Source organism: Plectropomus leopardus, chromosome 20 (genome assembly GCF_008729295.1).
Source record: "Plectropomus leopardus isolate mb chromosome 20, YSFRI_Pleo_2.0, whole genome shotgun sequence".
Classification (NCBI taxonomy): Eukaryota; Metazoa; Chordata; class Actinopteri; order Perciformes; family Serranidae; genus Plectropomus; species Plectropomus leopardus.
In genome coordinates this window covers 19,092,172-19,203,900 of record NC_056482.1, presented here as the reverse complement: position 1 = coordinate 19,203,900, position 111,729 = coordinate 19,092,172, and the positions used below count along the sequence as shown (strand labels likewise).

General features: G+C 38.6%; 3 protein-coding genes across 4 annotated transcripts; 2 read left to right on the top strand and 1 right to left on the bottom strand.

Moving 5' to 3' along the window:
- Positions 1-6,892: 6,892 nt before the first annotated feature.
- si:dkey-247m21.3 (5-hydroxytryptamine receptor 4) lies at positions 6,893-53,281 on the bottom strand. The gene is made up of 7 exons (XM_042509386.1): positions 53,224-53,281; positions 34,668-34,749; positions 33,816-33,980; positions 32,941-33,141; positions 32,117-32,270; positions 29,324-29,988; positions 6,893-7,333 (listed from the first exon to the last, which is right to left on the bottom strand). Exons 2-7 carry the CDS (start codon positions 34,688-34,690, stop codon positions 7,240-7,242), a joined length of 1,302 nt encoding a protein of 433 aa, XP_042365320.1. The 5' UTR covers positions 34,691-34,749; positions 53,224-53,281; the 3' UTR covers positions 6,893-7,239.
- A 1,349-nt stretch (positions 53,282-54,630) lies between these two features.
- Positions 54,631-78,033, top strand: LOC121960311 (putative cytochrome P450 120). Of its 2 annotated transcripts, XM_042509984.1 has the most exons (12): positions 54,631-54,667; positions 54,919-55,092; positions 56,019-56,096; positions 56,343-56,427; positions 57,486-57,521; positions 57,951-58,090; positions 58,483-58,606; positions 59,978-60,122; positions 60,410-60,514; positions 64,634-64,761; positions 71,684-71,771; positions 77,284-78,033. In XM_042509984.1, the coding sequence occupies exons 2-12, from the start codon at positions 55,032-55,034 to the stop codon at positions 77,443-77,445; spliced, it is 1,152 nt and encodes a 383-aa protein (XP_042365918.1). In that variant the 5' UTR covers positions 54,631-54,667; positions 54,919-55,031; the 3' UTR covers positions 77,446-78,033. The 2 variants fall into 2 exon arrangements, with proteins under 2 accessions (XP_042365918.1, XP_042365917.1); XM_042509983.1 differs by lacking the exon at positions 54,631-54,667 and having other exon boundaries at positions 54,825-55,092.
- A 19,656-nt stretch (positions 78,034-97,689) lies between these two features.
- dusp4 (dual specificity phosphatase 4) lies at positions 97,690-111,699 on the top strand. The gene is made up of 4 exons (XM_042508959.1): positions 97,690-101,942; positions 103,631-103,758; positions 106,763-106,982; positions 109,793-111,699. The coding sequence occupies exons 1-4, from the start codon at positions 101,573-101,575 to the stop codon at positions 110,179-110,181; spliced, it is 1,107 nt and encodes a 368-aa protein (XP_042364893.1). The 5' UTR covers positions 97,690-101,572; the 3' UTR covers positions 110,182-111,699.
- Positions 111,700-111,729: the final 30 nt, after the last annotated feature.

Here is a 111,729-nt window from a genome sequence, read left to right as displayed (position 1 = left end):
TCAGAACATGACCCATTTAGTGCCTTGAACCAAGTTTGAATTTAGTTATGAGTGTGCAAAAGTTTCATTAATGTCCATGAAGCCTACTCATGTGCAGTGTTCCTGAAAAGTGTTGTGCAGTTATTACACAACATCTTCGAGGACATAGAGTAGTAATTATGTCTTGGTTAAAAAGTGACCAGCAGCAGGAAAAAATGGTCATGTTTGCTGTTTTCTGATCAGCCAGGTTAGCCTGGTCTCACTCCCAAGGCGTCAAAAAAAGCCACTTGAGTAGTGCCCCTTGTGTACCTATAAAGACGGCATCCTTTAGCGTCTGTATTAGACAGACTGGACTTTTAGCCAACTTCAATGTAAATCCATCTGTATCATTTTTAATTGTTATGGGCCATTTATGTGTGTGTGTCCAACACGCACAGGACAGGACAGGACTATAGTTCAGTTCAGTTTGTTACACACTGAAAATGTTGCTTCCATTAACCCTCAAACTGTGCAAATTTGAATTGCGAATATAAAATATGTGTTTTTCAGGCGATTCATTTTTCGTGAAACTGCAATGGAAACACTTTTTTTATATGTCACATGATGCTTTGGCTATGTGCTTTTCAGTAGGCATGATGCAGCAGGTGCGACAAGAGATGTTAATGCTTCGTAAAACTCTTCAAAAATTTAGCGGATCATCCATTGATTGGTCAAGAGAGGGCCATCAAAGATGGGCCATCAAAAAGGTGCAGTGTGTAACAACAACCACAACTTCAACAGTACTGTCTACGGTAGAAATGCTAAACAGATACTAGGGATTAGGTACATATCTATACATCTATACCCATCTATATGGGTAACGTACCAGTTCCACAGGTACCATGCCTTTTATCTTATAAATGTTTGGTGTAAATGTGGCTTTTGAACCAGGGGACCCGTGTTCTTGTGCCGTGTGAAACTAAAAGTCAACGCTAAGTTCTTATGTCACATCAGTTGTTAGTCAGAGGTTAGTTGTTACTTGACTCACATGGCTGACGTCAATCACAATCTTTTCCAAACCCTAACCAAGTATTTTTGTTGTCCAAATTTAAATGCTGACTGCTTCTGCGTCAGAATACTATGCAAAAGGCAGTGCAAGTGTCAAATTATGAAGGGAAGGGATGAGATCATGTTGACGTCTGAATATCAGCTTGTAACCAAATACACATTAATTGCAAAAAAAGTCTAAATCAGGTTGGTTTATCTGATTCAACCCTGTTTCTGTGTAACTCTGGATGTTTTACTGTAAAGCAGGCAGCATGCTTCTAACAAATCTGTAATGAACTGTCACTAGCAGACGCAATGAAGGGTGTAAAAAAAGAAAAATCTAAATTCTTAATTTATCACCAAACAAAATAGCTTTTTCTTTCTTTCTTTCTTTCTTTCTTTCTTTCTTTCTTTCTTTCTTTCTTTCTTGTCATTTCTGTCATATATTTCTTTGCATTAACCAATGTGGAGCTGTGGAAGTTCCTCTTTGTGCTCAGTTGACGGCTCATTGATTGCACCTGATTGATGTTCATTGATTGCTCCTGTGCTTGGTGTATTTGAGGGACCTTGAACCAGTACTCTGCAAGCGCTGATGAACATAAGAGGACTGTTGATATGTGCTTAGTTGCACTAAAAATGCTAAACTTTCGCACTATGCAATGAAGCTGCAAGAAAAATATTTCAAGGCTGTGTTATTGTGTGTGTGTGTGTGTGTGTATATGTGGGTTTTTTTTTACAATAAAGAAATTAAGTGTGGAAAAGGGCAGAAAAGAGCAGACAGAGAAGTATAAAATCTAAAATTCTGCTAGCATGACAAAACAGTGCTCAAATTAAAGCAAAACATTATTAGTTTAGGTAAAATACCAGCAGAGTGTGTCATACAGCAACATTTCCATAGTTGTTTAATGGGAATTTCTAACAGCAGCAGTCTTGTCATTGTAGGAAAAGCACAGGTGTCCGTAATAAAATGAAGGATGACTCAGTACTATTAAAGTTTCCCAGTAAGCTGAAACTTTGACTCCACGATATGAAATCATATCCAACCTGACGTGGTGGAATACAACAGAAAACACAATTTTGGTTGCTGGTATTGTAGCTACATCTAGTGGTAAAAGAGGACATAAACAGCATGTAGGATGTTACAGCACACTTGACAGCAACTGGTATTGTTTTATCTCCCTGCAGTCTGTAACTGAACAGATATACAGTACTTCATACAGGATGTTTACAGTGTTTGCAAGAAGGGTGTGGGCCTTACTGCTTACTTGAAATGGAGTATAGTGTTGGCTTGATTGTGTCATTTTTTAAATCAATGTGAATACGTTTTAGTATTCTCATGCATACATAACAGCATTTTTTTGACATTTCAAAACATAAACAGAGTCCCACCAAGTAGGCAGCCTGTAGCCAATATAAGTCTTTTATATCTTTATTTTATGCTCTTTCAAGGAGGACTTTATGTTGGTGTAAATGCTTCTCATCAGGTCACTGAAAACATAATTTCTCAGTTTCACAGGCTTTTATTTATCGTTGTTGGGCAGTTGGGTCTGAACTGTCCTCCATAAAGGAAGTAAGGCTCGGGGACAGCCTAGTGTCAGTTACAGATGGTTCCTGCAGAGAAGCTCAGGGTAGCTGCTGTGCGCTGCTCGTAAGCAAGTGGAAATTTGAACAGACGTACATTTGCCAAACTAAGAAATTAAGATTCATTCTTGTAGTCTTTTCCCTTTTAAAACCAAAAATATTGTTCGAAAACACTCTTAAAGCTATAGAATAAAATTCACCTGCATGGGGGTGAATTACAAACTTACCTGTTTACATATTTTTTTAGGCTTAAAGTTACACATAATTAAAGGCAGGTCGCTCTGAGTGACAGGCTGATAGTGTCCTCGGCTTCTCCTTCAGATCCACATCACTCCTCCACAGCGGCAGCTTCTCGCCCACATATGGTCCACAAACCAGTGGGTGACATCACAGTAGCTATGTCCATTATTTTCATATTCTATGGTTGCTTGTCAAAGTTTTTATTTATTTTTTGTTAGAGTGTGGAAGCTGTTCACGGTTAACTCCTTCCCCATTGCCATGGCTTCCTCCAGCGATTAGTAATGCTCCTGGCGTGTTGCTCTGATATGTTGCATGATATGTGGCCGTAATTGCTTTTCAGTCATTCCCAATCTGTCCTCCACCAACTTGACTGCTTTATACTCGTGCTAGTTATTACAGTTATACTTCATCGTTGGTCCAAGTGAAGAAATCTCGGTCATACTTATCACCATCTCCGCAGTATTCTCTGTTACTCGGGAGTCAACCTGAGAGACCGTCTGCTTCTTTTTTACAGTACAAGCACACCCACTATTTTGTCAAAGGTAATGTGATATGGGTTTTCAGAAGTACTATTAAGGACACAGATCAGTTCTTAAACTGTGCTAAAATGCTTGGGGGAATGAAAACTTTTTTAAATGAAAATGTAGTAGTGTGGATGTGGCCTTAGATGCAGACTGGGACTCAGCCTCTGACCATGGGTGCTGTGGGGTATGACAAAAGCACTGGACCATAATGAAGCTGTGTTGTTGAAGGGTTGAAGCAGATAACACTAGAAAAAAGGGATGGTGTTTTCTGAGGGGCTCTTTGCATGACAGAATTTTTCAGGGATGCACAAATTGATGGTAGCTGATATACAGTAGAACGTTTTTAAATTGAAATCATTTGTTTATAGTCTTTTTTAAAAGGATATACTCATTTATTACAGAACAACTTGCAGATTAATTTAAAAGACGTGGTTTGCATTTCTTATATCTTTAATTTTTGTATAAAATACATTTCCACCCAGACTGACTGTAGCTGCCTCAGCGAAACACATCAGTACCCCCAATTTCTATGATCGTGCACCAACTATTTAGCCTTTTAGCAAGTGCACATACTGTTCATGTTTTGTAACCCAGTGATATGACGTCATAACTTCTCTTCTTTTTAGCCTCTTTGAACCTGGGAAGGCTCAGGGTGACTACTTTGATGTTGAGGCCCACCTCTTACCTTCACATGGAAGGAGATAACTAATAATCCGCTGGAAGACTTTATTAAAAAATCACATTTTAAATCCTTGAACAGAATGTTTTTTCAGTGGACATATCTGCAAGAAAAGCAGATTAGACTAGGATTCACACAGGAACAAAAACTAAGAGGACTAATTTCTTGTGGCCCATAGAAGGATAAAATATGGTATCTGTGCCTCATATAGGGTTAAAAATAATTTGCTGTTCCTATTTTAAATTCCAAATAATCTGCCAGCCAAGACGCTTTTAGAAAATCTGGGTCCAGACCTGGTACTGCTGTGCTACCAGACAAAGCATTGAGATCTTCATGCTTTAGACAGAAGGTAAAGCCAGGGAGATTGTGTTGGAGTCAGTGAGTTTTGAGAGGGCTCGCAGAATAATGAAAACCTCCTCTGGACTTTCTCTGATTGGTTAATGGCCAGCAGACTTGGAGGTCAGCACCAATCAACCCAGCAAATCAGCTCCGAGACGGTTTTCAGCGGCAGAGGGAATGATTGGAGATAATCGTGTTTGCCGTTACCAAATCGGTTTCCTGACGAGGGGCTTTGTGTGTAATTGCCGTCTGCCACCGCCAACAGCAATAAAGGCTTGTTAAAAATGTGTTTCAGGCCCACATGAAATAATATTAGCCTGTGCTTGATGCTCATGTTGTCTTACTGTAGATGGAGCTCAAGTCATGATGTGTAAATTATCAACATAAGATGATCAAAGACTAAAATAGTCACTGACTTGCCTAAAATGGGGGGAAATGTATTTGCTTGATAGAAAAAAGCACATTTGACGAGATGCTCACCATATTTGACATGTTAGACAGGTTTTCTCAAAAAAGATTGTGGGACCCTCAAGCTGGTCACAAAGTGAAATTTGGAGATCATGATATGGCATAATATAGTTGTATTGATGTTGATACAGTAAATACAACAGTTGAGTCATTTTAAGTAATGTTTTTGTGAGTTGTCGGACAGAACACTGACTGTTTACTGACCCATTGATCTAGACCTGTGCAGTCAAAGAACTACTTTTGGTTGTTCTCACAATTATCGTGATTATTTTTTTTAAGTATAGAGCGAATCAATTCCGGGTAGAAAAAAACTGGCAATTTTTTTGGATTTCAGAGATATGATTGCTAAAACGCTAAAACGTTCACCAACTCATTTGTGAGGTAGTGATATGTAAATGAAGTCTTCAAAGTTAAATTCATGCAGGTTTAATGAGCCATAACTATACAGCTCTACCAACTCTGATCTAACATGACATTAATTTCGGGATCTGGAGAAATTTTGTCATGGTTTAAAAGACTCGCCACGTTTGATAGAACTGATATGAATCAATGTACATCAAATCACTGTCAAATTCTCTGTTTATTCACCATCTCCATTATGATCAATTAAGATGAAATAAAGGGCACAGTGGACTATTGAAAGTCACCACATCGTAACGAGACATTTATGCAGCTTGTCATGTTTGAAGCTCGACTATGAGGTTGTGCATTACCATTTTGTTTAAAAAGATGATGAGTTAACTTGTTTTCTGAAGCAGAGATGCAGAGAGACACTGAAATTAAAATGTGAAGACAGAGTGTAGGCGGCTGGTATCACACCTCTGAGTGTCGATCTCCTGAATGCGTTGTGATAGACAGACACAGTGAGACAGACTGAGTTTAAATATGTAAACTAACATCAAGCATGGAGAACTAAATCTGTTAAAGAAGCATTTTTGAATATACCTTTAACCTTTTTAAACCTGAGCAAATCGGGCTTCATTTTTTCAAAAACGTAGAAGACAATGAGCAAATTAACAAGAAATGACCCCCAAATTATCAAGAATCTAGTAAAAAGTTGCCAGAATATTACCTGAAATTAGCCAAAAAAAAAAAAAAGAAAAAGAGGAAGGCGAAAGTGACAGAACAAAAACAGGAAATTACCTGAAAAAGTGCTAACATAAAACCAAATTAAAGTAAAAAAAAAAAAAAATGAAATAATAAAAACAAATATATTTTTTTTAGATTTTTCAATTTTTATATATTTCATAATTTTCTAATGATTTTCTGTTTCAATTTATTTTTAGCAAACTTTTTAGGTAATTTTATTGTCACCTTTTGCTATTTATTTGCAATTTGCAGGACATTTCATGATTTCATTCAAACCTGCCCACGTTTTAACAGTTTAAATACCTGTGAAACCTGTGCAAGACAACTGATGTTGATCCACATTTCAAATGGTTAAATCACTCCACATAATATGAAGGGGTCACTTGTACTGCCAAACAAACTCAGAAAAACAGCCAGCTCTACAGCTCTATATTGATCTGAGCTGCATTTCTGCTGTATAATGACTTTAAGGCTACTCGTATCGGAATATTTTAGCGATTCCCAGCTCCGTTGGGTGTGGACGGACATGCAACACAACATACTTCAACACACAAATTTAAGTGCAACAATATTTTATGTGCCACAAAAGGTTTAGGCAAGTGTTTCATCACAATGATTGATGATAGAACAGTATCTATGTTGCTGTGTTTCATCTGACTGAAGTCGTCCATTTCTGATTTCACGTCCTCAACCACTGCTGTTCTGTTAACTGCTGTTTCAAAACAGAATATGAAATAAATGATACAAATAAAAAACATCCACTTTTGACATTACATTCAGCAGCTTCAGAGTGCAGTTGATGCTGGTAAAAGACAAGAATACAGACAATAAACTGAACTTTAAAGAGACCTGCAGTCACCAGTGTGACCAGCCGGCAGTCAGCTCTGTTGTGACTATGATCCGATGGCATCACAGAGGTGAAAAAGCACAGGAGGAATCTTGCCTCATCCATCATGGTTACCAGTAGTGTGTTGTAGTTTTCTGGGATGTGTAGCGCTGGACGCTGACTCATTCCTTGTGATTCAGATGTTTGACTGAGAAGAACAGTTCTTTGGGTTTTAAAGAACCTGGAGACATATTGGCAGTGTGTTTTGGTTCACAGACTCTCTACAACCAGTAATTTGGGTCAAGATGGTTCATTTTTTTCTCATTCAGAGTCACCATAAGTCAGATCTGACTCTAACCCTTGACTGCATCAACATACGCATTCAAAAAAAGTCATATGATGCTGAATCATAGAGTGGATATCCAGGTCAGACAAGAGGTCAGGTCACACACATCAGCAGATAAAGTCACAGCTCTGTCAAGACGTCCTCATAGTGGCCCAAGAGAGTCCTGGGACTCTTGCTCGTTGGCCAGTATCGTCCGACCGTTGTCGCTGTAGCTCCGATTTGGCAGGAAGGACAATCTGAAGAAAAGACAGACTTCTTTAGTAAATGCTCTTGTTGTTACACAATTTATAAAATTGTCAATGCGTTTTTAATTCTAACCAAGATTTAACGCATGTCTAACTTAAGAATTCGTCCTTTGTCTGCTGAGCTATTCCTTTTGACATTTTGATGAAATGAACCCCATTTTTTAATTTTGTTCAGTTTTTTTCAGTGGTAGCCATTCAATGTATTGACACTTGTGATTACCTATCTATATGATTGACGTTAGGACATAATAGAAGACTTTAAAGGCCTTATTGATTTTTTTCATACATGTCGATGTATGCATAATTGACAGTTCACAGTTACACAGTAGGTAGGTGATCTTGTAGGTTTTTCCTGCTGACTTTAGCCTGTAATGTCTCATTGTCAGGACATCTGTCATCACAAGGACTTCCGCAATAAGAATAAAACAAGTAAAATCAAAACAAAAGATAGTTTTACAGAAAATCTGCCTCCAGTAATCAAAGAAAAAGACTCGATTGGTATTGTAAGTAAAGTGCAGGAGAAAAATGTTAAAAAGTATCATAGTTGTGCTGGCAGAAACAAGCAGAGAGGTTTCTGTGAAAGAGTCAGTGGGAACAGAAGAAGGAGGCATGGGAATCGAATAAAGAGCGACTGGGAACTATTGTAGACATTCTTCTCAAAGTAGGCAGCAAAATCCTCTGAGAGACAGGGTTAAAAAAAAGACACTTTCTGAGGCCAACACATATTGAAAGTTTAAAAAAGCAAAAAGATATTTTAGCATTTGTTTAGTTTTTGCAGTAACAATTTATTTAAAGTGCAAATACAAAAATACTTAACATAGCAAAAAGGAAAATATTTAGAGATTCATTGCGCTGTATGTTTTTATTGGTCTGTGAGGTTAACTCAGCAGCAAAATGTATTTGTTTTATCCGAATGGATGTTAGTCCACAACGTTAATGTTGTTTTACAGCCTTGAAAGTTTTAGTGTTTCCAAGTATGGCAACTACTGTAACATGTTTTTGTCCTATGGAAACCTAAAGGTATACTATGCATGATATTCCTGAAAAACAATACAAAAGTAAGTCAGCACTTTTGACCTACTAGAAGTATTTGGCAGTGTATCTATCTGCAGACACTCTGTCCTCTGACTGTTGTCGTACTCTTAGCAGTGGATCACTCGACAAGTGTGTTCATGAAGAATGTAGCTAGCTGAGAGAAATACTGTGGATTCAGGACACTGATCATTGAAACTTTTGGTTCTACATTTTTTACTCTGTTCGGGAAATTCCAGGGCACAGTCAAAGATGTTGTTTAAACATGGACATCTCTACATCCTCCCACTAAACAATAACAAAGCTAAAATATCCCAGATACGTCCGCTTCCATCTTGCAGTGGTGACGTTATTTGGAGCCAGAGTCTATTCAGTTGATGAGATCACAGATGTGAACTGGTCTCACATCAGTTTCTAACAACAGTTTGTGTGTGTGTGTGTGTCACACAGAGCGAGCGCCTGTACTTTGCCACATTAGCCAGTAAACCGAAGAGTACGGCCAACACGCACTACTTCGGCACTCACAATGAGTTCATCTACAAAAAGTAGATTGATTAAATTCAGCTCATTTCAACTGTGATTTTTTTTCATGGTAAAAACATACGAATATACAAAATTAATGAATAGAGATACGTTTTTCAGGGGTTTAATACATTTTTAAAAAAGCAAAATACTGTAGTTTAAATTATTATACTTATACTTCCAGGAACAACCATTATTGACATGCAGACTAATCATCCACTTCAACATGTTTTTCAGAGTTAACTAGTTAAATGTTCCACTGAGAAAATGAACAGTAATATGTCTTTCCACCAGCGTGTCTTTCGATAAACCATAAATTAACTTTTGCTCAGTCCCAGAGCAAATGGAAACAATAAACTTGGCTGAAGTGGCAAAAAGTCCTTAACAGTGGAGGAATTTAATAATGCGTCCTTCTGTGTGAAGACTACAGGACCTCATAAGCACCTAGAAAATACACACACGAATTAACACACACCTGAACGGAAGTCCAGTTAGATACCCTCAGGTAAACCTCCATGATTTGCTAGTTGTTAGTATTCACTACAGTAGCCACTCACACACACACACAGTCCCATGTGGAGGCAGGCGAGGGGGAACTATAAACAGAAATGTTCTGTAACTTCTACTTCTCTGTTTTGTGTGTTTTCTGTCCAGCAAGTGTGTTTACAGTGTAAACACACTCTGTGTGTCCATGTCTCTGTCAGTCTGTCACACAGTCAGGGAAAAGACTTGCAGCAGCCACCAGGGGAGGGATCAGAATAAGATAATAATGCTGAGGAGAAAATTCAGGGAAACATGCATCCGGATTACAAACAAACACGGAAAGAGAGTCTGAGGTCAAAAATCTCACCACAGAAATGTAGCTCTGTCCCAAACAAATTACACTCATACACAACTAATCTGCATTGGCAAATATGTTCCGGGGGAAATGTAATTTGCAGCATGGATCAGGATACTGAAAACATGGTTAAGGTCAGAAAAAAATCTATAGTGGAAAAAATCAACATGATTCAAGATTCAAATGGGAGTTAACTTTAGCTGACTTAAATACTGAACCAAGACCACAATCTTTCCTTGACCTTTACTGAGTGGTGGAGCGGAGTTACCAGGAGGGAATCTTGTATTGAAAACAAATTTAAGATGCTAAATATGAACATTTTACAGATGCTTTTAGTACATTAAAAAAAACATAAAACATCTTAAAAAACAAACTAACTCTGGGCAATATAGGGTAATTATAATGATTTTGTGACATAATTATTAGCTTTTTAAAACTGATTTTCTAAATCTACAAAGTTGCGTTTTTTTTTTCATATTTTTGAATGAAATCGCGTGTGTGTGTTTGCACTCTGTCATGCTGCTTTGGCTACTCGCACTTCCTGTTTGCACTGTACAGACCTGGATTAGCATGACACTGAAGAAAAAGATCTGACAATTATGAGCCAAAATCTGAAGTTGTAAGCAGTCAATCTCGACATCTGGACACAACATGAAGTGAATTCAAGTGAACAACAGCAGCAGTTGGCCCCACTGCCTCGAGGAAGATTAGAAGTTTATTAAGTTTATTTTAATCAAATTGTCATGCAGAGATCCTCAAATAGTATCCACTGCAAAATGATTTTTTTTTTCATCTGTTTAGCTCTTTATGAGGCAAAACAAAGCCTGGTTTACCCCAGAGACCCGACCCTACGCATCATTAACTACATGCAAAGTTTTTGTAGGGATGAAGATCAAAACCACATTAAGTCAATCCTAAACAAATTCATGCTTACATTTTGCGTCATTAAATTAATGCTTTCCTAAACATCTTGGGTGCAGTTTGGATTTGTCCTGCAGCTTAAGATTTACTCATGTTTAAATTCACATGAACAGTTTGACCAAAACTCTAATGTCCCGCTTTTAGAGCAAAGAAGTTGTTTATACATCTTATCACCACAAATTAATTCTCATTTGCTTGAGACCCGGGGTCACTTTGCTGGACTTACATATATGGTATTCTTCTTTGCAAAACACAGACATATTATCCTTAAATCTTATCTGTAAGGCCCCAAGTAGATGTTTTGACTTCATATATCACATGATACATGACCCTTAAAACATACACATTGAATATATGAGTCCCACACACTGCACATATCTTCCCTCTGACGTGCAGCAGCTTTTAACCAAAAGTGTAGCTTCAATTCGGCAAGTTTCATCTCAAGCATTAAAAAAATTGAAACTGCTATTTTGCCCCCATAAGAGAACATTAAAAAAAGAGAAGGGAAGGGAGTTTTGGAACTTTCCCACACGTTAAATCAAATCTTATAACATCAGTTTCATGCAGAAACCACAGGGCTAACATTTTGTCCACAGATATTTTAGTGGTTATATCCCACCAGAGCTTTCCCTCATGTGTCTCCTCTAATCTGACTCACTTTCTGCTTTTTCACTGTCCAATTTCGGGGCAAAAAGGAAAAGGTGAGAGGGATGTCTCTTGCATTACATGTGCACTTTGGTCATTTTCCATCATTTTCTTTAGTTTGAGGGCAGTGAAACGTTTTGTGAGGCTGTGTCAGCTGTCAATTATGGTAAAAATAAAATCTTGTAGGGAGCAGCGAAGCCTTGCATGCGGTCAGAAGAAGAGAAAGGAGAAACGACTTGTGGTGTTTTGCTAACTTCTCTCATGGGAATCTTCGAATATGTTTCTGTTTCTATTCTGATGCTGTACGCAGCAGGGGCAAGGACAGCAGAACCTCTTGTTTGCGTAAGATTTTCATGACATGAAACCTCATCTATAGACTGCTTTTTCAGCAATAGCCATTTAGTGTAAATACGTTCAGTTACATTCAGTTATAACCCCTTTTTAAGGCAGTTTTCAGTGTGGCTGAGTGGCGGAGTCCGCCATTCCCGCCCTGGATTCAGAGTGTCTCCACTCATACATAAGATTCTCAGGAAAGGATGCAGTGTGTAATCCAGCCTTAATGTTTGAACTTGATCTCGTGAAAGAGGTAGTTTGGCTCTTTTGAAGTGAGGTTGTATGAGGTATCCGTTATCAGTGGAGGGTTTGGAGGATCAGACTGGCGTAGCCTACCACCGCAAAAGCTCAGCAATGTACTGTTGTAGAGGGGGCGGCAACAAAATGCATTTTGACCACCAAAAAAATCCCATCTAAAAAAAATGTTTTTTTCTCAGTCTGGCTTGCTCAAGAGAGCAATATAATCTCCTCTGTTTCCCTTTGGAAATCACTTTCTGACAGCAAGGTTAAGTGGTGAAAATATTCTGATAAACTTAAACTAATTAATTTGTTTATATGTCACTTCTTTTAGTTGGCTAAAATCCATTTTGCTGTTGCTCCCATCAACAGCAGTACATTGCTTGGCTTCCGTGTTGGTACTTCTATGGTTAAGTACCTCTTACAACCCTACTTTAAAAGGTCCCTTTAATATAAGCCTCACAGTTTACTGTTCACTCTCATGAAACCGAAATAGCTGTATGAAGTTACTGATAATGCAAACCCAACATTTCCTATTGCTTCTGCTTCACTATAAAATTGCGTCTTACTTACTGTTGTGTCTTATTGTGAAGACGCAACAGTATATGCAGTGCATTCCTCACTGTGTTTAGCCCTGATCACAACTGTTCATTAAAAATGTATTTGCAAAACAATACATGGTTATTTGGGTCTTTTTTAGGCAGTGGAATGCGACAAAAAGGAGGCATTTGCAAACCTCCAACTCCTCATCAAGATAACTGACTTCACTGTCTGCTGTTGTGTGGAAAATTAATCCCGCCAAGTGCAGCATGAAATCAGATCTCAGTTGCAATCATTATCGACTGACTTTCTTATTAAAACAACGTGAGTTTGCTCGGCTGTGCTTTAAACCAATATGCCAACTGCCCTTCAGTTGCCCTTTTGACAAAAAACGAAGAAAAAAATGGATCACCTCAAAATCTCTTGTACTTTCAATGCTATACAATAACTTCTAATTACTTTTAAGGCATTAATTTATTATAATTTCTTTAATCCAAAAACTTGCGATCTTTCAGTGGAAACATGCCTGAGTTTCTTTCAAAGAAGCAGCAGGAGAAAAAGCCAAGTTAAAAACAGCCCAGTACAGGTCATGTCTTCAATGTACTGTCCATGACTGCATCTGGTGCCTATATGCTGCCAGATTTGCATTTTCCGTCAGTTGATCCGTGGCTGAATTCCAGTCTGACAAATTGAAACAGTAGATCAAAACACACATCAAAAAGCTACATGCTGAAAGAAAAGATCGTGAGAAAGACTCCTTGATCTGATTTTTAAAGGGATTTTTAGGTCTTTCGGGGGGGAAAGAGGGGATTTAAACCAACAGCAGGCATTTCGGACGAAGCTTTGAAAATGTATTTATTGCTTTATTTTTTGTTTATGCAGTTGTTTGTGTCTGTTGGCTGTTTCCCCCTCTCCTGTCTGTCAACAGTTTGCACTACTTTAGGCTGTTGATTGTTTTGTGATGACAAATAGACCTATTTTTCCCTGTAAGTTTACTGCTCTTGCAATGATATGTAGATGTTTGACAAACAAATAATGTTTCTCATTCCTTAAAAAAAAACACTGAAAAAAAGTCCTTCAAGCTTTTAATTAACCCTTTGAATCTTGAGCAAATAGGCCTGATTCCATTCAAGAAGTGACCTCAAATATATTGACAAGAAATTATTATTATTCATTATAATTACAAGAAAATTACTTGGAACATTTACAAAACAAAGAAGTGCCTGTGTTTGGCCATTAAAATGTAGACACTGCAGTAATGACTGATCTGTACATTTGTTATTAATGTTTATGTGACTGTGTCAAATTTGCATTCAGTATCTATCCTAAAATATAGAAGCTGGAATACTCATGTCAAAGTAATAACACATATATACACATTGTACAAGCAAATTTATCTAATAAATATTTGCAAATTTATTAAAATATGTAATTTACACTCCTATTATTGCTGACAAAATGCATGAAAAGTCACACTAGGCACCCTGTCCTATTTTCACTTCCATAGCTAAAATTCCTTGTCTCCTTCTCAGTCACAAAACAACATTGCTGTCATGTCATCTGATCTGTAATGTGACCTAAAGGGAGATCGACACAAGATATAAGAGGTTTGTGTTCCTTTAATTTAGCACTAATATCTTTCAGGGACATTAAATAATCAAATTTCATTCTTATCTCCTTGCTTTGGGAGCTGAAGTAGCGAGGAAGGAGCGCTGATGGGAAAGGAGATAAGGTGTGTTTTCCCACAGCAACACTGAGTCTATCCCTGGAACAGCTAGTTTTATTCTCTCCAAGCGAACTACTCATTTCCACCTAAGAGACCTTTGGCGTTTGAACTCTGCTCAATGGAATGTAGGAGCACAGTAATGCACCCACTCACCCGGAAGTGCCACTTATATGTGGAAGTGTTGTTAAATATAAAAGTTTTATTGAATATGTATATGTTTGGAAAATACTAAGCATAAAAAAAAGATAAATTAGACTTGGATTATACTACACAAGTTGTGTAAACATTTGTAAACAGATGTTATGAATTAGTTTTGCTGTTGCTAAATGGGGCCCCCATTAAGAGCTTTGATTCTCTGCCCAAACCCAATGGGGCTCGATGTGATGTACTGTGTTTATTATTGTTAATTTATTGCTGAGTAAGGCCAGGGCTAAAACATATCTTTCTTTTCAATTTGCAATGCATCAGTAAAAGTATCTTACACTCATTTGCTTTTTGTTGTTACTTGTTGTTTTTTTTTTTTTGTTTTTTTTTTCATCATTAGACATTTGCGTTCAGCATGCTAAGAAATGTCTCTGGTTTTTGGTTCTTCGCTTACTATGAAGGCATGCAAGAAAAACGTTTACCTCCCAAACTCAACTAAACAGGGAATGAATAATTGAGATGGTGATTTTGTGGGTGAAGTATTCCTTTAAATAGAATAGCCAAGACATTTACTTCTTTCTTTACACACTTTTCCAGAGTTGTGTCCATTCACACACACACATAAATAGAACAACAAGTACAGACTGAAGCGTTGCTTGGACAGCTCCCGGCTCTCAAGGGAAATTCATCAGCTAATTGGCAGTCTGAATTCATAAAGATACTCAGGAATCTGGGCCAGTAAGGGCCTCAGTGTTTCCAGTACAACAAATATTTTGGGCAGGTCAGTTGGGAGTCCAAGGATGCAATTTGGGACCTGAAATCCAGGTATTCTGGTTTTAGTTTTCATTACAGGAACACCAGAAATGTGTCAAAAACTTCGTAAACAAAACAAAGCAGAAAAAGAGAAGCAGAACTATTCTGTTCTCTGTCCTGATATATAAGCTCTTCCCGTGGTGAAAAAAAAAGCATTTTACTGGGTTTCACCCTGTTGTACATTAAAGTTGCATGATTTGTTTTTGTTTTGACATAGATTGTGGACACTGGGCCATATTAATTGTACATTGCAGGCTTTCAGAGACCCAGATTTTTTTTTTACTTCGATTTGTCTCTGCAAACTTCTAAACAATGTCACTCTCCGCCTTCCTCCTTGAATTTAGTTTTGCTGACAGGGGTAAATGTATAAGATATTTGATGCTCTTGTCCAGACACACCTCATTTTCTTTCCAAAACCTCAAGTAATTCCAAACTGAAGAGTCTTTTTTTTTTTAAGATCCAACCAAATAAGAACATTAGAGGCACAACATGAACATCAGCTCATAAATAGACCGTGCACTAAAACAAATCAAAGACTATGGATAATCTGAGCTTTCACAGAGCACACAAACATGCACACATCAAAAAATCCAAAATATTAACATTGGTAAAAGAGTCCTGAGCCAAATTCATTCTCCTCTAACATCAAAACATGCTCCAAGAAACCTAAGACGCTCCACTAGAGGATCTTTCCTTCTAAGAAAATTTAAAATGCTGACTAATACTGATTACTGAAAATACTGACTGTACGTGCATATGTAGAAGTCTGTGCTCCAAGATGTCTACAACTGCATTCACATGGCCAAAAAATGTCAAAGCCAAAGCAGTAACACAAACTTTGACACTGACTGACCGACAAAAACTGATAGCATCAGTCTACAGTGGTTTCCTGCAGCCTCTTCTTGAGCATGATTTGGGTTTCTAGGACAGAAAGTCCCCTGCATTTCCTGTTTTTGCTAGTTTGCTGTGGGTGATACATACAGTGGCAGCTTTTTGAGACAAAAAAATATTTTAATGCCTTGACCGAACATCATCTTCAAACAGGTCTGAGAGAAATAAATTCATCAGTCATTTTTAGTATCAACAATAAGCTCATTCAGCGGAAGGAAATGCTGGCATGGTACGTTTCTGCAAACCACCGATAACTTACATTTTTTACATTTTATACGTATCATTTCAAGTGATGATTTTAAAGTAATGTAGGTCTAATTACAAGCATATGGGGGATTGTGTGATATAACAAACCAATTTGCTCAGGATTCAAAGGTTTTTAAATACTATATATAGGCATCTAAACACAACACAAGAAAACTGATGTCAATCCAGGTTTTAAAGGGTTAATTGATGTTTTTGGGGTGAGTTTCAATGGTGTATAGCAAGATGAGCCTCCTGAATTTGCACCCAATCTGCTGTTTAATACTACAAAATGCTGCTCTTGATGCAGAAAGAGGCAAAAATGAGGTGCAGAGAAAACAAAAAAAAAAAAAAAGCAAAAAAATATACAACCCCAAAATGACAGAGATGCTGATTCTCATGGGACTAATATTATCACACAACCCCTGTGTTTGGCCAAATATGGTAGGTTATTTGCAAAATTAAGGATGTAATAGATCCACACAGTATTAAGTTCACAGCCGACCTATAATTATCCAAAAATACCAGAGGTTCTCAATACTGGTCAAATAGCGCACACTGGCCAGTGTTTTATATTGAATTGCCAATTTAGTCACACAGGTTAAAAATAGCGTCCTCTTCTCTAAATATGGGTATCAGTATCTACAGCTAACCTTTCAGCTATATTATACGATGCTGCTGAGAGACTGATATTTGTTGTGGAAATTCCACAAAATGAGAACCAAAATGAGGTAATATTTTTAAAAGAAATGTTTAAATGATACTTTATTGGGCTATACAGCTCACTGGAATGAGATCAGTTTATTTATGTGATGTGGTTCTTCAATATACCATTGCAATATTAATTTTGTCCATATCACTCAGATTCTGTGCCGTCTCTGTCTGTGTGCAGAACCATCATAAAGCAAGCACCGGCTTTAAGAAAACAAAGAAAATCCCTTCCTTTCTCCAAACAGAGCTTGTTTTGTTAGACTGAGAATGATTTCAGTATTGGAGCCGATCTCCCATCCCACTGGAGTTAAACCACCTCACTTGCTTCTCAGAGATGGACTAGCTGAGAGTGAGATGCTGCTTCTATTTCAGACGCTGTATGTCTGCACGTTTGCGTATGTAGGTCAAAGTAAAAGAAAATTTTATTTGTTCCTTATTGGCATTTTTTCACATTGTCGTTTTTAATGGGTGAAATCATGACCAATCATTATACCAAACTTCATCTTGTGACTCGTAGCAAATCATTAATTGTATTGGGTGAACTCTTCAAACCCCTTCCTGTTTTGTGCTTTTCACCCCATCAACTACAAACTGTGTTTATGTCACCATCTAAACTATTTTCCAAAGTTCACCCCACACGGTTAGACTGTTTTTCTACAAGAAAATAAACCTTGATTGCAAAAAGTCCATATTTGTTTCATTGAACATCACTGAACATTTTGAGGCCTTTGTTTGACGAAACTATGCATTTAAGGATACTGAGATTTATCCAAAGTTTCAGAGCTGGCTGCTGTATTTTCTGTTCTCCTCCATTCATCTGTTGGTAAGACAATGATCAATGAATTTGAGTGCGGTGACAGTGGCAGTCTTAAACTGTGACACAAAGAATTAAATCTGTTTAGGTTTCTAAAATTACATGTATTTTGTATATGTATTTTTCAGGAGATGAAGAGTATGATGGCTGATGTGTCATCTCAGAAAGATGCCTATCAAACTACGGCCCTCTGCTGACCCCTATTTGAGACCAACAAACAACAGAACCACTTGTTTTTTGGTGAGTAGCTGCTGTGTTTCCATCTGCCTTTTAGGCTCCAGTCATGGGTGTTTTGTAGCAATCCGTCAAAAGCCGTTGTTTTTACTGAGAAATTCCGCTTTCCCTGCCAAGATCATGCCCCCAAACTTGGTATTTTAAGTCTATTCCAACATTTTTTGTATAATAGTTCTATGAACTCACTAATAAGCGAAACTATTTGTTTTAACTCAAAAAAGTTTATATCCGGGCTGCCTTAAAATTTCAAGTTAACTGAACGCAAGAGAACAATATGAGGTAATTTTGCAATGATTCAAAACAAATAAACTTTTACAGTCAAAATAATTGTATTAATTAGCTGTATTTTAATTCAGTTGTGCTCCTTTAAAGATTATTTTTAAATGATACAAGTTTCTTTGTTTTGAATCATTATAAAATTACCTAAATTTGTCTTCTCAAATTCAGTCAACTTAAAATTTGAAAGCAGCCCTGACACTAAAGTTTTTAAATTAAAACACTTTCATTTTTTACAGTGCAGAAAAAGTCAGTCAGACTTTCACATTGATTCAGAAATCCAATTGTTATATCTATCTATGCCCAAGAGTGAACATTGTTTTTATTTAATAAAATCCAATCAAAATTAAATTAAGTGACTGATATAGCCAGACTTTTATCTGGCCGTATCAGAAATGTTGGACGGGGCTCTAAGGACTGCTGAACTCCTGGCCTGTCACTACTGAGCAAAAACATGCAACTATTTTTTTTATCAACCAAATGCAGAACATTTCACTCATATTAACACACAGTCTTGACACGCACTTTCACTTAACTATGAAAAATATGACAACCCGATTCTATCTTTTGGTAAAAGGTGAAGCAGTTGGAAGCTGTCTGCAGTCAAAATCAGTCTGGAGAACAGCAGAAGAACACCAATGCTAGTGGATTATGGCGGATCTGACAGCGGCTGAGACGTTACCTTTCACCGGTTTGTTTGTTATTTTAGCTTTTAAGTCATTTATGCACAGACAGTATGAGAAAAATAACATGAGGAAATGTGTTTTCTGAGCAGCAAAGCATGTAAACATGTTCTAGTTGAAAACTTAAAAACAAGCATGAACCTGAAAAAGAGCATAACAGTGCACCTTTAACCATCATCTGAAACCCCCACTGCCACTGTTCTTAAAATGACTCATGAAATGATGACTATCATTAAAGCAACTTCTTTTCTTTTGACACATGGACACATTTTCCCCCAAAGAAACATATGTAATTAAAAGGCTGTCACACCGATGTAGGCTACAGTCATTCTGTCTTATCTGTTAAGTACATTCGAGTGAAATCAGACCGTGACCCATTTTGATGACTAACCCATGAGTTACAAAAAAACATAATTTTCTCCTACCTGCTTGCTGTTGCTAAGGAAACAAATAGTAGAAAAACACTCTAGGCAAAACAATTTCAACAAAAACCCTTTAAATGTCTGGTTCATCGAGGGGCTCACAGCACACAGAACATTGCAGAGAGGCAGGAGGGATTCTGGAGGAAGAAAATAAATAAAAAGTGCTTTTATTCTCTTCAGCGGCTACTCCTGGTGTGCAGTTTAGCAAAGTGCATGACCACAAAGTGCAACAGCGGCTAAATTCAGTGTGAATATATGAGTTTTGTGTTGTGTGTCACACAATCTTTATTTTGTACCTGCTTTGATATGCATTGACATGACTAGCACATTCTTACTCTCAACGCTTCAAATACAACAGTTCTGTCAGTGAATGCTTCAAACTACAACGCTCTAAGCACACATTTACATCACTTTTGGATGTGTGAGTTTCTTTGTTATTTTCTGCTCATGCCGTGCTACAGTGTCTTTCACCACCAGAAATACTCTAGGTTTGGGCAACAAAACTACTTAGTTAGGCTTAGTAACAAACAGTCAAACTTAATAAGTATGTCAGTTGATGAGTATGTCACCTGCTGTATGCTAGTTAATATGTTATTTGACTAAAAAAAAAGTTGACTAAGTTTCACAAGGGACACAAACACTGGTCTTCTGGGTGAAAGTCCTGTGCATGTTTGACTCATCCACCACCCATCCCTCTCACCCTACTCAGACTTTCTCGATCTTCCTACTAAGTTTTCACAGACGGTAAGACAGTAGAGTTAGTTTGAAGCCTGATGGGTCTTAAGGTGCCTTATGTGTTGATAACAGAGGCCGAGGGCCACTTACTGCCATGTCTGAGGCCCTGGAAATTAAAACAGGTTCAGATAAACAGTCTAAACTCCAGACTTGGACTCAGCATCTCTCCTTTTGTCACATTATCACCTGAGCACAAAAATAGTGTCCTGGTCCAACACCCTGAAGCGTTTGCTGCCACACCTATTGATCCACAATTTACACACTCTTTCACACTTACGGGAAAACATTCGACCCTTTTCTCACATGAAGATGGCAACTTGAGGCAGCTGTCAGATGCAATCTTTGTTTGACAGAGTTCATTTCTGCCTCTGTCCCAGTCATCCTCTTCCCCTGTCTTTCTTAAATCTTTTGTGTGTGACTTTCTCAGAGTCACATTCTGAGAAAGGCCCTTAGATTGAGCCTTTCTCAGAACAATTTCTTCCCATTTTACAACCTATTAAGCACTTACAGCAGCAAGCTACTAGATATCCCCAACACACACACACACACATACACACAGTGACTTCCTCAAGAAATGAGGGGCAGTAAAGTCATATTTAATGTCTGTCATGAGGCTTTCTTCTTTCTTCCTAAAAAGCAATTCAGCTGACCTGGACTGAACTGAATTATATCTTTACTGCTCCTATGAGGGAAAATTGGTCCGCAGACAGAGTTTAAAGTAAAAACACATGATAAGAACATTGAAAACAAATGAACAAACCAATCCGCAGAGTGCTTGAACCTTATCCCCAAATGCAATATCAGCACTGCACAATACACATGCAGACCGCCAGCGTTTATGACAGATTTAAACTGAGCCATTGTATCATCTGTATCAGACACAAGTCCACTGCTTTTCTCTCTTCTGAGCAGATGGAGAAATGTTGAGTATGTGATTCACCTGAAGCCAAAACAAGGTCAGCAGATAAAGACTGACTGAGTCTTCAGTTCTCAGCAGCTCTCTGAACTCATGTTTTGCAAAAAAATAAAAGTGAAATAAATGAACATGAGATCCACTCCAACTACAGAAAAATAACCCCAAAACATAAAGGATTGTGGGCAGCAGAAAAAAGATGTAAGATGTGATTAATAGCAGGTTCTCATATTTGGAAAGTCAACCATTTGAAAAATGAGCAAATTGCCTTGAGGCAACAACCCAACAGCTAGCAAGAAATTCGTGAAAAGTACAAAAAAATCCTTTGAAATGTATTTTTAAAAAAGAAAAAGAGTAAAAAAACAAACACGCAAACAAGAAAATGTGCAAAAATAGCTTCCCCCAATAGGTTTTTCCATAGCGTGTAAAAAAAAAAAAAAAAACACATTCTCAGGTTTGTTTTTGCCCATTTGTTGCTAAAATGTCTAACCTGGCAGGATGTAAAGTAAATTAGCTTCTCATGACTCATATTTTTTTTTTGCTTACAAGTTCAGTTCTGGTAAAAACGAGGTTGCAAGCACCCCAAAAAAAAAAAAGTAACAAGTCTGACATTTCCAGAAATGTTTGGACTGATTGTAGGTGTGATCACACCGTTACTCATCATCACCTACAGCATTTATCCATTTATTGTTGTTGGTGACATCAGTTGGAAACCATGTACAGTAGATCAGCACTTGTAAAGGTAACATTAATGAAACTGTGATGGTGTCCTCATGAGCCCCTTCTGAAGCCTGGCAGGAGATCTGGTGCAACATTAAATCTCAGTGTTTCAATGTGCTGAAAGGAAGTTAAGATTTATCTTCCTGCTCTGTGTTGTTTTTAGCAGAATTTCTTTTCAGGCCAACAGTCAGCTGAGGTGAAGTCCTGTTGTTCTGGCTGACAATCAGGTTGTTGTTTTTTTGTCAATTCTGTGAAATTAATTAGAAGTGCTCTGCCTGTGGGTGTCACACATCTTCCTGTTTGAGTAGATTGTGTTTTATTGGGGTTTTTTGGGGTTTCAGTTTGCTGTATTTTTCCCTTCCTGTACTGCCTTGGCTACACAGCTGTTCTGCGTCAGTCTTGTTAGTCCTCCCTGCTCCTCAGTTTCTCCAAGCCTGTTGTTCTGCCTCATCACCTTATTTCCCTCACCTGAGCTTCTCTGCCTTCTTCCTCCACCTGCACTGCATCCCCTCGTCAGTCTAGTTTGTATTTAAGTCCTGGTTTTTGGCCCACGCTTTGTTAGATCCTTTATTTTGTTGTGTGATGATCAGTTGCTGTTTCTGTGGTATAAAGAATGATCTTTTTAAGATGTCTACTTTCTCCTACACTTGGGTCCACCTGCTCTGCATCTCATGATACAGAAAGTTATCACCTGACACCACAGTTTCCCTCAGCTCTGTGGATCACTTTTGCATCTTTCATTACCTTGTTTTGGTTTGATGGCCCCAACTTCACTGTTTTGATTCACACTCACAGCTCAGATAGTGTTTCTGTCTTATTTTAGCCAAAAAGCTCTGATAAATCCCTACACTTCCTGTCCAGGACCAGATGACACACACCAATAGATGGTGAACATAGTCGAGCATTTAGCAGATAAAGTGAGAGGTATTCTCCCTCAGGAGTTATAGAGACCAAAAACAGAGCAAAGAGGAGAGTGAATATTGGACTTAAATTCAACTGTCTGCAGAATGTGTCATTAAGCCACTGAATAAATGAGTAAATCAGCTATTTGTACAACTCTTTAAGGCATGCTTTGTGATTGAGCTACAATGGGCTGTGACTTGACTAATCTGGAAAGCACTTTGGGTTGCCTTTTAGGTATGAAATGTGCTTTATAAATAAATTTGCCTTGCCATGCTAAAGAAAAATAACCCCAACCAAAACAAAGTAAGCCCTTTGTCCTCAAAAAGAAAAAAAAACTGACTGAATTTATAACAGCCAATTTCCCCAGGTGGGCCCACTCTACTGTCCAATTTGTAACCAAGGAAACGTTTTTATCACGGAGGAGAGTGGAGACAGAGGGAGAGATGAGTTTCATTTAGAAACAAAGATGAGCTCAGAATGTCCAAACCGAGTCTAAAACTGAAGAGGAAGAGACACGGCAGCAGCCGATGTCCTCAACTAAAGTGGAACAGGAAGTTATTAGGACAGCAGTTATTTGGGTTTCTGTATTGGGTTGCTTATTTTTTATTACTTAGATGTGAGTTTCATATTGTACTCTCACATGTTCTTTCCTCTCCTTGTTATTTTGTTCTAGTAAAAAATGTGATGATCCAAATTAGAGATGAGAGACAGGGACAACCTTACAAGACAGAAACACAAGGTCTCTTCTTTTCTCTTCCCATGTTGTCTCTCACTCTTCATTTTAAATTTGAGATGAAAAATCTTTTAAAAAAAAAACCCCTTTCAATCAGTTTTTTTGAGTGAATCACAAAAATCAAATTTGTAAAGAGAGAGGAAACAAAGGCAAGAGTGGGCTAGAAACAGAGAGCGAAGAAGGTGATTATAGAAACAAGACCAAAGTTTCACACCAACGTTACACAAAAAAACCCACAAAGAAAGAACATAAAAATCATCCACGTGATAAAAACCACAGAGAGAGAGAGCAGTGCGATGCAGAGAGGAGCAGCTGCAGGATTTTAGGTTTCAATCAAACAATAATAAATCATATAAGCCTCATAATAAATCACAGATTGGAGTGTTTACACTCATCCGGCCTGTCTGTCTAAACTTAGTGTCTGTGGTCCACAAAATGTGCTTTTTCATGATTTTGACATTGCTCTGCTCTTAGTATCGTGGGACAAACAGGATAAGACTCTCCTGCTGATGTGAAGGATAAACCAAGTGAGAGCGACAGGTGATCACACTAAATCTTCACGCAGTCCTGAAGGATGACTGCCATCGTCAACCAAGATGGACAAATATATTTTGACACAGTTTTTTCCTGAGATAAGTGGCAGTTTAGTCTTTAATTTGGATTCTTTTTTTCAAATATCATGTCATATAAAAAGCAGCATTGATTGAGTTGGCAGCAGGGCCTTGAGTCATCGTACTCGTCTCCCACATGAACTTTCAGTCCTGAGAGATTTCAGATTCTCTGTTTTCAAATCACTAAAGAGCTTTGGCACTGACTGCCAGATAGTTGAATCACATAACAATCACACTGATTGTACACGGCTGATAACAGCGGCCACTGTATTTATGGGACTCAGCAGGACTTGTGATCTCGGCATAGAGCTGAAGGTGAAACTCAGGGTGGATCACACTGAAGCTGATTAACGGTTACAGGAAGAGTTGGACACTAGCTTGTTGTTTTTCTCACCAGATATTTGACACTTAGGGGGAGCAGGATTTTATAATTGCCGTTCCTGGCTTTCCTACAAACTGTATGCATGCTGCTTTATTATGTAGCACCATCATGTGCCAGTTAACCTGCACAGATCCAGGTTTGCCTGTAAAAGTAAGGCACCTTATTTGTAATCTGGAGTCTGATTTGTGCACATTAAGAGCGTATCAACCTCTTGTATCACACCTGTCACTCTTGTTTGAATCACTCGCAATTGATTGATTTTGCAGGAAAAAAAACTTGACGTAAACTATTAAATTAACTGCCAGCTAATTTGATAGTCAATTTGAGTGATTTTTTAAAGAAAAAAACTGCACTTTTCAAACTTGTTAAATGTAAGTATTGTCTGGTTTCTTTACCCCTCTCTGAAAGTAAATCTAATATTTTTTGTGTTGTGGACAAAACAAGACATTTGAGGACATCACCTTGGGCTTTTGGAAACACTGGTCAACATTTCCCACCAATTTCGGACATTTTATAGACAAAATATCTTATAAATGAATAGAGAAAATGTGCAACACATCGGCCTTTAATTTGATAATTAAAGGTGCACGTAGACAGGCTGTTTCCATGCACCAATTTTTATATGACACACGTAATTATGAGCCAAAAATTCACATATAACCCATGTAATTGGGAAGGCTTCAATCACATGACCAGTTCACTGATGGAAGTAAAGAGAGAGTATAAGGTCTGAAAGTCTACATAACTTGGCTATGAAAATCAACTTTAGTACATAACATGAAATAACCATTTGTGGGATGCTAATGTGATAATATGAGTGAACAAACAACCCTGTCTGCTTGTCAGCTTCGTGTGAATGTTGCAAGACTAAAACAGAGTAAAACAAAGATGTACAGTATCATCATTTTGGAGCAACACAAGGACCCAAGGGACACTGCCACTGTATTTACTCAACAGCTTTAACCTGTTTCAGATGGTCTTGATATCTTTTCTACTTTCTTCAGTGGGCACAACACAACGTCTTTGTTATGACTCTAATCACAAACAAGTGGCTACTATCCACTGTTTGAGCTGTGAGTGACTACAGTGTGTATGTGTGTGTTTGTGTGGGCATTTGTTGTTAGGACTAGTCAAAAAAACAGCCTCAGGACATTCATAGTGGGAAAAGATCACAACAATGGTGTTTGTCCATGAGGAATATTTTGTTAGCAGAGCAGGGATGCAGAGTGAATCATAAACCACAACCAATTTTTTTTTAAAAAACTATGGTAAAAAAAAAAAAAAAAAAAAGTCCAAAGATTGATTTAAAGATTCAAGACTTCATTCAAGCTACAAATTCAAACCAATCTAAAACTGGAGGAACAAGAGTGGAACAAGTTTCATTATCATCTTATGGGAACATTTTGGTCATTTGGCTTTTTTCTCTCCATTGATTCAAGTTGTGTACATAAAATAACTGCTGATTATTTTCCAAAGTATTCTGCGGTTTCGTGTTGATTTTCTGCCCTGTAGGCACTAACAGTACTTTTTTTGTAATTAAGATTATTTTTTTGGGCTTTTGTACCTTTTAATGACAGGAAAGCTTTAGTGTGAAAGAAGGAGAGAGAGAGGGGGCAACATGCAGCAAAGGGCAGAGGCCAGAATCAAACCCACGGCTGCTATGGCAAGGACACAATCTCTGTACGTGGGGTGCCTGCTTTTTCCACTGCCCCACCAGGCTCCTCTGTAGTTGTTCACATTTAGAAAAAAAACAAACAAACATGAAAATTGCAAAGGGGCGCTTGTTATCATCTGTTTTAACCCCTTGAAACCTGGTATGACATCACTTTTCTTGGAAATTGCAAGACAGTTATTTAGGAAATTATTTTTTAAAAATCTGGGGAAAAATTTCCTCAGAACTTTGTCTATACACACGTGCTAATTTTCAGGGAATTTTCTCCCTAATTTCGAAGTTATTCTTTCTTAAGTTGCTCATTCATCTTCCCATGATTTTGAAAGAAATTAGGCTAATTTGCCCAGGTTTCAAAGGGTTAAAGAAACAGACAAACACATTTTTTTTTTGTTGATCTTCCTTTGGCACAAAACTGGCTGAAAATGACTGAGAAAAAATGTTATTTATCTTTAGCCAGGCTTCAGAAGACTGTCGCTGACCACAGCATAAAGTGGCACAGAGTTTTTTAAGGTGCAGCAAGCTGAAGGCTGTTTGCAGTCTTTGGAAAACGAAAAAATAGCTGTCCTTACAGAACAAATCTGCCTTTTGTTGGGTCCAATTCTGACAAACTGACCGACTTTTTTGTTTGTACGCCCACAAGGACACGGGTGTGCGCACACACACGCGCAGAGGGGATAAATAAAAGATGGAGGACAATTCTTTGTGCTTCTAAAAACTACACAGCAGAGAAACACCCACACGAACACAAACACCATCCGCCCACAGACTGTGCCTCAACACCCCACAGCTCACTGACAGAATAATTTGACAGGATTCCTCCAGTAATTTTAGTTTCCAGTATCCTGCCGGCTCTAATCTGATTGTCTGAGTCTGTTTTCTGTCTGAGACAGATTTTAAGAGAGGACATCAGATTGGAGTTAACACTGTTTGCCTTTCTGTTTCCTACACACAGAGACAGAAAGCCCCAAAAAATGCACACAGATACCATGGAAACACACACGCAGACTAATACACACATTATTACAAAAACCACTATGACTGGAGCAGAAGCAGAAGATCAGCATGCTTCCTTTCCACAAATTACAGACTTGGTACACATAGCACTGTTTGTGTGTGTTTTTGCATTGTACAGTATGTCAAGTTTCATGATTTCTAGACAATATTAGAGGATCTCCTATGCCTGAGTGTGCATATTTTGTATAAATTAATTTATCAGCAGTGTGTGTGTGTGTGTGTGTGTGTGTGTGTGTGTCTGTATGTGTGTTTCTCTTTGGCAGTGAAGTACTTGTGTTAAAGTTAAACAGTGCAGACACAAGCAAGTCACCTCCTCCATCATCCCCACTCGTAGGAGAGCACAAACACAGATGTCAACTAAATCACCACTGTTAACGTCAACAGAAACCCTGCTGTAAAAAAAACAGACCGCTGGACTATTACTGTGATATACATTCACATTAAAATAAGAATCTGATGTGTAAAAATTTGGAAAAAACCAATTCATCCATTCAGTTCAGCTCAAAGAAACCCCTATGGCTCTTTGAAAAATTTACAGCGACATGAAATTAACTTTCAAACAAAAACATTTTATAATAGGAGTTGTCAGTTCCTAGTTTCTCCCTAGTTTCTATTGTTCTACTGTTCCCTATTATTGTACATGCTAACAAACTAAAAAGGAAGTTCAACACCGCTGTGCATTTATGTACACAAAACATAGTGTAAGTGTGCCAAAATCTGGACTTTAGTCTGAAACTTGAAAGTGCAGAATTAAGCATATTCCTTAATGGGGTCATAATAGAAAAAAAGCATATGACACAGCTCATGGTAGGACATCATATCTATAATATGAGTACACACTATGTTCCATTTGACTGATTTGACAAGTCTGAGTGCAGGACAGTTTTCTTTTTTTCTGGTAAAATGTTCCATCTGCAGAACACCACAGCTGCTATGATCATGAAAATGTATTTCTAGAGAAGGTACAGCATGTTCACATCTCTTATTTACACATTAGGGTATGACACATGGCCTAAATAAAAAATGATGACTAATTTCAAATATGGTGATGATTGCATCAAAACGTGATTTTCTATCTCGCTGCTGGTTTTGATGTACTGCCAATATAGTATGATCTGTAGGATGTATATTCTAAATTTACTTAAAAAGGCAGTAATCTAATCTAACCGAATCCATGCAGCCAATCAGTAATGTATACCATATTTCACTTTGTCATAATTAATGTGATGTCCTTGTTAGATCCACTGGACTTTTTCAGCAAAGGTCCAATGCTGCAGCAGCTTTAGGCCAACTGCCCTAACTTTTTAAATTGATGCGATTACACAAAATGTTATGATCAAGTTACAGTGTCAAATAGACAGAAAAGGACCAACTAAAAGCCCAATCTATTATCCTCTCTTCAAGTGCATCAAAGACATATAAATACAAATGAAACAGACCAATGCACACCCATCTCTCTTTGCAAGAGGAGATAAATGAACCTAGTTTCCTGTCTGAGGCTTTGATTTTCTCCTTTGATGGACCTCTAACTCAAAGGACAGCAGGACAATAAACACATGCAAACTTAGGAATGGGAATCGAGAACTTATTCTAAATTATCCGATCCATCAGAATCGTATACCTCCAAACTTATCAACTGTGTTGAAACATGCAGATAAGAGTAAGCATGCTTTTCTGACAGTTGGAAAACAATGATGTCAAACTCACACATCTTTCATAATGAAAATTTGCAACAGAGAACAAAAACTGTCCAAAGCGTGACTTCATTGCATGAAGAAAGATGACAGCCTGTAATGTTTGTAAAATGATTATTTCACGTCAGACTGGAAACTCAAGCGATATGCTAAAACATCTTTATATGCAACATGGGCTTAAATTCCATGAATGATTTATTTAGCACTGTATGCAAGAGTGCCACTGCTCTCCAACTGAAGCATGTCCATTACCAGGGGTAAATGTAGGCAGGCTTAGTATATTATTTCTAGTACTTATTCGAATGCCTCGAAGCTTTAATTGTTGTCAAGTTAATCTGGAATTTAGTATTCTATTGTCTAGTATTCTAGTGTCAGTATTAAAATGTTTAATTCTTTGTTTTGTTTTGTCACCAGTAATCTGGTGGAAGAAAACTGAATGGAGGTGGCAAGTGATTAGAACTTACAGAAACATTGCATGCAATAGCCCACCTTCCACCTTCTCTTCCCCCTCTCTATCACACTCTTTCTGTCACACACACACACATTCACACAAAAAAAAAGCCTTTACTGTGTGTTTACCTCAGTGCCATAGACGTCCCGTTGACCGATGCAGCTGAGCAGGCTCTGTGGGTGTGTCCATATGAGAAGCTCCCATGCCTTGCGTACCGCTCATCCCCACAGCAGAGAATCACCAGAAACGCCCTCCGAAATGCCCGGTTCAGAAAGGCATACAGGAATGGGTTTAACCCTGAGTTAATGTACCCTAGCCACAGCCAGGCTGTCCACAGCTGCCAGGGCACTGAGTAATGGATGAAGGGGTCCACCACATTGGTGATGAAAAATGGTGCCCAGCACAGGCAAAAACAACCCATTATTACCGCCAGCGTCTTTGCCGCCTTTGTCTCAACACGCATGCGGCTGTTTGCTATAGGAGCATGCTCTGAGGATGAGGAGCTCTTTGTTGTCCTAAGGCGGTAGTGCTCCAATGGATCTGAGGAAGTTGAGGACCTCACAGTGATCACTGGAGCTGTCCCGGTGACCGGAGCGGAGCCGGCCCGCTGCAGTGTCTCGATTTGTCGCACATGGGTCATGGCAGTGACATAGATCCGCTGGTAGGCAAGGACCATGAGGGCTAAAGGAACATAAAAGGCAACGGCAGAGCAGATCAGGGCATATGGCCGGTTGACCAGAAACACACAGCTTGTGTCGTTGGAGCCTCCAACCAAGGCTCGCCTCTCCTCAATCTGAAAAGGGGAGGACACAAAAAGAAAAAAAATCATCACAAATAGTCCAAGAGCAGAACAACACCTTTTGACCTTTTCAGTGCAGTTTGAATGCAACGGAATGTCATTACCATGAATTAGGACCGGACCTCAAGGAGATGTATTACAGTACATTTAGAGAAATAACTTTTCTTCCCCACAATCTGTCATTTGTATGAAAGTTGCTCATTAGGGCACGAAGCCAAAAATGTTCAACTGCTGCATATAAAATTATCCCGCTGATTGTCACTGTGACCGCATCATTGGGCCCATATAGCTGGCACACTAGAGACTTCTGCCGGCCGATGCAGCTACTTCTGGTTTAGAGCTCCAGTCACTTGAATCAAGATAAAATTATTTAATTGTGTGGCTTTTCTATACTTTCCAAATGTTATTGTACTGAACAGATCAAATGCTGATAGTAAAACAAGTCACTTCATGAGGATTGTAATGATTACCTTATAGCTTATCTACGATAATTTCTTCTATTTGCTTATCAACGATATTGAAAAAGAATGCAACTGGATGGAGAATCTTTTATTATTTATTTTAGTTCTTTTCAAAAGAGAGACTTTTTACACATTCTTCCATTAAAAATTGTTTCAATTCTTACCCTGAAAATCTAATACTGTTGCAACCCTATGATCCACTGATATACAGACATCTCTTTCATAATGTTAAAGTCTTTTTGGGCCCAATGGCATCATGTAAAATTTATCTGAGCATAAAGACTGGAGGCAAGGGAAAAACTATCCTAGCTCAAAAACTTCACTCAAATATTTGTACTTTTCTATTTGTGTATGAAACAAACATGATAAATGTTAATTAGTAAGGTTTAAGGGTCATTAGTAGGCATGTTTTTGAACTCTGGGGAGGCTAGCTGTCAAGCATGGCTACTAAAAATGTAATATGCTAAAAGTTGTCTAAAGTGCTTTGTAATAAACTTGTTTACAAAAAAAGAGAAGCCACCTACCCAAATCTTTGTCCTCAATTTAAAAGATGAGCTGGTAATAATGCATTGAGGGCAAGTGCCTCAAGCTGAAAAGTGAATTTCATCTAATCCGTTTCCTTATCTGCGTAGTCATATCCTTATCCTTATCTTGTCTGCATGGTCCGGAATTGGTCATTTTGTGTAACAGGGTAGTAAAATCCCAAGTTAGAAACATTTCAAAGAAATCTTTCACAATATACAAATACTAAGTATTTCTGGTTTAACGGATAAGAGCAAGCCAAGACTTCTCTGTTTCACAGAAAGATCTCATTCTGTCTTTGGTGAAATTGGACCAGACATAGTTCATAACAAGCAGACAAACTGTAACGTATCGTTTTAACTAGTGTCACAATAATTAAATCAGTTCTTGTGGCTTTATGACAGCTGGAGTGAGAAGAAGTTTAAGTTTCAAACAATTCCTTTTTTGGGCAGAATAAGAGTGCAATGGAAATTTACAGAATTTCTGAGAGAAAGACAAGCGATAAAAAATGTACACACGTACAAGGTATGAAATAATAAACTAAAACTTGGTCTAAATATACTAAAATCAACTCCTATGCAATGCTATCTTTGACATTTGACTTCAAAACATTCAGGCAGCTTTTTAAAACAACGGATTGCTGTTTGGATGCTCCCTGACCGCAAGACAGAGAGAAGGGCCGTGTATTTCATTAACTCTGGCTGAATAAATTCATCTGTCCCCGTGTGCCTCTGGGAGTCCAGCAGCTCATTTCAAGGCAACTCTGAAATAACCCCATGCCAAAACATATCCAAACCAGCAGGAAATGCTTGTTGTAGTGCTGTCTTTGCTCGCAGCAAGAGATTCTCTGCAGGGACTGGAATTGTTTTGTGATCACTGCATTAGCGTATCATTGTTCGAGGGATTGAAAACTTTATTAGAATGAGAGAATATTAGGTTGGAGAGGTTTATGCTGCATTTGCCCTCACAGAAAGAACATCTCTCTCTCTTTGGGCAAAGGTATATGAGCTCTTAAGTGTTACTCTGTTAAAAAGGCAGTGTATTTTGTTGATGTTGGATTGTAATACTATTTTAAAAATAATAACTGTGTCATCACTCACCCCCTCTGTGATATCTCATCTTAGCTACTGAGCACTTACAATGTCCTCGATGCCGATGGCATTCCAGCTTTGCATGATGGGTAGGAAGGAGATGAATGTGGGGATGAGCCAACAGCCGCTGAGCATCACTGCCACCCTGACTGGGGTCATCTTGTGTCTGTAGACCAGTGGCTGGCAGCATATAGCGTAATACCTGGAATAACACCCACACGAGTTGTGTACTAAAGTGCAGTTGTTGAAGAGATGTAATTGTAAACAGAAAACAAACGTCAGTACTGTTTCAATCCCAAATGGATCATACGAAATTTACAAAATAAAATTTATTACACTTTTGTATAATGTCTTACACAACCTAATCACTAGAAAAACATGATGACATTGTGCATTTCTGCGAATCACACAAAGGTTACTTTTGCATCTTATTATGTAGCAGATATGTTAAAACTATACAATGCTGTGGTTAATATGAGGTCAGGTTAAGGAACAAAACCACTTGGTAAAGGTTGGAAAAGGACATGTTTTGCATTGGGCACAATTTGCATAACCACTTTTCATGGCACCTAGCTGGAAACACTGTGAGGCATAGCTAAAGAAACACCCACAGTTTGTACCTAAAAAGCTGCAGTAAAAAATTGTCATGTGTCCCTAAAATTTGGGGCTTTAAAACGGCAGGAAAAAGCAATGAGTACCTAAAATTCACCCGTGTTTGGGGTCTAAAAAAATGGCGGGAAAAAATTGACAGGATGACTTTTTATCAGACTTATTTGGGCAAAACTCTCTTTAAAGTGCTTCTTCCTTTGTCAGTGGTTTTCAGTGTGAAAGAAGTTAAAATCCTCCCCATCATCTCTCTTACACACACAAACCTGTCCAAAGCAATGCAGCAGAGGTGCAGGATGGATGCTGTAGTCAAAAGGACATCCAGAGACGTTCGGACCAGGCAGAAGATCTCCCCGTACCGCCACTGGCCGGTGGTGAGCTCGATCGCAGCGAAGGGCATCACCAACAACGCAACCAGCAAGTCAGCAAACGCCAGCGACACAATAAAGTAGTTTGTCTTCTTCTTTCTGAGAGGAGAGGAGAAAACAAGAAACAAGTCAGCATCAAAAAATCATCGACAAATATCGTGGGTAAAAGTTCAGTGTACTGTATGTTGTACTGTACCATCAAAACTACAATACACTTGGGTCTCTAACCTGTAAAGGTGCTGCCCATCAGTAAATGAAGACTGACTGTTTATAAGATTAAAAAGAAAAGAAAAAAATAAATGCTTTTATCTAACCTTTTCATGTACATGATTTATATTTTCCCTTAAAACACACACTTTGGTGCAGTTTGACTCAGATTTTAGACAAGTCATCAAATGTCACAGGAACCAAACACCAATCTACCTGAGTCAGAGGGCGTCTTAGGACAGGATTGTTGTAATGTGAGTGCTTTGACATTTGGTGAGTTCCTTCCAAATCCTGGGGAATCTTTGAGCACTGTTTCCCAGAATGCATCTCAGAAATGTGTGTGTTTTCAGTACAAATAGCAGGAAACAAATGCCCTCACTCTGACTTTTCATTTTTGTTGCACTAATCTCACTTCTTACTTTTTGCAACAAACAAACCAAACAAAATGATATGCTAAATGATGATGCTAGGCGTGTTATGTACAGATTTTACTAGTTGCAGATAGCCCCCTTTCACTTCTCTCAGACTTTAAAGCCAGATCAGACAACAAATGACACCAAGCTCACCGTAGGTGTCTGTCCCTGCAGAGTGCCACCATGACCAGTAGATTGCCAAACACTGTCATGATGATAATAATGGAGAGAAAGATGGTGAGAACGATCGTCTCCAGCGAGCTCAGGAATTCCTGCTGCTGCTCCTGTTGTTGTTCTGTGTTTATGTCATCCAACAAACTGCAAAAAAAGAAACCCAACAACAAACAAACCATCACTTTGAAACACTCATATATCACATCATGTAGGGAAGATTATATTGATGGCAGAAAGTATAGATATAAAGGAAAAAAGAGAGAGTGATTACATGTGACCACATGGGCCAATTAAGGGCTGGCTACATTATTACAACTTTATATATCTATAGTTTTTATAGAATTTTGTAGCTCTCCAGTAGTGTTCCATGTGCATTCAAATCCAAAGTTTTAAACTCTTGCCGAAGTATGAGTAAAGTGTTTTTTTTCTCCCAAGCCCCCCTTCCCATTTGACCTGATAGAGATTTCTGCATGATTATGTTGCCACATTAATATATCCATGCACTAATATGGACTGTGTAAAAACTGTAAACTCCCTTTAAAGAGGGCAACATAACAGCTCGTTCCCTGTCAGAAAGGGATGTCTAATGGCAAGGTTAAGTGGTAAAAAATTGCTTACACAAAAACTAATACTGATTTTTTAAAAATAAAAGTAACTTTTATTCCTCTTTATATGTTTATTGTATGTTCAATGTATGCACAAAAAAATCTATTATTTTTAAGTGAAAACCTACTTGGCAATATTTTCTATTCTGACTCTGATTTCTGATTCTGGAAACATGGAAAAGAGCACAGATGGACCCATTCTTAAAAAAAAATCTGAAAAACTTACTGTTGAGGTGATGTTGTGGCCATCACTGGTCATCTGCATAGAGGTCAGCAGAGGATAGTCCTCATCACCCCATGCTCTGGCCCTGTACACACACACATACACACGCAGATATACACACACACACACACACACACACACAAACACACAAACTCGTGATATATTTTTGCTGGCACTTGCACTAAGTCTACATTTTTCTGAAAATAGAATCCAGCTCTCATGTACAGACGGGCTGGTTTTCTTTTTGTTTGCCCGTCTTGTCAAAAATGTGATATTTGTACCTCAAATAAGTAACTGGATCATGGCTTGAAAGCGTGTGATATGTGGAAGACAAATAGGCTGCAGCGGGCAGCAGCTGTCTCCGCCAGATTCCATCAGCATGTTAGTTTGTCTTTGTAATGCAACAATAATACCAAGCTTTAGTGAGTACCACAAGGGAAATACTCCTTTCTTACTCCCATCAAGGAAGATCAAAGATCATATATAGGCACCTGAACAGCACCTCTGGGGCTAGTAGGAATTTGGCAGATCCTGCCTCTCTCTGATGGACAGTCTGTCTGACCCTGATCTTATCTGGTAAATAAAGTAAACATATTGATTTTAACAACGAGAGGACAATTAGTTTACAAAAAGACACAGTTGAAGCATTGACTCTGGGTATTTGTCCACCAGGATAATGTTTGACCTTTTTTTTACATGGTCAAATCAATAACCTCAGATTTAGATCGGCGTCCTACTCTCTAATTAAGTCCAAGAACATCAGTGGTTGCACCTGACATAAGCCCCAAAAGACAAAGCCATATCTTTATGGCATCTTTGCTTTCTCTCTGATGTTACATGTGGGTTGAAAGATCAATATGTCAATTATTATTACCTTCATCTTTCGTCTGCAATTTGGATGTTATCATGCCCTTGTCATGCTTTATTTCTACCACCTTTTTCATTCTGTCAGCTGACTGCTGTTTGTGGATTTTACAGTGCACAGCTACATATATGCAGCTTTGCTATTGGCTAAAAAAAATAAAAATAAGAATTACTGCCTTGGGGGTGTATGTCTCTGCAAAACAGTCAACATGCAGTTACAGTTCACATCCATGACTGTCTAAAGTCATTCTTTGAAGGTATTCATGACATACTTTGTTGACTAGAATGGGATGGACGAACAACCCATAAACATTTTTTTAAAAGAGAAAAAAACCCATAAAAACTGAATATATTAAACTGAGGAGGGAAACTTCTGATATCTTTTTAGGAATGCGGAAATATGGAAAAAAAAACATTTTATTTCAACAAGTTCAGTTATCTTATCTTCCATTGTGTGGTGATGGCAGTTTTGAAAAATATTTTAAGAGGATATTGATATCAACCCAAACTTCAGGCTGCCAACAATTTTTTTTGTTACAGTGTGCTTTAAATAAAAAAAAATAAAAATCTGTCATTGTTCCTCATTTCTCTTCACATTTTGTATAATGTTGTATAATTTTTAAGACCAAGAGTGTACGTCAGAGCCAGCCGAGGCCATACTGAGTCATTTCATAGTAAGTATCTGCTGTTGAGGAAGAGCAGGGAACCTTTCATCGGTACAGTCGTAGATGCCTTATCATCTTTAAGCACCTATTACAACATCTGCTGCATCTCTGGCTTTTTATGACGGCTGTCTGGCCTTATCGCACTCGAGGGTCAATATCATCTGACAGACTGTGACAGCCGGTTATCCTGCCAGCAACTAATACTTCCCGCAGGCAGATCACCGATTACAGTTTGTCACGTCTGCTTCTCATCTAGTCCAGTAATTCTCAGTTCTCTTACCTGGTGTAAGTGCACTGTTGGCTTTGATGCAATTTGAACTAAACACATCTTTTTTATCTCGACACTTTTATTGATTATTTTTAAAGCATACATTAATCTTGGCATACAAAAATGAATTGTCTCAATTCAGAATAAAGACAGTTACAGTACAGGTCAGCCTTGATTATTTTGCTGGTCCCAGAAACAAAAACCCAGAGAGGCCCTGACCTTGTCAACAGTTCTTCCAGTTCTGACGTGTTGTGTCTTTGTGTTTTAGACATATACGTAACATTATCTGGGTTGTGAAATTGAGCTGAAATTGAAACAAGACAGAGGTGACAAATTTTCTATCAACAGCTCCACTTCCGTTAAAAAAAAAACACACCATGTAGACGACACCAAAGCCTCATTGTACTTGGCTGAAGAGCAGACATACCATTTGTACTTACATCAGCCATAAAGACACAATGTCCATTTCCTGAACAAATAAGGACCATGGACAGATTTCAAACTGCTACCCCCATCTTTGAAAGATCAAGTACCCAAACTGATGTTTTATGATTTTCAGTTTCAGGGGGTACGTGGAAAGTTTGTGGAATTGTTCAACTAATTTGAACAAAACTCTGAAAGATGTTTTGGTAGATAAAACAAAAAAAAGTCCCCACACTTATGCTTGGGAGACAAAAATAAAGACACTGGATTACAAACTGGTGTGACGCTGATCATTTAGTATATTTATTTTTATAATGACCAGTAAATTTCCACCTACAACAGGCCAACTGCACAGCACACGCCACCCACCAACCTGAGTCAGTTCAACCTGAACACCACATGCTCCTGCTGAAAGTTTGTGAGAGCTAGTTAAAAAGCAAGCAGAAGTTGAAGTTAAGATACAAAGTTAAAGGTCATGAGAAATGGTTGAAATATGCAGCTTCAGCACATTGAGCAGTAGTGGCACAAATGCAAACCTAAAATCCATCGAAAAATGAAACAAAAGAGAACAACCCTGAACATCTACAAGTCTAGGATATGGAAACATTTTCTAACATTATGCACTAAATCACTTTATGGAAATCTATTAAAATGAATACTTTTGGACTGACATAAGAGTCCAGTATGATTTAAATGAATTAGAGCTAGACTCAAATATGTGACTATTTGGACATTTGTTCACTGGATGAGTATTTTATTTTCAGTTTTAGGATTCAGATTTGATGACATTAGGCTATTAGAAATTATAAATACATATATATCTCAGTTTGTGATTCCCATACACTGATGTATTTGCTAGAACCTCAGCATTAAAACAAGCTGTTTTGGTGTTTGGGACTGTTAAACAGCTCAGTGTCGGATGTTTGCCGCTGTGGCAGTGTTAGCTCATGCTAACCGAGCAGATGTTGGATTGACTGTTTGCTGGGATGAGATGTTCCTTCATTGTAACAGAAACACTGAGTCTCAAGTATGAATCCCAAATTTTAAATTTAATGGACCTAGTTTCCAATTTTGCACTCTTGTCAAATTTCAGAACCTCGGACTTGGAGCCTATTATTGTGAGCGTTTATGTTCAGCAACCCCAAATCCCCTGGCGGAGGCTTTGACTATTTGCTCTTGATTAATATTGAAGCTCTGAAGCCCAAAAAATAGTACTGGATTGCATAGTATTACAAGAGGACGCTACTTCTTTAGTCATATAGGGTTGTGATTGTGTTCAACCCAAACTTCAGGCTTCATTTTTTTTGTTATTCTTTTTGCTATAATGTGCTTAAGAAAGAATCTTTCCATATTTTCTGTTTCTGGTAATGTGTAGGGATATTTTACTCAAAATATGAGTGAGGCCAAGAGCCTACATCAAAAATATGTATTCAGGACATCCCTAAAAGGAACTTGGCTTTATTACATGTAATTTTAACAACCCCAAATTAGTGTAATTGTTTAGTATATCTGCTCTGCCAGACAGCACAATACAAAAAAACCTGCATCATAGAGAAGGCAAAGATACAATTAATTGTGAATAATGTACAAAGAGAGCTTGATAAGGCAGATCAAATCCTACTTACTTTCACACCTCCACTTAACTGGTCAATATACCAATGTTATAAGACCTACCCAGTACGTGATTTGACGCACACTGAAGGCTTTAGGTGCCCCTGACCCCTTGGGCCACTGTACACAGAAACACTGATTATACACCCAATAAACATAATTAAATGTCAAGTTGCTGCAGGAAAAATTTGGTTGAACACTGGTGCACTGCTCAGCTTACATTCTCATTACAACAAACAGTTTTTAATATAACTCTGAAAAATGATTGCATCTTTAACGGTCTGCAGAAGAAAATGCAATAAGCATTATTCTCTCGCATACACTGACACACAGAAATCATCACTGGATAACAAAACTAACACTACCCACCCTCGTTCCCGTTGCTCACTCAGTTACTCACACATCGGATTCTAAGGAATGAGAAAATATTTGCTCGATCTGAATTTCAGCGACAGGAAAAAAGAGAAGAGAGAAAGAGAGAGTGAGTAAGAAGGGAGAGGAGCTGCTCTCCTGACAGGTTTCTGCCGTCCTCCTGTTTGATGTGTGTCCAGGAAGGCGTGTTTTCACAGCTCACCGTGTCCATTTCACATCTGACTGACACGGAGTTGAACAGAACAGAATGAACTCTGGAGAGCACAGAGAGCGACTGGGCTGCTTTTTGTCTATTTTTAAAGTCCTGTATTACCCACATTGTAATTATTACTAATCAAAACACATTTCTTTTGAATTTTAGTTTATTTTTATCATCATCCTTAATGCCATCATAATTGACTAAAACTGTTCCAATATTAGCAAAAACTGCTGATTGAATAGCATTGAAGTCTAGAATGTAGAATGGAAAACTGGTAAACTGCTATACTTTTAGGCCATTTTACATTTATTCATTTATTTAAAAGGAACATGTAAAGTTTGAAACATAAATGTAACCATTTGATGCACTGTACCAGATTATAGTTTAGAGCTAAATCACATCTGCAGTCCCTCGAGCTTAACATTAACTGAACATCAACTGTTTTTGGTGAAAGTGTTGTTAAAGTTTTTGCTCTTTAGTTACTAAATACAAAATAGAGCAGGAACTGAGGAAGCAAGGAGGGGACAGGTGGACAATTGAAGGAATCAGAGCAAATGAAAACACAATTTTGTTCTTTAAAAATCCGTTAATTTGAAAAAATACAGTTTTTTTTTTTATCTTGGTTAATCTTCACTTTTAAGGTGCCGCATGGTATGAGGGAATAAACTTAAAAATGATCAAAATTCTGACTGCTTGCTTTTTTGTTAACAGGAATTACTTGTACTTTTACGTGCAATACTTAAGTACATTTAATATTTTAAAATACTTTTGATATATACCGTAAATATCAGATACTTTAAGGCTTTCAATCAAGAAATATTCTAATAGGTGACTTTGACTTCAACCACAGTCATTTTCTAATGAGAAATCTGAACTTTTGCTCAAGTATGGCTTTCAGGTACTTCATCGACTACTGATTAAATACAGAGTGTACTACATGGAAGTGTAATAATAGGAATATCTGAATTGAGACTCAGCAGTGATTTCTCATAGATAGATAGATAGATGTAAAATGAGATTGACTGATAAACAAAAACAAGCCAGCAGACAGACGATGTAGGAGGAGTGACTGACTCATCTGATGTGAGCTGTAATTAGAAGATGTTCACTCGCCATCTGGGAGACTTCCTGATCGTCTCGGCTGCACAAACTGCCGACCTGATGCATGTTGGACAACAGGCCTCGACTTGAATGAAGATATGTTTGTGTCAAAGACGTCCCTGGAAAGATGAAGTTGTCTCCTGGTGCTATGACATCATAATCAGCTTAGCCTTGCCTTCAACATCTACCACATCACTCTATTTCTGTTGACAGGTCAGAAGTATTTTATATACAGTACATAAGCCTCTAACTCTCAAGAGGTGCACCATGAGATCAGTTAGAAGACACTAGGTGTCCTGAAGATACTAAAGTGCATTTCTGTCTGTGCTGCACCTGGATAACACTCTTAAATTGTATTTTATTATCCAGTTTTTACTGATTTTACCCATTTTATGCTTCTCCTGTGATTCAGTTTCCAATCATTTTCTGGGACTGCATTTACCTCTCACTGTGAAATGTGTCTTTTATTGCACTTTACGCCACAGCACACACACACACATACACGCAAAATTCCAACCTACATGAGAATGGTTTACCAGCAGGTGTACAGAAATCTAAAGAATAATTTGCAATGTGCCGACTCTTCACAGTGTGCCCAAAAGTGTGTGCTGAGATCGTTTGTGATGTAACAAAGTCTAAAGTTGCAAATCATTTTAATTTGATTAAACAGTGGTATGTTGTGACCATTGTATCTCTGTTAACACAATAAATTCAGCTAATTAAATGTAATTAACTCTCAAGTCACTTGTTTTCTCACCAGGCGGGAAGTAAATACTTCTCACATTATCTCACACCTCAGATTGTGACCGTGTGTGTTCATATGCACATTAAGTTTGTTTGTATGTGGAGGAGGAGTTTCTGGTCCCGTTTCCAAGGAGACTGAGAGGTATCGAGCTTCACAGACACTCCTCCTGTAATTTTATATGTTTGAGTATGGAAGGCTGGCTCTGAAACAAACTCCTGCCAGGGCAGATGCTCTCACCTGAGGCTGCGCTGTAAAGTGTGTGTAATGTCTATGGAGTAGCTGCTGATCACTGTTGATATACATTAGAAAGGCAGGATTGAGAGATAAGTACAATATAAAATGTCACTGCCTATAAAAAGACCATCAGCACTATATGAATTGATCCTGCCCGTGTAGCCAAAGCCTGATATGGCTTATTCCTCTGTGCCATAGACCGCCACTGTGTTCATTTGCAACACATCAATGAGCCAGACTGTTGCACTGGGTGACAAGCACGTGGGTAAAATAGTCTATTTTGACTCAATCCCAAATTCACCATCCTGGTGCTGTTGTACTCACCAGAACACCAAAGGTGTATTAATCATTCACTAAAAGTACTTTTGTAACATTTTGTAGCTGTTTTAGGAGATTTTGCCCCTTTTTAATGCAGTTGTTTAGGGGTAACTTTGGTATTATTCAACCTGGACCCTTTTTTCCCATGTTTTTGTGTCCAAGTAACTAATTGGAAGAACATTTTTTTTTAATTGGTCCACCATTGAGCAATAATGATTGCATACCCCACCAGACTCTGTTTAAATAAACAGTTATTTTATCATCCTAAAAGTTTAGTCATTCCTTCATGTCAGACTGTTAAAAACATGCATGCGGTTTGTGCAGATAAGAACCTCCCGTTCTGTAGAGCTGCATTGCATTATGGTCTACTTTGCTGCTATTGCATGTGCATTAAGTGCTCTCTCTGTCTCTTCTACAGTGAATCTTGTGCCGCATTATGGCACTTTTTCTTTTAGGTCTGTCAATATTTTTGGAGAGCATCTTTAAACATTTGCGAGAAGATGGTATGATTAGAACTCAACTGATGGAGGTGTTGTTTACTCATATGCTAAGACCTGTAAACAACACCAAACGCCAAGCTTCTTTCTCCATCTGAAGCCCTGTGTGTTTGTGCACAAGGATTATGCTCGTTTTTAAAGAACCATTCACACACCCCACGCAAGTTCAGATATAGCGCAACAGGTTGCCGCTGACTGGTCCCCGACTGTGCAAAATCGCAGGTGTCACCAAACTGCCTGGGACTGCAACTTCAATATCAAAGATAATCACTTCTACTCTTCTACACTACGACGAAAACAGAATCTGATCTCTGAAGTCATACTGCATTAAAATTGAGAACAGATACATCACAAGTTCAGACTCTCTTCACCTCGATTAACTTTAAGTTTGTGAAAAGATGACAAATATATTTTGCCACCATTTTTTACAACTTAAAGTACAAACAGAAAGCTGAACTCCTGTCAGTTGAACTCAGCAATGATAAGACAAAAGCAAAAACACCATCCGGTCTCTCACACATGCACACTGAGCCAAGAAGTTTTGTTCCGACAATATTATGTTCACTGACAACAGCATCAGGAAACAGAGGAACAGGAGAACTGACAAACATGTGAAGTCTGCTCAAGAGCCAGTTGGTTGGTTGGTTTGGCCAATTTAAAACCATGAAATAACTTCCTACCACCAGAAACAGCAGCCAGTGCACCAACACAAAATCGCCTCTGATTGGGTTGAAAACAGCCTCTTTAGTAGAATCATGTAATACAAAACTCCAATAAATATTAAAATTTTAAATCTGTGGTGGAAAGAGCATCTAGAGTGTACTGAATGTCACTAAAAGCCTCTGTGGAAAAATAGTTTGAAGTGGTCTCTCAGATACTTGTTTTGTTTTTTTTGTTGCTCATTGCTTTTTGATGTTGCTGTGTTTTCTTCTCTATAATGCTCAGGGATCACCTGTCAATCAAATAAATATTTTTTGCATGTGTGCTTTTGAAATTTCTTTTCTTTTTTAAAGATGATGCTCTTTTTTTCTGTATAACCACAATGGATGACACTGCACATGCAACCAGCCAACTTTAAGTTACTAAGTGATGGTTTACGATACTACAACGCATTTCTTCTTCAGCATAAAAGAATATTTCCCTCGACATGGTAATTTGTATGTCAGTTACTCACCAAACATTTAATTCATAAGGAAAACTTTGTTTTTCTTGTATACCTCCATTAAACCGAAGAATCCAAAAACTGAGAAAATGTCTTTAATTCAAGTCATAGGGTTTAACAACAGTAAAACTAAATCAAAACTACTGTTTACAATTTCTCAAACGTTTTTGAGTTGATTTAGTTTGATTTATTCAGTCGTATGCTCAGTATTTCCCAAACAGATATTGTGCCTCGCTAAAGATGAGAGCTGCTGGTCAACTGGATTTTTCTGCTGTGTTTGTACGCTTTCAGAGGCTGGCTGTTTGCTGCTTCCTGGTGCTAGGGCTCTGCGTGCACACCTGCTGCTCATTCTACGCATCAACTGCAGCTTAAAAACCCTGGATTCACACTTCCATGCCACCAGATTGTTTCTCACTCCTCACAGTGGTACTATAGGCTCTGACAGTATCATTCTCTGATGTTTTGGGGTTTTGACAGTTAGCTTTTTTTTCCATTTCCAGTGCCTCATTCTTCCAAACTCCAGCAACTTAGCCACTCGCTGCCCAGCCTCTCACCACCAGTGCCTCCAGCCTCTTCTCAACTACTTTAACTGCAGCCACTCGCCACCAGCCTCAGACTCACTGCAATCTGCCTGCTTCATCCACCTGCACAACTCTATAAACTCCTTTTTACCCCTTTTTACCCTTGATAAGCGGGTCTCGCTCTTGGGTCCACTTTAAAATCACAGTAAACTGTTATAACAAACAAAAAATGACTGATGGAAGCAGCTGCATCACATTTGAAGCCTATGCTTCTACAAACCACGCCCACCACCAGTACATGACAAATCCACCAGTGTCACAGTTATATGAACGCTGCTGCAATGGGATATTATGGTGAATTAATATAAGACAAAAGCTAGCAATAATCCACTTTATTCTTTTATTCTATTCATTATATATTTAGATGTACCCAAACACTTAACTGCCTCTTTTCACCTTACACTTACACATCATACTTGGATTATACTGCAAATTGTGTGAGAGTTTGTGATTAAATGTTATACAGTTTTGCTGTCGTAATCACAGACCTCTATGACTTCAATTCAACAAGGATTTTTCGTTCACCAGAGGGATGCCAGAAAAAAATGTTTCTATCACAAATTCAACATAACACATGTTGAGTAATCGACATACAAATGGCCATTTGGGGGTGAAGTATATATTCAAAGCATATCTACACAGCAGATAATTTTTCTTCTCAGAAAAAAAGAGATACCAGAGCAATTTTATCTATAGGTGGAGGAAAAGAGGACATTTCTGCAGTGACAGCACAAACCTTGAATTCACTACCTGCTGAGCCATTAGCCTGGAATAGTTGCTGTAATGACACATCGTGTTGGACAAAGTCTGCTGAGAATTAACTCATTATCTCAACCCAGGGTCTTATGTAGAGGGGAAAAAAGACCGGAGATGCAATACGTGACAAGTTAGGCTCCACTTGCTGACTTTGTGTCTTTTTGAGTCCACATAAGCTCTGTAGATGTGGCATGTGATGTGCAAACAGGACGGTTAATCTGGTGGGTTTTTATAAATTACCAGTAGGTGAAACAAGCAGCTGAATAACCAAGCAGCATCTGGAGATATTTTTTCCAGTTAAAAGACCATATTTGGCAACTAAAGCGAAGAATGATGAATTTGGAGAACATCCACAGTGGCTGAAGAACAGATTGTTTCCCAAAGTGATCTGACACTGACACATTTAAAAAGTGTTTACCATAACAAACTTAAAGCTCAGTCATGTCACATGCGAAAAAAAACAAAAAACAATTCTTGCTTCTGATATCACTAATGACTAAGAAAAATGGCACATTCCTTGTATATGAAATTATTTAGTTTCAAGCACTGGAGCAAAACTACACTGTAAAATCTGACAAGTTGATTTTACTTGAAACAATCTAGGAAACTGATTTTCTTACAAAAAAGGAAACAAATACAGTTATTTATCTTACTTTATGTTTACTTTATATCTGATTGTTAAGTTTACTTAAAATGTAGTCATATTTAATTAATTTTGTAAAGTTGTTGCAACTTAAAAAATAAATTAATTGGCTTGTTCTGTATTTATGCGTACTCTGTTTTTTTCTGACTTTTTTTTAAAATACAGAATTTATTTTTCATCATGTACAATCTTTTTTTCTGTCTGTGTGAACATTACATCTAATTATGGTGTATTTTCTTCATATGGACCCAGAGAGAGTAGCTGTTGCCTTTGTAACAACAAAAGGGAATCTGAATAACTAATTAATAGCATTGTCAAAGCACAACAAGTGAACATATTACACCCAGAAACTGTATGTCCACCTGCTGCACAGCAAAATGGACCTGCTGGTCCAACAAGGTTGAACAAACACAAATGAATAATGTCACCTACAATTACTGAATATTCAAAAACCCTTCACTTATCCTCACTTTGAAGAGGCGCTGACTTCTCCATGCATTCACTAAATCACACGCTACCCTGCTGAACGCATGGCTGGAGCAAGATGCAACTCAGAGCGGCTGGAGCGTGTCCTCTGAATGAAGCTGTGTGGGTGAGGGTAATGGGTTGTGAGCGGGTTGTGAGCGGGTAATTGAGCGCGCTGGGCTCGTCACAATAAGGGTGCAAGCTCACAGGATGAAGGGAGTAAACGCACTGCAGAATAAAGTGAATAACACACAAAGTTACATGCACACAAATGCGAAAGACAGGCAGGCTGTGGAAATAAAGCTTCTACCCGAGGCCATCCCCCACTGTGTGCCTCCCCATGGATTTCGTTAGGACTGATCAGTTTTCCACTTTCTCATAGCACCACTGTCCACATCAATATCTTCTTCCCTTCCGCATAGATGCTGCCAGGAAATCATGCTTAAAATATGTTCAAGGAAGCAATTATGTGCCAACCAATAAAAGAGAGAGAAAAAAAGCTTCTTCCTACATAGATTTAACGCCAAATCAAACAATGGAAATGATGAAACAGTTTAAAATCTGAGACTGAATCCTTGTTGTTGATTCAGTCTCAGATGTATAATGGTTAATTTCAAGGTTTGCATAGCCACCTTTTCAACATACAGTATATAGATCCAATTATTCAAAGAGAACTCCCAACAACACATAAAAATCTTGCTCCAGAATTGTGAACTCGGTAAACTGTTGTGCTTCGAATGGTTATAACAAATCAGTGGCCCTTTGTTTTCATATAAATTCATTATTTACTTTTATTTTTATTTAATTTTGTCCAGCACCAGTGAAGAGATGGACGTGTTTGAGAAACACCCCCTCATCTCACGGAATAAATGGTCTCATTCAGAAACATCTTCCTTGTTCCCGACAAAAGAAACTCTACCGGTCTCTCTGCTATTTTCTTCCTTCATTAAGTTACTTGTATTCAGGAACCTCCAATACAAGCCTGACATTTAATTCTAGCTGCATGAAAAGGAATATATGGAAACTGCCACATCAGTGTGGAGGGCCAGCAGCTAAGTTTAACTTTCACTTCTGCAAACGACAGCTGATATTATCTACTGTGGATAACTGGAAATGAGCATTGTGTAAGTTCATTGTTTTGTGTAATATTTTCATGCACACTGATTTATTTTGGCATTTATAAAACACTGGTAAACCTAGACTGTGATCAAACAGTACTAAGAACTGACAAAAGAAACGAGAATGGTCGCTGACGGCCCATCAGCCAGACTGGGAAATACCTTGGGAGATTTTAAATTGTAGATTTTAAATGATAGCACAATTTTAGCTTTAGAAGGTCTGCAAAACATTCTGGCGCATGTTGAACATTAAGCAGTTGTTCACCTTGAGAGTTCAAAGGCTCCACTCACTGGGTGTCCATCATATCAATTTCAGAAATGTCTACACTTGAACACCAGGAAAAATGTTGGCATTTCTGCAAATGTACCTTATTATGTAGCACATACAATGAAACTTCACGTTTTAACAACACTGTAGTCCATGTTTGGTTAGGTACAGGAATAAAAAGCACTTGTTCATGATCAGAAAAAGAAGACCAGTGTGATGTTTTGACAGCGTGTTATGTGTGCGACCCCCCATGGGAGATTTAAAGCAGCTAACAGCAGTTCACGGCTAACTCAAAGAAGAGGAGCAGCAGCCATATATGTCCGCAAACAAAAAACAATGAGGTCCAGGAGGTCCTTACCCTCTGAGCAGAGGACGAGATAAGCTGCAAAATATCAGAGACAGTAAATGATTGCTATTGTCATGTTAATGTCATTATTATTGTTTAGAAAGGGCAGAAGGGGCTGCATTGTGCACAACTGCACTTTTTTACTACTCTTGTTCACTAAGCTATTACAATAATATGATAATATCAATAAATCAGCTAATACTGTCAGCACTACCAATCAGTTTTTTGAGAGTAAGTGATGTAAAAGTAGCTGTCTGTCATATGCCAGTCAAAAAAATGAATAAAGCTATTAAACAACATTATGGCTTGCAAGAGTATTGCTATAACAATTCCACATTTCTCCTTTCTACACCTAGACCTGCAGAGCACGAGCACTCTTGGTCAGGTGAAGGTGTCGTTGTGTGTATCTCGTTGGGTGGAGTTAGAGTCAGACACTGCTTGTTTTTTTCCACACTGGACAAAAATAAACAGCTGCAAATGGCTTAAAAGAGCCCTAATATTTTCAATGGTGCCGATTGTGTTTCAACAAACCATGGCAAACAGAAAGCAGAGAAAGGTCTGGATAACTGGCACAAACGTTAAGAAAAACTGTGTAATAACCCTTAAGAAAAAGTGTTTCCATACTGGATCTGCAATAGAACCAAAACACAGAGCTTATATCAGTATTGACATCAGTGTGTTTAATTAGCTAATGCCCGTACGATAACTTATCTCTGTTGATAACTAAGAGGCAAAAAAGTGGAGACGGATATGTTGCTCTGGCTGAGGTGACACTGATAATGAATAAGGCCCAGTTAGCCCTGGGAATCAGGCTAATGAGTCGGCGTGGGTACAGAGGGCCTAAAATTAGTCTAAAGGCGGTGGCTCTCTCCTCAGTGTCCACAGGGAGTGGTCTAATAAGGACAGGACAGAAGGCAATAGCAGGGACAAGAAGTTAACTGTTTCTAGTAAATGCAAAGATCAGGGCTGACCCCCTAAATCAGTTTTTCTATGACTAATGCACTGTTTTACCTTCATTTGCCAGAGGCAGGTTACTTGAGTACATTCACTATCTCTCAACGTCAGTTTGCTTCACCTGCCTGATTCATTTACAGATGCTCATACCTGGAGAGCGGCCACGGCTGCTTATGGCTGTCAGCCACTTTTGGAATTATGTGTTGCATTTTTGGATGGGACAGGAGTGCTTATTTGCTCCTAAGATAATAAAAAACAGATTTTAATTTAATCCACATTCAACTTTTTTTTGCAATAAATGGTCTAATAATGGTGGATCACCATGACTGCTTGTTTTCACAAATTGCCTTTTATCTGTTTTGTCTCTTTCCCAGATGTTGCCAGGGGTTACACAAATGGGACCATTTATTCCTGGGAAACAACTTAAGGGAAGATGAGTGATGAGGATCTGTTGGTTCTTACTCTCAGTGCTGAATAGGACCAATGCTGTGTGTTTTAAGGATTACACGGTGTGGACTCCATGTAATATGTTTTGTACGTGTGGACAAGCCAAAAGATGTTGGCAAGCTAATGCTGGCTTGGACAAGATTTAGTGAGAAGAGGAGCCATGACAAGGGAAAGCAATGAGAGCGATTTATAACCAAAGAGGGGATTTAAACAATGGCCCAGGGAACTGCTTTTGGATGACACCACAAAATCAGCCTTGCTTAAAAAGAGTACATCCCATATGATAACTCAGATATATGCCAGTCTAATTAAATATAAGGGATGTCTTCTTAATATATGTTATACTTCATACTTAAAAATACTGTAGGCAAGCAACCAGAACAGAGGGAGCAGGTTATGATGTGATGCCTGGGCCAGATGTGTCACAGTCTGCTCTGCCTCTCTTTTGCTGCTGTGGGATTTTTTCCAATTACTACACCCCCACCTCTCTCTCCATCAGGCCACTCCTCCTCATCAGCCCCATCACCTCCACCTGGTGTTCCTAGCTGCTCTTCATCTTCAACCAAGCCAAGCTTCAATCAATTAAGCAGCAGCCTCACTTCACTTTCACTATTTTCTAGATTGTCTTCACTTCCATGCCGGACCTTCCAGCACTTACTCTCGGACTGTTTTCCTGGTTTCGACTTCACTCGCCTCTGACCATCTCCCCTCTCTTCCCAAGTAAATCTAACAGCCTTCTGTCTCCAACCATGAATCTTGCCTGTGCACTTCCTGGTTCTTGTCTGCCTGTGGCTGTGTGGTGTTCTATTGATTCGGCTACATCGAGAGAGATGTCTGTCTTCGGAGCCTCCTGCCGAGTGCAACATCTCCTCCGTGTGAATTACGCTGTAGTTTACTGTTCTGATGGTACATCGATTCCCTGCCTGTCCTTGTTGATCCCGCTGCCTGCTCCTACTGGATTTGTCTGCTCCGCTGCCTGTCTGCCAGACCCCAACTCTGCTTCCTCCTTGACTACAAGCCCTGCCTAGCCCTCTCTGGAGTCCCCCCTCTTCCCACAAGCTTGCTGCTGTAAGTGTTTCTGCAACTTACCTGATACATTCACCTGCCAGTCCGCTCCATGTTCACAATTTCCCCACTCAAACTCTGAACTATCACATGTGAATGTGAGCTCAACCCGGTCTCTCTTCGAACTCTGTTCCACCCCAGAACAAACCAACAATAAATGTTTTTAGGCAACACATCGGTGGCATTGGCAGCTGCATCTGTGCCTTCCAAAAGTAGTGTTTTTTAGAGAGATGTGTTTTATTAGATGACTGCCAAACTACAGACCACTGCACTAGTCCACACTGACAAACAACACTAAATGTTATTTAGCGAGACATTGGCAGCATTTCCAGCTGCAATTGTGGAACCAAAAGCAGGGTTTTATTTTTCTGTGGAAAACCAAAAAAATCTGTGGCATTTCCAGCTGCGATGGTGCCATCAAAAGCCAGTATTTATTCTACACATTGGCAGAAGTGCCAGTGGTGATTATGCATCCAGAACCGGGTGTTTTTAGCAGGACATTAGTGGTATCTCTAACCATGACTGTGCCACCAAAAGCGGCTGCTTTTTAGCAAAAATATTGGCGACATTTGCAGTGGCAACAGTGCTACCAAAAGTGTGTATTTTATGCCAAAGCACAATCTCTTACTAATCTTCCCAACTAAAACCAAATGCTGTTGTGTCTAAACACAACCACAAAATAACCAGCACTGTTGAAAAGTGAAGAAACGTCAAGCTCAAGATATATTCACGACAATATATTACATATCAGTGGTTTGCAGAAACGCACAATGCAAACATCTAATCTGGTAGTTGGGGTTATCATGTTGAGCTGCTATTTTACTTTGAAAATACTGAATTACATCACTGAAACTGGAATTAATTTAAGAGAAATCCATAAATGAGACCCTTATTCCACTGGCCACTTTTGCAATTTCACTGGCCAAGTACATACAGTATTTTATCCAAACTTGCGTCATCCTTCATAAAAACAACATGTTGAATGAAATCTCATCAAATGATCTCTGTTCAGGATTGTCTGACATATACTTCTCCATGAAATTGAGCCAAATATTTGTACTTGTACTTTTTTTTAAGCTAATGGAGAACTTAGTGCAGCTGCACTTTCACAAAACACAGTAGAGAGGATGTATCTCACTGACATTGCCAAACCCTTTTGTTTTCAGTAAATTAGCATGAAGCAGGCTCAGGGTAGGTCAGCTATGATAAAGGTTAGGAGTTTAAAAACATTTGAAAACACCTGCCACTTGATTTCTACACCTCTGCCTACTAGAATACAACAACAACTGACTTTCAATCTACTGCTACTGGGAGCAATACGCTCCCTTCACAACTTTTCACCATCTCTTTTTTGGTCCCTTCTCTTTATCTCTTTCTCTTATGCACATACACACACACAAATGCTCACACAGTGTAAACAGTACAATCTACAGTTTATCAGTGCAGTTATCTCACTGTTGTATAGAGTGGTGTTTACAGTCAATTAAAAGCTTAATCTATTGAAAAGCAGCCAAATATACACCAACAACCGTCTCTCCCTTCTGGAGTGCATCTGCATCAGTAGATGGCGTGTGTATGTTTGTGTGCATGAGCATCTGTGTGGATACAGTAATAAGTGTGTGTGTGGTTTATGTCCCTAATAGAGAAAGTATACTGTAATAAAGTAACAAGGACAAAGAAATTGCAGCACGTCAGCACTGAAATGTCAGCAATCACTTTATTGTGTTCGGGATAATTGAACAACAGCGGACCTTTTCATGTTGCCCGACAGCCAGCAGACATTTTTTTTTCTCGATGTTGACGTGAAACAAACTCTAACTAATCTTTTCATAGAAGTCTCAACAGGTCAGCAGACCCTGCAATGACTGGACAGATGCCCTTCATCTTTTATGTCCATGGCTGATGCAGAGACACAAATTCACACCTTTGTATCCAAGACTTCAAGACTGAATTATTGTTACTTTTTGTTGTTAGGACTGCCACGTGTTTGACTCCCTAAAAACCCAGTATTTACAGTTGTGTGCCTGATTTCATGTCTGCTCGCATTAAGTCACCTCGTTGGTTTTTGGATAAGCTAGCAAAATCATAAAAACATGTTTATTAACCTAATTTTTGCCTTAGCCCCAAGATTAAACCAACTAAAAATCTCATGTCTAACTGTAATTCCAAACAGATGATAATTTTTTGTTATCACTGATTTACAAAGATACACTTTGCCTTTTGATCCTTGTGTGGGCATTGGCTCCCTACCCATGTCAGATCAGATATTAAGGCACTTTTGATGACCTACAAAAGTGTCTGATCTCCTTAAAACTTAAGGATTCAGTCAATCTCTGCTCTCAGAAGACAAGGCTCCTGTCTGTCCTTAGAGTTCAAAAGAGGTCAGCAGGCCATTCAAGCTTCTCTGTTGCTGGACAATCAGCCATCTTAGGACCTTCTCTCTCTCTCTCTCTGTCTTTGTTTCATTCCCTTATCTATGTAAATGATGGGCTTCATATCGGAGAGGAGGTTGTATGGCTACACCTGAAAACATCTTCCTAGATCCATTTCCTTCAAATATCTTTTCATTCTGTGTATAATTTTCATCCTTTGGGTCATCTATACCGTAATTTTATATGCTGCCATTCTTTGTAACCTGTTATATCACACCTATTGTACGTATGTTTACCCATCCATACTCTCAGATGGAAACACCTCTCATAAAACAAGTGATAAGACCTCAAGTTCAACCTAAGTTTAACCCCTTTTGTAAGTTCTTTTGAATGTGTACTTAGTGTAAAACAAAAACACTATCTGTCTTTATGCAGTGTTCGCTTTCTGCATCAAATGTGCACATATTAACTTTTTCATCCTAAAGGCTATTACTATTGCTATTACTATTGCTCTACTTGCATAGAATCTTTAGAACACACTGCACCTGAACCTTTTTATTTGCATAAAATTCTGCACATTTATATTTTAATGGCTTACAAAAAAATAAAAAGCACTACAAGTAGTAAAATCTGAGACATCTGATATTCTTTTAAAGGTTAATTCACAGTGCTAATAGTATAAAACTGATGTGTATTGCATTTGATGATTTAAGATGATTTAAGATTAATAACAGACTGATTTACCACTTGAATAGCCATATCTGTGTAATTAAATAAATGTGACAATGACCATTACAAATATATAGGCTCTTGGTTGGCGACAAAGACATAGTGAAGTATATATTTACTTCACTTACCATATATTATTTTGAAGTAGGCTATATAGTGAAGTAATCAGAGAAAACATTATAATTCTCATTTCCACATCTATATATTTTTTTTACCTAATAGGCCTAATTAAACTGTCATTAACACCTCGACACAGCAAAACATCCTACAAAAATGTGTCCAATAAACACTGCTTCACTTCTTTCTGACTGTCAAAAACTTATTTTAAAAACATCTAATGTAGGCTGCTCACTCACCTGTGCCGGGCTCCTCGCCTCCGCTCCTCCGCTCCAGGCGCCCCAGCGCGCGCTGCTGCCTCTCATATTCCGACTGACAAAAAGAAAAGACTCTAAGAGTCCGTTCTGCACGAGCTGCAGATGAGTGACACTGGCCGTCAGTCCGCCTCGTGCCATTGAGAGAAAGAGAGAGAGAGAGAGAGAGAGAGAGAGAGAGAGAGAGAGAGCGAGAGGTGATCGGGGCAAGAAGCGTGTGGCATTAAGACAGAAAAGGTTTACTGGTCGGTTGGTCAGTCTCAACAATGGAATCGCAGACTCTTATCAGCAAATTATTTGTATAGTAGGTATAGTTTTCATACAAACAGACTGTAACACAGAGTGCCAGAAAATAAGGAAACGCTATCATAAGTGAGGAAACACCAAAGGCAGAATCAAACCTATAAATAGAAAGATTAAAAAATAAATAAATAAATAAACCAACAAATACTACTACTACTACTACTACTACTACTACTACTACCACTACTACTAATAATAATAGTAGCAATGATAATAATAATAAGATAAATAAGTAAAATACTCAAACTAAATGGCAAAAAACAGCACAAAGTAAAATAATAAATAAACATGTTAAAAATGATAAAATGATGTATGAAGCAGTAAAACTGTGATATTGATTTAGAGTGTATTTAGAGGAGCAGGAAAATATTTTAATTGGTGTTCTCCTATCAAAAAGCTTAAGTGTGGAATAACACTTCTTGTGACGTTAACGCTACATTTTGGGAATTCATTCCAGACACACAGTCTGGAAATTCGAAAAACTACCAGTATCCATCTTCCAGCACCTCAAAAGCTCATAAATAATATGTAATATCTGTTTAATTCACTGGTTCCCAGCATGGGTTTCCCGACTCCCGGTAGGGGTCACCAAATCGTCACAATAGACTTTTTTCCCTCAGAATTTTATTGATTTCTGCGAAGAAAACAAAAGTATTATTGCAGACTATCAATCAAGACAATTTATTTAAAAAAAATCCCACAATCAAAGCCCGAACATAAGGTAAGCGATATGCCGATAGCTTTAGATGAGCCTCATCCTGCAATTAAAACGTTTGTCTCCGTGTCCTTTTCAGTCTCTCGCGCTGAGTTCTCATTAGGCTATCCCATTTAAAAAGCACAAACAATTCAAATTCAGTTTGTCTTTAAAGGCACTATAATGAATAAGTTATTATTATTATTATTATTATTATTATTATTATTATTATTATTATTATTATTGTTAATATTCTTATTCTCATTATTATTATTATTATTATTATTATTATTATTATTATTATTATTATTATTTTTCTTATTACCACCACAGTAAGATATAGTCCTATATTCCGGGTAGCACCTGAACGCGTCATTCCTGTGCCTCTTCAGAGAGCAGTGACGACAGTGAGATTGCAGTAGTATGACACAGGTAGACTCTCGCGGATTAAAATGATTAACAGACGGTGAAAACGGCATTTTAACTGAACCCGTGCCAATTTTAAGTCAACTTTTACAGTCATAGACGTTTCAGAGTCGTTAACATCTTGACTGAAATGGCCTATTATTATTATTATTATTACTCGACCTTTCAATTTATTTTTATTTATTTATTATTAGTTTGTTTTGTTTTTTTGGCGAAAGTGCGTCTCCAGTGTCTGACCTGAATGTCTAAACTACCAGGAAATGCCGGTGTGTCGGTGCTCGGGGACAAGTCGCTGGAGTTTTACCGGGACCCGGTGAGCTTCTGCCAGCAGCGGATAGAGAAACACCGGAGCAGAGTGTTTCAGTGCCGCATGCTGAACAGACCCACCGCTTTCGTGTGCTCCGTGCAGGGGATGAGAGAGCTTCTCTGTGGTATGTTGTCTGTGTGTACTCGTGTGTGTAGTGTGCACGCCACAGGTGAGCAGCGTTCACGAGAGCATGTTTTGTTCCCAACGAGAAATGTAGCACCTATTTTAATGCTAATGTCTAGATTTTCAAGGCTTACTGGCTTAATAGTAGAGATAATTATTGGTAATTTTATTTAATAATGTGTCATTTCAGAGATGCATCCTCATATTAGTGTACTATCTGCAGTTTTTTTTGTGGGCTCATGGTGACCTTTTCTCTTTTAACTCAGGACAATGAGTCAGATTTTGCTCTCAAGCAACATAACAAAAGGGAAGTTTCCTCTATGGAATAAAATTCACCCTGAGATTAGTCTGATCTGTCATGGGACAGACTCGTGATGTTGCTGGAGGGGGGAGAGGGAGGATGTTTCTGACATTAAGTTGTATTGTAGTCTGCTTACCCTTAAAAACAATGCATTAGTTGTTCTAATTTAATATGTATATGATATATTAAATATTTCCTAATTTTAATGTCAGTATAAATTCTGCATAAAAAGAATAAGGGGGAAATTTATTTTATTTTTCGAGCAGACGTCATTGGTGAATACTGCAATTGTGTTATATATTAGAAATATTTCCAGCCTCGATTTGAGTGTTTGTTTCTCTGTGTAATTTTGAAGTAATAGTATGTTGTTTAACCCTACTGTGTATTTGATTAGATGACTTATTTGCATTATTGAATCCTGGTATTTTGTTACGTTGGAACTTGATAACTGTTACACTTCAAGGGAAGCATCTTCAGTATCTCTTTCCCTCCTGGCTGCCTGTCTGCTTTTTTTTTTAGCACACACATACCTGCAGGGAGAATCAAACCCAGACATGGACATTGTGTGTTTGAGTGTGTGAACAGTTTGTACGCATATGTGTAATAGTTTACTCTGTGTATTTCAGAGAAGTCCAATGTGTTTCTGAAGGATCCAACTGATTTGATGACAAAAGTGTATGGAGACACTGTAGTCACCACGAACGGTAACACATGCACACATAAAAACCCCCCACAAATATCATGAGAAGTAAGCTCCACAGGTAGCTCTTAGATGCTTGATTTGCTTTTAAGCAAAAATAGTAAAACAAATTAAATGATGATGATTTCTACACTAAAAAAATCCCTACAATATAAACACTACACTTGCGTAACAAAAGATTGTGAAAAAAATGTGCTTGAATTTAGCTCTGCAAATATTAATATAACCAACTTGTATTTGTGTGATTTAGGGGAGGAGGCATGTCTTCTCCGCCTGTCCCTCACCAGCCTGTTCACAGGGAGCTGTTTGCAATCATCAAATGATTACATCACCAGGTAAGAAACGTAATGTTATTTAATTAGTTTTCTCAGCAGTTAACATTTGTTTTTTTAACCTTCACCCTTCTTCCTATATTTTTGTTCTCAAAGAGACTGATGGAAATTGGTATTTGGTGAAACAAGCAGGCACTTTTACTTTTTTCCACTGTCAGGCTCAGATTGTTATGATAAGTGTCTGGCAATTTATGGAAAGAATCCCTACAGAGATAGACTTTTTTGTTAAAATGAAACTGATTTTTTAACCAGAAACAGCCCAAAAACCATCCTGACCAAACCCACAAGACTCATTTTAAATACACAGTAGTTTTATTAACATAAAACACACTTTATTCAAAGTCAACAGAAACAAAATAAAACTTAAAAATGTCTTTGGTTCATCTTTCCACTGTAACAACAATCACCATTTCTAGTTTGGCTAAAATAAACTTTACCTTTACCCTGTTAGATGTGAAAATATGCTCGCTCTATGCACGTTAAAATTGAAGTTCATTTGAATGGAGTTTAATTTTGGCTCAGTGCTGAGTGGTTACATTGCAGCTTATTTTACTGCTGTCAGCTGCAGCTGTCTCACTCAATATTGAGCCAGTTTTAAAAAAAACTTGTTCCCATTAGTCACTTAGACAAAAAAAAAACATGGAAAATTGCATCCAGGTTTAAAAATAACAAAGTAATCCTTTAATTTGTAGAGTATTTTGCTGATGTGTCTTTGTGTTGATGCGTATTTTATGAGCTGAAGAGCCTGGTTTGCTCACAGACAGACTCAGTCTTATTTTGACTCAAGTTGTGTATGCAGAGCCAAAAATGCACCAAAAATGGTGGCAAATGGATGTGTTACAATTGGTGCAGGACCTTATTGTCTGTTTGTTCTATGGTGGACAAATCACTGCAGTAATTGTACTCTGTGTGCATGCTTATGGTATTGTTAAGATGTGCAGATTGTAGGAGAATGTACTGACAGGATGCATATTTGATAAAAACTCCCTTGGAATGACTTCATTTCATTTAAGATTAAAATTTGCGTATCTGTTTTTCTTCTACCTGTTTTTTTTCCGCAGTGTGTGTGAGCGCTGTCTGAAGGACCTCTCTCTCAGGTAACATAAATCTCCAGCACCCAAAGCATTTACATGTTTTTGTTTTGGCAGATGCTTTTGTACAAAGTGACAAACAAAGCAGGATTACATATAGCTTCACAAGCTGTAAATTGAAAACTAAAATGGGAAAAACATTTGGATAAACACTAAAAGCAGGGACATAAAAACAAAGTTTGAGCGGAGTAGATGATGTGTCATATTGTCTAGATTATTTTATTGTGCATACACAATTAAAAAACAACACACACAGCAGCCATAACAGTTTTGTATAGTTGCAAACAAGCAGGAGAAATAGTGACCATCTTCTCTTTTATTTTCTCATATTGCTTTGGGTTCTTATTTTTGTTTTTCTTTGAGAGAAGTTTCAAGCTCCTCTGTCCTCTTACATACAGTTTGATGATGTGTGGTTGATTTTTGTTTGCATCGCAGTGGCCAGCCGCAGTGTGTGTACTCTACCTTTAAACGTCTGGGGACGGAGTTGGTGTTGGGCCTTTTTCTAAATGTTCGAGCTGAGGAGCAGCCAGAACTTTTTGAGGAAATCATGCAGCTCTGCACCGAGCACTGGCATGGTAGGGATGCACTGATATGCTTTATGCATGAAAAAAACCCCAAACACACACAAAATAAAATCCAAACAGCCCATATTTTCTAGAAAATACACAACGAAGTATAGAAGCATGAGTGCAGGGTTGCCTCGTACCCTCTTGAGCAGCCCCTTTCTTATTAACTGCTCTAAAAATGATTCATATAAATTAGTCTCTTTGTTAAACTGCAGCACTGATATTGAAAAACACATCTTTTTTTTTGCTTTTGCTGACGTATTTAGTAAGTCAGCTTTGTTCTGCAATACTTTATTGCAACATCTCCTGCTTCCCCTTTTATTTCTGGTAAATAAGTATGACTGTTTGTGGGTTTGATATTCTTTGTATGTTTGCTGAACGCCTCCTGTTTGCCCCCGCAGGTCTGATCTCTGCTCCGGTCAACGTGAAGGTTCCTCTGTGGTCGTCTGGTTTCTCCACTGCTCTGGACGCCAGAGACAAACTGATGGACATCATCAAAGACAAACTGGAGAATGACACACAGGGGTGAGACTGCATGTGTCATCATCCCTCTGTCTCAATTACACAAATATAGACACACACAGACACACACACACACACACACACACACACGCCCACACACACACGCCCAAAGCAGAGACAGTAAGATCTGCCCAGCTGCTTCTCTTTTTCCCCTCTTAGTGTCTTCATGTCCTTCTTCCTTTCTGTTTTTTATTGATACTAATGCCATTATCAATTTTGCTTATTGGTCCAATTGTTTATCAGTTCCTTATTATAATTATAACATACCAGATTATAGCGTAGAGCTAATTCACATCTGTAGTCCCTCGACAGGTTTGAACAAAGACACAGCACAACGACATAAACATATAAAGTTGTAGAAAAAACAAATCACATAGCACATTATATAAAGTGGTGCAAAGACGGAGATACGAGACAAACAATACAATATAAAACTACACAAGCTACACTCAATAGCATGTCACAAGAGGGTGCTTGTCAAATGACAAACAAGTTATAAATTCCAGATTTTAATGTCAGTGAGTACAGCGCTGAGCAGCTTTAAGCATCTTTTCCTGCAATACAATACAAAACATTACATTAGTGGCATTTAAGCCTGTGTTGTGCAGAAAGATGTTTCAGCCTATTGCTGGTGTTTCCATCCTCACTTGAAATGGTCATTTCACAGACATTGCAGCACCACTGCTGACGTCTTTCTTTATGAAATTAAGGCACACTGTCGTGACTGCTTCTTCTTTCAAGTTGCCAATAGACACAGGAGTTTGACATCATTATTTTTCAATGCACAGCTGTGAGAAAAACATGCCGGTATTGATGAAAGGAATGGATACATTTAGAGCCATATTGGAACCATTTCTTGATTCTCACTCATAATGCAGTCTACACTCACCACATACTCAATTTTATTTCAAACTTAGTATGAATAGTTTATTTTGCGTAAACACAGGCCAACATTTAGCTTCTCCCTCTTGTTTTTGCTTACTCAACAGTACCTGTGTTTCCATTAAATTGTTGGACTTGTTTTGGGTCAATTTCTGGAAGTTCTCCAAAATAAAATGCTAGTTTGCCCCCAAGCTATCTGCCCACGACTCTCTGCCTGAACCTTGGACTCCTATACTTTTGCCTAATACCCGCCTTCTTTTGCTACTCTCCCTATTAGTCAAAAGGGAGGTTTCTATAATACATTTGAAACAAAACTTTGAAATACAGAAAAATTACCTTCTTAAAATTGTGATGGTTTGTGCTCATTTTGTAACATTCTTATGCATAAAACTCTCTCCCTCTGTGCCATAATTCAGAGGCTAGTTGATGCTGCATTGGAGATGATTTGTTGCATCTTCATCTTAATGTTGCTCTCTGCCTCTGCGACTGTAGTTTCGTCGGTTCCCTCGGTTCTTTGCCGCTGCCGGACTCCAGTTCTGCCTCCCAGCATCTCCTGCTCTTCATCTCCGCTCTGATCCCCAAAGCTCTGGCATCGCTGCTCACCTCCTTCACTCTGGCACTCAGTGATAAAGAAAAGGTACACAAACAAATAAAATTGAGCATGTTTTTTAAGACAAAACTACAAGTTGTGACGGAAAAGAAATATCGTCAGTACCTGTTTTACATGTCATAAATCAAATCAAGTGTCTAAATTGATATTGATACAGCACTAGTTGTAAAGTTAAAGTTATTACCAATTTCTCTATTTCTGCCGAGCAAAAGTAAGCCCTCATACATAACCAGATGCCATCATTTTTCTTGCCCATTTTTTTCTATTTTAAATTAAATTAATAAGCAAAAATCTTTCTCTATGTCCATGAGAAGACCCGTCGGCGAGCGATGGAAGACAGTGATTATCTGCGCACAGTGCTGCTGGAGGTTCAGAGACTTTGGCCTCCTTTCATTGGTGGACGCAGAATAGCTGATCAGGTAGGACTGTTCATCCTGTTGATTTCCATCTACTGAATGAGCATTCAGTGTTTCTTATTCTGTATTTTGAGTCTGAGAGATTCAGTGTCACTTTTAGGACCTTCTCTCCTCTAAAGCTGCTATAAGACAGATTTAGTCATGATGATTGATATTCAATGGGGAGTCTGCACTGTTCTGTGAGAAACAGGGGCACCATGAATGTCACTATAACTTTTCCTGAAGTGTGGCGGAGTCAAGAATTCAAGTCTTTCATCTTGATTAGACAGATCCAAATGTTTGGGACTCCAATCTAAAAAAAATAAGATTAATTTCAGAGACCAATCTAATCTGAAAAGGGTGTTTCAAAATTCTTCAGACAGTTAGCTACAAATCCCTGGACTGTTTACATTATAAGCAATATAGAGAGCAAAGATGAGAGTAAGATAGAGCAAACTAAAGGGAGTACAAGCCATCTCATATATTATGTTTTTGTTTTTTATTTCATACAAATCTTTTTATTTGGATGTGAAAAAAAAGCCCTTAACTGGTCAAAATTAAGAACTTTTAAGTCCCCCTCCACTCAAAAATGTGTTTTTGTCATGTTTATGTATCCAAAAATGTCTGACCTTGACTTAACTGCGATGTCTTTGCACTTCCTTAAAATGTGAGCTTCAACTGTGGGCAAACTAGACAAGATACATTGCTAAAATGAAAGCCAATAGCTGTCTGGTAAGGGAAGCAGATATTGACGTCTACACAACACCAGCAAAGAAGGTTAACTATTGTAGGTAACTTAAAGAAGCATTTAACCTCTAGAAAGAGAGTCTTCACATAAAACTAGGCTGTCTCTGCAGTGAAAGGACACACATACTTTTGAAATTCCTGCTACATGATCAGAGGAAACAGAGAAAAAGGACGATTTTACTCAAGAAGTAGAAAACCTACAACCAAGCTGGTTGATAATTGGTGAAGTACCCTTATAATTACCTCCTGAGCCATACCTGCATTACACTGTTGTATAAAATGTCTCCCTGTCCTGTACACTTTGACGAACACTTTGTCCTCTTTAAGCGTTTGATTTGACCTGTAGTCTACAAAAAGCAGAGGGCAGAATTCTGTTTGCTGTTTTCTGTGTTGCACTTCGTTCCTCTAGGTGGTGACATTTTACTGTAGATTAAAGTCCTCTTCACTGTCTGCTTCTCCCTTGTGCTTGTACTGTGTAGTATGAAGAGTTTCATGCGCTCACAGTAAATTATATTAGTCCTATACTAAAAAGTCATCATTTTCAGTATGCGGGCGTCCTGTGACAAGCTGTTTATTTATTTTTTTTTATTTTTTCCTCTTGGAGCATTAAATCATTTTGCACTGTTGCAGACTGAGATAGAGACTACAGTAAAACAAAGACTGCACGTCAGCTTTAACTAAGGTCTGACTAGCAGTATTTTAGCAGCATATGTGTTTTAATGGCAAAAAGGTACATGAAACATCTCTGGACCAAATGCAGACGCACACAACTTAAATTCTTTAATCTGGTATTTAGGTCTGCTTTAAGTGTTTCTGTTATTATGTACACCCCTTGTTTATTGTACCATGCAGCCATCATTTCCACATGCCTGACTGGTGACTTATTATCTATGAGGGTTTATAATATTCTAGCCTATATCCTGCTTTGATGTTTATAATCTGTGTGCTATATGCATAAGCATCTTATATCCTGCAGGCCTGCTGTATATGTTACAACATCGATTTTCATTCAGCAAAATAATTGCTTTCTGGTTTGACATCAGCACTGTCAGCCAATAGAATCCCACTTTCACTCCAAGTCCCGTCTCTGGATTGGCCGGCTGCTTACTCCAGGGCTGCCTCCACCTACTCCCACACCAGCTGTGTTTGATCATTATGACCTCATCAAACGGCCTTATGCAACAGCCCAATCAGGGGCATTGATTTGTCTCTACGATTGATTGGCTCCGCTCCCCCGGAAGGAAGGAAGGGAGCGGAGGGGAGGGGTCGGTGGGTTTGACAGTGGGATTGATGCGTGCTGGTGACACTGTGAAACCAAGTGGAAAGCCATTCGTCACTTCTGGGAAACGCACCAGTACGCTTCGATTCCTGACAGGCCCCGGTGGGATACGGGGTCATGACGTGTGTGGTTGTAGAGAAGTTCGGAGAAAAAAGAACCGGAAGACTATGGATGCAATTTTTTTTTAATTTGAAGCCATAAAGGTCACGAAGGTCAGAATATAAAACAAGAAGCTTTTTTGAAGACTACTACATCTAAATAGTAACAAATTGCTATTGTGCAAGTGCAGATATGGCATCCTGACTGTATCCACATCAAAATGAGTACAAAGGTTGACTCTGAAATCTTGTATAATACACTTTACGCTTTATTAAAAATATATCAAATTATGACACCATATTGATGTTTTAATATTACGTAATTAAAAAGAAACACAACGAGAAAGGGCGACAGTTGTATCTTCCTTTGGCAATAACTTGGTTAAACCTAAAAACACTCCTAATACAAAAAAAAGCAAAGGGGAAGTGCTTCATCTGGAGTGAAAAGAGTTCAGGAGATGTTTGTGTGTGCAGGATGGGATGTAAGAAGGAGAGAGATTATTAGTATTCACAATCAGGTGGAAAAAGTAGAAGCTCCATCCAGGTGAAACTAAGATATGCAAGAGATTTAGCAACTTGTGTGTGTTTCTGAGAGCAAGAGGGAGAGAGAAGTATACTCTGCGATTGCACAGACATCTCTCAGTGAGAGCCGGCCTAAAGAAAGAGAATTGTAAAAGATTTTCCACTCCAACAGAGAGAAAAAATGACAAAGGTGGTAGAGAAAAGAGAAACAGTGATCATGTTCTGTGGCAGTCCATTAGTGCAGCCACTAATGGATGCTGTGAAAAGGTGATTTAAAAGGGCAACAATTGGGTAAGTGGTCTTTTTGCCCCAAGCTGGTTCCTTTCACCAGAAGCTTAGTGAAAAATCAACGAAGGAAATTTTGTTTGAAAAGGAGTCGCAGTTTTCACTCCAGCCAAACGTCAGTGTTAAAAAAGGCTCCCATTCATGTTGGTTGAAAAGGGTATTAATAGCGTGTTCTTGTTGCGTCATTGTAGTGTTCCCAGCTGACTTTTTGTTCCAATTGTGCACCACGTCATTATTTACAAATGTGCTTTAAAATCCTCAAACTCCTGATTTACAGTTTTTAAAGGGCACCTATTATTCTCATTTTCGTGTACTTGCATTTTTGGGTTTCTACTAGAACATGTTTACATGCTTTAAAGGTCCAAAAACACTTTATTTTCCCCATACTGTCTGTGCTGTAGCACCCGTATTCATCCTCTTCCTGAAATGCTCTGTTTAAGTGCCTGTCTCTTTAAGTCCCCCTCCAAAAAAAGCCTAGTCAGCTCTGATTGGTCAGTGTTGTTGCGCCTTTGGCATAACAGCATCTCTGCCAGTGTTGCCAACTTGGCATCCTCTTCACTAGATTTAACAACTTTAAAGACCCTCTTAGCGACTTTAAATCTAAAAAACCAATAGTGACAAATTTTCCTTTTTAAAATTTTATAAGCTCTCAATAAGGTGTAAGAGTTGGCAACACTGGTATCAGAGAGTAGCTGCACTTTCTACTGTTAAAAATCACCAATAATTTCTTCAAAACGTAACCGCATATGTTCCTGCAGGAATATGATCGGTATTCAGGGAGAAATTTACAACATTGGCAAACAGGGTTACACGTTTCTTTGATGTCAGCATGTAGATCCTTGTTGCAATGTAGGTGACATCATGTTAACACCTGCAGTAGCGAGCCTGGAGCAGATGACCATATAAAGAAATCAGTCATGAGCTAATGTGATCTTGTCTCAATAAAAAAAAAACCCAAACAAACAAAAACAAAAACAACTTTAGCCACGTTCAGTATGAACATCCGACATTATAACATGCAAGAAAATAAGACAATTAATCGTATGGCCCCCCTTAAAATACAAAGGCATTGTAGACATGTAACATTTGTTTAATTCTCCCCGAAAATTTCAGCTAAAAACCCAGCGTCTTTATGACTCTTATATGGAACCGCTTATTTTCCAACACTTGGATGTTCTTTACATTCTCTGCAATGCCTCTCTCTCTGTGTAGGACTCCACACTCGCAGGGTTTCATGTCCCAAAGGATTATGGTGCGATCTATATCAGCCACTCCGTCCACCGCGACCCAGAGGTGTTCCAGGAGCCGGACAACTTCCTGCCGGAGAGATGGAGCGGAAGGTGAGGATCTGAGAGACTTAAGGACTTTAGGTGCCTTCTCCTTACAGTAAAGAGATTTAGAGTTAGTTCATTTAAGAAGATAAATATGAAGCAGAACATACACAAGTGAGAAGCTGCAAAGCCCAAAAAATGAGAAGTGTGAAACATATTAAAAAACAAAGGTATATTTATGTACATGTGGACTGCATATTTTAGGTCCGTTTGTGTGTTTTTGTTCATGCAGAGCCTGTATCACACACATGGGAATGCTTTGCAATACATTTAATACAGTTAATGCAGCTCTGCCAAAATCTGCAGTCTATAAAATTACCATGCAGTTAAAATAAAAAAATTCTGACACTATGGACAGTAATTAATAACGTTTCACACAGGTTGTGTTCACGGTACTAGAATTGGTTAATGTCTGAAGGGGTTTCCGTTTTTCTGGTCGTTTATGGAGTCATGAGACAAAAACTGTGTAGTGATCTCAACTATCGCTATCAACCATATGTCCTTTAGTAAAAGTAATAACTTCTGTCTAGAGTTGCCATTCTGCTTAGATAATCCACAATTACTAAAAGAGTAAAAACAAAACAACAACAACAAAAAAAACAGAATCTGCAGAAAGGCCAATTTCTGCACCTACAGGAGCCAAAAATAGACTGACAACTGAAGAATGAAATTTTAAAAATGTCGATTTTTAAGCAAGGGGTTCAACTTTTTCTCAAGACTGAAAAAAGCTTTATTTTCTTATTATTGATACAACTTCCTTCACATACACATCTAACTCATGGTATAATTAAAAAAGACATTCATGAAATAGGATGTAACAAACTGAGGAGCTTAATAGAATCTGTCCTGGGGAGCTTTCCACACAGAGAAAATAGCTTTTCAAGGAAATAGTGCAGTGATGTTAAATTGATCCTTATTTTATCGTGATGCTGCTTCCTTTTCAAGAATTTTCTTATTACTGTCTCTGAGAACTGACTGATTTTACATTATAAGTGGTTTATCCTTAAAGGTTGATGATGTCTGCGGTGTGTGCAGCTCTGTTCATGCACCCTTCCTGCCATGCACTGTAGCTAACTGTGCTATTACACACTGACACACGCACACACACACACACACACACACACACACACACACGCACACTAACACACACTAACACACTGACCATTAGAAGGAGTAAGAGGAGGAAGCTGTCAGTGCTCTGACACATTAAGGGTCGAGGAAATGCGTCACAAAAAGCCATTTTCATGAAAATCAGGAAGTAAGAAGATATTGCATTTTTTTTTTATCAATTTAGGTTTTTTTTATAGAGCTGGGTAACATTAAACAGGAAAAGGAATCAATTTGGAAAAAGAGAAGTGGAGACAGATGAACGAATGAATGAATCTATATTGATGGGCAGATGGATGGAAAATGGGTAAAGGACACATTTCTGTGTAACAGTTAATGTTGAGGAAATGAGGAAGTAAGGAGTTTACAAAAGCTGAAAAAAATAGCTAAGAAAGGTCACACTGACAAGAGACAGTTGAATGACTATCTGAAATTATACCACAGACACAGAAAGAGGGCTACCAGTTTCTAAAGACATCATACTGGCAATATGTCATCCAGTGTAGGCTTTCATTACCACACCCCCTTTAAGAGAAAACAGTGCAGTATAGACAGTAAGCCCCCATCAACACTGCTCAGCCTTGTTTCCATTTTTTGCAGTGGCCACTTGCAGTATTGCAGTAAAAATATCTCCTGCAGCCCAAAAAACATTTTCCTCATAAACCACCATTGTAAAAGAGACATCTATAAAACTGCTGACAGGACACCTCGAACTGCAAACAAGGTTGAATATAAGTCTTTCTGTAATGAACTTTTAGTCCATGGAGGTTTTATATTTGTAGAACTTTCCTCAAGCCAAGAAAAAGCAATTTAAAATCAGTGATGTCATACAGGGTTCTCGCAGATCCTTAAAAAGTCTCCAAAGGCATTGAATTTATTAATCTATAAAGACTAATAATCTGCAAACTAATCTGTAAAGACTTTGGAAGTAGGATTTTATGACTTGTCTTTTTCTGACAAACATTATAAAGTCTCAAAATAATTGCATAGGTCTTTTATTTGAAAAATTTTAAATATATTCATAATATGATTTTTTTTCATGTCATGCAGCCCTAGACTGCAGCTTGCTTTGTGATTCTGTACTGGAAAATCACACTGGTTAGGGCCACATATGCATACGTCTTTGCCATAGAAACCATTGTGGATAATTACTAATGCCTGAGCACACAAATCTGCCCTGATCACTTTCACTCATCCTGAATAACGCAGACCGACATAATGATGAGATTTGAGTGGAAAGAAACAAAGATGCACAAAGACAGAGTTAAAGATGTATCGGCATCCCTCACTCTGTGTGCTATCTGATGTGCTCCTTTATTGGCTCTCTCAGTCAACCGTTTTTCTATTTATTCACTTCTCTCCATTCACCTGTTTATTCTCATTCATGCTTCTTCATTCAGACGACAGAGCAGCGGGGGGAAAAAAAATCTGTCAATGTATGTATGTAGGTAGCTGCTGCCATGGAAACTGGTCACCTGACACCATCTTTACCAATAGGGATTCCCTCTGTGTGTGCTTGTGTGTGTCTGTGTGTGTCTGTGTGTGTCTGTGTGTGTGTGTGTGTGTGTGTGTGTGTGTGTGTGTGCAGGGTGGGGGAAAATGAAGCCCTGTGGAGTGGGATGGTATACAGAAAAATGAGTCATAGAAGATCCTATCCTGCCTTTTTTTTCCCTGAATGTGTATGTGCAGCTCTCAGACCAAATACAAGGGTGATTCCTCTAAAAGGAAATGTCCTCCTTCAGTTGGGGGCTTCCCTCCATCAGTTAAATATAACCACCGTTATGAAACCACTTTTAGTGAAACTGACGGTTTAAATCAGTGAAGACAAGTAAAATGCAAGGATGCAGATTATGCGCATGGTTGACAGAACCACTTTAAGCTTTTTCTTTGTCCCCCTTTTTTGCTGCTGCAAGCATGATCATAGAGCAGACAATTATATATATATATATATATATATATATATATATTATATATATATATATATATATATATATATTTTACCTCATATGACTTTAACTACAATGCCAAAAAGACTGAGTTCGTACTCATATCTTAGTTCAGTTAATTTACACTTAAAATATATTACACTAAATATGTATTTATAATATTACACTTAGAATATAATTGTTATTTAAGATATTTTTGATGAAAACTTATAATAAAACAAGGTTATGTTGATAATGCATGCCAGTTAAAATTGCCTAAAGTGTAAGTAAAACAACAGAAATACTCAATGAAAGAAATTATGAATGAATAGGTAGCTGCTGCCATGGTAACTGTCCTCCTCATACTGGTTTTTACCGATGGGGATTCCCTCTGCTGTGTGTGTGTGTGTGTGTGTGTGTGTGTGTGTGTGTGTGTGTGTGTGTGTGTGTGTGTGTGTGTGTGTGTGTGTGTGTGTGTGTGTGTGTGTGTGTGTGCGCGCATCCTGCTCTGCATGATAGGATGGGGTTAAAGAATGAGTCAGAGAAGATTTTTTTGAGACGATATGATGGAAAATCATGGAAACATATTACAGATAGATAGGAAATTCTTTTCCACAGAAGGTGCGTCCATAGCACAAACAAGTAAGACATACAAAGTTGCATATAAAAAATTAAAATATATATTAAAAAAATATAAGTGTCTTAAATTTTGTCCAAAGCTCAGCCAGCATCAGAGACATTTAGATTTAAAGCATTCTGATCCTTATGGGATACGTTTGCTAAAATATTTTTCAACAATGAACAAATCCTATGAGACTAGAACCAAGACAGAATTCATCTCACTGACAAGTATTGTCTGTGTAGCCAACCCTTATACACTATGTTATTCATCATGTTTTCAAACACTAATAAAGTCGCCCTTCAGACATGTTTTAAAGTGAGTTACTCATATAGATATTTTTTTTCACATTGTTTTCCCACATAATACTGTGCTGGAAGCAGATCTGCTATTTCACTTTTGTTGAGAAATTCATAATCCGCTCTACCTTCCCTATGAGTGCTTAGCACTCGTCTTCGTTGGCTGGATTGGTAAGAGGAGTGAGATTGGTTGTGATTATTGTACTGTGAAAATCTCATACTGTTGTAGCACTACGGTATAGTGAAGGTTAGACATTTTAGAGGACATAAACAGAAGAAAACACACAATTTTTTTTGAGTGGAGGGGAACTTAGCCACATCGTTTCACTGACATGATCCTTCATTTGAACACGAGCACTGCAGTTTATTTTGAGTTGATCCACATACACCAGCCTGCTGCCAGAAATATTGACTAGTGCACCACATCAACCACTCCCAAAAAAATGCACTATTTCCTCATGTTGTTTTCAGTGCACAGTTTATTTTCTATTTTTTTTTTTAAATTTAATTTAATGAATTAGATACTGTATTTGTGACCCATTTTTAAAGATTTACATCTTCAATAGGAACTGGCTCAGGGCTGACAGGTAATTGTGAGAGATTTGATGTGATATATGTGTGTAATAGTATGTGTCTTAATTGCTGCTCAAATTAGTGAATTTCCCCCAGGATGTAGTTGTCTTTCTGTCTGTCTGTCTGTCTGTGTGTTTGCTGTATTTACTCTTCAAACCTTGTTGTTTATCTTCCGGTCTGTTTCTCTTTTCTCCTACCTGCCTCTTTCTCTGCGTCCCCATCTGTCAGTCTTCCTGGAGACTATTTTCCTGTCTGCCTTGATAGTTGCCTGGCTCCGTTCCTTGCCACCTGGCTGTTTTATTTAATGACTGCAGTCCTGTTACATAACAAGCCCACCTACAATAACTACAGTTTAACCATATTATCGTTTTGTGTGTGTGCTTGTGTGTGTGTGTTTTTGTGCGATAATTATATTCTGTCCACTGTGGGCGTCTCAGTGCATACTGTATCGTCAGTCTGTGTGTTCGTGTTATTTTCCAGTTGGAAGCAAATAGTAGAGCTGGGGAGTTAACATCCCATCAACCAAGCGCCCACACAGGCTCCGCCCGTAGATAAATAAATCGGAAACGATACCAAACAGAGATAAAGATTCGAGCTACTGCAGCATCTTGTGTTGCTAGTTTTACCAGATAAATCTGACAACATGGGGTTTCCTCCTCGTCAACAAAAAATGCTGACGTACATCAGTTTTCATTTGAAATGGAAACTATTAACAGATCTCAAGATTGTGGTTGCTTGATTAGTATTGTTCTCTCTATTTCAGTAAATTAACCATTGTGAGAACCTAAAGATAACTTAAGGTCTTTTGGTTACAAACTGTGAACATATTTAATAAAAATTACATGTATAATTATGAAAGGTATGAAGGGAAAACCACAGTTAATAATTTTACCCCCAAAAATATGAAAATAAGACACATGACAGAGGACAGAGTATAAAAGTAATACATAACTGGATTAATTAAAGGTCTTCTTGGCCTCAGCTTAGTGATGGTGTTTCAGACTGCTCTCTCATTACACTTCATAGTAAAAAAATTAATTATACTGTGCATTATATTATACTTCTCTGATACACTTCCCGTTCACTGAGCATATTTGATATGTCCTGATGCTGGACTGCTTTGTAAGACTTCCTCTGTCTTCCTATCTCAGTATTACTGGACTGCATTGTATGCTGCACATCTTACTGTTTCAGGATGGGTCTAATAGCACATTAAACCATTAGACAGATGCTGCAGAGAACACTAATATTCTCCCTTCTCTCTCTATCTCAAACTCTCACACACACAAAGCCTCTGACACACATTGGACCCAGACTATACACACTACTAATGCTTCCTGTTTGCCTTTAATCAGAGCTCAGGTTTCAGGAAGACAGGATGCATTAGTGGTGAGAGGGGAGCAATGGCCTGCATTAGCAGGCTGTTGACAAACCTGTCGGCTGGAAACAACCCGAATCTCTTTATTTTCAAGTATATTTTTAGAGGAGAAATTGGAAAGTTACAGCAGGTATGGCAGAAAGAGTCAGACAGCCAGCACGTGTCAAGTTGTAACAATGATTCAGGCACATGTTGTATTGTTGCACACCTTCAGCCTTGTTTTGTCTAGAGTCCATGTGATTTTCTCTTCATGCACACAAGAGAAATGTATCATTTCATTGACTCTCATACCACAGAGAGGTCAGAGGTCAGCTGGAACTGGCAAAGAGTCTGGGTGCTGTTCAAAAGTGCATTTCCAGGTCAGAGTTTTTGAGCACTATGAAGCATATCGATCAATGTTTTATTTCTATCATGTATGTTGAACATCCCTGCTGCCAGTTTCAGTGCTCCTCTGCTGCTCAACAATGTGCCCGTGAAGTCTCCAAAAATCAGTATAATACGCATGTAATCTATGAAGAAATGAGCAGGCACACAGACCCAGACAATATTGCTCTATATTCCAGATTATGATTAAAACATCCAAAGCAGTGCACTGTTGTTTGTGTGTCAAAGGAATTCTCCACACAGTGTCACATTTAATTTAATCTCCATTCATTTGTAAATGACATATCAACATGATATATTTAATTGGTCAGTGACCAGGGGCTACTATTCGTGTCCTGTCATTGGTCAAGAGACAAGTGACATCTGCCCATCATCTGATCATCATATGACGTCACTTCTGATGGTCATCCTGCTGATAACAACGCCTTCTTTGACAGATTTGCTAGACGTGCAGAGCAGAGGCATGAAGTGGTCATTATTCTGCCGAGGGACCGGCTATGAATGGAATTCAAGTCCAGTTCTGTTGAACAATGCAGACTTCAGCACTCTGGAAAATCACATTGTGTTCTCCAGTGATTGTCGCTGATTTCTTTTTACACGTTTTGCATTTATGTGTAACTATAGCATTATGTTTTTGTTTATGCAGGAATGCAGGCCAGGAGCACTTCCTGTGTTCCTTCGGCAATGGGCCCAGAAGCTGCATTGGAACTAAACTCACTGAAGTCTTCCTTAAGGTGAAGATGATTTTTTTTAATCATAACACTACCATAACCAAAACACATGTAAAAATAATAATAATAAAAAAAAATAATAAAATAAAATAATATATATATATATATATACATATATATATATATATATATATATATATATATATATATATATATATATATATATATATATATAATATATATATATGTACACTGTATTTTTCAATTATGAGTGAATCTGTTCACAAATGGGAGAAAGAAAATGGGAATTTGCAACCAAGAACAAAGTGAGACTTGGGAAAATCCTTTTGTGTCATATGTAGATGGCTACAAGATGAAGGCACAACACATCTATAGCTGTTGATGACTGACATGATATGGCCAACCAAGTCTCCAGGAAAAATACTGGCATCATACGTTTTTTCTGCAAACTATGTATATATTACATTTTCATGGTATTATGACTTAAAAGGATAGTTCACCCAAAAATGAAAATTCAGTAAATCTCTTCACCCTCCTGCCAATGCAAAGGCGGGTAAAGTTTTATAGTCCACAAAACAAAGCCGGAGTTTTAAGGAAAAAGGTGCTGCACTCATCTCCCAAAAAATTGAAGCAAACGGTGAACAGGATTCAAACCTTATGAAAAATACATAAGAATATCACAAAATGTCTCCATACTGCTCATCTGAAGTAATCCAAGTGTCCTGAAACTGAAACCCTGACATACCAAGTTGTTTTGAAAAATGACACTTAACTTATTTTCATTTTTGCATGAAGTATCCCTTTAATATACCTAGTTTTAGGGGCACAGTCCCATAAATGTATCAGTAACAAACGACGATTCTTTGTGCCACTATACTGGCAGGAAATGCAGCATTGTCTCTGTGAAAAACAATTCCCAAAATCAAACTGGTTTTGTTGTGTGTTGGTCTGCAGCTTGGAAAGTGTCTCGCCCAGGTGACACACCATCCTCCATCTCCCAGTGACAATGTCAGCTCATATACTTGTCATGTCATTTTAGAAACATAATATGATACATATGAAGTGTCCAAATGGAACATGTTCATGGTTTGTCTAAATGTACAATGCCAACGTTTTCTTCTGGCGACTGGCTGATATGGAATATGAACAAAGAAAGAGAGAGAGAGAGACGTGATTCATGAGCACCTCTCAGGGGAATGACGAAATGCTTGGCTGTGTGTGTGTGTATGTATGACAGCCCAGGTACAGGCTGTCCTGTTTAAACCACCTGCAGGTCCCCACGACAGCACTCACCATAGCCACCTTTGCCTATATACCCAGGAGATACACACACATATATGCATACACAGGCTATCAAGGCACTGGAGCAAGACAGGTGTTTACAGGTGTGACAACAGGAAGAAGAGAAATCTATTTCCCATGGGAGGATGTTCCCTCCTGAAACAGCTGCGTCTATGTATGTGTTGTGAAACTTGACACTGGGGAGTGGAGTGTGACAACCCGAAAACAACTACTGTGAGCCGGTGGATTCCCAAGGGTTTAATTGGAAACGTGCTGAACAAGATGGAAGGATTCCCTCTTGTTTTAAGTAATGATGGACAAACCTTGTGTAGGTTTAAACTTTCTGATAAAAAGATTGATTTTTTTTATTCATCAGACTCTTTATTGGACTCTTTTCTTAGTCTGACTCACAGTAGTCTGCTATTTGAAAGTACTCCTGCTCAGACAGACCTATTGCCACGCTTCGTTTAAGCACTGTGTGTTAAACAACAACAGTCTCTAAGCTAGCCACCTACAAGGTACAACTTTTGTAAATGTTTTATGTGACGTATCCTTTTGCAGGGATTTAGTCATTTTAACACCAGCGCTCGCTTTCCACCCTCCCAACACAATTTTTCAGGCACGCAGTCTAGGGAGAGGTGGTATCACAGTATTACAGTATACCAGTATATTTAGAAATCCCAACAGTGTGATTTTAAATATCTTTAAAAATATGGTCCCTTATCTTTCTATTGACTTAATACTAGAGAGGCTGTATTGAGGATGTTTTGCATGCAGTGTGCATCATGCGCCCTGGAGGTCACGCCCAGGCCACACTGCATGAGTGAACATTGTGTGTTCACATTGGCAACGTTTGTTGCTGCTGCGCTGCTTCAGAGCTGCCTTCTGTTATAACGACTGTATTTCCACAATTAAAACCACATTTAGAGCATTTATGAGGCCGTTGGTTGAAAAATATGGCATCTTAAATCCAAAGCTTTTAAAGCCTACAGTACTAAGTAATAGTTGCGAAGCTGTGGTTGGACACTTGAAGATGTGGGAGGAAAGGAAGCAGATTGCAACACTCAGCCAATGAGACGCTTATCTCAGAAGTACACATCCGTTGAGTCAGACTGTTAGCTAACAGACTTAAAGTACATTATTTAACCTACTCTGATGAATCACAGTCACTGAAGGGGGTTCAGTCAATGCAGAAGTGCTTGAAATCTGCGTTATTTCTAATAGCCAGCAGGGGCACCACACCACTGGTTGCAAAGAGAAGTTATATTGTATGGTAGTCTATGGAAAAATGACTCTACATCTTACTTAAACTATGCGTCAGTAAACATTGTCATCAAACATTTTATGGTCTCAATTGCTTGATTAAAGTCTTCTCCAGTACAACATGACGTTCATCTTGTTAATTATAGTTTAGAGTTACGAGACGATAAAGCAGAGTATGCTTTATGGCGTAGCTATATTGTGATTGACAAGTCACTACCGCAGCGGTTTCTCCGGGTTGTCAGTGAGACCCCCCCCTTGCTCCTCCCCAGCTCCACCTTTTAGTCCAAATATGGTCACTTCTGGCTCCAAAACAACATGATAGCGATGTCAAACTCAAGGACTCAAAGCGGTAGTCCACAAAAGTGTGAAGTCACAGTGGCTGTAATTTTCCTTAGAAATTAAATTAGATTTTACTTTATCGTCAGATATAATCCAGAAATTCGTCTTGCGTCAGCTGTTTCACATTATACACACAAATACAAAAATACAAACAACATTTAACCAAACAACAAAATCATACAATAAATGCTACAAATCACAACAGTGGATGTAGTGCAACATATTACTCATTCCCCATTACATTCAGTGATCTACCTAGAAGCTGTACTCTGATGAGCAAATTGAAGGAAGAGCAAAACCAGCACCACATGCATACAAAGATAATATGGATCATGGTGCAAGCTATCCTAAATGTAACTGAGAGGGATGACTCAATCTTACACACACATACCCACACATACACACACACACACACACACACAAACACTCATGACTCATTGTAAGTGTTGGGGCTGATTAAATGAGGCTCAGGTGAAATGCTCAAAGCAGTTTAATGATCTGCTCTCTCCTCATTCAGCTCTCCTCATTGTTCAGTGGGACAATCATATCTCATTATTTAAAACCAGATTTCTTACTCGAGATAACCAGAGGTGCTTTTTTATTGCTTAAACATGTGGCATGAATGGGATAAAGGTGGGCAGAACATTTCTCTAATAATCTTGGACAGTGGGTAAATGGACAGTGGGTAATCATCCCTCTGTGTTTATTGTAATTTTAATTGCATCACAATGTATTTAATTTTTTTAAGTCTCATCTTTTAAAAACAGTCTGGTTCCATTTCTGAGTGTTGATCAACATTTTATTTAATATGCACTGACACAAGCTGGTCACCTGTCAACCAGTCACTGTCGACTAAAATATATCAGAATTATGATATCACCCATAGCAACGGGGTCAACCCTGCTCCTTTTCTTAAAAGTTGCTCTCAGCAACATTAAGCAATATGATCCAAACATGCTGTGTAATATTCTAGAAGAAATATACACGCTGCCCGTCACCTTGTTAATGTTTTAATCTCATCTCTCACTGTAACCTGCTCTGTTCAGACCATTTGGCTGTAAACTGTGTCTGATTGGCTCTTGGCAGACTGACCACTTGCACATACCACCACACACAAACACACACACACATAGGAGGGCGTGACCAGAGTAAAAAGTAGACCGCAGGGATCTGGGTCAGAGATGTGACTCATCGCCTCCTTGCTTCATCCTTCCCTCTTTCCTCCCACCCCCACCATCATCATCCTTCCCTGATTCCCTCACTTCTTTCCTCCATTCCCATTCATTCATCCTGCTCCTCCCCCTCTATCAGGAAAATCTTCATTCACAAAGTGGAGGAAGGCGGGGCATCTGGACGTTGCTGTTTAATGTGATTGGTCTGCTCTGTGGCTTAGCATCAGCCAATGGGGAATGCTGGCTATGGTGTCACCAGCTGTGGACTAAATATGTAGAGTAAAATAGAATCAGTTTTTTCATGTTTTGTGGTACCCAGTAGTGGAAGAAATATGCAGATCCTTTACTTAAGTAAAAGTACTAATACCACACTGTGAAAATACCATGTTATGCTATACTATGTATGTGATTGAAAGGCATGCATTGAAAAATTTCACTTAAGTACCTAAAGTATTAAAAGTAAAGGTACCCCCCCCCCAAGAAAAAACAAAAAACAAAAACAACACTCAAACATTTGAAATAAATAATAAATAAAAAAATAGAAAAACATAACATAAAAATTATGAAGTAAACACCCCCAAACTCAAAATGATGAATACACAAATTATGAATACGCAAAAAATTGAAAATTATTAGAATGAATAGAAAAATACCAAAAAACACTCATAATCATGAAACAACCTCAAAATTATTTATCCTTTATATTCAATTAATTATCTGACAATCAGATTATTGATCAATTAACTACTCATTTAAGCTGTACTTGTGCAGATTGTTTGGCAATTTAATTTATAATCAAATGGAAACTCTTGTGAGATTTTTATGCAAAAATCTGAATTTGTAAAGTAACCGATACAGTCAGATAAATGTTGTAAAAAGTGCAGTATTTCTCTACTGAAATGTAGTGGAGTAAAAGTATAAAGTGACATGAAAAGAAAAGACTCAAGTAAAGTACAAGTACCTCAAATTTGTACTTCAGTAAGGTTCTTGAGCAAATATACTTAGTTACATTCCTCCACTAGCGGTACCATAGTACAACTTTTGCACAAAATAGAATGGGCATGGGAGAAAATCTGAGTCAGATAGAAAGCTGTGAAGCTATGCTGCATGGTCAAATGAGCATAGATATTAAGGAAGTGTGTATGATGAGTAAACCATGTCCGCATGGACTGAATGTTCTGTTTCAGCTTGGCTCCTAAAAGGTGTTGCATTGCATTCCTTCTTTGAAATGTGGAAAACAACACACAGACAAACATAAAGTGTTATGGAGGCTGTAGCTTTACAAGTTGGAGACTCATTCAGCGTTGGCGGAGGCTCTCGCTCTGCCAAGTGCCTTCTGGTTTAACATTTTGTTTCTGTACTGCTATAAAATTAGGAAATTGTCACTTCCACCCCCACCGCTTTTAACTCTAAAGATCATGCAAGAAGCCAGCTCCGTTTATGTCGCAAAGAATTTACAGTGTATTCAGTTTTTCTTTCTTTTCTTGTTTTGCTGCCAGGAAGCATGCACGTACCTGCTAAAGCACTACGACTGGTGTTTGGACCCTCCATCACAGGACCTTGAGTACAAATGGCTGCCTGTGTCTCGCCCCGCCAACCCCCCCACCATCTCCTTCACCCGACTGGATCAGACCAGATCTGACAGGAGCGACACCAACTAGGGATGCACAGTATGTTTAGCAATATACCTGCAGATAAGTTGTTTTTTTTTGTTTTTGTTTTTAAAGGTAGAAGCACAAAACATTTTAGCTAGCTAGAGGCCAAATATGCCTGTCTAGAATGTGCAGAACAAGCTGGAAAAAAATGCAAAGACGTAGAGGGAAGCCAGCAAACTGTGAGGCTTTCCCCCTCTGCGTATAATACAGTAATCGTCCTGGGGAAAGCAGAGGAGTGTGCTGGTTTCACTCTGTGTTCCTCTGCCAGATATTCTGCAGCTTTGCTTGATGAATCTGCAACAGAAGACAAAATAAGTGACTCATAATCTTTCCTCCACAGCTGAATCTGACACTGCTAGACAGCATTTTGGGTCTGTTTTTTTCACTGAGTCATTTATCAGAGTTTAAAAAGATACCCAACATGAAGCTCTTTGCATCACAAAACCTGTCAAATACACCTTTCTTTTATCCCACGGTGGAGTTAACTGTGAACAGAAGTTACCTACAAAACCTCAGCTTATATGTGGTAAAAATCAAATTTTTCCCACACTGCAGTATCAATATTTAAACCCAATAAATCCAAGAGAACACACACTCACGTGCAGGTAAACCCTCAGATTCATCTCCCCTCCCCCTTCCACCACCTAGCAACCACCACTGCTTAGCAACAGTTCGTCATACCGACACTGACTTTAGTATGCAAGTCTCACACACACACTAACCTGGTTATTTTTGAAAGCAGTTGGCAGTGATACACATACCATATGAATCACATGCAAATGATGCCAGGAGGCGTTTTGAGAGCACACGTCTAAATTTTAAATATCCTCAGTGATTTTTAGAACATGAATCATAAACCAAACTGACTACTATTAGTTTTAACTTTTCATTTATATATAATCAAGTGTGGCACACATTATTTATACTACATTAAATGTTTTGTATGTTTGCATTTATCTTTCATAGTCTTTCAAGCGCATTAATGGTTACATTTTAATCCTTAAAATGTTGTCTCAGTTTGACAGAAAACAACTGGCATCATGCAACATTTTCTTAAAATTTTCTTACATTTTCTCTTAATTTTCTGGTAAAACAAAATATAAGAGAACTCTAGATGCACCAGATGTTCTTAACCATCCAATTCTACTCTAACCCAGGTGTACTCAATGCTGAATCTCACTTAATCATCTTAATAAAGTCACCTATTAGCATAGGTAATGTCCTCTGAGCACCATATAAGGGCATGTGTTGTGCAGTGTGCAAAAACTGTGGCACATGGCCAAGACAGGGGTGTAGGAAGAAGAAGAACTTTTGCGGTGTGAAACTGACATGCTGTTAAATAAACTTAAAGAAAGTAAATAATATTTAAGTATTAAAAGTAAAAGTATACAAAAATTAAAAATGAAATAAATCTAAATAATTAAAAGGAAAAGCAGCAAGTCCTCATACATATAGTATATATAAGAAGCTGGAACCATGAAATGTTTTTTTTACACGATTATAAAAATAGTTGCCAATAGCCCTCTGACAATGTTTCTGTCAAAAGAAGCCCATCAGTTGTTGACAGGCATTTTACTGTGAAATATTTGCAGGACAGTATTGTTGACAATGCAGTAGCTCGCACAGCTTCATAAATAAGTGGAGTATGTGCTTTCAATTGTGGATATACAGTAATTGTAACAGTAGGCAGCCCGTCTGGATTTTCAAATACCTTGGTATACCGTAATACAGTGATACCGCCCATGTCGACACCACAATTTGCTCTTCTCCAGTAAATCCCAATTAAAGTGAAACAAAATGAAATAAAACAGCATAAAAACGGGGACCCAATCACAGAAATAAACATGCAACAACATTAATGCGGTATTTTATAGTCTTTAAGATATCCATGCAGCATGAACATGTTCAGTCTCAACTGAAACATGTTCAGCTACAGTGTGAATGAAGCCTGAAGTGTGTAACTTGGATGAAATGTGAGCTATGCTGTTAATGCTGCCTGCAGTCTCTCTAATAAGCTGTAGGCATGTGTCTCAGAAAGATGCTTTTGTGCTGCAGAAAGCTGCTCAATAAATCTACTGTGTTCTCTTCACCACACTCTCACACACAGAACTATACTCCCTTCTGTACACAATGAATTATGCTGCAGATGTGCATATTTCATTCCATTGTCTCTGTTTCTCCCTCACACACACACACACACACACACACACACACACACACACTTGCGGACATACAGTACATCACACAAGATCTGGCTGAAAATTAGATGCTTGTGAACATAGTGGTATGACTCACACTGTCTCCCTGCACTTGTCCGTTTGTTGCCGGTCCAACTTACAACAATATACAACAGGCGAGAGCGACTTATAGTGATAAGTGATGTCATAGTTTGGGATTCATGTCCAAGTGGTGGGAAATGTACTTGCAGAGAATCAACACTTTATTGATATTGGTGAATTGAATAGGTGAATATTATGTCATCTCTTATGAGCATGGTACTGGCATTGAGTGCATGGACTTTAAAGGAATAGTTTCACATTTTGGGAACTATGTTTCTTGCTTTCTTGGCTAGTTGGATGAGAAGATCAATACCACTTTCATATTTTTCAGTTAAAGATTAAGGCCCTGTCTACATGTATAGAGAAATTTTTGAAAATTGTAATTTTCTTTTACACATTGGCCTGTCATACACACAAATTGGATTTAAGGTCACTGGAACGGGCATTTTTGGAAACACCTCATACTTCTTAAGCAAACTCTATTTACTTAGGTAGAGGCACTAATACCACACTGTAAAAATACTCTGTTACAAGTTTAAGTCCTGTACTGCAAATTTTACTTACATAATAGTAAATAAGTATAATCAGGATAAAAAACTTAAAGTATTAAAAGTAAAAGTACCGAATTCAGTGAAATAAAAAAAAACTCAGAAACTGAAAATTAATATTTTTTTGTTAAATTAGAAAAAAAAAACTCAAAAGAACAAAGAAAAAACAAAATCCATCCACAAATTTAAAACAATATCCCCCTAAAAACATTACAAAAAATAGAAAAAAGCACCTTAAAAATATTTTTAAAAATCCCAAACACCTTCAAAATTGTTTATTATTGTTTTTTGTTTTTTTAATAGAAAACACATCATTTGTTTAATCTGTTCAAAAACTGAAATGTAAAAACAACAGGCTGTAGCTTCTTATCACAAAAACAGTCCTGCACATAGCTCTCCTTAATAACGTGAATTTATGTTTTATGAACAGACTATGGACAAAAACATGCAGATTATGTTACTTTAACTACTTTTGTCCTGTTACTGCACATTTGATGGATAAGAGGTCAATTTGATTTGGACACGCTGGCTCCTGTAGACCTTTAGGTCACCTGATGAACAGATCAGCATTTCATGCGACATATTTGTTTCATTCCAAGCCAACTATCTGTGTGCCTCTTTGTGGTCCACCCCCTCACATTTAAAACTTAATTTAAAAATCAGCTGACTGTTGACCTACAAACAATGGCCCAGTGAATTTATCCATGTGAATATCATTTTAATGAATTCCAAGAATGTGATGTGCAGACGTTTACACGTGTAGATGACAACAAAACGGAACTCATTCAGAATGAAGTGGAAGCTCAGGGGTCTGTTTTGTGGCTCAGGATCCGTCATTGAATGCAGCTCACACTGTTTATCATGCACATGTTTTATAACAAGAAAGATTACTGGATAGAGAAGAAAATAAAAAATAAACAATACACTCCAGGTGGTTCCATCCAGGATTGTAAGAAAAAGGAAATCATGTCTGTCACACACACACACACACACACACACACACACACGTCTAACAGGAGGTAGGACACTGTATCCAGATGGCAGAACAAAGCCTGAGGTCAGTTTTAATGACCAGAGCTAATTACCACATGACTGTCCTATCTGTCCGCTCCCGGTGGACTGTTGGCCTTTAATAGGCTATACAACAGGAAGTAAAGGCAGGAAAACCCCACCGCCCACCCCTGCCACGTACACACAAATAGCAGTCACTGCAAACAGTGTGTGTTACATACACCCAGCTTATTTTTATATGTACAGTAGACTCACAGTTACCTTGAAGCTAGACATACATATCCTATATTTGATCTAAAATGTAATGGCTTTAGATGCTAACTTTTACCTTGCTAAGTCTGTCTTTTTTTAACTCTTTGAACTTTGAGCAAACTGGCTTGATTTCTTTAAAAAACATGCAAAGAAGGAAATGCGTATTTTTTTTATTTTTATTTATTTATTTTTTTTTAAGATTATTTCTTGGGGCTATTTCCCTCTATTTGATAGCTTGGAGTTGTAGAACACTGGGTGAGTGTTGCCCTTCTTGCTCTGTAGTTTTAGTATGATATCTGATTTTTCACAGATGTAAATCAAACACCCCACACACTTTGTGGACATTCATACTTGTAATAAAAATTTAAGCAAAAAGGTATGGTGAGGCATTGTTACTGTTGGGCTCATATACATAGCTGTGCTGCCAGTGGTTTTTTTTGGTATCACCTGGTAGTCTCACTCATAGTTTTGATGTCTATAAGTGTTTGTCTATAATGCAGTTGACTTCCTGCAACAAACCTGCAGCACACTCACAGAAACACACTCACAGAAACACACAAGCATGTGTCCGTCAATGCTGCACACACACACTCACACACACACGCACTTGCTGCTTACTACTGTGTTTGTCTGTGCGCAGACAAGCAGGAAGGAAAAGCCATTAGTCACTGAGGTGCCATCAAGCACTGTTTAATTGTCTCATTTATCTTCCCTGTGCCGCTGAACTCCGTGCTGCCGCTCAGATTCACCAGGGAGCCCTCAGGAGCGGAGCACTCCACCAAATATAAGTATATAATCATTTGTTGCAGCAAGTGGTCTTATATCTTCTGATGTGAGTGTCTCTGGCAGAAGTTGAAAAGGGGTGAGGAAGTTCCCGCTTGTACTGTAACATCAGTTGAGTTTCAGCTCGGTCATAGAATATTAATGAACTTCCTGTGACTTGTTGAGGAAGTTGATGGATGTGCAGACTACTGACAGCACTGACATCAGAGAGTGAATACCTTCATGGTAGAAACTGAATTGAGTCAGACAGCATGGCATAGATTTATTTTTTTAAGTGATGCAGGGATGACCTTTTTGTGTAGGCCTACCCAAAGTTACTTTGGTACAATGGAGGATTAGGGCCAAGTTAGAGAAAAAAAGTTTGATTGCAAAAATAAAGTAATATTATCACGAGAATAAAGTCCTAATTTTTAAAAAAGAGTTGTTGTATTATGAGAATAAAGTCATTGTCCCCACTTGCCAAGGAGGCTGCCTCTGCTCATGCCTGTTTTATAGTTTGCTCACAATACGTTTATTTACGTAATACAATATCCCCTTTCTTGTAAAAATACAACATAATTCTTGTAAAATTACAACTTTATTCTCTTAATATTATGATTTTTTTCTCATAAAATTACAACTTTTTTATTTGTAAAACTACGACTTAATACTAAAAAAATGTTTTCATGATTATACAACTTCATTCTCGAAATCTCAAAAAAAAAAAAGTGAGTGTAAACTAACTCTTTTAAAAGTCACACAAAAAACTAGCTTATCAAGTCAGCTGTAGACCAGTGTCCAGCAATGTTTTCTCAGTGGAATCTGGCTTTGATGATAGCAATAGATCGGCCTCAGTTGCCTCTCGGAAATTGGTTTCTGACAGCAACGTAATGTGGTGAAAATATCGTTAGTACAGTAAAGACTTAAACTGATTTAGATTTTTTTAGCTGGGATCTTCGCAGCAATACTTTTCTAAGCATCCATGTTGATCTGCAGCAACTTTTTCAAACTTGGGGCCGTGCTGACCGACATCTACAGCATGAAACACACAAACAGTGAATAAGTACCCCACATTAAACACCATAAAGCAACTGACATCTATTTAGGTTAAGTAAAACAAATGTAACTGCTATTTGTAGTCCTTTTAAATGCACTTTCGTGATCTTATTTCATAACAGTTTACTACGCAGGAAGATTATTTCAGGACTATCTGTCATCCTCTTGTGATTTATTATCGATTGCAAAATTAAAATCAAGTGTTGTTCCATGATGTTGCAATTGCAGTGTGAGAGATGGAGAGGAAACAGGAGAGTTGGACAAGTAGTTGGAGTACAGTTGAGTAAAAGCATCCCTCTCCAAACTCCCTCCACCCTCTATAGTTGACATACTCTCACTCTGTCTTTTAAACACTTTCAACCACTCGTCCTCCTATTCTGTCTCTCCTATCGCTCCCCTCCATCTCTCCCGCTCTCCTCTCTCTGGGACTGCAGTCATTAATTTCAACATCACGGAACAACACTTGACCTGTTTTTAGCTGCCGGGGTAATGGCCCTGTCTCCGGTGGCGTCCGCTTGGGAGGAAGAAGAAGAGGAGAAATCGTAGGGGGAGAGGCAGAGGGACGGAAGGAATGAGATGAGGGGAGAGGTCAGAAAAGAGGAGAGGAAGGAAGGTGTGTAGGAAGAATTGCTGGAAATAAACAGTCACTCATATGTTTTCACCAGCCATTATTCTGTAATCGCACTTTCATTCCTAACTTACTTTTGTGTAACATTTGTCTTGCATTGAAATACATCCCTAATATACAATTTTAACATAAGAATTATTAATTTAGAATTTATTCAGTTAATTGTATGTTATCCATTTTTAACACTTCAAATGCACATAAAGAAAATACAGACATCCAAGCAGCTTTGCACCGGATATGAACTCAGACCTTTAAGAATCTACCACACAGACACACAGACACACAGACACAGACACAGACACACACACACACACACACACACACACACAATCCCTCTCTCTCTTCAAAATCCCCCCTCATTGCAATTTCAATCAAATTCCGACAATGTTTTTATCACCTCCTCCCCTCCAGGAAATCAAGCCATCTAGGTTGGATGCTGTGCTGGTGTTTTTTTTCTCCTTAGTGTGGGGATGACATACCCTATCTACATTACTTTGCCTCTGACTGGCATACCCTGACATTCTTACCCCAATGGTGCATTTCCACAGGGGCAGTATTGGACATGACGGGTAGGACCGCTTCACAGCATGAGACACTTGATAGGCATGCCACTAGGCACGAGAATTTGATATGTCATTTGGAAATTTGCCAGAGTTCACCAAAGTTTATGAAAACATTTGTGGTGAGAAATAGGCTTTGCAGTTGCTGAATCTGTCTTCATTTTGAATCAACAATGGTTGGCTTCAACATTTTCTGGAATTTCCAGAGACAGGAAGTCGCTCTAGATGTCCCTGATTTGCATAAATTAATGTATTGCACAGCTCCTCGCATAGAAAATGAATGTGAACTGTGGAAATGTCGGATTCTGTGGACAAGTTTAATGACCTTAACCAATCTCACTCCTTTTGCCTAAACCTATACCAATCCAACCAACAGAGGCAATGAGGAATAGCCAATCAGAGGGAGAGTAGGGGGGGTTATGGGGTTGTATGTAGTTTGATGCGCATAATGATGTGGGTGTGTCTCTTGATCAGCTCAATAATCTTTGAGTGCATGGTAGCGGCTGCTTGGTTGGCAATGTGGCAATATGAAAATGTGAAAGTACAGTCTGTAGTTCGAGCAAGAGCCAGCAAAGCATTGCCCAATGACGTACAATTTGCGTACATTGGTCTGTGTGTGTATGTGGGGGTGTTGGTACTGCTTAGATGGAGGAAAGTTTACCACAGTTCATCTTCACAGACTACCCACATTGTTTTGATACAAACATAGTTGGAAATTGTGAACAAATGTATTTTGGGACTGAAGTCACATTGTTTGTCAAGCCATAACCCTAATGTTGGGAAATAAGATATTTCTTTTAGAATGTGTTACACACACTATTTGCATTTTATTTTACGTTCACTTTTAGCCAAACTGAGTGGCTAGCTTCCACTCCCCGGATTGAATCTTTAAAAATGTCAGAAATCTTGGACACAGTGAGTTTGCAGCATGGCAGACCGGGGAACCATCCAGACTGCATTCTTACCCTCAATCTGTGCCATTTGCTTGGTGTTACAAAGCTCTGTGAAAAGTATGTTTATCTTCAGCTGTTAGGAAAGCTGGCTTCCCAACACGCTCCGATATAGACGCAACAATAGCAGGCCTGTTTCTTCCACAGCCTTAGCCGTGCTCACACAGTTTGAATTAAGAGGTCAGGCCACTTTTTCTACTAGACCCTTTTCACTCCTGACCATAACTGTCCATTCGACTAAGCAAACAAGGAAAATGGTAGTCAGGCAGAATATTTCAGTTTGTCACATTATTTCAGATATAGCCCTATCTAATAGAATTCCGACGCGTTAAGAAAGTTAAGAAACCTGTGATAGTCATGCACCATCTTACTGAAATCTTTGCCTTTTCCTTATTTCATTGACCCAATTCACGTGTAATCGATAATTATATGAATGCAGAATATGCACAGTAAATATTTAGCGTTTAGACTCTGACCTTGTCACTCCCCAGGGGATACAACAAACTTGAAAAAAAATGGACATTGTGATATTGAAATTGCACAGCTTTAAGTCCATATTGGTGTGTGTGGTCTACTTGGAGCAGTGTTGGTTGTAGCAGCAGGAAGAACCTGCACAGTTGCTCCTTCACACACTTTGGGTGAAGTAGTCTGTAACTGAAGGAGCTTTCCAGTGCAGTCAGAGTGTCACACGTGGGGTGGGAGTCCTTCTCCAGCATGGATGACAGCTCAGCGATCATCCCCTTTTCTCCCACCTCTTGTACTAGATCAAGAGGGCATCCCAGGACAGAACTGGCCTTCCTTATTGGTTTGTCAAGTCTCTTCCTGTCTGCAGTCGTGACGTTGCCGTCCCAGCAGACCACTCCATAGAAAATGGCTGATGCAACAAACGTGTCAAAAAAAGGTCCCCAGGAGTGCTCTCTGTACTCAAAAAGACCTGAGTCGCCTGAGCAGGTAGAATTTGCTCTGTGGTTGAGTTTTGCAGGCAACCTGAAATGCTATTTAAGTCTAGCATTACATAGCCCTTCACATTCATTTTGTTTATTTTCTGTTTATTCTTCACAAAATCACTCTTAGGCTTGGTCTCCATTCTGCCTATAACATCAGATGGAGTGACTGAAAACATTGAGCAGCTTCACAGATTTATAACTTTTGCTTTGGATGTGTGAATAGATAGTAGTTACATCACTTTATCCTGTCCAAAAAATAAACCCTTCTAATACAGAAAAGATTAAATTTCCATTTAAAAGTATTATACATATTTTCTTCTACAGGCAAAAAAATGAATTAAAAATGTGACTACTCTTTACATTAAACGGATACTGACGTCGAAATCGAGTACTTGAGTACCATCCCTAATACATACACAAGAACCCCCAACACACAACAAACAGTACTGGATGGAAAATGTCCCATTACAAAATAAGACAGACTGTTTAATTGGGTCTTCAAGACTTCAAGGCCCTTTTGTCTAGTGTGGAAAAAATGGAAACTAAAACAAATATGGATCAATAATCCCAAAAAAAAGAAACATGATTCAACTGTCAGATAGGCAAAAACTGATAAATCAGATTGAACTATGTAAAATGTTGGTCAGGGACAATAAATTCATAATGCAGTTGTTGCATCAGAAAAAAGATTTCACTGTGTTTCACAAGTTTGCTTTTCAACCCCCTGCCATGAACACAAAACTGACCTCTGATAAAGAAGCACATAAAAATCCCTTTTTCTCCGTTCCAGTCAGCCTTCACATGTAAGAGTGTCATATTAATTCAATGCTACATTGTTGTGTCCTCCATGCTGTGTTTTGTTCCTCAGAACTTTTCCCAGTGGGAGTGTAGGAGGAGATGTTTGTCTTCGCACAATTAGAGAAAATGGCAACAGAACATGGAGAGTTACAGCAAAACTCTCTCGAAAAGAAAACACATTTCTCCTGAAGAATAGGGCTTAGTGTTTGGCTGCTTCTGGTGGAATAAGTAGGAGTTGGATTGTGAGTTCCAGTGAACTTTCCAGTGTTTTATCCTCCTCCTGAGGTTTCGGATGGTTTCAGGATTTGAAGCTGAAATAAAGTAATAAAAGACTGCCCACAACCCTGAATGTGATAAACAGGGTGAAAATCAAGTGCAAAGGAGGCGGGCAATATTCCCAGCAGGAGACAACAAATGAGACACGAGGCCCAAAATATTATCAAGTGTTTCCTGGCAACCACAAGTTTCAGTGCCATTAAAGCACAATGCTGAGGCGAATGCGTGACAGGCTTAAGGCATAATTCATGGGAAACATTTTGAAGAAAGAGGCATTTCCCCTGCAGCTACAACGGGAGCTGGTTAGTGGAACATATCTGATACAGAGAATACAGTCCCCTAAAAAAAACAAAATCACTCAAACTATCTTTGGTTCCAAGAATTTGGGCCGCCCTCCATATTATGTAAGTTCCTGTATCTAACAGCCCAATATTTCTGTAAATATCGCCCAAAGTTGCTCTTTCGAGAGCGTCGGCTATTAATAGACAGCATATAAAAGCAAAGGGCATGGGCAGTATTGCTTGCAGCATGAACAGACAGTATCCATGGCAAAGTCAGTGTGGATAACACTGTGTGCTTTAAAAGAGCAAAAATATCATGTCATATCAGCCACAAAACAATGAGATTACATGAGAGGTCCAGTAAATGTGACTTGACCCTCACATCTGAAACAATGATATTTAGTCCTCCGATTGGAATTTACGACAGCAGAAACGAAGGCAGTGTACAATTCGATTAAACAGAATGAAAATGTGACTTTCAGACAATGTGATGTTGCTGTTACCTGTGACGGCAGAAAGCAGTTTGGCCTTTATCTAGTGAGGAACATGTACAGTACGCTCTTTTACAGCAAGTCATCTGTCTATATGTCAAAATTTTATGAATCCAGCATACAGTATTCATTTATTTGTACATTGGAAGTGTAATAATTGAAAACGAAAATTACATTCAAATCAGAGAACAGCTTAATTTTCCCATTTGAAACCACTTTCTGACAGCAAGGTAAAGTTGTGAAAATATTCTAAATATTATTAAATATTCTAAATAATATTCTCTATAGTTTATACTTAAGCCTTTGAAACCTGGAGCGACATCACTTTTGTTGTGCTGCTTTCAGACACCTTTTATATATGTTTAAACCTTGAGCCCTGAGCAAATTGGTTTGGTTTCTTTCAGAAAAATGGGGATAAGGCAATGAGCAAAATGTTCCACATATTACAAGAAACTAATAGATTTAGAAAATTATTTTCAAAAAGCCAGTAAAAAAGATCCAGCGGGGGAAAGAAAAAACTTGGGAAAACTATGTTTTTACGTATCATAATTGTTTAAATTTATGTTATGAAATCATTGTAATTTTTTAAGCACTTTAATGGGTCATTTCCTTGTTTGTTTTTTACTTTTCTACTTTTTTCTTTTACGATTTTAGGTATTTTTCTTGTACTTTTTTTAATAATTTCTTGCTGATTTCTTGCTAATTTGGGGGTCATTTCGTCTATTGTTGCTTAATGCCTTCTTCCCATGTTTTTGAAAGAAATCAAACCCATTTTCTCAGGTTTCAAAGGGCTTCACTGATATTGCTGATATTTTTTAGGTGTTGCTGAATCAGCCTGCTTTGGGGGTGTGCTGACTGGCATCTACTATATTGTCTATTGATAAGTGTCCCATCCAGCCCCACTTCAGAAAATCTGAATTATCCCTTTAATTCCACTAAATTAAACCCATGGTTACGCATATAAAGTCAAGGTTGTTCGTTGTCTCCTTAGTCATCTCAGTTGATTTGTTTTTATTTTTTATTCTAGAGAAGGCGGTATGTGCTCTGTTGATTTCCAAAATTATAAATAACGTGCTTGCATCAGATTTATGACTGTACAGCCCTCGCCTCCATCTCCTTCTCAGTGTTCTTATCGTTCCAAGGATTCAAGCTGGTTATCTTCCATCTCCAAGCTCAATTCCCCACCTGCCTTGTGCACTTTAACGTTGCATGATTTTTTATGTAAAAATACACCCATCTTAGTCAAGCAGCCCACATGGATGGAGAAAGTCATCGCTCCAAAGAAATAAACATCATTCTTTATTTGGATATGGGGGTGTTAACGATAAAGGATGCTTTAGTAATCACATCAGTCCCTGGAAGCCGGGAGTCAAATTTCAGAATAAGTTAACCAAAGGCTTTCCTTGGAAGAATTAACAACTGTTTTCAATGGTCTATCTTAAAACTATCTATTCTATAGCCCTATTCATATTACTATAGTATTACCAGGGGGACTTCATGTGATTTAGACACACACACACACACACACACACACACACACACACATATCTGTGTTTCACCAGTGGTGATGTACAGTGGAAAGCTTTTTTTCTTTCTTTCTTTCTTCTTTTTTTTTTTAAAAATATGATTTAAACAAACAGATGGATCTGAGTTAGTTCTGATGGGTCTCAATGCTGTGTAGAGAGTGGAACTGCCCAGTGTTTTGACAACCAAAATTTCCAAGCCCTGGTAGTCTGAAAAATGTCCCATTGCTCCAGAGACCCTACAGTTAGACAACTGTACATTTCTTACTCCAGATACATTAGGCCTACATTTGTCTATAAAGTTATGGTGAATGTGTGGTTAGGTTTAGGCTCAAAAACCCCTCGGTTGTGGTTAGGAAAAAAATAATGGTTTGGCTTAAAAAACCCACATTTGGTGGCACAAAAGTCACTGGAAAACCAGTGACAGTTTGGTGGCTCATATGCTACTGGGAAATGGTGCAAAAGGGTCAGTAAAAACAACAAGGATCTGTGGCTAAGGGCTTCTGTTTTGGGGATAACAGGCTGTCACTTGTCTGAAAAACTGCTTGCTCTGTTTTAGCGAAGCTTCTTGGACCTCCAACCTATTTTCAGAACAACAAGTTGTTGCCAAGGTCACTCACGAGGCTCCCTAAATGTTGTTTTCACTTGTAGTATATCTGAACACTTTTTAACACTCCATTAGCCAGAGTTCACTCTCTCGCTGTATATTAGGATGAGGTGGTAGACCAGTTGCAGTTCAGTGAAGTAAAATAACTGTTTTTGTCAATGTAGTCTGGCGTTATCATGCCATGCCATCCCATGTGACATATGATACGATATACTTTATTGTCCTCGTAGGGAAATTTGTTGAAAGATCACTTTAAATTAAAGTTTGGTAACAATGTACATCTAACACGTTCATTTGAATTCTGTGGTGCGTTTTCTTACAGCATGAGAGGAGGAAGCACACAGGAAATGACAACTTGTTACGACACACAGGACACAGTATGATTCAGTTCCATTGTACTGTGGAAGATTGTGATAACACCTCGAGCCTTAAGTTTCATATTGAGCACAGAGGGGGGAAATGGTTCAGTCGTGTGTTGAGTAACTTTCGTCATGTTGGCTGTTAAGCAATTGGGCAACTGTCTCATGCTACACACAAACACACACACACACACACACACACTCACTCACACACAGAGGAAATTCACTTAAATGTGACCGTGTCACATTAACAAGGACACTCCGCTTCCTCTCGTCCCTCCCCCATTCATCTCCTGTCTTCCTCTCCTCCCTCCTCCTCTTCTTGTATACTCCATCACTGGTCAGCTGCCCTTCATGTTGGGTTTTGGATAAACGGGCCAAAATATATGATATGAGACACAAGTCAACATGAGTTCAGCATGGTCTAGTAGTCTGCTTAATGTGTGTGTGGGTGTATGCTTATCTAGATGTGTGCGTGCTTGCTTGTCTACATGTGTGTTCCGGTGTGTTTGTGTGTCTGTACCTGTCGTCACCAGTCATATTTGCCCCACTCGTTGCCTTAGTAACCACCGTTTCCGGCTCTGTCACAGTTTCTCAAACAAAAACATGACAGATTGATGACGTCAACTTGTGTGTCAAGTCAGATGCACCTCTGCGACATTAGACAATGGAGAGATTGGTTCATATTAGCAACGGCAAATATCCAGTTTTAGCATCCAGACACATAAATTAGATGTATGTTTTGCTAACAAACTGCAGGAGAAAGGCACATAAGAGTGTTTGTGTACAGATGTGGGAAGGGTTTCAGCGGCGGTCTGTTTCCTGTCTTTAATCCCCGTGTCTGTTCTGCTCACACTGCCACATGTCAGACAAACACACTCAACACGCACAAGTTGTGCTTTAGTCCTGCGCGCTTTTGACCTGCAGATAATCCTCCACAGAGTCTTCATTCATAGTCATTCATTCACAAACGCACCGAGGAGCCAAGCCACTGATATAAATAACGGAAAAGCCTTTTTTGAAACTTGGGGTTAAGAAGATGTCATTAAGTGTTAGTTGTCAACAAACAGCAAAAATTATCAAAATGTTTTTGAATTAGGAATTTAGTTTTTCTTTCTTTTCTGTCCTCTTTTGTCAAATCTACATGCAGAGACATATTCACCCAAGACATTTTGTTACATACATACAGATACTGTGCGCCTTCAGAGTACTGAATTATATGCAAAAACAAGCATTTTGTCATTTATTTGAACTCCTATCCTACTTTATAGTTTGAGTGTTTATTTTTCTGTAACTGTCTTGTCTGTAGTAATTCTCAAAAGTACTTAATTTACCTTCAATGATGGTGTTAGTTTTTCACTGATAATGACAAAACATATGAGCTATATGTGTTAATTTTGCACAAAAACTAATAGAGGAACTGGAAACTTTGTTTGCAAGGTTTTAATATATTTACAACGAAAGCAGCCGATTACACCATTAAAATAGCAAAATTTTGCAGCAATGTAATTTAAATAGATTGTAACTTGGTGCATACTTTGTATAGAGTTCAGCTTAACTTTGACACATCTTGACATCTTGACTGACCTTCAGGGTAACACAAAGCTGGAGTCCAAAATGTAGATGAAACTGGAGTCAGTGGCACAAACCTGTTTTTTGAATAAAGTGTGTGAATTTATTGTGTCCATTAGCAACTGAGAAATGAAGTCTGAAAATTTGCAGTTAGCAAACTGGCTAGTGAAGAGAGCTTTTACCTCTCCTTAGTAGCATTTTTTTTGAATGAACTGATGAACAGTTCAGAGAACAAAAGACAATGGGGAGTCAACACGAGATCCCCAGGAACGCCGCTCAGCCTTGCTTCCAATTTCCCAGTGGTCACATGGGTATTGCAGCAAAAAACATTCTCTGTGGTCCAAAGAGCATTTTTCCCTGTAGCGCATAGTTATAAAAGATGTCTGTAAAACAGTTTACAGAACACAGTTTTAGAACAATTTCAAACAAGGTCAATTATAACTCTTTCTGTTTTTAATTTTTATCCATGGAGGTTCTGTATTTGTAAAACTTTCTTTGAGTTGAGAAAGTCATTTAAAAATCTGTGATGTCATCACAATGGAAAGTTTTTGAGCCAGGCATGAAGACGCGCAGGCAGGGCCAGTGGAAGAAATGCTACTGTGCATAATCAGTCAGCTGTAGACCAAGCCAGAAACTTTTTTGGCACATATGCCAGGCGAGTAATTCGCATTAGACTAACAAAGCACCATCTGATTGTCTGGTATCCAGATGTAATAACACATCCATAGTAAACACACTGTAAAATTAAAAATGATTGACTGGTGCAAGCATGTTCCTGGCTGGCTAGTGTGTTTGTTTGCAGTAGCTAGCCCTGCCATTAGTTTCTATGCCACCAAGAGTCTTTAACTACATATTATGTGAAAACACACAGATGATTGTTTCATATCATCACATTATCCAAATTTGATGCCTGATTGTACCTTCACCCTGCTCATTGGCATTGCCACTGTCTGTAAAGACCTCAGTACCAGCTTGTGGACATTGCCCAGACTGCCACATAGAAAAACAAGCAGCCTGGACTTGTGCCAGAGCTGTGAGAGTGTGAGGGGAAGATACTTTAAAAAAAACTTAGCCAGGCTTTGATCATGAACTTCTCTCCTATTCTCATTTACTAAACCAATATTTGTAGACCCTGTTTGCCTCATAGTTTGAAAGTTTGATTGCTGCAGGCGTAACAGGAATGTTTGGCTGCACACAAGCCCCTGGGTTTCAGATGTTTGAGTATAATATGAATAGGTTTGAATATGATCTCACCGTTTCATCCTGTGCTACTTTGACTATTCAAACACACAGTGAGCTTTGCATGAGGAATAAGTGTTTGTTTTTTGAGCGTGTCAGCACAAAAGAGAGGGAGGCAGAAGAATGAAAAGAAAGAAGTTTACACTGTAAGGTCATGTTTACTATTTGCCACAATTTGATTAGAAAATATCAAGTTAAAGTCACAACTTCTTGTGTTTTTTTTTTTTTTTTTTTTTTGCCAGGTTACCATTAATATATATATATATATATATATATATATATATATATATATATATATATATATATATATATATATATATGTTCTTTTTTTCAACTTTTATAGTTAGATAAAGGTTTAAATTAAAAAATAATCCACATTTACCACAATCTGAAGCTCATTCAGGTCAAAAGTCAGGGACTGTCGAATAGCAAAGGGCACTTAAGGCTGGGAAGGAAGTCTGGAACTTAACGACCAAATAGGAGACTCACAATTCCCATTCACAATAACCAGTGGGAGTAAAGAAGCAATAAGGCACGTGCATGTGTGTGTGTGTGCAGACAGAGCATGTGAGGTCCAAGAAGGGATTCAGTACAATGACCTTGTATCTGTGTATCTGTGTGTGTGTGTGTGTGTGTGTGTGTGTGTGTGTGTGTGTGTGTGTGTGTTTGTGTGTTTGTGTGTGTGTGTGTGTGTGTTTAGTAAGTAGGTCCATTTCAATGGGGATAAGCAGCTGGTGACCTGTTTTATTACTCATTAACCCACAGAGTCTCCACAAACAGCTTTGGACAAACATGACATCAGTCCCCCCAAAAACACTGACCAAAAGCATGACTAACATGTTGCTTTATCCAACACTCATCCCAGGTTTCTATGAATACATTCATATGTTTAAATGCTTTTTAATGTATAAATTCCTTTGTAAAATAAAAAATCAAATTTGACATAAGTAGACATTACTTTATTTTACGGGGTCACAATATCAGACATTTAAAATCTATTGACATGTGGTACTGTGTGTGTGTGTGTGTGTGTGTGTGTGTGTGTGTGTGTGTGTGTGTGAGCCAAAACAGTCATTTACCTCAAATCTTTTGAACATGTTTTCTCACTTACCCCTTCAAACCATAGCAGATACTATCTTGCGCAACTGAAACACATTACTCTATTTATTTTTTTATTTAAGGCTCTGAGCAGCACAAACAGAATTCAACTCTATTCTATTGAGAGGGCGGTATGTTTTTTTTTTTTTTTTTTTTGCAAGGTACCATAAACTAGTCTTTTTTGATTACTTAAAGCTTAATGAATTTCAATAATAATAACACAACCCCCAAGCGACACCAGAGAGAATAAAACTAAAAATAAAATGAATGAAATAGGTAAGGATCGACGAATACTAAAAGATGAAATAAAAGCAAATAGACAAAAGCACTAATGAGCCTGGTGGGTGTGACATGTACCAAAACAAAGGCCTCTAGTATGACATGTAATATATGTGCGGCAGTGCTTTGTACAACAGTCATCAGTCAATCATTTACCATTCCCATTATGTGGCGGCTGATCTCGACCTCTGCTAGGAGGGTAAGGAGCTTCCGAATCTCCTCGTTTTCCAAATTTGCAGACATTTCTGCCATTGTTTTTCCCTCTTTGAGTTAGCTGCTAACTGCTGTCAACTACTTTTTAAATCTACCACAGCAGGTTGCATGCGTAACACATCGTCAAAACGTCACGCCCACGCCAACCGCAATCCCGTCCTGCTGGTTATCCCTTTAACACAGAAGTTATTGTGGCGCTGTTAGTACCTCTGCTACCAGCTTAAAGATGACACAATCCTGTCCACCCATTCTGTATTAGTACCTTGGCGAGGCGACCTAATGGCGTGAAATTCCTTCCTCAACAAGGAATTGTAAAAGGGACTTAAGAGACACCTGTTGCGTATTTTTTCATAACTTGTCAAAAAATACCAAGATGGTCCAAGAGTCCTTTTGATGCCCTTAACCAACATGCAAAGTAGCACCCACCAACAAAATGTGGTTTGTTTTTATTTTTGAACAAGAGTGGGAAAATTCTAATCTTTATGATTTGTTAGTTCCAGTGGAAAGGTTTAAGCGCTCGTGAGCCACGAGAATTTGCCTCTGAGAGAAAATATGGATCCACTCCAAGCAGAGTAACAACCCCCACCACACCACTCACTCACTTCCGCTGCTCAGCTCACCCTGCCTCCATCCTTCGCCCTCTTTCTCTCTCTACCTTTTTTCCTATTTATTTTTCTCCCCTCTGTGTCTTTACTGTCATCATTTTACTATCACACATTCACTTTTTATTTTCCTCTTCCACACACATAGCTCTGCCTCTCTCCTTCATCCCTCTTTCCCTGCCTCCGTCGACACACTCGCGCAGACACATGACAAACGACACATACTCATTCATGAAAATGTTGCGGCACTCAGTCAAGGCTTAACCACTGGATTATGGGATTAGAGAGTGGGACAGATCTAGAACGCACACACATGCATTACAAACTCTCATACAAATCTGAGTGTGTGCTGTGTGCTGTGTGTTGTGTGTAGTGTTGCGGTGTGTTGGTGTGGTAATTATCTGGCCTTGTGGACTTTATTTGTACTCAGTGTTTGCAAGATTTCTTTTCTGAAACAACAGAAGTTTACTGTATTATTACTGACTACTGTTTATTGCGTATATAAAAGCAATACCACAGTTACATTATGTACTATTTATCTACAGCCCAATGAAAAGGATAGTGTGGAATATGAGATGAACACTTATTTAACCTACTTTTGCTGGGGTGTCCCCAGAAATTTCCCATAAATGTAGCCAGATGGGGCCACAAACAATCTTGTTGCACACGAAAACCGAATGCCATAACTAAATTTCACGAATGCCATGAGGTTTTTAAAGTATAGGCCTATTGGCTAGTTGAAAATTATACCAATGTGGAGAGTTTGTGAATCAGATATACGTCGGTTTCTTATTTTACAGTTAATATTACTAATTATGTGATGTGCATGGACTGATACCAGTAACACAAGTTGCACTATAATCCTTTTTTAGTATGTTGTGTATCTGTTTATAAAAAATGTCAGGCGATACATTGTTCTTCAAACTAGTTAGTTTCCTTTTTCCGTAAAAAAAGGCAAATACACAGCTTTTATTTGAAGGACTATATTGATTGTAAGGAACAAAAACTTAAGTGGGAACAAGTGTACTTAAATTTAGTGGCGACTCGTGGGTACCAATACAACCCGATATTATCAGTAGTGGTTATCAGTGCTGGGCAGAAACATGTTAATGCATTACAGTAATAATATTACATTTTCCAGTAACAAAGAATGTAACTAAACAGTGTAACTAATTTTACCGCTACTTGTTACTTTTCAAAATAGTAACAAGTAAAGAGTATTTACTTTTTTAGAGTGATGAGCCCAACAGTTCAGGAACCCCTTTAAAAATGGCCATATCAGCTGTTCCCTTGTCAAAATTTAGCTGAAGTTTGTAGCATTATTTTGCATTAGTTTGACAAACTGTGCTGACATGGTTGGTACCCAGGTTGTTTTACGAAATACCACTACCTTTGCACTTGCTTGAGAAAAATGCTTGCATGTACTGTGCATTATATGTGCGTGTTGCTTGTTTCAAATCAGTGCTTGACAATCTGCATAATGATGTCCAAAAGTGTGCCAATTATATTTACTCACATTAACATTATTGCTTTGAATGTTTGATTGTTTTTGGAGGGGCTATGTAAGAGCTGTCGAGGGGACTACAAATGAAAAGTAGCATTTTTGGCTAACTCCACCTCACTGACAGAAATGTAAAACTGTGATATGCACCGTGCCTTTAAATAGAAAATAAAAATTCACAACACAGACAGAGAAAATGATAAAGGGAAAAGAAAATGAGACAGAGTGACAGATTAAAGAGGAGAAAATCAAGAGAAAAAAAAGGAGCACGAAGGATCTTAACCAACACTGAGGTGTCCAAAGGGGGTATGGCAAATATCCTCTCTCTCTCTCTCTCTCTCTCCCTCTCCCTCTCTCTCTCTCTCTCTCTCCCTCTCTCCCTCCATCTCTCTCTCTCTCTCTCTCATCCACTGTATTGATGGATGACGGCATGCGGGCGAGGGATGTGAGGGGATGAATGGATGGACACGGGAGAGCAGAGGGAGGGAGGGATGACATCAGTGCAGAGTCTGTTTTCAGCCAATCCCCTCACAGCCCCCTGCCTGCTTTCTCCGCCCTCCCACACCTCTCCGTTGTTGCTACGGCAGCAGCACCATCCCGTCTGTGTGAGGCATTGTTTAGGGTTGGTAGTAATGCGGCGTGGTTGGTGTGTGTTTATATGGGACACCAGAGGCTGCAGTCCACAAGTAATCACCTCTTTTTTCTTACTCAATCATCCAGCCCTCATCTTCCCTCCTCCCTTGCTCTAGTTGTCATTCCTCATCTCCTCCTGCACTTTATCCCTGTTTTCGTCATTGTCTCATCTTCCATCTTCCATCTCACCTCTCTGTCTTCAAGGTCCTTTCATTCATGCTTTGTTCTTGCTGCAGTCTTTCTGCCAAGTATTCACACTTTATGTTTACATGCAGCAAACTTGACATACACATTTACATGCACAAAGGATATTACAGTGTATATCATATTACGTTTTCTGCATGGTCACTTTTTTTTACTTGGAAAATGTGGATATATTGCACAAAATTTGGTCCAAAAGGCATGTGAATCCACAGACAAAGGCACTTTTCTCCACACAGGGCAGGTTGGGTCACTGAATCGTCTGATGAGAATGATGTAGTCTGACTCACCACATGTAGACTGTAGCTATAAACCTGCCATTGGTCGCCTATTTAGACCTTCTTTCTGCCTCCCTTATGCTATCTACATGTTGCCATTTTCAAAATCGGCTTCACTAGAGGAAATATTGAAAAAAAAATGGTAAGCTCTGAAAGATTTCGATCATGAAATGATAATAATGTCTGCTTTTTTCTTTCGGTGAATTGTTGTAAATATCTACAATGATCAAAAAAACTTGTAAACGCACCTCAACAAACCCCAGAGTTTGCCTCGCAGGACTCTCATGCTCGTTTATCCATTTTCTGACATGACCAATCAGAGTTTATTTGCCAAGAGTTTATTTTCTGATATGGTGGCGACATCCCACATTGACTTCACAAATGCACCGATCTGTTCCACTTCTCACAAGCTTCTCTGATATAGTCGTACTAATTTACAGGTTTTTGGGGCCTATTTTTTGGAAGAGAATTAGCCATTTTGTTGACAGTGCTTACCACCGAGTATACAAAGCAAGTCCCTCCGCTTCACTATTTTACAAGAGCACCGTCACTGCATCCAGACAGCGATTGGCTTAAAGCAATACAAACAAGCCAGAGCATTTTTTTCCCCCATAACAGAATGATAACGTGCGCTTCCACCTGACAGAATTCCCTACTCCACATTAAATAACATTTATACAGGAAGTAGTCTATTTCGATAGGTATTTGTACCTGACAGAATTACCTACTCCACATTTAATTTTATTTATAGAGGAAGAAGTTCACTCTGACAGATATTTGTACTTGACAGAATGACACACGGTAGTCCATTCAGATAGATATTCATAGATAATATTAGACAATGTCATATAATACAAAAAGGGACTGCTTCCGTTTTCATAGAAATATCTACAAATATGTATCATATTATATTTTAACATGCAACATTTCCTCTTTTGTGGTTTGGCTTTTGCTTACTGTTGAGTCTTGACAGACTTTTTATTTTTTCTATACCGTGTCAGACAGGAAGCATAAGAATTTCAGCAGTTTCATTCTGATCATCTGCTAACAAGTATCATGTGGATATTGCTGTCAGTTCATATTTGTATTACATAAGTTACGTCTTTGAATATTCATTAATAATTCAGATATAAAAAACAAAAGTTGAGCATAAAGGTCTGTAGACAAAACATTCACAGATCCATATGGCCATTTCCTGTATGTAAACACATACTTTTATGTTTTCCCACATAGGCCCAGTCATAAAAAAAAATCTGAGAATAGGACAGTATGAAATATATCATTTGTTATGTAGTCTGATTATCTGTCTGTCTCTTTCAGCTGGAGTGTCTGCCTATTTTGCAGCCAGTCTGTTTGTGTCAGGGTGTCTGCGTTTCATCTGCTGCTGTGCTGCTCTCTTTGCTCTCGTAACCATGGAAATGGGATCAACATGCAAATACCTGAGCACGTTCGCTAAGGCTGTGTGATAGGAGATGCAAATTGTGTTTCCGCTTGTAGGATTACACACCCACACACACAGATGCACACTCATACGTATACGCACGCACACACAAACGTTACTCTGAGCACGTAAGCACACCCACCTGCAGTCCAGCACATTTCTCAGAACATTAAACCACAGACATATTTAGTACAGTAGGTGAAGGAGCAGTGCTCAACCTTAAATACACACATTAACAACAGTGTGTAGGATTTAAGGGCATCCAATGGCGGAAATGGTAGCCTATATAATATTCATAGCTAGGTTTTCTTTAGTGTATAATCACCTGAAACTAAGAATTGTTGTGTTTTTGTCACCTTAGAATTAGCTGTTTAAAGCTCCTTATGGAGCAGGTCCTCTTCCATTGAGTCTGCCATGTTGGAGCTCAGAACGGACAAACCAGCCATTGGCTGTATTTAGGGCCACTCACATTTCATGACGGTCACTGTAGTTGTTCTACATCCATGGCACATGGGGGAGAAATTTTAGTTCTGCAACCTCACCTAGATGCCACTAAATCCTATACATAGGATTTAGCTAAAACCTACAGCTAAAACCTATATTTGGGGGGAATTTTCAGTGTCACTCCCTGGACTTCCTGCACTCTGGTGAATATATCTAGCAATGTTACCTTTTCCTCATCAATTAATAGTAAAAATAGCTTTAATTTTGTCTAAATAAAAGTCCTCTGTACTTAAATGTTTTTATTGGGGGGTACAAATATGCATAGAAATAGGGTGACATTTTGCAACAGCTAAGCTTTACAATGAATGTCTTATCAATGAATACACAAAATAACCCAAAAGCGATGCATATTTGTTTCTGAAAAGGCATCTGATAAGGAAAAAAAGGTCACATGGATGTGAGATAATAGAACAGGGTGTAGCATCACATATGAACCACAATAACTAAAAAGTGAAATGACAGCATTCTTGCATACAATTAGCTAAGGTTATAAAATTCTAAAAACAAATACTATACTATACTATATACTACAAGTACTATTCCAATATCTTTAATTGGGTGTAACTGTGCATCAAATTACTATGAAACAATTTAATACTCGTCTCACCCTTTTGAAAAATGTAAAAATCATGCATCTATGCCTATGATTTTTACAGTGATTTGATCCACTTTCATATTGAAAATATTTATCAATGAATGTTTAAAGACTTGAATAAAGCACGAAAATAAAATAGGAAAAAAAATGGCGCATCTCTATTTAAAAAAAATAGAGCTCATTCTTTTATTTTTTCAAGAAACTATCTTTCAAATGTGGTCATGAGCTGGTTAAAGCATGGCTTGTGCTAAACTCCACTGTACGCCTCATGGAGTCTAATCTCCATCCCTATCGCCTCTCCTTTCATTGATGTCTGTCTTTTTTTATGAATGAACGGCAGAGGAGGAAAGGGGACGGGAAACTGGATGCTTTGTGATTGGCTGCTATCGCTTGACGTCACCTCCGCCGTGACGCTATGCACCCATTCACAAAAAAAAAGGGAAAATAGAGAAACAATCTTGAGAAGCAACACTCGGAGAGGGAGAGGGAGACAGAGAGAGGTGACCGGAGTGAATGTGAGGAGTAGTGCGGTTACAATGCGCGGATAGAGGACAAACGGAGTCCACCGCAGGATCCGGTGGGGGCGCAGCGAGAGAGACAGACAGCCGACAGTGAAACCGAGACACACAGAGCACTGAAACGACGTACGATGGAGGACCTGGGCGAGATGGACTGCCCGGTGGTGAAGCGGTTCCTAAAGGACGACAGCGCCAAGTGCCTGCTGCTGGACTGCCGCTCCTTCCTCGCCTTCAACGCGGGGCACATCCGCGGCGCCGTCAACGCCCGCTGTAACACCATCGTCCGCCGCAGGGCCAAGGGCTCCGTGCTCAGCCTAGACCAGATACTGGCCGGGGACGAGGAGGTCCGGGGCCGCCTCCGCTCCGGGATGTACTCCGCCGTGGTGCTGTACGACGAGAGGACGCCGGACTCCGAGACGGTGAAGGAGGACAGCACATTGACTCTGGTGCTCAACGCGGTGTGCAGACACTCCTCTGGCTCACAAATATACCTACTTAAAGGTAAATAATATGCTTCATTATTAAAATAAATTTATTTGGGTCAGATGCCGCATGTAGCCCAATGATGATAGAATAGCGCCAGTATCAAAATCCAGGAAAGGTTATTGAATTAATTATTACAGATAAATGTGTTTAGTCTTTCAACCATAGGTATGTATATATTTAAAAAGTTAAGCTATATTACTGAAAATTATGTTTATTTCATTGTTAAATTCAGCCTTTAAATGGGGCAGACACAACAGCAGTCATTTCTTTAGTCACAATTTGTCTGTTTATCACACAAGTATATATCCATAAATTTAATTTTACAAATTCATGGTAGGCTTTTTAACTCAACCTTATTACAAGGCAGTATAGGTGTAAAACAAATACAAAATAAAAGTTATATTAATAAAAACACTGCTAATTTTTATTTCATTGTTAAATTCAGCCTTTAAATGGGGCAATAATAAAAAAACAAACATTTTTTTTTTAGTCACAATGTGTTTTTCATATTTAAAATTTTTATACCCTTATACAAATGATGCTCCTTCTTGAAAAAAGCCTTTGTATAAGTTATAAAAACAAAGATGTACAAAGAAAATAATAAAAATGCACTGACTTGAATGATTATGACATTTAGAATTTTAACATTATTATTGTAATTATTCTTATTTAGCCTTTGAATTGGACAATCAGACTGATAGTAACAGAAATTATCTGTCAAAATTTCATTAATAGCTTAATTTCAATGGATATGCCACCAGCCTATCTGGGGCATTGTTTATTTTATGTTTTAACCAGTGCAATCAATATTATTTTATTGCCTCCATAAAGATACTTGCAATTGTTTTTGTAACTGCTCGATAGCTGGATGTAAATCCAAATTTTAAATATCTTCTTCACTGTGCCTACTCTATTTTTATGCACTAGTGTAGTTTTTTTCTACAATACACACACTCACCCAGTCACTCGCAGCTACACACATTCATGCACAGGCCAATGGCCGTGAGCTGAGTGAATGAGGTAATGCTGATGCATGGAAGCCACATCAAACTGGAGGGACTTATAGGACACACATGATCCTTTCAGAAAATGGTTTGGTTAAAATCATGGATAGGAAGCTATGAAAATATTAAAAATCAACGCTTTTTTACCCCAACAGACTATATTTAGACTGCGGGGAATTTGAAAAGGCAAAGCTGCTGCAAGCTGCAAGCTGTGGCGCATTCTTTTTCTCTGTGTGTGCATGTGTGTGTGTGTGTGTGTGTGTGCATCCTAATGACGTAGTCGCCTTGAAGCATAGGAGTGTAGCTTATAAAGATGACATTTGCCCAGTTAATCTGATGTGATCCCTGAGGTACAGGGAGCAGTGGTCAGTCTGCAGTCTTATTAAAAAAATAAAAGCAAAGAGGATGATGAAATTGTTTTCAAATCCACGATAGTAGATATGGGACGGAGTAGGTCAGGGGTCGGTTTAATAGGCTTTATGTCAGGCTCACTCAGTGCGGAGGTGTAAACCCTGGTGCAGATTGTCCTGGGATGATAATGCGGGTTGCTTCCTTTGACCTGAAGTATGTATCTGAAGTGTTGTATGCGTATAAACAAAATCCCTATTTCTTTAATATTCCTGGAAGAATCTCTGTTTTTTAACGTGATAATTTAAGATACACTCTGCATCATGTTTGACCAGGATGTCTCTTTCCCAGGTGGATACGACAGGTTTTTCTCAGAGTACCCAGAGTTTTGTATAAAGACCAAATCCTTACCAACGCTCACCAGCCAGTCCAGCATCGACTCTGCCTGCTCGTCTTGTGGGACGCCACACCATGACCAGGTAAGACGCCACAAGAGACAGACAGTTGTACATATTGACACAGAAAGCTGCCATCTGCAAACACTGGAAGTTGTCTGCTTTCCCACATTCATCCAACTGCATTTCCACATCCAGTCTGGGTATTCAAAACAGTGAAAGTTAAAGTACACACTTGTTTCTTCAATCTGAAGACCACATGAGAAAAAGCAATTTAAACTGGTAAGAACATTGTCTGAAAATCTGTTTGAATATGTTTGATGATAGGCTAGAGGTCAGAATTCACTATTGATTCACCTCTGCGTCACTTCCTGTGACCCCAGTGGTCTGTTTTTGTTGGTCTACTTTTAGAATCTGCAGATTTAATGCAACATTCACAGTCACATGTGCTTTGGGTTTAATTCCCCTGGAACGCATGAGGAGACAGACAAACCAGCCTCTGTGTGTTTTCTAAGAAAAATGTCTGATAGTTTCAGCCATACTGTCAAGTGTTGTTTTTTTTTTTAATTGAATCCTGCGAATCCTGTCGCTTCCTGTCGGGCATCTCACTTGCTATTTTCCTCTCAGCCCCCACCCCCCCTTCCTCACATTACATCTCTTAGCAGTATTGATCATTTCCTGACGCTGTGTCAGTACCGAGGTCGTCAGCGGCAGTGACATAAACAGACAGAGCCCTCGTCAATAAGTCTCACTACCGGAATAGACCGCCAACTCTCTGACCCCTCAGATGAAGCGAAAGGGAAAACCATACTTCTACTCTTACATTGGAATATGCTTTCAAATATATGTCAAACTAAAACCGGCCCAAGATATATTTTATTTATATGTAGCACAGACTAGATGTGTTTACGTAATATGTTCAGTGGAAATATCTCCTCTGTATAATGTGGCTCAGAACATCTGATGCGTTTTGTTTTCATCATGAAAACGTTTTAAACCATGAAAAATGTGTGTTTGTCATTATGACAGCTACCAGCAGAGTTTGTGGCGGTCTGGTGTTGGCTTGGGCATTTAATTGTTATGGTCAGCAATTAATATGTTCAAAGTAGAGCTGGGCAGTACATTATTGTTATAACGATACCGCGATCTAAGACTTGATAAGGGATGTGTTCGATTATTCGACTAGTCGAGTTTGCTAACCTCGCTAACCAGCACCAGTTATATCAGTCTGTTAAACTTATGAAAATGATTATTATTTGTGTTCACCCAATGAAAATGCCCTTGTAATAAGGTGCGTCTCCGAAGGATTTTGTTTTCCTAACGAATATTGTTTTCAATATTTATTTATTTATTTTTTTAACTTTTATTTAGTGTTGACATGTTTTGTTGTTGCCATGTTTTGTTGGGTCAATGTTCATAATGCAGGATACAAAGTGCTACTCGTTTTGGTGGCATTTAAAATGCATTCTAGTTATTGAAAACTGTGATTATGGATTTCAAATGGCGCCTATAATAACCGCAATATTGTTTCAGACAGTTTTTAACCCTACAGATTAAATTGCACTTAATTTTGTTTCGTTTTCTGAGTGCTTTGTGTTGTAATATTCAAAATGTTGTTTTTTTTCCGATTTTCAGGCTACAATACAGTAACATGACATATTTTTCTTAACTTACCGGACTGTTCTAGCTATTCTATTGTTTATCTTTACCCACGTAGTCATTATTATTGATGATTTTTTATCAAAAATCTCAACATTTTGTACCACCAATAGTTAACCCTACAAAAATGACACAATATCGACATTGATGTATTTGGTCAAAAATATTTGATATCTAATTCTCTCCATATCACCCAGCCCTCATTCAAAACCAGAAAAAATATACGTGATTTCACATTTTTACTTTCCGAGAGATTCTTCCTTTTTCCAGGAAATGTACCAAACCGTCATGCCTTCGGTCAGAGCTGTCACAAACGTCGAGTAAAAGTGACTTTCTGAGGAAATGTTGCTGTGGAGGTTTTTTTTTCTCAGATTAATATTTTTTTCCACTGATAAAGTGTGATCACATGAAAAGTACAAGGTGTCCTCAGTGAAGCATGAGAGAATGGTGAATGTAAATCCTACAAATAGATCTGTTCCTCTAAATGTTATGGATTGAGCATGTAGTCTTCTTATCACACACTCAGTGTTTCCATATGGGGTAAATAACTCGGCTTGAAACTAACTAATTAGCCCTATCGAAAGACCCTTCATTAATCACACAGATAATAAGCTACCTCTGTCTGATGAAAGGCCCGGCTAATGTTATTAGCAAAATATTTAAGCGAGGTCACACTTAGGCTGAAGTCATCTGCCATCTGCTGCACACTGAGACAGTGAAGTCTTTGTCTTATCATGTAAGCTGTTTTATTCACATCAGGTCTGGAGATGTTACTTCATGTAATGACTGAAGACTGACTGACTGAATAAATTATGAACAATATGCCTCAGAACCAAGCAACAAACTCAACTGAGTTTGGCTGAAAAATGATGCTGAGTGTCAAAAACCGCAGTTCGTCTAATGGCCACTTGAGGCTGGCGCCAATAGCAAGTCAATCCCCATAGACACCCATGTTGAAATGCCGATTTTTACAACAGAGATAAAGATGTTTACAGCCTGGTACAAAACTACAGTTTTGGTGTGCATAGTTAATTTCCCCATTAATGACAACTGTACTGAGGTGAATTTTTATATAACTCACCTGTTTTTTATTTTTTATTTTTATTAAGGCCTAAAGTTATGAATAATTAAAGGCAAGCTGCTTCCAATGACAGGCTGTCTGCCAGGCATCATTACAGTGTATGAGTCAGATCCACCCCTCGCTCAACCATAGCTCATCCAAATATGGTCCCTTCTGGCTCCAAAAACCCAAGATGGCGACAACCAAAATGCCAAACTCAAGGGTTCAAACCAGGAGTCCACAAACCAATGCTTCACGGTGGCTATGTCTGTTATTTTTAAACAGTCTCTGCTCAGAATAGAAAATCTGTCTCGTCTAATGAAACAATCAACTGATCAACTAATATTCTCCCATCTGTTCTTCATTCAGGGAGGTCCTGTTGAGATCCTCCCATTTCTCTACCTTGGCAGTGCCCTGCATGCCTCAAAGAAAGAGGTTCTGGACGCCATAGGAATCTCCGCCTTGCTGAACGTGTCTGCCGACTGTCCCAACCATTTTGAGGGGGCGTACCAGTACAAATGTATTCCCGTGGAGGACAACCATAAAGAAGACATCAGCTGCTGGTTCCTGGAGGCTATTGAGTTCATAGGTCAGTGAGTAAATGTGTGACGTGTGTGTGTGTGTGTGTGTGTGTGTGTGTGTGTGTGTGTGTGTGTGTGTGTGTGTGTGTGTGTGTGTGTGTGTGTGTGTGTGTGTGTGTGAGATAGAACAAGTGCATTCCCACAGTGGATAACCAGAAATGAAATGAGCCTCTGTGCTTGATGTGGTGTAATTTTAGGTGATTTTAAAATAGCTAATCTTAGTCTTTTTTTTGTCAAACCAGCAGTTTAAAACCCAAATATATTTAATGTACTATAATGTAAAACAAGGAAAAGCAGAAAATCTTAAAAGCAAAAGCCATCAAGATTTTTTTTTTCCATTTTTGCTTGAAAACTGACTCAATCAATTGAAGAATAGTTTTTTTTTTGATTGACCAATAATTGGAGGTCTAGACATATGTTTACTTTAACTAGATCTAATATCTTTGTTTTGTGTGTTAAGTTCACATTGCTGAGGTATTTCTTTCTTTGCGTTGTCTGACAGTCTGAGAATTTTCCCCAGAAAAGAGCTCTCAGAGAAAAGCTTTCATGCAGCGGATACACTGTGCATATAGAGCAGGCTCATGATGACAAATCAGACATTTATTCATTGGGATCTGTTGAAAATGATTATTTCCAAGTAGTCCTTTATCACATCCATTTCAGCAGACTTTGCAGTGGCAGAAAAGGTAAAAAAGGTAAAAAAAAAAAAAAATACCCCACAAAATCTAATCAGATTAATCCATTGCAGAAGAAAAACAAAATCAAAGGAAAGACAGAAAATATTGGAAAAGATTCCAATCAATCATTTCCCTGGAGCACAATTTATAATTTTTGTAGGTAATAAAGGCAAGTGTGTGGATTTGCTATCGCTTTGCATATCCACGCTGCACGTAGACGTTGTGTGTGTCGTTTCTGTGCTTTCAGTGTATGTTGGTGAGCGTGTGCTCTGTGTGTGTGTGTGTAGGTGCTGGTATGCGTCACAGTTAGCTGCTGTGGGACCAGAGTCTGACTCATCCACTGTTACCGGGTGAACAGACGCTGTGGTGGAGTTACCTGAAATCAGTCTGTCTGTGTGTGAAAGCAAGACAGAAAAAATGCAGACAACTGATACACAGAGCGAAACACAAAGCATGAGAGATAGGGGAAGAGGTTGTTAGCAATTATGCATCTGTGCATTTAAAGAATAAGCCTGTAAATGTTCTCCTGCTCATGTGTTTGAGAGGTCATGGAGTGAATTGGATTAAAAGCAGGAGTTTGATATTCAAACGGCAGCATGGCCAGCAGCAGTTGGGGAAAATTAGATTATTCAACATGCAAAAACAATAAAGTTCCTCCCTTATCTTCTTCATATTCTGGGCTTCTAATTTCCTGCAGGCTTCTACACATGCTCCATAACATGACTGCCCAACTAATCAGTCAAACTGTTGAGGAAATTGAGTTGCTTTAATCAAACTATTACCGTAATCTGGTTATTCACAGTAACAAAGTAATGGCATGCATCCATCTGAACATACTGAAAGAGCCAGAGACATAAATAGGACGGGGAGGAAGTGTGAAAGAGGCTGATGACTCAGTTTTTTTGCACTTGTGTGTTTCAGTTAAATGTGATTTGCTGTTTTCTCACTTTGAGGGTAGTTTGACTGCACAGGGAGGGTAAGGCATGAAAAGTGTGGAGGAGAAGAAATGAAAACAGCTTGAAGTGAAGCTGTGCATCTGATGAGTTTAAAATACTCGGTGGCTGTAAAACAAAAAGCATTTTTGGTGGCAGTTTGTGGAGGTTCATGGTGTCCATGAAGAATGTTTTTTTTTGTTTTTTGCAAGCATTAGGAACTGTTGGAAAATAGCCATCAAATTCTCCTTTGCATTCAGTGTGAAATAAGATTTACATGTTGAGGGGTTTTACTGTTATTTGGCTATTGTGTGCCACCGAGTTCAAATAGGGCCTTTTTAAAAGAAATAGCTTAACTGCTTAGAGATGAAAATACAAGAAAACATTGTCATTGTTCATGATGGAAATTAAGCTTGCGGCAAACCACTATAAAAAAAAAACCTCATAGAGACAAAACAAAAACAAGTCTTAAGAGTCTACAACTAGAACCTCTGCAAGGCTAACCTAAGGCACAGCACTGACTATGTTTACATGCACAAAAAAATCACTTTTTACTCTTATTCCGAAAAAGACAATTCCTACTAAGCTGTTTAGATGGCTTAAGAAAAGAAATAATCTTGGGCGACCTCTAGCTCACCAATTAGTGTGCACCACACAGAGGCAGAGTCCTTTACATCAGCAGTGGTTCAATTTTCCAACCTGTTGCCCTTTGCTGCACGTCTTCCCCATTCTCTCTTGCTGTTCTGTAATAAATGCTAAAGATCTCTCACAATAATGTTAAAAAAAAGAATATTTAACTAATATTCCCATTTACATGCAGTCATGCAAACTCAAATTAACGTGCCCTAACATGATGTTTATCACGTCAAAATACGGAAAAGTAGCATGGCTGCAGCAACATGTCAACAGACAAGATGCTGTGAGTTGCAAACTGCAATAAAAACCCTAATTGAGACACATTTTCATATTGAGAATAATAGTGGAATATAAGTGTGCATGTAAACACAGTGACTGATATCAGCAAAATGCTGATGTCAGCATGCTAACATACACACATTGACGACATGCTGATGTTTAGCATGTAACATTAGTGTCTTACCATTTGTGATCACATATGGTAACATTTGAGATTTTTGTAGTAGCCCATAAAACTGAATTATATTTATTATCCATAGAAACTTCTAACCTTTGACCCATCTCCCTCCCCAGATTCAGTACGGGACTCCAGTGGGCGAGTGCTGGTCCACTGTCAAGCAGGCATCTCCCGCTCTGCCACCATCTGCCTGGCTTACCTAATGAAAAGGAAGCGGGTGCGTCTGGACGAAGCCTTTGAGTTTGTGCGCCGTCGTCGCAGCATAATTTCCCCTAACTTTAGCTTCATGGGCCAGCTGCTGCAGTTCGAATCGCAGCTCCTCGCCACCTCATGCGCAGCCGAAGCGGCTGCCACAGCGAGCCCGCTGCTGGGACCCAAATCCTCAACGACAACCACTGCAAAGACGACCACGCCCACCTCTCCGTTCATTTTCAATTTCCCAGTTTCAGTGGTGAACCCTGCCTACCTGCACCACAGCCCGATCACGACCTCCCCCGGCTGCTGATGGACAGCCAATCACAGCCAAGTAACTAACTCAGCGCAGACTGGGCTACCATTGGCTGGAAGAGCTGTCAGTCTTACTGGCCGCTGCAGTATGTACATGCTTCCAGGGTGGGGAGGTGAGAAGCGTCAAGGTGCCTGATTAAAAACTGAAAGACTGAAAAAAAACCTTTTTAAAGTTCAGAAACCAGCCAACGCTCCTTCCATTTTAACACAAGATTTCTTCAAACTGACCAAAAATGAACTGGCTTTCAAAACTTGTTTCAGAGTTGGGACAGAGTGTTGGACAGACGTTAACTGACGATACACCTTCTTCCTTTAAAAACAACAACATGCACAGGGACAGACTGACACACAAACACTGACACAGAGAGGCATGTGCAGCAACTTGCTTTCCGCCTCTCTCTCTCACACACACACACACATTCATGACTACCAACTGAATAAGCTCAGTATGAAGACTGTTGCTATGGAGACAACAGGTCTTTAGGAGAGGAGATGGACACAGGAAGGAAGGAGGAATTTTAAGCACCCGCTCTTTCCCCTTTGGGTGTCCCTCCTGTTGCCAGACAAAAGAGATGGATGGAAAAAAGAGGGGAGGAGACGGTGATAGAAAGCAGGAGCCTCTTCAGTGACAGGTGCTCTGACCGGAGCTTCCTGTCTTTCATACGTCCTCTTCCTCTCACCCCACACCTTCCTCTCCTCTCATCTCCTTTTCATCCTTTTATATTCCTTCCTCCTCCTCTCATCTCATTTTCACCCCGTCCGCCCCCTCTCCTCTGCTCCTCATCTCCTCACTGAAGAGGCTAAATAAATAAAATAAGAAGCAAAATAAAGGCCAGGGCCCTTGGAAACAGAGTGGGAAACCCCACTGCAGGCCCCTGATACACACCGTAGGAAACCCCTTCTGGTACATCACTAAAAAGTTGTTATGGATGAAAGGGCTGAAAGGAAAAGCTGTGAGAGAATGACGTCATTACAAAAATTAGGTTTGGCTGAAAAAAGGAGGAAAAACATTTTGAGCACAGTGGCTCTGGAAGATAGCTGCTTGAAGGACCATTCTGCTGGTTTGTTTAAATGCATTATAAATGATTTATTTTAACTCTTGTCACAGCAAACACAACTTTAACTTTCTATTCTGTTTTGCACGTTTATTATACCAGATGAACTGACTCCGATAGCAGGCTTTAGATTTTTTTTTTAGGATAATTGGCTTAAACATGCATCACCAGCGACTTGTCCTTTAAGATGTTTGTGCCTTGTTCACAAAGGTATCCTGTGGATTTAGGCATGCTGCTAGAAAGCATTGCTGAATGTTAGTCAGACTTAAAGAAAAAACAAAAAAAACAGAGCTCAGCATTTCAGCAGCGCAGTACAGACTATTATTCCACATTTTCAAAAGAACAAAAGCTTCTGTGTTTATCTCTCACACTCACAGATGGACACAAACACATAATAGACTGATTTTGAAAAAGTCCATATTAGACATTACAATGAGAAATATATATTTTTAATATACTGATATATATATATATATATATATATATATATA

Bases quoted from the DNA above. Each gene is read 5' to 3' on its own strand.
- si:dkey-247m21.3 (XM_042509386.1), bottom strand. From the start codon at position 34,690: ATGGCCACAACATCACCTCAACA. The intron at 33,981-34,667 runs GTAAGTTTTTCA...CTTTTTTTGCAG, and splicing joins GCCACAACATCACCTCAACA to TTTGTTGGATGACATAAACA. The intron at 32,271-32,940 runs GTTTGTGTGTGT...GTGTTATTCCAG, and splicing joins TGCTGCATTGCTTTGGACAG to GTATTACGCTATATGCTGCC.
- LOC121960311 (XM_042509983.1), top strand. From the start codon at position 54,903: ATGTCTAAACTACCAGGAAATGCCGGTGTGTCGGTGCTCGGGGACAAG. The intron at 56,097-56,342 runs GTAACACATGCA...TGTGTGATTTAG, and splicing joins CACTGTAGTCACCACGAACG to GGGAGGAGGCATGTCTTCTC. The intron at 71,772-77,283 runs GTGAAGATGATT...TTTTGCTGCCAG, and splicing joins TCACTGAAGTCTTCCTTAAG to GAAGCATGCACGTACCTGCT.
- dusp4 (XM_042508959.1), top strand. From the start codon at position 101,573: ATGGAGGACCTGGGCGAGATGGACTGCCCGGTGGTGAAGCGGTTCCTA. The intron at 101,943-103,630 runs GTAAATAATATG...TCTCTTTCCCAG, and splicing joins ACAAATATACCTACTTAAAG to GTGGATACGACAGGTTTTTC. The intron at 103,759-106,762 runs GTAAGACGCCAC...TTCTTCATTCAG, and splicing joins GGACGCCACACCATGACCAG to GGAGGTCCTGTTGAGATCCT.